A 144,179-nucleotide genomic window follows, 5' to 3' on the forward strand; every position below is an offset into this window, starting at 1 on the left:
CAATAATTGAAAAGAAAAAAGCATGGTTCATTGACATTGCAATACCTGGTGATGCACAAATTGAAGATAAACAGCAAGAAAAAATCACAAAATACCAGGACTTGCAAATTGAGGTTGAGCGACTATGGAAAACCCCTTGGAGCAATACCTAAAGGGCTACCTCGCTATTTGAAAATTCTAAATTTACCTGACTTGAACATTCTGACTCTACAAAAAAACACCCTACTTGGAACAACTTATATCCTCTGACGTTACCTTAACAGTTCCTAGGTCCTTGGTTAGGACTCGAGCTGTTGAGTTACCAACCAACCCCAAAGACTGTGACTCTCACCAAAGATTACATAATAATAATAATAAGTCAAAGAAAAATAACTCAAAAAAATCATGAAATACCGCGACCTGGCCATTGAAACTACACAATTATGGATGAAACCCATTGTCATTGGGGCACTTGGTTCCTGTTGTGGCCCAGCAGCGGCGGGCTAAGCTGTTGGTGGAATCTGACAGCGATGAACATTATGGGACTGTCCTGGAGGCTGAGGAAGACTCTCGGGGGTGTTCGGAGTCAGAGCAGGGACTAGAGAGGCATGTTGGCTACCAGGTGGCATCTGAGTCAGGGAGCAGTGATGAGGAACAGAGGGAGGTTGTCCCTGACATACGGATGTGGAGGGATGATAGGAGGAGGCAGCAGCTGTGGAAACAGGCTCGCAGAAGAAAATAGGACTGATTGGCCCCTCCCAGAGAGCTTATAGGTGGGGCGATGGGAGGGGAAAAGCGGCAATTAAAGTAAGTAAGTAATTAAGCTTGGAAGGCCTCGGACATAAACTGAGGACCATTATCCAAGACTAAAACGTCAGGTAGACCATGGGTAGTGAAAAGGCTGTCTAAAACTGCGATGGTCACCCCAGAGGTGGTGCTATGCATCGGAAAGAGTTCGACCCATTTAGACAGGGCATCTACGACAATGAAAAACTTCTGGCCCGCAATGGGACCCATGAAGTCTACCTGGAACCGACTCCACGGAGCCATGGGACTTCCCAGTCCCTGTAGGGCACAGCGGGAGATGCCGGACGGACCCTCTGACAGGGGGAGCTGTGTTACACCCAACTTGTGATATCGGCATCCATGGAAGGCCCCCAAACATAGCTGCGGCTGAGGGCCTTCATGTGCACTATGCCCGGATGACCCTCATGGAGATGGATCAGGATGGAATGCCTCAATGCAGCAGGGACCACAACACGGGAGCCCCAGAGGAGGCAGCCTTGCATGATGGATAATTCCTCCCGACAGTTAAAGTAAGGGAGGAATTGAGAGTTCCTAGGGTCTGGAGGCCAGCCTCTACGCACCGCATCCAGCACTCTGGAGAGGACAGGGTCCTTCAGCGAGAACTGGGCAATGTCGGTTGCTGACACAGGGAAGTTCAGTTCATCAATCAGAGAGATGGACATAGAGGGCACAGGGTTAGAGACTAACAGCGGCATGTCCCATATGCTTTCTTGGCCGGTAGGCCAAGGTATACGAGTAAGCGGCCAGGAATTCGGCCCAGCGGGACATGCACGGGGAGATAATGTCAGGCGGCCAAGGCCCAAGCCATAGCAAACATGTTCGGTCCGCAGTAGTTGAGGAAAACTCCTCATTTCCTCTCAAGGGTGAGATCAGTTAGATCATGAGCCTGAAGGCCATAGTGGAGAGATGGCGCGGGTTCACCACAGATTCTCTCATCCCCAGTTTTGTAGCCGCTACCAGCGTATTCAAGAATGAGGATGTGGCTGGTTGCAGCAGAACTATTTATTAACGTTAACTCAAGAATAACTGAACAACCCGGCAAACCCCGTCTGACAGCTATTTATATGAGAGCTGTTAGACAGGGAACCAATGGGAGGACTGTATTCTTCCCACCAGCCGGCAGGTGCGTGTCGACCAATCAGGGCTCCTTCTGTCTCCAATGGTAGCCGCTGGTCGTATCTCCGAGGACACAACACCTTTAAGGTGCTTTCGTTTCTCCTGAGGCTTTAGTGTGTCTTGTCTTGAGCGGTGGTGCTGGGTATATTCTAATTACTTGTTTACAAAATATTCTCCTTTATCAGTTCTCACCACTGTCATTTGAAGCCATTTGAGAAATCAAAAAATGGCCTCCATTTTCCCCTGGAGGGAAATGGATCTTCTTTGAGCCTTTAAATTGTTAAAATAAATTAATAATTGGCAGCTTTTGTGAATAAATCATGAGAATATTATTTATTTATTTGCTCCTCGATTAAGCTGGAGCCTTGGAGTTTTACAACAATACAGTTGTATATGAATACAGAACATAGAATGTAAGCAATATACAAATGGAACAAAAAGTAACACACAAAATAAAATCAGTCCCCAAAGGTCCTCAGGAGAAGCCAGTTCACTTCTCTTATCACTTACTAGAGCAGTGATGGCGAACCTTTTTTCTACGGCGTGCCAGAATTGCGTGCACGCTCGCTACTGCACCCCCCCCCCGCGTGCCCACTCAATTCCCCACCCAACTGCGCATGCGCACGTGACATACACACACACACACACACACACACACACACACACACACACACACAGTGCATGCACCCCTCCCCCATGCTCCGGAGGCTTTCCTGAAGTCTGGGGAAGGAAAAAATGGCCTCCCCCGCCCTTCTAGATGTCCTCTGGAAGCAGAAACAGATTCTTTGGGGCCGTTTATTGTCCTTTCCAGGGGGGCTTTCCTGAAGCCCGGCTCCTCTTCCTTCCTCGGCTGTTGGAAGAGCGCTGCGCCCGTTTCATTCTCTTTGAGAGCCGCCTTGCTTGCCCCGGCGCGAGACTAACGCTGCCGGGGAGAAATCAGCAGGAGGGGGAGAACACAAACTTCTGCTAGGGATGCCTTCTCCCCCCCTCGCCTCCCCCTGATCTCTCCCTGGCAGTGCTCGCCTCGCGCGGCAGCAAAGTGTGTGTGTGTGTAATGGGGGTCTGGCTGGGACCGATCAGCTGAGAGGCTGGCGAAGAAGCGGCGCTTGGAGGAAGAAGGCAGAGATGCTGGCTGGCATTCACTTCCCTTACTTTTTGCCGCTGCCGCCCTGGCAGGAAGGAGCATTACCACCCCCTCCCTGCTGGTTGCAGCCCAGGCCCCGCCTGCCCTTAGCTGAAAGTGGCGAGGGAGCAAGCCGCGATGAGGAGGAAGGGAAATGAGCGCTGGCCACTATCCCTGCCTTTTCGCGGCAGTGGGGAAGACTTCTTTGCCAGCCTCTCAGGTGATCGGTCCCAGCCAGACCCTGTTACACACACACAGACACACACACCGCTTGTTGCCGTGCGAGACCAGCGCTGCTGGGTAGAAATCTGGGAGGGGGAGAAGAAAACAATCTTCTGCTAGGGATGGTCTTCTCCCCCCTCTCCCCCTGATTTCTGCCCAGCAGCGCTCACCTTGCACGGCAACAAGTGGTGTGTGTGTGTGTGTGTGTGTGTGTGTGGCCGGCGCTAATTTCCCTTCCTGCTCATCGCGGCTTGCTCCCTCGCCACTTTCAGCTAAGCAGGGCAGGCGTAAGGGAAGCGAATGCCAGCCAGCATCTCTGCCTTCTTCCTCCGAGCGCCGCTTCTTCTCCAGCCTCTCAGCTGATCGGTCCCAGCCAGACCCCCATTACACACACGCACACACACACTTTGCTGCCGTGTGAGGCGAGCGCTGCCAAGGCGTCCCAGTACCAGGGCTGAAGGGGTGGCGGTGGCGAGGACGGGCGGCCAAGGGCTTCCCTCCCTCCCCACCCAAGTGGACTTCTTGCACGGCTCCAGCCTGCGGCTCTGATGAGGATCCGCGGTCCGGAGAGCTGCCGCTTCCAGTGGGATATATTCTTCTAGGCCCTTGGCGGCGTCTTTTTGCGGTTAGCTTGCCTCCCCACCAGCAGCTCCTCTGCCAGCATCCCGGCAGGAAACAAAAGCGCAACAGCCGCTGTTGGGGAAGGGAGGAAGGGGTGGCGGTCACATGTTCTCGCCACTGCCACCCCTTCGCCCCTGGTAATGGCAACTGTTGCACTGCTGCTTCCAGTCATTTTCCTGGCGTGCGCATGCGCACCGGGCGGCTCCTCTTCTGTGCACGCCAATGCACGTAAAAACCAGCTGGCTGCGAACCCGGAAGAGCAACTGGTGATGGCTCTGCGTGCCAGGAGAAATGGCTCTGCGTGCCACTTCCGGCACGCGTGCCATAGGTTCACCATCACGGTACTAGAGGATCATCCCAGTTGGTACCACCTTTCAGGTCATCTACTCCAGGACACTCATTGGGTTGTTGAGGGGCTTCCTGTCATACCTCTTGGTAGGTAGATGGGAGATCCTGAGCAGATATTCTCTGAATATGTGGATAAGGCTGGCAGATTTGATCAGGAAAGGTTACTTAGCCAGTTGCATGTTAATATATAGTTTTAAAGAATTCTCTCTCAGGACTTTGAGCTATTAAGAATTTCAGCCTGTTAGGACACTGCTAGCATCACTATTAAAAACACACAACTGGAGAATGTATTCCTCCCATCTAGAGTAACAGATGTGTCCCTGAGTACTTATTGTGTTGACTGTTCTTTTCTGTTACAGAACTGTAACTGTATGGTTACAGTTAATGTACAGTTCTGGGTTTATTTATTTATTTCCTGCTGAGTTAATTTTTGTTTCCAATCACTTTAGGCAGCACGCCTGGTCCTTTCCACTTATTTTTACTATAACTTTGTGAAGTAGGACAGACTATGGGACAGTGATGAAACTAAAAGTGACTCAGTGAATTTTGTACCCACGTCACATACGAACACGGGTCTGTACATTAACTGTAACCATACACAACCCTGGCAATTTATTCCATATCTGTTACAGACAAGATAAAGGTTTGGAAGGATGAAAGTCATCTCATCCAACTTCTTCATTCAGAGAAGATTCTCTCCGTTATACATGCATAATTTGCTCTTTCAAAGGGTAAAGATTTCCCCACTCCAGTCATGTCTAACTCTAGAGGGCGATGCTCATCTCTGTTTCTTAGCCAAGGGAGCCAGCATGGTCCAAAGAACTTTCTGTGGTCATTTGTCCAGCATGACTAATATGCAGAGGTTCACAGAAGACTTTTACCTTCCCACTGAACTGCAAGGTTGGCATCATCTTTACCTTTGCCTTATCACAACTGTATGATTAATGACATTTGAACCATCATACATTAGCTAAGCTTCATATACAACATCAGATGTATTTCATAAGTAGTGATTTCATTCAGTTAAATTTCTGTTGTGTATTAGCAGTAGCATTGACACATATAGCATTCCATAGTGCTTTACAGCACTCTCTGAGCAGTTTACAAATGTCAGCATATTGTCCCCATCAATCTGTCCTCATCATTTTACTGACCTCAGAAGGATGGAAGGCCGAGACAACCTTGAGCCAGGCAGGTTCAAACTCCTAGCTGTAGGCAGAGTTTAGCCTGCAGTACTGCACTCTAACCAATGCACCACTACAGCTTATGGAAGAATCAAATATGTACTTCAAGCTATCCTTACCTGATTCTAACCCCCATCCCTAATAGCCGGGAGGAAATTTGCGGCAGCAAGATGGCTCCATCAGCTGCTTTGGGGTAATAGCAAAATGCATCTAGATATCCAAATTATCTCTTCGACTGTCATTTTTTTCCCATAGTAAATTTGTTTCTTTTTCATCATTTACTTGATGGTGCCCCAATACTAGAGCTATTAAAGTTGAGGAGCAAAATTGTGCATTAAAATTGAGATATGCTTCTAGATTTTTTAAATATGTTTTTTATTTTATTTTTATATATAGATCAACATCAAAACATGAACGGTGAGGCATCTGGGTACCATTCATTTTGATACAAATAACAATACTAATATCAATAATATTTGTTATATTAATTAAACACATACTCTTAGTAGTAATACTTCTATTTGTATTAAGATATAAACCTTCATTATTTAATTATTCAATAGTTCTATGTATCATACTAATGCCAATTACAACATTGTTTAAGCATGTATAATAATATCTAATCTTTCAATTTAATTATTTAATTTATTATATTTAATCAGGCCATCCTTACTACTCCTAGTATAGTACTGTATACATATTGTATTAAAATCTAATTCCCTTATTTCATCTTGACAACAATCACCATATTATTTAAACATACATATTAAATCCATCTTTCAACCTCTAATCTTCCATCTATTTATTCGTTTATAATATGTATATCTTTTATTTCTACTTCTTTTAATTCTTTTAATCAGGTCCCCATTGTATTAAAGAATGAAGGGGAACCTCCCCCCAAGAAATAACATTTTCTTTCTATCCATCATCTCTTGCCCATTTTAATATTTCAATTCTTATTTGTTGTCTGGCATACCTCCCATACTCCTCTCTTGGATCTTTGTCTCTATCTACCTCTGTATTTTTACTGTTTAATCTAAGTATTCCTCCCGTCTCTATCGTCTTATACTGTCAAGCCTCCAGGCTATCTGTCCAAACCCCTATCTCTTTTTCAATGGGCTGCGGGGGGGGGGGGAGAGCGCCCATCATGGCCTCCTGCTACTTGAACAGGGAATCAGCTCATCAAAGAAGAGAAGTAAGAGTGACATCATTTTAACTGAGCTAGATTATATTCAGGATATTGCCTATAAACTTGAACCTCACAAACTGTGCAAATGTACATTTTGTACACCTATAAAATCATTGTAGGAATCAAACTTTTCACCATGTATTTATGGACAAGGAAGCAACGAATCTTTGCTAGATTCCCAAGTCAGTCATGAAGGCTGAAGAATTCTGAGAGTTGAAGTTCACAGATCATAAAGGGGTCATAATTGCCCCCACCCACCCACCCAAGTATACCCTCCCTAAAAGTAGGAATGGCTTTGATTTGGAAATTGCATGTTTACACAATTGTGAAATCTTCCAGGAGGCAGATAATGTACTTATAACTTCCCCTATTGGAGGTGGGAGCACAGTAAAAAAATGTGGTTTTGATCAATTTAAGTACCCAAACAATATGGAATATTTTAGCTATATACAAACTTCTTCTAATCTGTTTTGCAATCACAGGGATTGTGCAACTGCTACTACAGGTAGTTCTCAACTTACAACTGGTGACCATTCAAATTTACAACAGAACTGAAAAAAGTGACTCACACGTAGCAGCATCCCCATGGTCACATGATCAGAACTCAAGATGCTTGGCAACCAGCATCTACTTAGGGCACTTCTGGCATGCCAGAATCAGGGATTGCCGTTTGTGACCTTCCCAGATGGCTTTTAAAAAGTCAAATGTGGGAAACCAGATTCACTTAAGCACCATGTGAGTCACTTAACAACCAGAATAATCCACTTAACAACAGTGGCAAAAATGGTCATAAATTGGGCACAATTCACTTAAACTGCCTCACTTAGCAATGGACGTTCTGTTCCAAACTGCCGTCGTAAGTCGAAAACTGTCTGCATTGTGCCAATGATGTGTTTTATAAATAATCTGTGCTTTAATTTGGTAGCCTTTTTTCTGCAGCATCAGACCTTGTATTGAATTCCATATTTGTCACACAAAAAACAAACGTCATCTAGAGTATAAACAAAATAAACAGCCTCCATCATTCACTGTAAAGCATGTACAGTACTTCCTCATAAATACGCTGATGATTTGCAGCACAAATTCTTGCTTCTAGGAAAGAGTTATAACTATTAAGTAAAATAGAAGAACTTTTAAAACTTGCCACCATTTAATTTGGTGTTTAAAAGCTGTAATTGAAAAGGAAACAAGCAAGCTGAATGACAAAATAAAGTAATATAAAATGCATTGCTTCTCCTGAAACCTCTTTTGCCAACAATTCTCATATTTCCTTCTTGTTTTACTGAGGATTGGTATCCACGTTATCGTAAGTCGGTGGAGAAGGAAGAGGAGCAGGATTTGGCGCAGCTGCGACTGCTCCACCTCGGATGACTTGGAAAGGCATAAAAACCATAGTTGGCTGTAACAGAAAAGAACAGTCAACACAATAAGTACTCTGTTATGTCCTGGCAGCCAGCAACAATCTTTTACATACTCAGGGACACATCTGTTACTCTAGGTAGGAGGAATACATTCTCCAGTTGTGTGTTTTCAATAGTGATGCTAGAAGTGTCCTAACAGGCTGAAATTCTTAATAGCTCAAAGTCCTGAGAGAGAATTCTTTAAAACTATATATTAACATGCAACTGGCTAAGTAACCTTTCCTGATCAAATCTGCCAGTCTTATCCACATATTCAGAGAATATCTGGCTTCTCCTGAGGACCTTCGGGGACTGATTTTATTTTGTGTGTTACTTTTTGTTCCATTTATATATTGCTTATATTTTATGTTCTGTATTCGTATACACCTGTATTGTTGTAAACCTCCAAGGCTCCAACTTAATTGAGGAGCAAATAAATAAATAATATTCTCATGATTTATTTACAAAAGCTGCCATGTTATTAACTTCTTTTAACAATTTAAAGGCCTGAAGAAGATCCATTTCCCTCCAGGGGAGAATGGAGGTCATTTTTTGATTTCTCAAATGGCTTCAAATGACAGTGGTGAGAACTGACAAAGGAGAATATTTGTAGCTCAGGGTTTAAATGTTGGTCTCTGAGCTTGCCTGTTTCTTTGCAGACGTTTTATGATCCAAATAATAAACTGGCACTGATGATCCAAAAGTGTTTTTTACAAGATGCAACTGCACTTTCTGGTTTTTCTTTGAAGACTTTTCACTTCTCATCCAAGAAGCTTCTTCAGCTTCTTTGGGACAACCATGACCTGGATGACTGAGAATATCCATATGGACTGCACTGATGATGTTATCGAATTTGAGTAATGCAACTTCTGCAAGAAAGCATCCAAACTAGAGAGCAACATTTTTTTAAAAAAATGAAAAAGGCCTATTTTTTTCTTCAAATCAATGGACGTATTCTGGAAAAATGGGATCAAGTGACAGAACCTTTAAATTAATATAGTCACACTACTTAAAGTAAATATATGCATTTAGAATTGAGCCCTCTTGAATGAGGACATGAATTTCTGCATCACGGAATTATAAAGGGACGACAGAAACTGTGTTGTATTCATGACATTCACTCTACAGCAAAACAGAAGCTGGGGAGAAAATTGGATCATCTAATTATTCATATGCAGAAGCAAATAAACTACAGGGTGTTGGATCAAAATTCAAGCCTCTCCCAGTTTAAAATATTACTGGGTAACCTGAGTAACCAACCTCACTTAATAAAAAAGAAACAAGCAAAAGGTGAGGTTAGGTGGAGTTAAATATAAAGAAGAAAAATGGACAATTTTATTTACATTCTTTTAACAATGAGAACTGAGAGAGCTATTATCGGAGTATCAAATAGTTACCTGGCCATCAATACCGCAAGCTGCCTGGCACCCAAAGTGAGCCAGGGAAACAGCGATGCAAAATTCCAGCACGCTGAACAAGAGCAGCACACAGGAGATGCCATAACCGACACCCTGTAGAGTAGGAAGACAAGTGGAAAGATAGTTGTAATCTGATGAGAAATTAATGTAATGGTGTGTATTGGGAGGAACAATTGCAAGAAGGGATGAGGAGATGGAGGTGGCAGGGAAATCTGGTATAGATTTCAACATGTGCAGCTGTATTATATGCTATATAGAATTCTGAAGTATTCCTTATTTACCTTATTTACCAAAACATATTTATCACTTTTTAAATAAAAATAATCCCCTCCCCACCAAAAAGAAAGAAACTGGAGAGGGAAAAGAAATCTATAAAGTCATATGCATGATCATAAGGTTGCTTGCCCTTATTTAACACATATATGTATATTGAAAAAATTCAAATGAAATAGAACACATCTCATTGGGACTGAGACTTATTCAAGGAAAATTTCAAAGAAAAGTCAAAGGGCATGGAATATCCCTTCTGGATTCTGCACGTGAAGCCAAAATGTAAAACAAGATTGGTTTACTTACTTGTAAATGGTAAATGGCATATTGATTGATATAGCTCCAAGAAGCACCGTAGATTATCAGCTCGGATAGGTACAGAAATATACCAACTAATGCCATTATAGCACATGTGATGTTCATTCCTACACTGGATTTCACCTGAAACAGCAATACACCAGAAGGAGAGAAAATGCAATTACAGTGTCAGCGTAAGTCTTACTAAATGGAAAGCATAAAAACAATTATCCCCAACTATGGTAAAAACAGTGACAGAATTCAATCTATGTGTGTGTGTTCAATGACCAGTGGTGAAACCAGACAACCTCCACTAAGATCATAGCAATCAACAACACATTTCCCCACAGTGGAAATGCAAATGCCACAATTCATTTGAAGACCTTTCACTGTCAAATTCCTTCTTTCTGTTTCTGGATGTCAATCTCCATTGAAGGCCAGTGATTAACAGTGACAGGAAAAATGGTACAACTTTTTCACCCCATAACACTTTGCTTAAAGAAATCCCAGACAATTTATAGTAAGACATGACATTCTCTAAGCATTAAATGTTAATGTTAAATGCTCTTTTAACTATAAAACACTACACAGAGGCTACAAGAGAGATGGGAATGGAGAAACCCTTGGAGCCAATAGTGAGGATTGTGAACATTTAAAAATGGCTCTCTTTTTAATTCTCCCCTGTCAGGAATGTAGTATTTTTCTACCTGGGTGGGGTTTTTTCTTCTCTTGAATCCCACACTGTGCCCTTTGCAAAACAAAAACATTTCTGTGTTGCCACGAACACATTTTAAATCAATGGGGGGGGGGGGGAGAGAAAGCAAGCCCTTTGCAGGAGGACTACCATCAACTCTCCCTTTGATTCCCAGGAGGATTCCCACACTTGTTCCATACTTTCACTCCTAACATGCTGAGCTGCTTCCTAATGTTGCTTTCATGTAGGAATACTTTTGAAACAGGAACCTCTATTAAGATGGAGGAAGAGGAGGAGGAATGATGTTAATGAAGATGATGATGATGATGATGATGATGATGATGATGATGATGATGATGGAAGTTTGCTTCAACACTAGGGCATGCAAGAAGACACCTCTACTCAGCACTCTCAATAGTAATAGCACTTAGACTTATATACTGCTACACAATGCTTTTACAACCCTCTCTAAGCAGTTTACAGAGTTGGCCTATTGCTCCCAACAATCTGGATCCTCATTTTACCCACCTCGGAAGGATGGAAGGCTGAGTCAACCTTGAACCTGGTGAGATTCGATCTGCCATATTTCAGGCAGCAGCAGTCAGCAGAACTTGCCTGCAGTACTGCATTCTGACCACTGTGCCACCGCAACTCACAATTACTAGTAGCAACTAAGGAAGCTCTGGTAGAACAAGCACCCATATTATGATCATTGACTCTCTCAGGCTTCTCTCATTTTCTTCACAGGACCTGGAGTGTTGCAGGTTGCACCTCAGGAAGGGAACTTGGCAGAAATCCCATCGCAAAATGGGGACCAGGGGAGGCTCAAATTCTGGATGGCTGAACATTGTCTACTGTTGACATAGAACTTTCAGTGGAAGCAAGGCTTGGAAGCAAAAGTTCATCAAAGAAGGAAGATGGGGTGGGGAGTTTTTGAGTTTGTTTTTCTTTCCCAAATGTTGATTTAAGACTAAGTAGTATCTGAAGAGAATTGGCACAATAAAAAATCCTCAGTGCTTACAAAGAAACAGCATAAAAAGAAATTCAAATGCTACACAGGTTTCTCACCAAACCGTGACTTGAACTGTTCGCAGCTGCTACACAAAGTGATCCAGAAGAAATAAACTATGGAAAAGGAAAAGGAAAAACAAATGATTGTAGTCATTGAAAAATCAAAAACATTGAAAAAACCATTTATAAAAGCAAACAGGACTTTTATAAGTATCTATTAGCCATTACTGCCATGGGCCATGACTCAACAAAAAAATTCACATACTTACGAATAACCCTCCCCAAAAGGGGTAACCTCCAATTGCAGACAAGGGGCGATAATAAGAATAAGAAGGATAAGGAGAACGATGATAAAAAGAAGAATAAGAACGAATTGAAGCAAGGGAGACAGCCCCAAAGCCGATGTGGATCAGCCCAATCAATATTTGGACAGCCTGTGGAAGGAAAACACGCAAAGTAAGACAACTTTGTTCGCTGAATCTGAGAAAAACATTCTTATTTGTTAACACCCCGGGAAAGGCATCACTTTATATCCATCTTTGAAAGATCCCCCAAAGATGTTGGGGCTTCTCAGCTTCCAGGGCAGGTGTTAACCCAAGGCCTGGTTTCCTATGGGGAAAAATCCAAATGGGGAGAAAGGAAAGATTGGGACACTGTTGTCACTATGTACCAGACATTTACTCCAGATTATGATCTAGTTTGACCCTCAGTGGGGCTGCTTTTGCCAGGAAGAAGGTTTGTAAGAATATGTAAGATAGATATTCAAGAGAAAAAAGACACCTTTCGCTACAGACTCCTCTGCAGGAGGAAGTTGATCATGGTAATAAGCCCAAAGTGACTTCAACCGACTTGGGCTGCAGCCAATCCATGACCAGGTTCTTCTGGAGAAATGCCCAACAGTTGCACTTCTCAGAGGGAAGGGAGAAAGAGAGATCTGGCTGAAACCTTGGCTGAGCTCCACTTTCTCAGTTAAAGAGCAAAGCAAAAGAAATTCATATCGGAGTTGGAATGTTTTCCAGAGACATGAATGAAACCACCAGGAAGAACAGAGGTTTCTGGAGTATATTCCAGAACCAGACAACAGCCAAGTCAAGTTCTAGAACTTCAAGATGGGGCACTCAGGTCTCTACGTAGCTCTAAAACCTTAATGGATTCAAACAGGGACATAGCAACTCATGCCTACCCCAAGCACTTTGGGCTCAGCCTTGAGGAATCTCTCCAAAGGACTGTTTTCTGGGACTTGTTGAGGAGCTCTGGTGGGAATTTGCTGAGCTCCATACTGGGGATATGGAGTTGCTCCAGATGCCTGAAGGGCAACACTGGACAATCCAGGAGCCGTTTGGATTATAGTTGCTCCATTAGAGGGGATGAAAACTGTGGTTTCACTGGCCATTCTTGCTGGAAGGGATGCCACAGCTAAGTTACCTGCAAACAAACAAGTGAGGAAAAGTTAATGTCTTAACATCAAGGAGGCAAATTCTGGCCCTTCTCCTTAATGTCACTTTATGAGATAATATTTGCCTGCAGTAAAACTGAAGATGATTTCCAGAAGGCTTCGGGGAGCAGGATAGTAAAAACATACAACTTCCTCAGGGATAGAAATCCTTCCTTTCCTCACCTTTCAGCCAGAACCAAAGAAGCTTCTTGCTTGAGAAGTGAAATATTTTCAAAGAAAAAACCAAGAAAGTCCAATTGCCTTTTGAAAAGCATCTTTGGGACAGGGTTGATTTTGAATCTCCATGGACAGCAGTTGAGAAAAAGTTAATCAGAACACGGGGAACATAACATTTTTCAATGCAAAGGGTCTTTTTCTGATCTTAGCACTACCTCAGATCCCCCAGCTAAATGGCATTTCCATTTGGACAAGGTTTTATTGTACCTGCCCTCCTTTCCTGTTACTGGGAGATGGATCTAAAGGCATCAGGCATGGATGATCATATTGATTGCCATTTTTCAGGAAGGTCATACCGATTTGAACATAAGTTACTGTGAAGGACACAAGAGCAGGATCTGTATCCCACCTTTGCTTCACGGATGAGGTGAGGCTTCTTGTCAGAACACAATTGGACCCTGGGTTTCCTAACAAAACAACCCCAGAAAAAAGTGAAGCAATTCAGTAAAGTCCTACATCTAGTAACTCTCCGGTTTTGAAAACTTTGACCAAAGGGCCAGAATTAATCCCACTAGTTAGGATTTGTACAGACCTTAAGAGAAAGCTTCTTCCTTCTTGAGCTGTATTAATTGGAAGTCAAAGTTAAGCAAAACCCGACCCATCCACCCTCCACTTTGAACGATGAACTTCAAATATTGAATCTCGGTAAATTTATATGGCGCCTTTGCGCCTATTGGGCACTTCCATCAGGGCAAGATTGATTGCAAACTCTTCCGTCCGCTAATTCTGCCCTGAAATTCTCTCGTCTACGGGGGCTGCGGGGCTGCGGGGCTGAGAAGACCGCGGGTGAATGGCTGCGGGGGAGAAGCGGCAGGCACGGGATGGTCCACATATTAATTCTATGCTATTTTGTAAAAAAGTAATCAGAATATACTCACGACCACCGCTCAAGACGAGACACACCTAAGCCTCAGGGGAAACGAAAGTAACACAACATGAAGAAGTGGAGGGCGGGGCTTGTTCACCTACTAAAAGTGGGGTTTACCCATCTTAATCGAAGACTCCGGAAAAAACATCTTTCTTGCCCCTTTAACTGTTGCAACAAATAACAGTTTTGGGCCAGGAACCTTCTGCGCGTTCAGGGATGAGAAGAAAACTCACCAAGATTATAAACTCCTCTTATTTCCAGGCTAAAACAAATCACTGAAATCAAACTTATCCATGACATTTATTTATTTGTTTGTTTGTTTGTTTGTTTGTTTGTTCGTTCGTTCGTTCATTCATTCATTTAACAATAAGTACAAATAAACAAGTATGAAAACACATGGAAAATGGCACAACTAAATGGATATAAGTAAGAAAAACATATAAATGGGACAGTAGGACAGGGACGGTAGGCAGGCTGGTGACCTTATGCACGCCCCACTTCTCCCGCTTCTCTCTTTCTCCCAAAGTAACCAAGTCCCGCGCTTGAAGCGACCCGTTTTCAACCCCTCGGAATCGCCAGACAGAAAAAACAAGGGGACGCGCATTGCGATCACAGCTTCCCTGTCCGTCACACAGACACAGACACAGACAAAGACAAACACACACACACACACACACACACACCGAGCTCGTTAAGTGGCCTTGTCCAGCTGTCGGTTTTCCTCTTTTAGTGGTGCAATGGTTAGAATAGAGTATTGCACATTCATTCTACCCACAGCCTGGAGTTCAATCCTGATGGGTTTGAGGTTGACTAGCCTTCCATCCTTCCAAGGTCAATAAAATGAGGACCCAGATTGTTGGAAGCAATAGGTTGACATTGTAATCTTAGCAGAGATGCTCTAAAGAAGTATCGGGTGGTATATAAGTCTAAGTGCTATTGCTAAATGTCTATGGAGATTCTCAGCCATCCAGGACATCCAGGCTTTTTCATAAGACAACTGGAATCTCTTGCTATTGCTATTAAGGATGCAGGGTTTACATGTAATTGACAACATTGGATCCCCCTTGCATTAGGACTACTGGAGTCTATGCTCTTTGGAAACCTCTTCTGAAGGCAGATTTCAACAGGTGACTTGATTAACTTTATTGGCCCCAAAGGCTTAGGAGATTTAGAACTGAGTAGAATTTGTATGGAAGATTGCTTGGAAGGATATACAGAGTAGTTAAAGAAATGCCACAGGACAGGAAACTACCTGGATTTGCTCATGTAGGCACCAAGTGTCATCTTGGGCTTGAAGGACACATTATATTTTCAATGGGATGTTAGGGCAAAGGAGGCATGGATTCCACATGGATTTCCCTTCCTCTGCTCTACCTGACTAAAATTAAGTGTTGTAAAGCAGCTATGAGGATCTGAGGAAAGCATTTAGCTCCTAGCCAACCCCCTCCCTCCTTGATTGCAAGTTTTAATAATAGAAGAAAGATGGTAAAGTAATGTCAATCAGTTCAGGTCTTAGTAGATCCAAGACATTTAGATGAGCTGATTGGACATTGTACATTCGGTTCATTTTATGGGGATTGGTCCATATATCAGTGAAAGTAGAAAACACCCTGGTTCTTCCTTGTATCTATCTTTTCTGGTGACCAATTAGGTTTCATGTGGATTTTATAAAAAATAAAGTTTTATCAGGTTCCAACTGGACTAAGTCTGAGTTTCTGTATAGAGTTTGCCTTCTGTTGTGGACAAGGTTTTATAGAGAGAGATAGGAAATACAGGCTGAATTAGCACCTGTGGGATTTTTGATGGAGAAATTTATAAAATCACTTTTAAATCCACTTCACAAATGACCATTATTTTTTAAAAAAAATAATTGTTTGTTGTAGGCCCAAGAAGAAAGAAAAAAAGAAAGAACAAGAGATTACAACAACAATTTGATTGACAGCATCCTGAATTAAAACAAAACAAAACTTATCCTAAGAGGGGGGAAACAATATTAAATCCTTTGATCTCAACTACATTTGTATCAGCAAGTCAAGAATGGATTCTCTTCTGGAATAATGGAAAAATTGTAGGAGGAAGCAGGACTAATAAAATGCACTTCCAAGCTTTAGAACTACCGTATTTTTCGGACTATAAGATGCACTAAGATTTTGAAAAGGTAAGTAAGAAAAAAAGTTTTTATCCTCCCCGGCTCCCAGGAGCACTCTGCAGGCTTCAGCAGGGTTTGTGGGAAGGGGAAAATGCCCCCGGGTTTTTTTGCAAAACGGGGGCATTTTTCCCTTTCCCCAGTCGTGCTGAAGCCTGCAGACTGCTTCTGAGGGTTGGAGGAAGGGAAAAATGCCTCTGTTTTTGTGAACAACAGTTCATTTTCACCCATTTTTCTCAAAAATGGAATGTTGGAGTGGGTCTTCGAGAGGTTAAAAATGGCTGTAAAAATGGGTGTATAATACGCACCAACATTTCCATGCTCTTTTAGGGGGGGAAAGGTACGCCTTATACTCAGAAAAATACTGGTAATTCTCTTTTTGGGAATTGCCCTCCGGTTGAAAGTTTTTTTTTGTGTGTATAAAGTTTTTTATTTTTATTTTCAAATTCATTCTTAGATATACATTCTTATAATTATTATTTAACATATGTCAATTCATATCATTTTTCCACCTGTATATTTACATTTTAATATTTTCCCCTTCCCCTATATTAATCATGTATCGTCTGAGATATTCATTTCATGTTTTGTCCCTTTTTCTTTCTATTTATACCTTTGTTCAAACCACTCGTAAAATCGCCCCCCATGTCCTGTAGTACACTGATTCCTCTTTGTCCTTTATTCTCAATGTCAACCTGTTCACTTCTGCGCAATCTAATATCTTCTTTATTACTTCCCATTCTGATGGGATTTTGTCTGCTTTCCAGTTTTATACAAATACAATTCTGGCTGCAGTTATTATCTGTACAATCAAATATGAATCCTCGTTACTGTATTTCTCAATACAATACCCAATAAAAACATCTCTGGCTTAAACTCTACAGGTTTATGTAGCATTTCTCTAACCACGTTTGTATTTTAACCCAATAGCTTTTTGCATCCCACACGTCCACCACGCATGTTCCTGGCAATTGGTGACATTTCCAACATTTAGCTGATTTATCCTTAAACATTTTTGCTAATCTTTCAGGTGTCTTGTGCCATCTATAAAACATTTTATATAAATTCTCTTTATATGCTGTCGCCATTGTCAGATTATAATTCCTTTTCCATAGTTGTTGCCATTTTTCTAGTTCTATTGTATATCCAAAGTTTTTTGCCCCTTATCATTGTTTCTTTGACCTCTTCTTTGTCTAGGTATATTCTAAGTAAGTAACGGTAGAATTTTTCAATCATTTTTTCATCTGTTCCCATGAGTATCCTATCTAATTCTGAGTTTTCCATATTAAAACCATACTCTTTAGCATCTTTCCCATATCTTGTTTGTATTTGAATTTATTTAAACCATCCTATATCAATCCCTTGTTCTTCTAATTCTTTCTTCTGTTTTAGTTATCTCTGCACTGTTAATATATCTTTGTACCTAATAACCTTTTTCATGCTACTAGTATTCAGATGTGCCAGAGCCTCTACCATTGAAAGCCACATTGGTACTTCCATATATTGTTTTTCTGTTACTTTTTCCCATACTGTGTATAAACCATTTCTTACATAGTGCCTCTGAAACCGGGGTGGGTTGCTCCTGGTTCTAACCAGTTTGGTAGAAGAGGTTCCTCAAATCTACTGTACTTTTTAGAACCGGTTGGTATGGTGGGACAGTCTGAAAGTAACCATGTAATCTATTTTTCCCATACCACAAAATGCGTGCCAACCCAGTTGCATAGTGTCCCTCCAAGGATAATAACCTTGCATTTCTTAGTAGTATCCATTCTTTTATCCATATTATAGCTGCCGCTTGATAGTATAATTCCCAGTTCTGTACACCAAATTCACCTCTAATCCTAGAATCTTGTAGCATTCTTATATTAATTCTCACTTTCTTTCCTTGCCAAATATATTTTCCTATTATTTTATTTAGTTTTTCGAAGTATTTTTTCCCAGTTTTATCGATATTGTTTGGAATAAAAATAATATTCTTGGTAATATATTCACCTTAATTACCGCTATTCTTCCCATTAATGATAGATGTAAAGTTTTTCCATTTCTCTATATCCATTTCAATTTGATTTCTTAGTTTATAATAATTATCTTCCTTAATAGTTACACATCTTGAGGCCAAGTGTATTCCCAAATATTTCACTTTTTTTTACTATTTGAATATCTAATTTATCTGTTATTTCCCTTTTCTGTTTTTCTGTTATATTTTTCACTAAATTTTTTGTTTTGTCTTTATTAATTTTTAATCCTGCCATTCCTCCATATTCTTCTATTTCTTCTAGTAGTCATGGACCTGTTCCTATTGGATCTTCAATAATAAATACCAAATCATCTGCAAATGCTTGCAATTTATATTCTTCCCTTTTAACATTCATTTCTTTTATATCTTTATCTTGTCTTATCTTTCTGTTCAAAACTTCTAGTGTCAATATGAATAATAGTGGAGATAGTGGGCACCCTTGCCTGGTCCCTTTTCTAATTGGCATTTTTTCTGTCATACCTCCATTTACCATCACATTATCCTGTTGTTCTTTATAAATAGTTTTAACCATATTTATAAATCCCTCCCCAAAGTCCATCATTTGCAGTTGCATTATCATGAATTTCCAGTTAACATTATCAAAAGATTATTATGCATCCAAAAATAACAATGCCATTTGTTTCCCAGGGTGTACTTCATAATATTCTAATACATTCGATATAATTTGCATATTATTTCTAATTTGTCTCTTGGGTAAAAACCATTTTGATCTGAGTGTATAAATTCACTTAACAGTCTTTTAAGTCTTTCCGCCATTATTGATGCAAACATTTTATAATCCACATTTAATGAAGAGATTGATCTATAGTTCTTTATTTGCTGCAAGTCTGTTTCTTCTTTTGGGATAAGAGTTATATAGGCCTCCGACCAAGAATCCAGTATTTTTGCTTTCAGTAACACCTCTTTGAATACTTCTAGTGCGTCTTATAGTTCTAAAAATATGGTATATGGTCCAAATCTTCCTTCTCTGAAAATCACAACCTTCCATCATTAAATTATAATTGAAATATGTACAAATTAATGAAAAAAATAGAGGCCATAATCATACGGGAAGCTGAAAACTTGTGAGATCACATTTGACCACTGAAATCTCACGAGAGATTGCAAACTCAGGTATCAGCTTTTTTAACATTAAGGTAAAGGTAAAGGTTCCCCTCGCACATATGTGCTAGATGTTCCTGACTCTAGGGGACGGTGCTCATCTCCGTTTCAAAGCCGAAGAGCCAGCACTGTCCAAAGACATCTCCGTGGTCATGTGGCCAGCATGACTAAACACCAAAGGAGCACGGAACGTTGTTATCTTCCCACCAAAGGTGGTCCCTATTTTTCTACTTGCATTTTTACATGCTTTTGAACTGCTAGGTTGGCAGAACAGCCTTTCATTTTTAAACAATTTTAAACAATATTTTTTTAACAATAACATTTTTAAAAAATCAATTTCATTTTCATTTCAGATGTAGCAATTGACATTTTGATATGGGTTGATAAATGCCGAGATGTTGTCTCTCCCTGCATTAGAAGCCATCAATGGAAAATAACATTAACATAGATGGTGAGAGAATGATATTTTTCACTAAGCTCTCATTCAAGTCGATCGATTGAACCAGCTGACATATCCTGAGCATGTTTCATATCCTTTCCTTCATGGAATGCTGTGTCTACAGGCTCTACAATTTTGTTTGACTCTGACAGAAAGACCACTGAGCAGAAACCTGGTCCCAAGGAATGCCTCACAGGGTGACCTGCCCATTGGGCCTTTTCTCTTCTATCCAGGGCTGACAGAAAGGTCATTGTAGAGAGGGATGGTCACAAAGAATTCCCTTCCTAGAGCAACCAGCCTGTCAATCAGACAGAAACAGAGCCGACCCACAGAGCAACTGGCCTGCTGGGAAATTAAAACTGTGCTGAAAGGAGACAGATACACAGCAGTTTTGCTTTGGTTTTTTTGCTTTTATGCACTTTTGGTGGGGCTGATCTTCTGGGATCATGTCTGTCTACCATCACAACCAGGGTGTGTTCTGGCAGGCACTGCCAGTTTGCTCGTGGGCACATTGCACACACATGCACACTTAAATAAAAATTGTTCTGCGCATGTGCAGAAGCAAAAAACAAGATGGCAGCTCCTATGGCATCTCCCGGAGAACCGGTTCGGGGGACGTGGCAGGTCTGGGTCACTGCTGAACCCATCACTGATCACAACCGCAGATGCCTCCGGATGGAAGTCAAGAACCATGCTATCAGTGAAGCAATGCAGATTGTGTGTATAACAAGGGCTGTGATAAGGGAAGTTGTAAAACATGATTTCCACCTTGAATGAGAGAAAGCCAATGGTAGCTGCCCTCAGCTATGGAATGGAAATGAGAGGGAGGCTGTATCATGCAGATGAGTCCTTAAAGAATGGCTTCAAGAAGCTTTTGAGGCAAAATCAGGAGGCTGTGTGGATATGCTCATTCTCACCTTAAGCAATCTCCTTCTGCTCAGGAGGAGGCAGAGTGTCTTCCAGCACTCAAGCTACAAGCACTCCTCATTTAACAAGCGTTTCTGTCACCAAAGGCTTCAGTGAGGCCTGCGCTCATACGTGGGAGTTGTGTGTGCATGCACTGGGGTGGGGAGGGCAGTGCATTATGGGTGGGCACCCTTTTGGCACCTGAGCAGAAAAACATTCACCATCACTGTCTTAGTGCTTAATAAACATCGTTTTGTCTGGGTATTTAATTTGCTTAACAATACATATTACATCTCCACCCTTTTTCCACCCACTGATAAAAAAGATTCCATGTTTGATAATATTCTGTATCTTCTTTCTGTTTAATTTTTAATGTCAGTCTGTCCATTTCTGCACAGTCTAGATCATCTTAATTATTTCTTCATCCGGTGGTATTTCTTCATTTTTCTAGCATTGCACAAATAAAATTCTCGCTGCTGCCAAGATATGCAATATTAAATACATATTTTTCTTATCATGTTTACCAGATATTATACCGAATAAGAATAGTTCAGGTTTAAGATCTACATGCTTTCCTATCATATTTTCTAGCCATTTTTGTATTTTTTCCCAAAACAATTTGCTTTACCATAAGTCCACCACATATTATATTATGTGCCCGTTTATTTTATTACATTTCCAACATTTACTAGACATATTTTTAAACATTTTAGCTAACCTAGCCAGTGGTAAGTGCCATCTATCAAATATTTTATATAAGTTTTCATTATAGGAGGTACTACAAGGGGGAGAAATTATCCAAATATTTTGGACCCAAGCAAAGCACCAAGTTGCATCTGTGATACAAGCCTCATATCCTAGAACCAAAGCTGTAGAAAAGCTTGCTGGAAGCCTTGAGTATCAGTTCTTGTCTTATTCCAATCCCCCGTCTTCTTCCATCCGAAGCCATCTGCTTTACTGTACTATTGTAGGCATGGCACTGATTAAGATATAAGTTATTACCTCTATCCCTATTCAAGCAGAATGAGGAATCAACATAAATCATAAAGAAATTGTTATCTACAGAAGATCTTTGCAAACATAAACACACCTGAGAAGTGGTCTTGAATCCCTCTGCCTTAATTTAAATCTGGGAACACTTTGCTCAAAGAGAATGATTATAAGTCTGCCCCCAGGGGTTGATTTGTCCAAAGGAGGTGGGGGGGGCAACTCCAGTTGGATTAGGCATCTATTCATCTTTATAGGGCTTAGTTAGCAATGAAAGGGATATTCAGAAGCGCCCTATTAATCTTGCAGAAATTACAGAGTGGAACCCTGGATCAAATGGAATCCTGTTCCTTCCATTCATTTGACTCCTATACATCTATAAGAATATTTCTCAACACATTTCTTCTAAACTGCACCCACTGAATCTACCCACAAAACAAAGCATAAGAAAGGAAATAGGGTGACATCAATTCAGCTGTGGCTAGATTCAGGATGTAACCAGTTGAATTTGTTTTCCTTACTAAGTTCATTTCTGAGCTGCAATGAAAATGAAAACAAGCAGTTGCATGAATTAAGTTCTTTATTTTCCACCCAAGAGCAACTACAGCAAGTAGGCAGTTGTTAGATAGGCAGTTGTAAAGCCCCCGCTCCATCCAACACGGTTGTACTTACATTATAATCAGCCTTTCTTATAGAATGCCACCCGCTACCCATCTCAGCATCCTTCCTCCCTCCTCCCTCCCTTCTTTCCTTCTTTCCTTCAGCTTATTATTCCAATGGCTGGTTTCTCAAGGAAAAGGATTTACATGACTCAGGTTAGAATGAAAGGGGTATCTTTTGCTCATTTTCTGAAGCACATTCACACATTTCAAATGAAACCCTTTTCCTTCAATTTATTGGACTCCATTCCTAACACTTACAGCACAGTTTCCAGGGTGTCAGTTCTGAGCTGCATCCAGTGAATCTCACCACAATCTCAGAAGACAGGAAGTAAGAGTGACCTCATTACAAATGTGGCTAGATTGCATTCAGGATGTTGCCTATCAACCTAAACCTCAAAACCTGGGCAAATGTACATTTTGAACGCCTGTAAAAATCATTGCAGGGGTCAAACTTTTCACCATGTAATTATTGATAAGCGAGCAACTAATCTTCTGTACATTCTGAGAGTTCAAGTTCACAGATTGTAAAGGTGTCACAGTTGGCACACACACACACAGAGACACATACCTTCTCTGAAAGTATGAATGGCTTTGATTTTGGAATTGTACATTTGCACAACTGTAAACTCTTCAAAGTTGCAGCTAATGAATGACTTTAGAGCTTCCCCTGTTGGAGAGGGAGTCAAAAAATCAAACAATGGCAATTTGCATGGAATCTGTGTTTTTGATCAGCTTAAGTGTCCTAACAATATGGAATATTTTTGGTATATGCAAACTTCTTGTAATTTGCTTTGGGATCATAGTGATTAGCCACCACTATTACATATAGTTCTCAACTTACAACTGATCATTTTGCGACCATTCAAAGTTATAACAGACTTGAAAGAAAGAGACTCATGACCAGTCCTCACACATAGCAGCATCCCCATGGTCATGTGATCAGAACTCAAGATGCTTGGCAACCAGCTTGTGTGTATGACATTTATGGCATGCCAGAGTCAGTGATTGCTGTTTGTGACCTTCCCAGCTGGATTTTAAAAGTCAGTGTGGGAAAACAGATTCACTTAGCAACCAGAATAATTCACTTAACAACAGTGCCAAAAAAGGTCATAAATCTGGCATAATTCACTTACACTGACTCACTTAGCAATGGACGTTCTGGTCCAAATTGCCTTCATAAGTCAAGAACTACCTGTATTGAGTCTGTTAAGTAGTTAAGCTCCCCGTTAGAAGAGCGAGTATGCAGAGAAGCGTAATGAGAGTGGTATGGAAGAACATGCACAAACCAGCATACAGAGACACTGAATAGTATAAAAATATAGTAGTTTACTATGTGGAAATATAGAGGTATTCAGAGTCCAGTTAATAGTCCAAGTCATACATGGTTCCGTAATTCAGTTATCAAAATAGTCAGTCTAACACACAAAGTATAGCTAAACAGTAGCAAACCACAATACCTCAAAATACACTGATCAATGTCTAACAAAACAGAGAGCTAACATCCATTCTGGTTCCCTCTTATTGCTGCTTGAGGTAACAAACCCATTACATCGCTTAAGCATTTAAAGTAACAGTAAAGTAATCATACCTTATATACATTGCCAAGCCAAGCCTAGGGTTACATCCCTAACATTCTCCCCTCTTGGGTTGTCAATGTATTTACACACAACTTCACATTCTCAATCCATAAACATCACAACATTGTTTATGTTTGATTTTAACACACAATACAGTACATAATGTAGGTTCAAGATACATTGCATAATGCATCCTTTATCACACATAGAACCTTTTATATCAACATCATCTAACTCATCAGGGTTTTTACATAATTTCCATCCATAATGGTTTACATAATTCCCATTCACTCCAGTTTTACGCTTATAAAACCCGTTTGCGTCCCCTTGCATATTTACTTGAAGGTAAATCAGTCTCGTCAAGCACTCCCAGATCCTGCAATGACTTAAACTCGCTGTTCATTTCAGTTTGCCCTACTTTTTTATCCTCAGTTGGATACGTAGTCAGCTCATGGTATGCAGCAGGTATCTTATCCACCTTACCTGCAACAGATGCCTGATACCTATCAGGTGGTGGCATTACACGCATTGACCTTCTGGGCAACTCAGGGCTTATTGGTGGACTATCCTGAACGTCCTCCTGCTTTAACACTTCCTCCTCCTGAGTAGACTACTTCCCTTCATCACACGTTTCTGGTATTCCTGATATATTATTTTGATCCACTCGGGTTTCAATTACTACCTCATCGTTGTTTATTTCCAGTTATCCCAACCAACATGCTCTAAAAACTTCGCATTTGCACTGTGATAGATCTTAATTGTCCCTAGTTCCAAGAACCTATAAGATCTATGGTTTGAGTTATAACTGTCATTGCGTTTATTTGGTTTGCCAGCTGTACCTGCATTCTCAGTTATTCTGTGCAGCAATGAACTGTCTTCTTATCAGCAAATGTTTTACTGCACATGTCATTACATCACATAACTACTTCTTCCTTCCTTTGTCTTTATGCAGGCAGGCAAAGGAGCTCTGCCAAAGATGTGATTAATTTAGTTAGTAAGTTTGTATTTTTATTTTATTTACATTAAAAGTTCTTTTATTAGATTATGCCTCGGGTTTATTTTCGCTTACTTCAAAATTATACTACAAGGAATGCCAAGATTCACACCTCATTAATTCAGGGCGGAATTCACACCCTGACACAATGGTAACACATGATGGTTGATTTATGGTTTTTCTCTTGCTTTGTTATTTTTTAAAGATAAGCGTAATGGGCTAATTTAGACAGATAATTTATAGCGACTGAGGAATGCTTCTAAGATGCCTAAGAAGAAGAAAAATAAAAAGAATTCTCTGCAAGGCATTCAGGTATTTTCAGCCTCTCCGATGAAGAGAATGAAAGTATTTTACAAAGATTTACAACCCTCGAAGCCCCGCTTGCTCCAGCAACCGGACCGGATGAAGAATCTGCTGTGGGACACAGATCTCAACAAGATAGAGCTGCTCCAGAAGATGACGTACCCAGACTGTGGTCAGTGACCCCTTCTGATTATGCATGCTCCTAAAATCTTACTGAGTTTGAAACACTCGGTGCCAGGCCAAGGCTTTCACAGCTGGAGAAATTTCACTCCCACAGAGAAGGAGATATTTCTCTGCACCTCTGAGCAAGCTATGAAAAGCTATCGTGATCACATAGAATTTTTTGAAAATGAGTTATTTCAAGCCAAAAGGGCTTATTCCATGCTCAAATCAGAGAAGAGGGATTCCCATGCTTTTCAAATTTCTGAAAACTTGCCTTCTTCTCCAAAGCCTAAGACACACCCCCTGGAGGATATTGTGTCAGGCAAATCAGAACAGAGAGATGTGCACGTGTCACAATTGCCACATGATCTCCTTTGTTCTCCAATTGCACATGCCACGCAGGCAGAAATATTACAGCCAAAAGATGTAACCATAGCACCATCCCCTGACAGAAATAATTTACTCTGACATAGTGGGTCCTTTTCCACCAACAATTGGTGATAAAAAGTATTTTCTAACAATTGTTGATAATCATTCTAGATATGTATATGTATATCCTATGAAAGAGAAATCTGAGACCTTTCAGATCTTTAAAGACTTTGCAGCTTTTGTTTCTACCCAATACCAAGTTCGCATCACCAGAATCCAGAGTGACCGTGGTGCCGAATTCATGTCTCAGCGTTTCCAGGACTGGATACATAAGAATGGAATTCTTCATCAGACATCCACTCCATACACAGCGGCTCATAACGGAGTCGCAGAACGAAGACAAGGGGTCCTACAAACCATGAAGAGTTGTCTCCTAGAAGACGCCAATCTCAGTAACATATACTGGGGTGAAGCTATCAAATATGCAAATTACATTGTCAACCGTACTTGGAGCAGTGTAATAAATCAAACTCCTTTCTTCATGATGTATGGCTACAAGCCTGATCTCAAGAACCTCCACATTTTTGGTTTATATACTATGGTGAACATTCCCTTATCTCAAAGAAGAAAAGGAGGTCCAGCAGCAAAGAGACTGAGATTTATGGGTATTGAGGATTATTCAAAATGGAGCAAATTTATTGATCCTAAACATGTAATTGTGATTTCACAATCTGCTAATTTTGAGGAAGATATTGACTGGTCCAGGATTCATTCCAATGATCCTAGAGTTTATTTTCCTAGAGACAATGTTGTAGATACCACGCAGCCTGATGACCAAGGTTCACAGGCAGATATTCCTTCTACTTCTTCACAACCTGATGTTCCATCTTCGCGAGCCGCAGATGCTGATGCTAGCGATGAATGTGAGGATGAGGACGAAGCAGAAGAATTGACTGTTGTTCCAAGATGTTCCAAGAGGGTCACAAAAGGAACTCCTCCACAGTGATATTCGTGGCAACTGACAAAAACACCCTTGCCTTTGATTTGCAATGTTACACTTCCTCCTGATACGTTCACATAAATCAAACAGCTTCCTGATTCAGAGCAAGAGAAATGGTATCAGGCAATGCAGGATGAAATGGACAGTTTAAAGAAACTTAATGTATTTACACCTGCAAAACCTCCAACAAACAAAAAAGTCATTGGCACTCGATGGGTTTACAAAATCAAGAAGAAACCAAATGGTGAGTCATTGTACAAGGCTAGACTTGTAGCTCAGGGTTTTCCTCAATGTTATCCTGAGGACTACACAAACACCTACTCACCGACAGTCAGAACTGAGAGTGTAAAAATTGCTTTAACCACTGCAACTATTCTTGGTTTAGAAGTTTTCCAGTTTGATGTGGACACAGCTTATCTACATGCTGACCTAGATGAAGAGATCTATGTGAGAAGCCCCCCAGGATTCCAACAGCAAGAAGGGGATACTTGGTTCCTAAACAAAAGTCTTTATGGTCTGAAACAGTCAGGTTTAATGTGGTACTTATGTCTTACTGACAAACTAAATTCAATGGGCTTTATTAAGTCTGAAACTGATGAATGTGTGTTACAAAAAGATCTAACAATGCATATGAGATAATTCTTGTTTATGTTGATGATATTGTTTATATTGGTCCAAATAAGAAAATGAGTGAGATTTTTGCAAAAATTTTGCAAAGATGACATTGAAATCTTTAGGTCATATTAGCACTTATTTAGGTGTTCAGATTGAAAAAACACAGAAGGGGTTTAGTCTTTCACAAGAGGAGAAAATTGACCATATTTTGCATCATGAAGGATGCGAACACAACAAAAACACCCATGCAAACAGATTTTCACAACTTGACACATGAATTAAGTCCTGAGTTCGAAGTCATTCAGTCATTGGGTCACTGTTATACATTAGTAGTTGGACCAGACCCAACATTGCACTTAGTGTTAATCTCTTATCTCAACATGTAGGTAAGGCAAAACAATTTCATTGGACATGTGTTAAGAAGTTATTGAAATACCTGAAACACACTAAACACATGAAGTTATTGTTAGAACCAACACATACTGATTATGCAGAATTATGTTGTTATGCAGATTCTGATTGGGCAAGTGCTAAGAAATCATGCAAAAGTACTTCAGGTTACATGATGTTCCTGAATGGATGTCCTGTTTACTGGCAAGTGAGAAAACAGAATTTTGTTTCTTGTTCATCTACTGAAGCTAAATATGCTTGTGTTTCAGAGGCATGTAATTTTCTAACATAGTTTGATGCTTTGATCACAGATATCTGGACACGTCCGACTCAACCAATCACCGTGATGGAATTCAATGAATCGGTGGTTTATATTTCTGAGTCACATTTCACCCTGACAATAACCAACAAATATTAACTGCCTTGCATGAATTTGTCCCTTTAATCTAATCTGTGCTGGAATATGCACCCATGCAGGAATTCCAAACGTGTGCAAGTAGCTCAAATCAGGTTTCCTATCATGCCAACGAGTAAATGGTACCTCTCCAGTAGAAGCATTTACAACTTTGTTCAGTAAACGATTATGGCTTCACCTCATAATGTTTCAGGCAATCCTGAATCGGCTAACATGGTTCTAGTCATAGCTTGTAACGTTTGCCCCCTTCGTTCTACAAACGAATTATGTTGAGGTCTGTAAGGGGCAGAACGTTTATGCTCAATACCAGCTGTTTTTAACATAGTTTGGAATTTATAATTTGTAAACTCCGTCCCATTATCAGTAACTACAGTAATAACCTTGGCTTTTATCTTTCTTTCCGCAAATCTCAACCAAAAAATTGTTGAAATGTTTCTGTCTTGTCTTTCATTAAGTAGCAGAAACCATATCTTGAGTAATGATCCATGATACTCAAAACATAACAGGCACCTCCCAAACTGGGTTTTATAGGTCCAATTAGATCAGCAACAACAACTTCCAAAAGTTCCTTTGTTTTAAACCCATTAAGTTGCTAGAGTAACCCTGATCTTTTCCTTACTACATACATTACAATTTAAATACTTACTGCAAGGTTTTAATTTTACTCCCTCTGACAACTTTACAGTTTGTTGCAGTGTTTTGAAATTAATGTGTCCCATACGCCTATGTAGCAGATGTATGCATTCATCATGTAGCTTCACATTATCATACACTGAATTAGCAGTATGGTCGTCAGTTATAATATATAAACCATTTGTTAATTTTGCAGTAATCCTATTACCTTCTTTTTCTATGATACAGTTATCTCCCCTAAACGTTATTACATAGGCAATGTTAACTAGAGTTCTTACTGATAACAAATTAAATTTCAGTTTAGGTATATACAACATGGATAAATTCTCATTTACAAATGAACACTTTGCCATACCTTCACCAGATGCTTTCACCCTCCATCCATTTGCCAAAGATACATATTGCTTGCTGGCAGACATTTTTATAAAACAAGTCTTATTTCTAGTAATGCACTGTGATGCTTCACTATCAACAACCCATGAATCATGGCTTATTGGTGCATTTCTAGAGATAGTCAAAGTAGACATACCTAAATTGACATTACCATGTTTCTTAGCCTTTCTAGTATTCTGGTGTTTTGCATGTTTACAGAATCTAGCTATATGCCCCTTTGCCCCACAAGAAAAACATTTTCTAACAGTATAGGCAGTTGAAGGTGACGCTTCATGTTGTGGTGGTTTCTCTCTCAGTTGTTCTCTTTCCAATCTTCTTCTGGACTCTTCCAACAGGCGTGCAGTTATGTCAGTCAATGTTAGTTCATTTCAGGTTAGGACCTTGAGGGACGATACAAAATCATCATAACTCTCATTCGGTGACGACAGAATGATGTAAACTTGATGTAACTCTGAGAAAATAAGTTCCTTTTCACGTAGCTCTTGGAAAACTCCTTTTATAAAGTTTAAATGAGCTAACATATCTCCACCCTTCAGAAGACATGCCCTAAACAGTTTGCAGGTAAGATGTATATGTGCACCTACAGTGTCATATAGATATATCTTCTTCAAATTCTCCCAACATCTTGCTGCAGAATTCTCCCCACAAATATGAGCTAACTGTTGGTCAGTCAAAGTTAGACCAATTATACACAATACTCGTTTGTTGCATCTTTGAAACTCTGCTATCTTCTTGGCATCATCCTCATCATCTGTATCCCAAGAAGTCACATCCGGTGGATTCTGTACAGCATCCCACAATTCTTCAGTACACAGGATTAGGCTGCACTTCATTGACCAGGAAACATAGTTTGTTCCATCCAACCGGGTTATTGGTGATAAATTTGCTGATGGTGCGTGTGCCATCTTCTCAATAATAGTAAACACTTATAAACTAAACAGCTCTCTGTATACGGTAATGCGTACCAATACCAACTCTCTTTTTAACTATGTCTGGAACACTCTGGGCACACAGGGTACACTGGGCCCATAACCAGTGTTAAGTAATTAAGCTCCCCGTTAGAAGAGCGAGTATGCAGAGAATCGTAATGAGAGTGGTATGGTCAACATCTAACAAAACAGAGAGCTAACAGCCATTCTGGCTCTCTCTTATGGCTGCTTGAGGTAACAAACCAATTACATCTCTTAAGCATTTAAAGTAACAGTAAAGTAATCATAGCTTATATACATTGCCAAGCCAAGCCTAGGGTTACATCCCTAACAGTGTCAATGACATGTTTTATTAATAATTTGTGTTTTAATTTAAGTAGCTGTTTTTATCTGCATCACATCTCCTACTTAGTTCCATATTTGTCAAAAAAAAAAAAACAACAACAACCCGTCATCCAGAGTATAAACAAAAGGGTAATAAAAAGCCTCCATCACCCACTGTAGAGAGAGAACTTCCTCATAAATACACTGATGATTTCCAACCCAAGTTCTTGCTCCTTGAGAAGCTTTATAACTAGGTATCAAGTAAAATAGAAGCACTTTCCAAACTTTTCACCATTTAATTTGGTGTTTAGAGGTTATAATTGAAAAATAAACAAGCAAGCTGGAGAAAATTAAGTAATATGGAATGCATCTCCTCAGAATAAAATGTGAAAGAAACGATGATAAAATGGGCAATAAATTTTGGGTATAGTATAGAATTGGCGGAATGGGAAAAAAATTGGGAAATAAATTACAAATTAACATTGGCAACAGCATATAGAGAGAACATGTACAAAATGTTCTACAGATGGCACCTTCTACCAGCGAGAATTGCAAAAATGTTTCCGGAGTGTTCACCTATCTGCTGGAAATGCAGCCAACAACATGGAACATACTATCATAGGTGGTGGACATGGAAAAAGTATTGGAAAAAAAATAAAAGATTGGCTAGAGGAGATTACTACACACCAAATTGCACTAAAACCTGAATTATTTTTGTTAGGGATTATAAAAGGAAATTATGAAAAAAAATTAGATACTTAATTATACACATAATTACGGCAGCGAGAATTACATTTGCACAAAACTGGAAAAATAATTATACACCAACAGAAGAAAATGGAATAAAAAAAATTGGAATGTGCAGAGATGGATAGGCTCACGAAAGAACTAAAAGAGAAAGAAGAATCTGAATACTACTCCACATGGGATTTATTGTACAATTGGCTAGAAGAAGGGGGGTGGGGAGCAGAAAAGCCAAAAAGAAAGGAAGAAAGATTAACAAATCAATAGACAATTACAAAATTGGGAAATGATTAAAAGATAAAAGCACGTGATAGACTATACCAAATAAATATTATACAAAATGACATAAATGTAGTAAAAACTTTTATACATAGAATATATAGAATATTATATATAGAATGAAAAAAATGTATGAAATAATGTAAATGCACAAATCTGAAAAGTCATAGTTAAAAAATATTCAATATATTATATATTATACAAAATGATGTAAATGTAGTAAAAAACTGTTATGAAATAATGTAAATGCACAAATATATAAAGTCATAGTTATAAAAGATTTATTTGTATAGATAAAACAGGCACAACAGATATGTAAAAAATGCAATGTGTTGCAAAGATGTGAAGTTTGTACGAACAAAATTAAAAAACATTAAAAAAGGAATGCATCTCCTGAAACCTCATTTGCGAACAATTCTCATTTTTCCTTCTTGTTTTACTGAGATTTGGTAACCACATTATCGTAAGTCGGTGGAACAGGAGGAGGATTTGGTTCAGCTGCGACTGCTCTACCTCTGATGAGTTGGTAAGGCATAAACAGCACCGAACGCTGTAACAGAAAGGAATAGTCAACACAATAAGTACTCAGGGGCGCATCTGTTACTTTAAGTAGGAGGAATAGATTCTCCAGTTGTGTCTTTTTAACTGTGATGCTGGCAGTCTTACCAAGAGGCTGAAATCATTGATAGCTCAAAGTCCTGATGGAGAATTCCTTAAAACTATAAGTTAACAGGCAAATGATTTAGTGCCTGGGCATTTAAGTGACTTTTGCTGATTGAATCTGCCAGCCTTTATCCACACATTCAGAGAATGTCTGCTCAGGATCTCCCACCTACCTATCAACAGGTGTGAAAGGAAAACAAACTCCCTCCACCCCATCCCCAGTGAGTGTTCTCTGTGTGGAATAGATGACCTTCTGAAATAAAGATGGTACCAACTGGCATGGTCCTCTGGGAAGTGGTAAGAGAAGTGAACTGGCTTCCCCTGAGGATCTTTGGGGACTGATTTTATTTTGTGCTTTAGTTTTTATTGGAGTTTTATATTGCTTGTATTTTATGTTTCTGTATTGGTTATTCCTAAGATCCAGCTTAATTGAGGAGCAAATAAATAAATAAACATATAAACACATAAACAAATAATATTCTTGTGATTTATTCACAAAAGCTATCAGATTATTAACTGAAAAGATGGATTTCCCCCCAGAGGAGGTTATTTTTTGATTTCTGAAATGGCTCCAACTGATAGTGCTGTGAACTAATACAGGTACCGATAAAGGACAATACTTGTAGCTCAAATGATGGTCTCTGAGCTTGCTTGTTGTTTGCAAATGTTTTACTACCCAAATAATAAACCAGCACTTATGATGTTACTTAGTTTGAGTAATGAAACATCAGCAGGAAAACAACTAGGCTAGAGACCACCAAGGACCCCAAGACAGGTATCTCTGTATGCTGATTTAGCTGCTTGCAATATTTTTAGAGTTCTTCTGTTTTATAAGGTCCAATCATATTACCCCTTTCAGTCTTTCTCCGGTCCCATTTTCAGCCTCTCCAATTAATCTAAAGCATTTCTGAAAGGTTGAGAGTAGCTTTGTTATTGGTACAAAAGGAAGCCAATTGTGGCTACTGTAGAACAGTGGTGTCAAATTCAATTTCATTGAGGGCCGCATCAGAGTTGTGTTTGACCTCAGAGATCCAGGGGCATGGCCAGGGATGTGGTTGTGGCCAGGGTGGGCGTGGCCAGAATCCATGACAGCATTCGGCTTCCTGCAGCACTCTGCCAGCCAAAACTGGGCATGGAGGTTAATTACAAAATGTGAGCTTTGCTTTCTGACATCCAGATCCAGTAATCAAGGGGTGTGAACTGCACAGAAAATACACTTTTGTTTGCTTATGAAGAAATATCCCCAAAGTCAGATGTAGACTAAATGTAGACTGACTTTTAGCTATACACCTTCCCAGCAAACAGCAAATTTTGAAGCTCCAGGTAAAGAGGATTCATTTTAGGATGAGTAACCACAGTTTGCATGTTGGAGGCTCCTAAAGGAATGCTGGGAAACTCTGTACTTCAAAGAGCATTTCAGGGAGGGATGCAGAATAGCCCTTCTCTGCCTGAGGCTGTAGAGACCTGGCACCAATCAAAACACTTTTTGTGAAGCGACTGATCAACACTGACAGGGTAAGCCACTCGTATATGAAAATAAGATCAAACTCCACTCCCTTCTAGTTCTGATGATGTTACCTAGTTTGGTAATGAAACATCTACAAGAAAACCATCAAGCTCAGAGAGCACCAAGGACCCCACAGTTCAACCCTGAGCTACACATAATCTCTTCTATGGATAAACTCTTTTTGGTTGGAGGGACTCAGAGCCTGCCTTATGTGAGATGGCTCCCAGTGGATTTCAAGGAATGTAGAATTATAATGGCTGAGAATTTGATCCTTCATACATCAAAAAAAAGCTAAGAAAAGGCTCAAGAAACAAAAATAGTGAACATGTCAGAAAGAAAATGGAAAAGAAGGAAAGCTGAAAAAGAATGACTTCCAACTTTCTTTGGTACAGATGTAAGTAAAACGTATCAAACTCTTACTCTAAGATTAACAGTTCAGGGTGATAGCAAAGAAACCAGCAAATGGTCAGGTTAAATAGAGTGCAGATATAAAGAAGAAAAATTGACAATCTTCTTTGCATTCTTTAACAGTGAGAACTGCTAAAGCTATTATTAAAGTATCAAATATTTACCTGGTCATCACTTAAGCAAGCAGCTTGGCACCCGACGTGAGGCAGGGAAACAGCGATACAAAATTCCAGCAGGTTGAACAAGAGCAGCACACTGGAGAGGACAGAAGCGACACTCTGTGGAGTAGGAAAACAGGTGGAGGGATAGTTGTAATTTGCTGAGAAATTAATGTAATGGTGTGTATTTTATTTTATTGAATGTGCTACACCATTAAAAGGGACTCCCTTGGGAAACACTGGGAGGAACAATTACATTGGGAAAAACAGAGACACTGTACAGGTAACCCTCGACTTACAGCCACAACTGGGGCCAGAATTTCCACTGCTAAACAAAGTGATTGTGTTACGTCTGGGCAACGAGAGAACAGACTGTGGACACGAAGTGACTTAACAGCTCTTTATTAGTATAAGAAGTGATCCAGCCTGCTCTGTGGCCGGAGGGTTCCCCTTTTATAGGACTCGGGTACGCCTCTCGACCAATCAGAGCGATACCTGTTTCCCGCTGTAGCAGCGGACCAGAGAGGAGACTTCCTCCGATATATGCTAATATCTAACACCCCTCCCCTCTTAGACGGAACATTGCGGTTGGTTATGTAGTCCTTAAGGTATGTTGGAGTTTGCCTTACTCGAGTGGAACGTCGCAATTCGGGTTGGTTTGGAGTGGTTGCAGGATCGGCTGCTTTCTCAGTTTCAAGTTCGGGGGTTTGCATGCTTTCGTTGCTCGGGTGTTCGGGGGTCTGCTTGCTCACGTTGCTTGGGTTTTGTTCCGTTTCGTGCTCGGTCTCTTGTTCTGACCTGGGCTCGCCGGTGTTGTGGTTCTCTGTGTTGGGGCTCTCGATTGGCTGACTTTGCGTTGGTAGGTAGCTCTCGTCCTCGGTTCGTAGGTCTGAGTGTGCCAGGCGACCCCGAAGCTGATCGATGTGCCTTTTCCAGTTCCGCCCATCTTCCAGTTCTAACAGATACGAACGTGGACCCGTGATGCCAATGACCCTTGCCGGCATCCACAATGTTCCCCCTGCATAGTTGTGGGCGTATACGGAATCCCCTATGCAAAAACTCCGAATTTTGCTTGTGGAGTCTGGGGGTGCTGTGGCAGAGTAATTCGGGTGAAGACGGTCCAGGTGAGACCGTAGACGGCGGCCCATGAGTAGCTCAGCGGGGCTCCTACCCGTCGTTGCGCTGGGGGTAATGTGTTGGATTAATAGGTAATGGTCAATGCGTGTTTGCCAATCAACTGGACCCATCCTAGCGAGGGCCTCTTTTGCGGATCGCACCATTCTCTCCGCCTGTCCGTTTGATGCCGGATGGAATGGCGCGACGAGGGCATGCCGAATTCCCTGACCTGCTAAGAATGTTTCAAATTGAATGGCCGTGAAATGGGGCCCGTTATCGGAGACCAGGAGGTCGGCAGGCCATGAGTGGCGAAAAGTCGCCGTAGAACCTTAATGACTGCCTCTGCCGTGGTTGAAGTCATTAGGACTACTTCTAGCCATTTGGAGTATGCATCCAGAACTATAAGGAACGTCTGACCTTGAACTGGCCCAGCGAAGTCGATGTGTATTCTCGACCAGGGTGCTTTAGGCTTTTCCCATTCTGTGGCGGGCGCTTCCGGGGGTGCTGATCTCGATTCTTGGCATGGATCGCAAGTGGCCACCCACTCCTCTATCTCTTTATCCATATTTGGCCACCAAACGTAACTTCTCGCTAACGCCTTCATCCTAACGATCCCTGGGTGCCCAACATGTAATGCATCTAACACATTTCTACGTAACGCATAAGGAATAACAACTCGATCCCCCCACAATAAACAACCTTGTAACACTGAGAGTTCGTCCCGTTTCGACCAAAACACTTTGAATTCCGGGCCCACGTTTCCCTTCGGCCACCCCCTCCAAACCCAAGTTTGAACTTGCTTTATTAAACTGTCTTTACAGGAGAACCTTGCAACGTCGCAGGAAGAAACCGGTCCCGAGTCCAAACAATCAATGAGCAACACCGGTACTTCGGGAGTGGGGTCTGGCAAAAGGTCCGGTAGTGGGCAACGGCTGAGTGCGTCTGCGTGTCCTAGAGTGGAGCCCGGTCGATGAATTAACTTGTAGGAGTACGCAGCCAGGAAAACAGTCCACCTGGTCATGCGTGGAGAAAGGGAGACCGGAGTGGGGCGGTTTCCCGCCAAAAGTCCCAACAGCGGTTTGTGATCTGTAATTAGTTCAAAATCGCGGCCGTAGAGGTATTCATGGAAACGTTTTACTCCAGCTACAGCAGCTAACGCTTCCCTGTCCTTCTGGCTGTAGTTCCTTTCGGCCGATGAAAGAGTTCTAGAGTAGAAGGCGATGGGTGCTTCTTTTCCGTCTGGCATCCTGTGGCTAAGGACTGCGCCAACTCCAAAGGGTGATGCGTCGCAGGTCAATACCAACGGTAGTGTCTGGCTGTATTGGACTAACAGCGAGTCAGTGGTGAGCAGGCGCTTTACCCCGGCAAACGCTGCTGCTTCGGATCGTCCCCATCTCCATGGTGCGTTCCTCTGGAGTAGTCGATGTAGTGGCTCAGCAACGGTCGCCTTCTGTCTCAGAAAAACGCTGTAGAAGTTAAGCAGTCCGAGGAAGGCCTGCAACTCGGTCTGATTTCGTGGTGTGGGGGCGTCCTGGATCGCCTTAATTTTCTTTGACGTGGGGTGTATTCCCTGACCATCGATTCTATAACCCAGGAATTCTATGCTAGGCACGTTGATTTGGCATTTTTCTTTTTTAAGGCGGAGACCCTTCTCTCTGATTCTGGCCAAAACAGTTCTGACTCTTTTATTTAATTGCTCCTCGTTTGCAGCGGACACTAAGATGTCGTCGAAATAGGGGACGACTCCCGGTATCCCTTGCAAAAGTCGTTCCATGACGCTCTGGAACAAATCTGGAGCAATGCTCACACCGAATTGTAGCCGGTTGCATTTGAATGCTCCTCTATGCGTCACTATGGTTTGGGCCTCCGCTGTGGCGCTATCTACGGGCAACTGCTGGTAAGCTTGTGCCATGTCTAATTTAGCAAATACCTTTCCTGGCCCCAACGAGTGCAGTAAGTGCTGTACTACTGGCACAGGATATGCGCTTTGTTGTAATGCGACATTAATTGTGCATTTATAGTCCGCGCAGATGCGGACTGACCCGTCTGACTTAACGGGGGTCACAATGGGAGTTTCCCAACGCGCGTGATCCATCGGCTCAAGGATTCCTTGCTCCACTAACTTATCTATCTCCTTATCTATTTTTGGGCGGAGTGCAAAAGGCACTCGTCTCGGCTTAAGTCGGATTGGCGCCACCTTGGGGTCTAAATTAAATGAGATTGGTTTACCCACATACTTACCAAGACCGGGGCTGAACACATCCTCGAACTCCTTAAATATTTGCTCAGCGCTGCTGTTTTCCACGGCGTTGATTCCGGTGACTTCTAACCCCAATGCTTCAAACCAATCTAGTCCAAGAAGGTTCTGTAATGGTGCGCTGGCGACGGTCACGGGCAGCTGGGCTACGATGTCCTTGAAATGGATCTGGAATGTGCCTTGGCCCACGATGGGGACTTGGTTCCCCTGGTAGTCTCGAAGCAGGATGTCTGGAACACGTAGTTGGCTCTTTTTGAGACTAGGGATAGCCTGTTTCATGGATGCCCATGAAATGATCGTCAGGGACGATCCCGTGTCAACTTCCAGCTTGCAAGGTGAGCCCTCCAAGAGGACTGTGACTTTCAGCTTTTTAGGCCGCTTGGTGCGGACCTGACTTATTGTGGTGAGATACGTTCGCAACTCCTCTCTCTGGGTCAACTCTATTTCCGCATTTGTATCCTGAAGATACTCTCGTTGAGCGTCTTGGTAGAACGCTCTCTCAGCTCTTTGCGAGTAATCTCTCTGGGAATACGCTCGCTCAGCTCTTTGGGGATTTTCTCTCTGGGTAAACACTTGTGGATTTCTCTCTGGGAGCCCTTTTTGATTTCGCCAAGCCCCTGGGTTGGGCTTCTGTTGGCGGTACATGGGTGGCTGCCTTGAGGCAGGGACTTCGCTCCGGCACACTCGTGCGATGTGCCCAAGTTTGTCGCAGTGCGAACAAACAACGTTCCTGAACCGACAGGTAGACCGGGGGTGATTCCCTCCGCAGCTTGCGCAGGGCGGCAAACGGGATCCGGGTCTCCCCCCAGGTCTCACATGACTGCTCCACATCAGGTGACTTTCCTCGAGCTCGGGATCCTCGAAGTCTGGAATTGTGTCCTCGTAGTGGACTCTGGTGTGTCTTGGCGCTGGCTGGTTTGTGTTGAACCCGCGTTGAATTGTCTCCGCTGATCTTTCTACTGCTTCTGAAGCTCTTGCCTCGTCGAGTACAATCTGCAGGCTTAAATTGGTTTTGGGCAACAGCCGTTTTTGTAGGGAAATGTCTCTCAGCTCGCAAATGAGTCGATCCATAATCTGCTCGTCCAGGTCTCTGAATCCACAATGTGTGGCTGCTTTTCATAGAGCTGCAACGTACTGGTTGATAGATTCTCCTGCCTTCTGGTTCCTCGTGTTGAATGCTTGGCGGCAGACGTGGCGGGAAGGTTTTGGCGCGAAATGGGTTTGTAGCGTTTGTTGTAGCGTCGTCCATGATACCGCCTGAATGGGGGTTGGTTCAGAGAGGTCCCTGGCCGTCTCGAAAACTTCTCGGCCGCAGTAGCTCAGGAATATATTTTTCTTTCGAGAGTCCGGTATGCCTGTATATTCGTTTGCTTCGAGAAAACACTCGAACCTGAGCATGTACGATTCCCAATGATCAGCGATTGGGTCGAATGGAGCTGGAGGAGTGTGCATCGCCATTTTCCTTGTTTGAAATTGCCGCGCTGCGGTGTCCTGAGATGGCTGCCGGTATTTCTGCCGATTCCTGGCTGGATCGAATCCGGGGATTCTGAAGTAGCGTTCTTCGTCCTATCTGTCTCTCGATCCCATCCTCGTCACCAATGTTACGTCTGGGCAACGAGAGAACAGACTGCGGACACGAAGTGACTTAACAGCTCTTTATTAGTATAAGAAGTGATCCAGCCTGCTCTGTGGCCGGAGGGTTCCCCTTTTATAGGACTCGGGTACGCCTCTCGACCAATCAGAGCGATACCTGTTTCCCGCTGTAGCAGCGGACCAGAGAGGAGACTTCCTCCGATATATGCTAATATCTAACAGATTGTTAATGAGTTGTGCGTAATTTAACCTTTTCTGCCACTGTTGTTAAGCAAATCGCTGCAGTTAAGAGAATCATATGGCTGTTATGTGAATCTTCCCCCACCCCCGCTGTCTTTGCTGATGAGAATCTGGCTGGGAAAGTCGCAAAAGGGATGCTGCAACTGTCCTAAATAAATTGCTACTATCCAAGCCCCCTAATTTTGATCGTGTGACTGTGGGGACGCTGCATTGACCATGCATATGAGGAGTGGTCATAGATTTGGGTGCCACTGAAACTTTGAATGGTCACTAAATGAATAGTTGTTCATTCAGCTAAAGACTGCCTGTACAACCTGTGTGAGATGAGGAAACTGCATCAGGGAACATTATTAGCATCTCTTATGTTTTGCTGAGTTGCTGAGTCTAGTCAGAGCTGAAGGAGCTTCTTGGATGAGAAACGAAATGTCTCCATGGGAAAACAAGAAAGTCCAATTGCCACCTGAATAAGCACCTTTGGGATGATGGAGGAGAGAGCGGATGGATAGGAAACCTCAAGAAACAAAGTGCTGAAGGGGGAAGGAGAAAGAGAAATGGTTAAGACAGAGGCCGACTAGTCCAAAGAGGAAGAGCGACAAGACTCCCCACTGTCCTAACATATCCACTCTTGGTCACCTGACTTTTTCTCCAAGATTATGGATGAAGGGAAATAGATTTTATACACCTTGAGGCTGTTGTTGGATGGGCTCAGAATAAGAGGAAAGGAAAAGACTAGTTTTATACCAGTACAGCTAATGATGACTTACTCACATCAGGTGTAAATCCTATTCATGGGCTGGGGATATGGTAAAGGAAAACTCATGGGAAAATTGGCACCAACAGAGTATGGTTAAGGGCAGCAACTCTATTTAGATTCAGTCAGCCTAACGTCTATTTTCCCCCTCCTCAATAAGGATGCAGCTAGATCTATTTTCTTTACCCAACTTCTTTCCAATCATCTCTCAGGCTGGAAAGAAGAAAACAGATTTAACAGATTAATTGAGTTGGAAGGGACCTTGTAGGTCATTTAGTCCAGCCCCTCCCCACTCAAGCAGGAGACCCTACACTATTTCTGACAAAAGGCAGTTCAATCTCTTCCTGATACCCTCAAAGGTAAATTGTTCCATTGGTTGATTGTTCTCACTATCAGAAAGTTCCTTCTTATTTCTAGGTTGAATCTCTCCTTGGTCAGTTTCCATCCATTATTCCTTGCCTGGCCTTCAGGTGTTTTGGAAAATAGCTTGACACCATCCTCTCTGTGCCATGGATGTGATATTACTATGATTTAACACTCATAAGAAAGCAAAAGACGTTACAAAATACTAAAAATTCAAGGCATTGATCCCAGTTATTGATGTGGTTCTAATCTGTCCACGTTTCAGAATTAACCTAAATTTTTGTTTTCTAAAGCTAGATATTTATATATATATATACAATATTTGAAATCAAATGCAAAACTTTTTGGCACCGAGACTTATTCAAGGAAAAATTTCAAACAAAAGTCAAAGGGTCTGGGATGTCCTACCTGTATATATAATCTCCTTCTGGATTCTGCATGTGAAGGCAAAATTTATGAAGTGTTTGGTATACTTACACATGAATAGTCACTTTCACAACTATAACTGTAGATTATCAGCTCGGATAGGTTCAGGATGCTACCAATTAATGACATTATAGCATTTCTTATGTTCATTCCTACACTAAATTTCACCTGAAACAGAAATACACCAGAAGGAGAGAAATTACAGTGTCGGCATACCTCTTAATAAATGCAAGGCATAAAAGCATTAAATATTAATGTTAAATGCTCTTTTAGCTATAAACCATTGCAGAGGGACTACTAGAGAGATGGAAATGGAGAAAACCTTGGAGCCAGTAGTAAATAAACTGAAAATTTAAAGATTGCTCTTTTCAGTTCTCTCCTTTCAGGGATGTAGTATTTTTCTATCAAGATGGTTGTGTTTCTTCTTTTGAATCTATATTTTCTTCCTTTAACAGACAAAAACATGTCTATGTTGCTATGAACAGTCTTTAAATCAAAGAGGTCACAGGGGAGAAGAATGCAAGCTCTTTGCAGGAGGGCTACCAATAGCTCTCTCTTCCCTTTGATTCCCATGTGATTCCCACTCTAGTTCCATACTTTTACTCCTAATACACAGGGCTTCTTTTTAATGTTGCTTTCGGGTAGGAACATTTCTGGAAGAGGATCCTCTGTGGAGGGGGAGGGGGAGAGGGAGGAGAAGGAGTGGGAGGAGAAGACACCTCTGCTCAGGACTAGCAATAGCAATAGCACTTACACTTATATACTACTTCACAGTGCTTTACAGTTCTCTCTATGGCTTTACAAAGTCGCCATATTGCCAACAACCATCTGAGTCGCAAAACAGGGAACAGAAGAGGCTCAAATGCTGGATGGTTGAACATTCTCTACTGTTGACATAGAACTTTCGATGGAAGCAAGACTTGGAATCAACAATTGAGCAAAGAAGGAAGGGGGAGGGGGCTTTGGAGTTTGCTTTTCTTTCCTAAATGTTGGCTTAAAACTGAGCAGTATCTGAAGACAATAGACAATATACTGTAAAAGGACCAGTGCTTAAGAAGAAATAGCATAAAAGAAATTAAAATGCTAAACTTTCTCACCAAATCACGATTTGGACAGTTCACAGCTGATACACAAAGTAATCCAGAAGAAATAAACTATGGAAAAGGAAAAAGAAGAGCAAACGATCGTAGTCCACTGGAAATAAAAGGGGGAAATTGTCAGAAAAATCTGGCACCCATGAGAAGCCAGATAGGCTCCAATGCAAACAGGACTTTTGTAAGTATCCATTAGCCATTACTACCATGGTGCATAACTCAAACAAAATTTGCACATACTTACAAATATCCCTCCCCAAAAGGAGTAACCTCCAACTGCACACAAGGAGCGGGGGGAGTCAGGAGAAGAAATTGAAGAAAACCAGACAGCCCCATAGACGAAGTGGACCAGCCCAATCAATATTTAGACAGCCTGTGGAAGGAAAACACACAAAGTAAGACAACTTTGTTTGCTGAATCTGAGAAAAACATTCTTATTTGTTAGCACCCCAGGAAAGGCATCACTTTATATCCATCTTAGAAAAGTCTTTCAAAGGTGTTGGGGCTTCTAAGCTTCCAGTGCAGGTGTTGACCCAAGACCTGGTTTCCTAAGGTGAAAAATCCAAATGGGGAGAAGGGACAATTTGAGACCCATTATCACTATGTACCAGACATTTACTCCGGATTATGATCTAGTTTGACCCTCAGTGGGACTGCTTTTTGCCAGGAAGAAAGTCTCTAAGAATATCAAGATAGATATTCGAGAGAAAAATATCACTTCTCACTCAGACTCTGCTGCAGGAAGAAGTTGGGCTGCAGCCAATCCATGACCAGGTTCTTCTGGAGAAATGCTCAAGAAATGCTCAACTTCTCAGAGGGAAGGAAGAAAAAGAGATCTGGCTGAAACCTTGGCTGAGCTCCACTTTCTCAGTTAAAGAGCGAAGCAAAAGAAATGCATATCGGAGTCAGAACCTTTTGCAGAAACACAAATGAAACCGCCAGGAAGAACAGAGGTTTCTGGAGTATATTCCAGAGCCAGACAACAGCCAAGCCAAGTTCCAGAACTTCAATATGGGGCTCTCGGGTCTCTACATAGCTCTAAAACCTTAATGGATTCAAACAGGAACATAGCAACCCATGCCTACCCCAAGCACTTTGGGCTCAGCCTTGAGGAATCTCTCCAAAGGACTCTTTTGTGGGACTTGTTGAGGAGCACTGGTGGAAATTTGCTGAGCTCCATACTGGGGATATGGAGTTGCTCCAGATGTCTGAAGAGGGACACTGGACAATCCAGGAGCCATTTGGATTATGTTTGCTCCATTAGAGGGGATGAGAACTGCGGTTCCACTGGCCATTCTTGGTGGAAGTGATTCAAAAGCTAAGTTACCTGAAAACAAACAAGTAAGGAAAAGTTAATGTCTTAACATCAAGGAGGTAAATTCTTCTCCTTAATGTCACTTTATGAGATAATATTTGCCTGCAGTAAAACTGAAGAGGATTTCCAGAAGGCTTCAGGGAGCAGGATAGTAAAAAAAATACAACTTTCTCAGGGATATAAATCTTTCCTTTCCCCACCTTTCAGCCAGAACCAAATAGGTTTCTTGCTTGAGAAATGAAATATTTTCAAAGAAAAACCAAGAAAGTCCAGTTGCCTTTTGAAAAGCATCTTTGGGACAACCATGACCTGGTTGATTTTGAATCTCCATGGACATCAGTTGAAGAAAAGTTAATCAGAACACGGAGAAAGTAATGTTTTTCAATGCAAAAGGTTTGTATCTGATCTTAGAACCACCTCAGATCCCCCAGGTAAATGGCATTTCCATTTGGACAAGGTTTTATTGTACCTGCCCTCCTTTCCTGTTACTGGGAGATGGATCTAAAGGCATCAGGCATGGATGATCATATTGATTGCCATTTTCCAGGAAGGTCATACCGATTTGGACATAAGTTACTGTGAAGGACACAAGAGCAGGATCTGTATCCCACCTTTGCTTCACGGATGAGGTGAGGCTTCTTGTCAGAACACAATTGGACCCTTAGCTAACAAACAACCCCAGAAAAAAGTGAAGCGATTCAGTAAAGTCCTACATTTAGTAACACTCCGGATTTTGAAAACTCTGATCAAAGGGCCAGAATTAATCCCACTAGTTAGGATTTGTACAGATCTTAAGAGGAAGCTTCTTCCTTCTTGAGCTGTATTAATTGGAAGTCAAAGTGAAGCAAAACCCGACCCATCCACCCTCCTCTTTGAACGATGAACTTCAAATATTGACTCTCTATACATTTATATGGCGCCTTTGCATGTATTGCGCACTTCCATCAGGGCAAGATTGATTGCAAACTCTTCCCTGTCCGAAAATTCTGCCCTTGAAATCCTCCCGTCTACAGGACCTGCGGTGGCTGCGTGGCTGAGAAGACCGCGGGTGAATGGCTGCGGGGGAGAAGCGGCAGGTACGTGAGGGTCCAGACATTAGTTCCATATTATTTTGTAAAGAAGTAATCAGAATATATTCACGACCACCGATCAAGACGAGAAACACCAAAGCTTCAGGGGAAACGAAAGTAACACACCAAAGCCTCAGGGGAAACGAAAGTAACACAACAAGTGGAGGGCGGGGCTCGTTCACCTACTAAAAGGGGGATTTACCCATCTTAATCGAAGACTCCGGGAAAAACATCTTTCTTGCCCCTTTAACTGTTGCAACAAATAAAAGTTTGGGGCCAGGAACCTTCTGCGTAGAAAACTCACCAAGATTATAAAGTCCTCTTATTTCCAGGCTAAAACGAATCACTGAAATCAAACTCATCTCTGACATACATACATACATACATACATACATACATACATACATACATACATACATACATACATACATACATAATTTGTTTGTTTGTTTATTTATTTATTTGCTTGTTTATTCATTCGTTTATTCATTCATTTATTTATTTATTTTATTTATTTATCAAAAAGTACAAGGAAACAAGTATGAAAACACATGAACAAATGGCACAAATAAATGGATATAAATAAGCCATAAACACATAAAAAGAGTAGATATAAATGGGACAGTAGGACAGGGACGGTAGGCAGGCTGGTGACTTTATGCACGCCCCACCTCCCCCGCTTCTCTCTCTCTCCCAAAGTAACCAAGTCCCACGCTTGAAGCGCCCCTTTTTCAACCCCTCGGAATCGCCCGAAAGAAAAAACAAGGGGACGCGTATTGCGATCACAACCTCTCCCCGCAACGGCGTGAAGGGGAGACCGGGGGGAGTCGATTCCAGCCTCCGATTGAGCTCCTGGCCAGACTCTCCCTGGAAAAACTTCCAAGGACCTCAGAGGCCGCTGAAACATCTGGATCAGATCCTTTTGCCAAGAAGCAGATGCTAAAGAAGTTCCCTCCGTGCATTCGCAAAGTTATATTGGATTAATCTATTACGTTTCCTTTTGCACTTATTCTGCACTGAACATTTGCTCTTTGGTTGACTCCTCCCTAGTATAGAGAGAGATTTCTCTTTATAAGATCATTTATAACAGAATTCGTCTTCATAGGTGAGATAAACTTCTGCTCTGCTAGGGAATCTCCGATTCCTTCACCATGTATGTTACACGGGAGCGCCCTCTAGAGCCCTGATCCTCCTATTGCTCTTTTGTATTGGCTGTTCTACGAACCTCTATGGGGCTGTGGAGAGCAGGTCGCTTCAATGCTTTAATAATAGTGTTTTGGAAGGGGAGACGGCGTCTCACCCCCTCCCCCTCCGGATGAGCCACGCTATTCCCAGATTCCATCTTTTAAAAAAGCTGTTTGCCCTTATCTCTTCTAGATGCCAATTTCCCTATATTATGACATTGGCTTTTCATATCCTTAGTTCAATTCTTTGCAATTCATTTCAAGGGGAAATTAGACAGGTGTTTCAATCAATGGGATGATAACCAGCTGTGAGTGTGGCAAGTCCAGTTACCTAACACAATATAATTCTGAATTTCAGAAGAGGCAAGAGGAAACCCAAAATATTTTGGATGAAATACAAATATGAGTTAAAGAATTCACTAGGGAATATAAATCTGTCAAGAAATTAAGATTTTATAGTAACAGTTCTCCAAGTTAACCAACTTTCTATTGGAGAAAACAACTGAGTATCAGAAGTACTTTTGCAGAGTACAGGAAACAAAGGAAAAGATAAAGGCTAAAGTGCAGAAAAAAAATAAAAAAATAGAAAACAAAACCTTCCTACATCCTTAGCATCGAATACAAATATAAGTCCAAAATTATCTGTGATTTAAAAAATGATCATTTTTCTATTATCTATTTTTTTCTAATCATCAAAAAGTCTAGTTACAAATACATTTTTTTCTGTTTCATGCAAAAAGTCTCTAAGGGGTTTCCATTCAGTCCAACCTTTTCTCTAATCAAGGAAGTCAATTTAGCCTTGTCTGCAAGTCCCCTCATTTTTCACCAACCATTCCTCTATTGTGGGAAGCCTCTGGTTTTAATCATACCCAAATCTTTAAAATCTTCTGAATTTGTCTAGGTATTTGTATCCTAGATTTTTGGAGCTTTTGTTAGTCTAAACAGCTGGATGAACAGAATTGTAGATTCTACCAGTAAAAATGTTAATGTTTCAGTTATGGCTGATATGGAGACATCATGAAGGAGATGATAAAAGTTTTGTTATGGTTTCTGATCCTCCTTCTCCATAACTTGTCTGTTAAATTCATCTTCTAGAGGAGGAAGGGCAAAAGTAAAACAACATGAAATTCATTGCTTCACTTGAGACAACTTCTCACAATTTCTTCCTGGTGTTGGTGCAATTTTTGTTTTGTTTTTTCCACTATGGCTCAGTAACGACATTATCATAGGCTGATGGAGAACAGAGATTATGTTCAAGTGCGATTGTTGCATCTCTGTTGACTTGGCAAGGCACAAAACCCAGGTAGAAGTAATAGCTTCCCCAGTGTATTTTTAACTTTAGCAATGTGCTTGTCTGGAATGATGATGATAATGATGATGATGACGACAACAACAACAACAACAACAACAACAACAACAACAATAATAATAATAATAATAATAATAATAATAATAATAATAAAATTCACTGGAAATTGTGCCAAAGGTTTGGATTTGAGTACAGCAAAAACCACTGGAACCATCAGGTTGGGAAGGTTTTAGAGAATGAGAAAGTCAAGATCTTGTGGGACTTCAGAATCCAGACTGACAGGCACTTGGCCTACAACACACCTGACATAACAATAATTGAAAAGAAAAAAGCATGGTTCATTGACATTGCAATACCTGGTGATGCACAAATTGAAGATAAACAGCAAGAAAAAATCACAAAATACCAGGACTTGCAAATTGAGGTTGAGCGACTATGGAAAAGCCCTTGGAGCAATACCTAAAGGGCTACCTCACTATTTGAAAATTCTAAATTTACCTGACTTGAACATTCTGACTCTACAAAAAAACACCCTACTTGGAACAGCTTATATCCTCCGACGTTACCTTAACAGTTCCTAGGTCCTTGGTTAGGACTCGAGCTGTTGAGCTACCAACCAGCCCCAAAGGCTGTGAATCTCACCAAAGATTAACATAATAATAATAATAATAATAATAATAATAATAATAATAATAATAATAATAATAACAATAACAACAACAACAACAACAACTCTTCAAAAAACTACCCTCCTTGGAACAACTTATATCCTCCAACGTTATCTTAACAGTTCCTAGGTCCTTGGTTAGGACTCAAGCTGTTGGGCTACTAACCAACCCCAAAGACTGTGACTCTCACCAAAGATTACATAATAATAATAATAAGTCAAAGAAAAATAACTCGAAAAAATCATGAAATACCGCGAGCTGGCCATCGAAACTACACAATTATGGATGAAACATGTAACAGTGATACCCATTGTCATTGGGGCACTTGGTTCCTGTTGTGGCCCAGCAGCGGCGGGCTGAGCTGTTGGTGGAATCTGACAGCGATGAACATTATGGGACTGCCCTGGAGGCTGAGGAAGACTCTCGGGGGTGTTCGGAGTCAGAGCAGGGACTAGAGAGGCATGTTGGCTACCAGGTGGCATCTGAGTCAGGGAGCAGTGATGAGGAACAGAGGGAGGTTGTCCCTGACATATGGATGTGGAGGGATGATAGGAGGAGGCAGCAGCTGTGGAAACAGGCTCGCAGAAGGAAATAGGACTGATTGGCCCCTCCCAGAGAGCTTATAGGTGGGGCGATGGGAGGGGAAAGGGGGCAATTAAAGTAAGTAAGTAAGTAAGCTTTGAAGGCCTCGGACGTAAACTGAGGACCATTATCCAAGACTAGAACGTCAGGTAGCCCATGGGTAGTGAAAAGGCTGTCTAAAACTGCGATGGTCACCCCAGAGGTGGTGCTATGCATTGGAAAGAGTTCGACCCATTTAGACAGGGCATCTACGAAAATGAAAAACTTCTGGCCCGCAATGGGACCCATGAAGTCTACATGGAGCCGACTCCACGGAGCCATGGGACTTCCCAGTTCCTGTACGGCACAGCAGGAGATGCCGGACGGACCCTCTGACAGGGGGAGCTATGTAACACCCAACTTGTGATATCGGCATCCATGGAGGGCCCCCAAACATAGCTGCGGCTGAGGGCCTTCATGTGCACTATGCCCGGATGACCCTCATGGAGACGGATCAGGATGGAATGCCTCAATGCAGCAGGGACCACAACACGGGAGCCCCAGAGGAGGCAGCCTTGCATGATGGATAATTCCTCCCGACAGTTAAAGTAAGGGAGGAATTGAGAGTCCCTAGGGGCTGGAGGCCAGCCTCTGCGCACCGCATCCAGCACTCTGGAGAGGACAGGGTCCTTCAGCGAGAACTGGGCGATGTCGGTTGCTGACACAGGGAAGTTCAGTTCATCAATCAGAGAGATGGACGTAGAGGGCACGGGGTCGGAGACTAACAGGGGCATGTCCCATATGCTTTCCTGGCCGGTAGACCAAGGTATATGAGTAAGTGGCCAGGAATTCGGCCCAGCGGGACATCCACGGGGAGATAATGGGAGGGGTCAGGCGGCCAAGGCCCAAGCCATAGCAAACATGTTGGGTCCGCAGTAGTTGAGGAAAACTCCTCATTTCCTCTCAAGGGTGAGATCAGTTAGATCATGAGCCTGAAGGCCATAGTGGAGAGATGGCGCGGGTTCACCACAGATTCTCTCATCCCCAGTTTTGTAGCCGCTACCGGCGTATTCAATAATGAGGAGGTGGCTGGTTGCAGCAGAACTATTTATTAACGTTAACTCAAGAATAACTGAACAACCCGGCAAACACCGTCTGACAGCTATTTATATGAGAGCTGTTAGACGGGGAACCAATGGGAGGACTGTATTCTTCCCACCAGCCGGCAGGCGCATGTCGACCAATCAGGGCTCCTCCTGTCTCCAATGGTAGCCGCTGGTCGTATCTCCGAGGACACAACACCTTTAAGGTGCTTTCGTTTCTCCTGAGGCTTTAGTGTGTCTTGTCTTGAGCGGTGGTGCTGGGTATATTCTAATTACTTGTTTACAAAATATTCTCCTTTATCAGTTCTCACCCCTGTCATTTGAAGCCATTTGAGAAATCAAAAAATGGCCTCCATTTTCCCCTGGAGGGAAATGGATCTTCTTTGAGCCTTTAAATTGTTAAAATAAATTAATAATTGGCAGCTTTTGTGAATAAATCATGAGAATATTATTTATTTATTTGCTCCTCGATTCAGCTGGAGCCTTGGAAGTTTACAACAATACAGTTGTATACGAATACAGAACATAAAATGTAAGAAATATACAAATGGAACAAAAAGTAACACACAAAATAAAATCAGTCCCCAAAGGTCCTCAGGAGAGGCCAGTTCACTTCTCTTATCACTTACTAGAGGATCACCCCAGTTGGTACCACCTTTCAGGTCATCTACTCCAGGACACTCATTGGGTGTCATACCTGTTGGTAGGTAGGTGGGAGATCCTGAGCAGATATTCTCTGAATATGTGGATAACGCTGGCAGATTTGATCAGGAAAGGTTACTTAGCCAGTTGCATGTTAATATATAGTTTTAAAGAATTCTCTCTCAGGACTTTGAGCTATCAAGAATTTCAGCCTGTTAGGACACTGCTAGCATCACTATTAAAAACACACAACTGGAGAATGTATTCCTCCCATCTAGAGTAACAGATGTGTCCCTGAGTACTTATTGTGTTGACTGTTCTTTTCTGTTACAGAACTGTAACTGTATGGTTACAGTTAATGTACAGTTCCGGGTTTATTTATTTATTTCCTGCTGAGTTAATTTTTGTTTCCAATCACTTTAGGCAGCATGCCTGGTCCTTTCCACTTATTTTTACTATAACTTTGTGAAGTAGGACAGACTATGGGACAGTGATGAAACTAAAAGTGACTCAGTGAATTTTGTACCCACATCACATACGAACACGGGTCTGTACATTAACTGTAACCATACACAACCCTGGCAATTTATTCCATGTCTGTTACAGACACGATAAAGGTTTGGAAGGATGAAAGTCATCTCATCCAACTTCTTCATTCAGAGAAGATTCTCTCCATTATACATCCGTAATTAGCTCTTTCAAAGGGTAAAGATTTCCCCACTCCAGTCATGTCTAACTCTAGAGGGCGATGCTCATCTCTGTTTCTTAGCCAAGGGAGTCAGCATGGTCCAAAGAACTTTCCGTGGTCATTTGTCCAGCATGACTAATATGCAGAGATTCACAGAAGACTTTTACCTTCCCACTGAACTGCAAGGTTGGCATCATCTTTACCTTTGCCTTATCACAACTGTATGATTAATGACATTTGAACCATCATACATTAGCTAAGCTTCATATACAACATCAGATGTATTTCATAAGTAGTGATTTCATTCAGTTAAATTTCTGTTGTGTATTAGCAGTAGCACTGAAACTTATATAGCACTCCATAGTGTTTTACAGCACTCTCTGAGAAGTTTACAAATGTCAGCATATTGCCCCTATCAATCTGTCCTCATCATTTTACTGACCTCACAAGGATGGAAGGCCGAGTCAACCTTGAGCCAGGCAGGTTCAAACTCCGAGCTGTAGGCAGAGTTTAGCCTGCAGTACTGCACTCTAACCAATGCACCACTACAGCTTATGGAAGAATCAAATATGTACTTCAAGCTATCCTTACCTGATTCTAACCCCCATCCCTAGTAGCCTGGAGGAAATTTGCGGCAGCAAGATGGTTCCATCAGCTGCTTTGGGGTAATAGCAAAATGCATCTAGATATCCAAATTATCTCTTCGACTGTCATATTTTTTCCCATAGTAAATTTGTTTTTTTTTTCATCATTTACTTGATGGTGCCCCAATACTAGAGCTATTAAAGTTGAGGAGCAAAATTGTGCATTAAAATTGAGATATGCTTCTAGATTTTTTAAATATGTTTTTTATTTTATTTTTATATATAGATCAACATCAAAACATGAACGGTGAGGCATCTGGGTACCATTCATTTTGATACAAATAACAATACTAATATCAATAATATTTGTTATATTAATTAAACACATACTCTTAGTAGTAATACTTCTATTTGTATTAAGATATAAACCTTCATTATTTAATTATTCAATAGTATCAGTATGATACTAATGCCAATTACAACATTGTTTAAGCATGTATAATAATATCTAATCTTTCAATTTAATTATTTAATTTATTATATTTAATCAGGCCATCCTTACTACTCCTAGTATAGTACTGTATACATATTGTATTAAAATCTAATTCCCTTATTCCATCTTGACAACAATCACCATATTATTTAAACATACATATTAAATCCATCTTTCAACCTCTAATCTTCCATCTATTTAATCGTTTATAATATGTATATATTTTATTTCTACTTCTTTTAATTCTTTTAATCAGGTCCCCATTGTATTAAAGAATGAAGGGGAACCTCCCCCCAAGAAATAACATTTTCTTTCTATCCATCATCTCTTGCCCATTTTAATATTTCAATTCTTATTTGTTGTCTGGCATACCTCCCATACTCCTCTCTTGGATCTTTGTCTCTATCTACCTCTGTATTTTTACTGTTTAATCTAAGTATTCCTCCCGTCTCTATCGTCTTATACTGTCAAGCCTCCAGGCTATCTGTCCAAACCCCTATCTCTTTTTCAATGGGCTGCGGGGGGGGGAGGGGGAGAGCGCCCATCATGGCCTCCTGCTACTTGAACAGGGAATCAGCTCATCAAAGAAGAGAAGTAAGAGTGACATCATTTTAACTGAGCTAGATTATATTCAGGATATCGCCTATCAACTTGAACCTCAAAAACTGTGCAAATGTACATTTTGTACACCTATAAAATCATTGTAGGAGTCAAACTTTTCACAATGTATTTATGGACAAGGAAGCAACGAATCTTTGCTAGATTCCCAAGTCAGTCATGAAGGCTCAAGAATTCTGAGAGTTGAAGTTCACAGATCATAAAGGGGCCATAATTGCCCCCACCCACCCACCCAAGTATACCCTCCCTAAAAGTAGGAATGGTTTTGATTTGGAAATTGCATGTTTACACAATTGTGAAATCTTCCAGGAGGCAGATAATGTACTTATAACTTTCCCTATTGGAGGTGGGAGCACAGTAAAAAAATGTGGTTTTGATCAATTTAAGTACCCAAACAATATGGAATATTTTAGCTATATACAAACTTCTTCTAATCTGTTTTGTAATCACAGGGATTGTGCAACTGCTACTACAGGTAGTTCTCAACTTACAACTGGTGACCATTCAAATTTACAACAGAACTGAAAAAAGTGACTCACACGTAGCAGCATCCCCATGGTCACATGATCAGAACTCAAGATGCTTGGCAACCAGCATCTACTTAGGGCACTTCTGGCATGCCAGAATCAGGGATTGCCGTTTGTGACCTTCCCAGATGGCTTTTAAAAAGTCAAATGTGGGAAACCAGATTCACTTAAGCACCATGTGAGTCACTTAACAACCAGAATAATCCACTTAACAACAGTGGCAAAAATGGTCATAAATTGGGCACAATTCACTTAAACTGCCTCACTTAGCAATGGACGTTCTGTTCCAAACTGCCGTCGTAAGTCGAAAACTGTCTGCATTGTGCCAATGATGTGTTTTATAAATAATCTGTGCTTTAATTTGGTAGCCTTTTTTCTGCAGCATCAGACCTTGTATTGAATTCCATATTTGTCACAAAAAAAACAAACGTCATCTAGAGTATAAACAAAATAAACAGCCTCCATCATTCACTGTAAAGCGTGTACAGTACTTCCTCATAAATACGCTGATGATTTGCAGCACAAATTCTTGCTTCTAGGAAAGAGTTATAACTATTAAGTAAAATAGAAGAACTTTTAAAACTTGCCACCATTTAATTTGGTGTTTAAAAGCTGTAATTGAAAAGGAAACAAGCAAGCTGAATGACAAAATAAAGTAATATAAAATGCATTGCTTCTCCTGAAAGCTCTTTTGCCAACAATTCTCATATTTCCTTCTTGTTTTACTGAGGATTGGTATCCACGTTATCGTAAGTCGGTGGAGAAGGAAGAGGAGCAGGATTTGGTGCAGCTGCGACTGCTCCACCTTGGATGACTTGGTAAGGCATAAAAACCATAGTTGGCTGTAACAGAAAAGAATAGTCAACACAATAAGTACTCTGTTATGTCCTGGCAGCCAGCAACAATCTTTTACATACTCAGGGACACATCTGTTACTCTAGGTAGGAGGAATAGATTTTCCTGTTGTGTGTTTTCAATAGTGATGCTAGCAGTGTCCTAACAGGCTGAAATTCTTAATAGCTCAAAGTCCTGAGAGAGAATTCTTTAAAACTATATATTAACATGCAACTGGCTAAGTAACCTTTCCTGATCAAATCTACCAGTCTTATCCACATATTCAGAGAATATCTGGCTTCTCCTGAGGACTTTCGGGGACTGATTTTATTTTGTGTGTTACTTTTTGTTCCATTTGTATATTGCTTATATTTTATGTTCTGTATTCGTATACACCTGTATTGTTGTAAACCTCCAAGGCTCCAACTTAATTGAGGAGCAAATAAATAAATAATATTCTCATGATTTATTTACAAAAGCTGCCATGTTATTAACTTCTTTTAACAATTTAAAGGCTCAAAGAAGATCCATTTCCCTCCAGGGGAGAATGGAGGTCATTTTTTGATTTCTCAAATGGCTTCAAATGACAGTGGTGAGAACTGACAAAGGAGAATATTTGTAGCTCAGGGTTTAAATGTTGGTCTCTGAGCTTGCCTGTTTCTTTGCAGACGTTTTATGATCCAAATAATAAACTGGCACTGATGATGCAAAGGTGTTTTTTACAAGATGCAACTGCACTTTCTGGTTTTTCTTTGAAGACTTTTCACTTCTCATCCAAGAAGCTTCTTCAGCTCCTTTGGGACAACCATGACCTGGATGACTGAGAATATCCATATGGACTGCACTGATGATGTTATCGAATTTGAGTAATGCAACTTCTGCAAGAAAGCATCCAAACTAGAGAGCAACATTTTTTAAAAAAAATGAAAAAGGCCTATTTTTTTCTTCAAATCAATGGACGTATTCTGGAAAAATGGGATCAAGTGACAGAACCTTTAAATTAATATAGTCACACTACTTAAAGTAAATATATGCATTTAGAATTGAGCCCTCTTGAATGAGGACATGAATTTCTGCATCACGGAATTATAAAGGGACGACAGAAACTGTGTTGTATTCATGACATTCACTCTACAGCAAAACAGAAGCTGGGGACAAAATTGGATCATCTAATTATTCATATGCAGAAGCAAATAAACTACAGGGTGTTGGATCAAAATTCAAGCCTCTCCCACTTTAAAATATTACTGGGTAACCTGAGTAACCAACCTCACTTATTGTGCAGGATAATAAAAAAGAAACAAGCAAAAGGTGAGGTTAGGTGGAGTTAAATATAAAGAAGAAAAATGGACAATTTTACTTACATTCTTTTAACAATGAGAACTGCGAAAGCTATTATCGGAGTATCAAATAGTTACCTGGGCATCAATACAGCAAGCTGCCTGGCACCCAAAGTGAGCCAGGGAAACAGTGATGCAAAATTCCAGCACGCTGAACAAGAGCAGCACACAGGAGATGCCATAACCGACACCCTGTAGAGTAGGAAGACAAGTGGAAAGATAGTTGTAATCTGATGAGAAATTAATGTAATGGTGTGTATTGGGAGGAACAATTGCAAGAAGGGATGAGGAGATGGAGGTGGCAGGGAAATCTGGTATAGATTTCAACATGTGCAGCTGTATTATATGCTATATAGAATTCTCAAGTATTCCTTATTTACCTTATTTACCAAAACATATTTATCACTTTTTTAATAAAAATAATCCCCTCCCCACCAAAAAGAAAGAAACTGGAGAGGGAAAAGAAATCTATAAAGTCATATGCATGATCATAAGGTTGCTTGCCCTTATTTAACACATATATGTATATTTAAAAAATTCAAATGAAATAGAACACATCTCTTTGGGACTGAGACTTATTCAAGGAAAATTTCAAAGAAAAGTCAAAGGGCATGGAATATCCCTTCTGGATTCTGCACGTGAAGCCAAAATGTAAAACAAGATTGGTTTACTTACTTGTAAATGGTAAATGGCATATTGATTGATATACCTCCAAGAAGCACCGTAGATTATCAGCTCGGATAGGTATAGAAATATACCAGCTAATGCCATTATAGCACATGTGATGTTCATTCCTACACTGGATTTCACCTGAAACAGCAATACACCAGAAGGAGAGAAAATGCAATTACAGTGTCAGCGTAAGTCTTACTAAATGGAAAGCATAAAAACAATTATCCCCAACTATGGTAAAAACAGTGACAGAATTCAATCTATGTGTGTGTGTTCAATGACCAGTGGTGAAACCAGACAACCTCCACTAAGATCATAGCAATCAACAACACGTTTCCCCACAGTGGAAATGCAAATGCCACAATTCATTTGAAGACCTTTCACTGTCAAATTCCTTCTTTCTGTTTCTGGATGTCAATCTCCATTGAAGGCCAGTGATTAACAGTGACAGGAAAAATGGTACAACTTTTTCACCCCATAACACTTTGCTTAAAGAAATCCCAGACAATTTATAGTAAGACGTGACATTCTCTAAGCATTAAATGTTAATGTTAAATGCTCTTTTAACTATAAAACACTACACAGAGGCTACAAGAGAGATGGGAATGGAGAAACCCTTGGAGCCAATAGTGAGGATTGTGAACATTTAAAAATGGCTCTCTTTTTAATTCTCCCCTGTCAGGAATGTAGTATTTTTCTATCAGGGTGGGGGGGGTTTCTTCTCTTGAATCCACACTGTGCCCTTTGCAAAACAAAAACATTTCTGTGTTGCCATGAACACACTTTAAATCAAGGGGGGGGGGAGAGAAAGCAAGCCCTTTGCAGGAGGACTACCATCAACTCTCCCTTTGATTCCCAGGAGGATTCCCACACTTGTTCCATACTTTCACTCCTAACATGCTGAGCTGCTTCCTAATGTTGCTTTCATGTAGGAATACTTTTGAAACAGGAACCTCTATTAAGATGGAGGAAGAGGAGGAGGAATGATGTTAATGAAGATGATGATGATGATGATGATGATGATGATGGAAGTTTGCTTCAACACTAGGGCATGCAAGAAGACACCTCTACTCAGCACTCTCAATAGTAATAGCACTTAGACTTATATACTGCTACACAATGCTTTTACAACCCTCTCTAAGCAGTTTACAGAGTTGGCCTATTGTTCCCAACAATCTGGATCCTCATTTTACCCACCTCGGAAGGATGGAAGGCTGAGTCAACCTTGAACCTGGTGAGATTCGATCTGCCATATTTCAGGCAGCAGCAGTCAGCAGAACTTGCCTGCAGTACTGCATTCTGACCACTGTGCCACCGCAACTCACAATTACTAGTAGCAACTAAGGAAGCTCTGGTAGAACAAGCACCCATATTATGATCATTGACTCTCTCAGGCTTCTCTCATTTTCTTCACAGGACCTGGAGTGTTGCAGGTTGCACCTCAGGAAGGGAACTTGGCAGAAATCCCATCGCAAAATGGGGACCAGGGGAGGCTCAAATTCTGGATGGCTGAACATTGTCTACTGTTGACATAGAACTTTCAGTGGAAGCAAGGCTTGGAAGCAAAAGTTCATCAAAGAAGGAAGATGGGGTGGGGAGTTTTTGAGTTTGTTTTTCTTTCCCAAATGTTGATTTAAGACTAAGTAGTATCTGAAGAGAATTGGCACAATAAAAAATCCTCAGTGCTTACAAAGAAACAGCATAAAAAGAAATTCAAATGCTACACAGGTTTCTCACCAAACCGTGACTTGAACTGTTCGCAGCTGCTACACAAAGTGATCCAGAAGAAATAAACTATGGAAAAGGAAAAGGAAAAACAAATGATTGTAGTCATTGAAAAATCAAAAACATTGAAAAAACCATTTATAAAAGCAAACAGGACTTTTATAAGGATCTATTAGCCATTACTGCCATGGGCCATGACTCAACAAAAAAATTCACATACTTACGAATATCCCTCCCCAAAAGGGGTAACCTCCAATTGCAGACAAGGGGAGATAATAAGGATAAGGATAAGGATAACGATGATAAAAATAAGAATAAGAACTAATTGAAGCAAGGGAGACAGCCCCAAAGCCGATGTGGATCAGCCCAATCAATATTTGGACAGCCTGTGGAAGGAAAACACGCAAAGTAAGACAACTTTGTTCGCTGAATCTGAGAAAAACATTCTTATTTGTTAACACCCCGGGAAAGGCATCACTTTATATCCATCTTTGAAAGATCCCCCAAAGATGTTGGGGCTTCTCAGCTTCCAGGGCAGGTGTTAACCCAAGGCCTGGTTTCCTATGGGGAAAAATCCAAATGGGGAGAAAGGAAAGATTGGGACACTGTTGTCACTATGTACCAGACATTTACTCCAGATTATGATCTAGTTTGACCCTCAGTGGGGCTGCTTTTGCCAGGAAGAAGGTTTGTAAGAATATGTAAGATAGATATTCAAGAGAAAAAAGACACCTTTCGCTACAGACTCCTCTGCAGGAGGAAGTTGATCATGGTAATAAGTCCAAAGTGACTTCAACCGACTTGGGCTGCAGCCAATCCATGACCAGGTTCTTCTGGAGAAAAGCCCAACAGTTGCACTTCTCAGAAGGAAGGGAGAAAGAGAGATCTGGCTGAAACCTTGGCTGAGCTCCACTTTCTCAGTTAAAGAGCAAAGCAAAAGAAATTCATATCGGAGTTGGAATGTTTTCCAGAGACATGAATGAAACCACCAGGAAGAACAGAGGTTTCTGGAGTATATTCCAGAACCAGACAACAGCCAAGTCAAGTTCTAGAACTTCAACATGGGGCTCTCAGGTCTCTACATACATAGCTCTAAAACCTTAATGCATTGAAACAAAGACATAGCAATGCATGCCTACCCCAAGCACTTTGGGCTCAGCCTTGAGGAATCTCTCCAAAGGACTGTTTTCTGGGACTTGTTGAGGAGCACTGGTGGGAATTCCAAGTTGCTGAGCTCCATACTGGGGATATGGAGTTGCTCCAGATGCCTGAAGGGCAACACTGGACAATCCAGGAGCCGTTTGGATTATATTTGCTCCATTAGAGGGGATGAAAACTGTGGTTTCACTGGCCATTCTTGCTGGAAGGGATGCCACAGCTAAGTTACCTGCAAACAAACAAGTGAGGAAAAGTTAATGTCTTAACATCAAGGAGGCAAATTCTGGCCCTTCTCCTTAATGTCACTTTATGAGATAATATTTGCCTGCAGTAAAACTGAAGATGATTTCCAGAAGGCTTCAGGGAGCAGAATAGTAAAAAAAAATACAACTTTCTCAGGGATAGAAATCCTTCCTTTCCTCACCTTTCAACCAGAACCAAAGAAGCTTCTTGCTTGAGAAGTGAAATGTTTTCAAAGAAAAAACCAAGAAAGTCCAATTGCCTTTTGAAAAGCATCTTTGGGACAGGGTTGATTTTGAATCTCCATGGACATCAGTTGAGAAAAAGTTAATCAGAACACGGGGAACATAACATTTTTCAATGCAAAAGGTCTTTTTCTGATCTTAGCACCACTTCAGATCCCCCAGGTAAATGGCATTTCCATTTGGACAAGGTTTTATTGTACCTGCCCTCCTTTCCTGTTACTGGGAGATGGATCTAAAGGCATCAGGCATGGATGATCATATTGATTGCCATTTTCCAGGAAGGTCATACCGATTTGGACATAAGTTACTGTGAAGGACACAAGAGCAGGATCTGTATCCCACCTTTGCTTCACGGATGAGGTGAGGCTTCTTGTCAAAACACAATTGGACCCTGGGTTTCCTAACAAAACAACCCCAGAAAAAAGTGAAGCAATTCAGTAAAGTCCTACATCTAGTAACTCTCCGGTTTTGAAAACTTTGACCAAAGGGCCAGAATTAATCCCACTAGTTAGGATTTGTACAGACCTTAAGAGAAAGCTTCTTCCTTCTTGAGCTGTATTAATTGGAAGTCAAAGTTAAGCAAAACCCGACCCATCCACCCTCCTCTTTGAACGATGAACTTCAAATATTGAATCTCGGTAAATTTATATGGCGCCTTTGCGCGTATTGGGCACTTCCATCAGGGCAAGATTGATTGCAAACTCTTCCGTCCGCTAATTCTGCCCTGAAATTCTCTCGTCTACGGGGGCTGCGGGGCTGCGGGGCTGAGAAGACCGCGGGTGAATGGCTGCGGGGGAGAAGCGGCAGGCACGGGATGGTCCACATATTAATTCTATGCTATTTTGTAAAAAAGTAATCAGAATATACTCACGACCACCGCTCAAGACGAGACACACCTAAGCCTCAGGGGAAACGAAAGTAACACAACATGAAGAAGTGGAGGGCGGGGCTTGTTCACCTACTAAAAGTGGGGTTTACCCATCTTAATCGAAGACTCCGGAAAAAACATCTTTCTTGCCCCTTTAACTGTTGCAACAAATAACAGTTTTGGGCCAGGAACCTTCTGCGCGTTCAGGGATGAGAAGAAAACTCACCAAGATTATAAACTCCTCTTATTTCCATGCTAAAACAAATCACTGAAATCAAACTTATCCATGACATTTATTTATTTGTTTGTTTGTTTGTTCGTTCGTTCATTCATTCATTCATTCATTTAACAATAAGTACAAATAAACAAGTATGAAAACACATGGAAAATGGCACAACTAAATGGATATAAGTAAGAAAAACATATAAATGGGACAGTAGGACAGGGACGGTAGGCAGGCTGGTGACCTTATGCACGCCCCACTTCTTCCGCTTCTCTCTTTCTCCCAAAGTAACCAAGTCCCGCGCTTGAAGCGACCCGTTTTCAACCCCTCGGAATCGCCAGACAGAAAAAACAAGGGGACGCGCATTGCGATCACAGCTTCCCTGTCCGTCACACAGACACAGACACAGACACAGACAAAGACACACACACACACACACACACACACACACACACACACACACACCGAGCTCTTTAAGTGGCCTTGTCCAGCTGTCGGTTTTCCTCTTTTAGTGGTGCAATGGTTAGAATAGAGTATTGCACATTCATTCTACCCACAGCCTGGAGTTCAATCCTGATGGGTTTGAGGTTGACTAGCCTTCCATCCTTCCAAGGTCAATAAAATGAGGACCCAGATTGTTGGAAGCAATAGGTTGACATTGTAATCTTAGCAGAGATGCTCTAAAGAAGTATCAGGTGGTATATAAGTCTAAGTGCTATTGCTAAATGTCTATGGAGATTCTCAGCCATCCAGGACATCCAGGCTTTTTCATAAGACAACTGGAATCTCTTGCTATTGCTATTAAGGATGCAGGGTTTACATGTAATTGACAACATTGGATCCCCCTTGCATTAGGACTACTGGAGTCTATGCTCTTTGGAAACCTCTTCTGAAGGCAGATTTCAACAGGTGACTTGATTAACTTTATTGGCCCCAAAGGCTTAGGAGATTTAGAACTGAGTAGAATTTGTATGGAAGATTGCTTGGAAGGATATACAGAGTAGTTAAAGAAATGCCACAGGACAGGAAACTACCTGGATTTGCTCATGTAGGCACCAAGTGTCATCTTGGGCTTGAAGGACACATTATATTTTCAATGGGATGTTAGGGCAAAGGAGGCATGGATTCCACATGGATTTCCCTTCCTCTGCTCTACCTGACTAAAATTAAGTGTTGTAAAGCAGCTATGAGGATCTGAGGAAAGCATTTAGCTCCTAGCCAACCCCCTCCCTCCTTGATTGCAAGTTTTAATAATAGAAGAAAGATGGTAAAGTAATGTCAATCAGTTCAGGTCTTAGTAGATCCAAGACATTTAGATGAGCTGATTGGACATTGTACATTCGGTTCATTTTATGGGGATTGGTCCATATATCAGTGAAAGTAGAAAACACCCTGGTTCTTCCTTGTATCTATCTTTTCTGGTGACCAATTAGGTTTCATGTGGATTTTATAAAAAATAAAGTTTTATCAGGTTCCAACTGGACTAAGTCTGAGTTTCTGTATAGAGTTTGCCTTCTGTTGTGGACAAGGTTTTATAGAGAGAGATGGGAAATACAGGCTGAATTAGCACCTGTGGGATTTTTGATGGAGAAATTTATAAAATCACTTTTAAATCCACTTCACAAATGACCATTATTTTTTTAAAAAAATAATTGTTTGTTGTAGGCCCAAGAAGAAAGAAAAAAAGAAAGAACAAGAGATTACAACAACAATTTGATTGACAGCATCCTGAATTAAAACAAAACAAAACTTATCCTAAGAGGGGGGAAACGATATTAAATCCTTTGATCTCAACTACATTTGTATCAGCAAGTCAAGAATGGATTCTCTTCTGGAATAATGGAAAAATTGTAGGAGGAAGCAGGACTAATAAAATGCACTTCCAAGGTTTAGAACTACCGTATTTTTCGGACTATAAGACGCATTAAGATTTTGAAAAGGTAAGTAAGAAAAAAAGTTTTTATCCTCCCCGGCTCCCAGGAGCACTCTGCAGGCTTCAGCAGCGTTTGTGGGAAGGGGAAAATGCCCCCGGGTTTTTTTGCAAAACGGGGGCATTTTTCCCTTTCCCCAGTCGTGCTGAAGCCTGCAGAGTGCTTCTGAGGGCTGGAGGAAGGGAAAAATGCCTCTGTTTTTGTGAACAACAGTTCATTTTCACCCATTTTTCTCAAAAATGGAATGTTGGAGTGGGTCTTCGAGAGGTTAGAAATGGCTGTAAAAATGGGTGTATAATACGCACCAACATTTCCATGCTCTTTTAGGGGGGGAAAGGTACGCCTTATACTCAGAAAAATACTGGTAATTCTCTTTTTGGGAATTGCCCTCCGGTTGAATGTTTTTTTTTTTTTGTGTATAAAGTTTTTTATTTTTATTTTCAAATTAATTCTTAGATATACATTCTTATAATTATTATTTAACTTATGTCAATTCATATCATTTTTCCACCTGTATATTTACATTTTAATATTTTCCCCTTCCCCTATATTAATCATGTATCGTCTGAGATATTCATTTCATGTTTTGTCCCTTTTTCTTTCTATTTATACCTTTGTTCAAACCACTCGTAAAATCGCCCCCCATGTCCTGTAGTACACTGATTCCTCTTTGTCCTTTATTCTCAATGTCAACCTGTTCACTTCTGCGCAATCTAATATCTTCTTTATTACTTCCCATTCTGATGGGATTTTGTCTGCTTTCCAGTTTTATACAAATACAATTCTGGCTGCTGTTATTATTTCTACAATCAAATATGAATCCTCGTTACTGTATTTCTCAATACAATACCCAATAAAAACATCTCTGGCTTAAACTCTACAGGTTTATGTAGCATTTCTCTAACCACGTTTGTATTTTAACCCAATAGCTTTTTGCATCCCACACGTCCACCACGCATGTTCCTGGCAATTGGTGACATTTCCAACATTTAGCTGATTTATCCTTAAACATTTTTGCTAATCTTTCAGGTGTCTTGTGCCATCTATAAAACATTTTATATAAATTCTCTTTATATGCTGTCGCCATTGTCAGATTATAATTCCTTTTCCATAGTTGTTGCCATTTTTCTAGTTCTATTGTATATCCAAAGTTTTTTGCCCCTTATCATTGTTTCTTTGACCTCTTCTTTGTCTAGGTATATTCTAAGTAAGTAACGGTAGAATTTTTCAATCATTTTTTCATCTGTTCCCATGAGTATCCTATCTAATTCTGAGTTTTCCATATTAAAACCATACTCTTTAGCATCTTTCCCATATCTTGTTTGTATTTGAATTTATTTAAACCATCCTATATCAATCCCTTGTTCTTCTAATTCTTTCTTCTGTTTTAGTTCTCTCTGCACTGTTAATATATCTTTGTACCTAATAACCTTTTTCATGCTACTAGTATTCAGATGTGCCAGAGCCTCTACCATTGAAAGCCACATTGGTACTTCCATATATTGTTTTTCTGTTACTTTTTCCCATACTGTGTATAAACCATTTCTTACATAGTGCCTCTGAAACCGGGGTGGGTTGCTCCTGGTTCTAACCAGTTTGGTAGAAGAGGTTCCTCAAATCTACTGTACTTTTTAGAACCGGTTGGTATGGTGGGACAGTCTGAAAGTAACCATGTAATCTATTTTTCCCATACCACAAAATGCGTGCCAACCCAGTTGCATAGTGTCCCTCCAAGGATAATAACCTTGCATTTCTTAGTAGTATCCATTCTTTTATCCATATTATAGCTGCCACTTGATAGTATAATTCCCAGTTCTGTACACCAAATTCACCTCTAATCCTAGAATCTTGTAGCATTCTTATATTAATTCTCACTTTCTTTCCTTGCCAAATATATTTTCCTATTATTTTATTTAGTTTTTTGAAGTATTTTTTCCCAGTTTTATCGATATTGTTTGGAATAAAAATAATATTCTTGGTAATATATTCACCTTAATTACCGCTATTCTTCCCATTAATGATAGATGTAAAGTTTTTCCATTTCTCTATATCCATTTCAATTTGATTTCTTAGTTTATAATAATTATCTTCCTTAATAGTTACACATCTTGAGGCCAAGTGTATTCCCAAATATTTCACTTTTTTTTACTATTTGAATATCTAATTTATCTGTTATTTCCCTTTTCTGTTTTTCTGTTATATTTTTCACTAAATTTTTTGTTTTGTCTTTATTAATTTTTAATCCTGCCACTCCTTCATATTCTTCTATTTCTTCTAGTAGTCATGGACCTGTTCCTATTGGATCTTCAATAATAAATACCAAATCATCTGCAAATGCTTGCAATTTATATTCTTCCCTTTTAACATTCATTTCTTTTATATCTTTATCTTGTCTTATCTTTCTGTTCAAAACTTCTAGTGTCAATATGAATAATAGTGGAGATAGTGGGCACCCTTGCCTGGTCCCTTTTCTAATTGGCATTTTTTCTGTCATACCTCCATTTACCACCACATTATCCTGTTGTTCTTTATAAATAGTTTTAACCATATTTATAAATCCCTCCCCAAAGTCCATCATTTGCAGTTGCATTATCATGAATTTCCAGTTAACATTATCAAAAGATTATTATGCATCCAAAAATAACAATGCCATTTGTTTCCCAGGGTGTACTTCATAATATTCTAATGCATTCGATATAATTTGCATATTATTTCTAATTTGTCTCTTGGGTAAAAACCATTTTGATCTGAGTGTATAAATTCACTTAACAGTCTTTTAAGTCTTTCCGCCATTATTGATGCAAACATTTTATAATCCACATTTAATGAAGAGATTGGTCTATAGTTCTTTATTTGCTGCAAGTCTGTTTCTTCTTTTGGGATAAGAGTTATATAGGCCTCCGACCAAGAATCCAGTATTTTTGCTTTCAGTAACACCTCTTTGAATACTTCTAGTGCGTCTTATAGTTCTAAAAATATGGTATATGGTCCAAATCTTCCTTCTCTGAAAATCACAACCTTCCATCATTAAATTATAATTGAAATATGTACAAATTAATGAAAAAAATAGAGGCCATAATCATACGGGAAGCTGAAAACTTGTGAGATCACATTTGACCACTGAAATCTCACGAGAGATTGCAAACTCAGGTATCAGCTTTTTTAACATTAAGGTAAAGGTAAAGGTTCCCCTCGCACATATGTGCTAGATGTTCCTGACTCTAGGGGACGGTGCTCATCTCCGTTTCAAAGCCGAAGAGCCAGCACTGTCCAAAGACATCTCCGTGGTCATGTGGCCAGCATGACTAAACACCAAAGGAGCATGGAACGTTGTTATCTTCCCACCAAAGGTGGTCCCTATTTTTCTACTTGCATTTTTACATGCTTTTGAACTGCTAGGTTGGCAGAACAGCCTTTCATTTTTAAACAATTTTAAACAATATTTTTTTAACAATAACATTTTTAAAAAATCAATTTCATTTTCATTTCAGATGTAGCAATTGACATTTTGATATGGGTTGATAAATGCCGAGATGTTGTCTCTCCCTGCATTAGAAGCCATCAATGGAAAATAACATTAACATAGATGGTGAGAGAATGATATTTTTCACTAAGCTCTCATTCAAGTCGATCGATTGAACCAGCTGACATATCCTGAGCATGTTTCATATCCTTTCCTTCATGGAATGCTGTGTCTACAGGCTCTACAATTTTGTTTGACTCTGACAGAAAGACCACTGAGCAGAAACCTGGTCCCAAGGAATGCCTCACAGGGTGACCTGCCCATTGGGCCTTTTCTCCTCTATCCAGGGCTGACAGAAAGGTCATTGTAGAGAGGGATGGTCACAAAGAATTCCCTTCCTAGAGCAACCAGCCTGTCAATCAGACAGAAACAGAGCCGACCCACAGAGCAACTGGCCTGCTGGGAAATTAAAACTGTGCTGAAAGGAGACAGATACACAGCAGTTTTGCTTTGGTTTTTTTGCTTTTATGCACTTTTGGTGGGGCTGATCTTCTGGGATCATGTCTGTCTACCATCACAACCAGGGTGTGTTCTGGCAGGCACTGCCAGTTTGCTCGTGGGCGCATTGCACACACATGCACACTTAAATAAAAATTGTTCTGCGCATGTGCAGAAGCAAAAAACAAGATGGCAGCTCCTATGGCATCTCCCGGAGAACCGGTTCGGGGGACGTGGCAGGTCTGGGTCACTGCTGAACCCATCACTGATCACAACCGCAGATGCCTCCGGATGGAAGTCAAGAACCATGCTATCAGTGAAGCAATGCAGATTGTGTGTATAACAAGGGCTGTGATAAGGGAAGTTGTAAAACATGATTTCCACCTTGAATGAGAGAAAGCCAATGGTAGCTGCCCTCAGCTATGGAATGGAAATGAGAGGGAGGCTGTATCATGCAGATGAGTCCTTAAAGAATGGCTTCAAGAAGCTTTTGAGGCAAAATCAGGAGGCTGTGTGGATATGCTCATTCTCACCTTAAGCAATCTCCTTCTGCTCAGGAGGAGGCAGAGTGTCTTCCAGCACTCAAGCTACAAGCACTCCTCATTTAACAAGCGTTTCTGTCACCAAAGGCTTCAGTGAGGCCTGCGCTCATACGTGGGAGTTGTGTGTGCATGCACTGGGGTGGGGAGGGCAGTGCATTATGGGTGGGCATCCTTTTGGCACCTGAGCAGAAAAACATTCACCATCACTGTCTTAGTGCTTAATAAACATCGTTTTGTCTGGGTATTTAATTTGCTTAACAATACATATTACATCTCCACCCTTTTTCCACCCACTGATAAAAAAGATTCCATGTTTGATAATATTCTGTATCTTCTTTCTGTTTAATTTTTAATGTCAGTCTGTCCATTTCTGCACAGTCTAGATCATCTTAATTATTTCTTCATCCGGTGGTATTTCTTCATTTTTCTAGCATTGCACAAATAAAATTCTCGCTGCTGCCAAGATATGCAATATTAAATACATATTTTTCTTATCATGTTTACCAGATATTATACCGAATAAGAATAGTTCAGGTTTAAGATCTACATGCTTTCCTATCATATTTTCTAGCCATTTTTGTATTTTTTCCCAAAACAATTTGCTTTACCATAAGTCCACCACATATTATATTATGTGCCCGTTTATTTTATTACATTTCCAACATTTACTAGACATATTTTTAAACATTTTAGCTAACCTAGCCAGTGGTAAGTGCCATCTATCAAATATTTTATATAAGTTTTCATTATAGGAGGTACTACAAGGGGGAGAAATTATCCAAATATTTTGGACCCAAGCAAAGCACCAAGTTGCATCTGTGATACAAGCCTCATATCCTAGAACCAAAGCTGTAGAAAAGCTTGCTGGAAGCCTTGAGTATCAGTTCTTGTCTTATTCCAATCCCCCGTCTTCTTCCATCCGAAGCCATCTGCTTTACTGTACTATTGTAGGCATGGCACTGATTAAGATATAAGTTATTACCTCTATCCCTATTCAAGCAGAATGAGGAATCAACATAAATCATAAAGAAATTGTTATCTACAGAAGATCTTTGCAAACATAAACACACCTGAGAAGTGGTCTTGAATCCCTCTGCCTTAATTTAAATCTGGGAACACTTTGCTCAAAGAGAATGATTATAAGTCTGCCCCCAGGGGTTGATTTGTCCAAAGGAGGTGGGGGGGGGGCAACTCCAGTTGGATTAGGCATCTATTCATCTTTATAGGGCTTAGTTAGCAATGAAAGGGATATTCAGAAGCGCCCTATTAATCTTGCAGAAATTACAGAGTGGAACCCTGGATCAAATGGAATCCTGTTCCTTCCATTCATTTGACTCCTATACATCTATAAGAATATTTCTCAACACATTTCTTCTAAACTGCACCCACTGAATCTACCCACAAAACAAAGCATAAGAAAGGAAATAGGGTGACATCAATTCAGCTGTGGCTAGATTCAGGATGTAACCAGTTGAATTTGTTTTCCTTACTAAGTTCATTTCTGAGCTGCAATGAAAATGAAAACAAGCAGTTGCATGAATTAAGTTCTTTATTTTCCACCCAAGAGCAACTACAGCAAGTAGGCAGTTGTTAGATAGGCAGTTGTAAAGCCCCCGCTCCATCCAACACGGTTGTACTTACATTATAATCAGCCTTTCTTATAGAATGCCACCCGCTACCCATCTCAGCATCCTTCCTCCCTCCTCCCTCCCTTCTTTCCTTCTTTCCTTCAGCTTATTATTCCAATGGCTGGTTTCTCAAGGAAAAGGATTTACATGACTCAGGTTAGAATGAAAGGGGTATCTTTTGCTCATTTTCTGAAGCACATTCACACATTTCAAATGAAACCCTTTTCCTTCAATTTATTGGACTCCATTCCTAACACTTACAGCACAGTTTCCAGGGTGTCAGTTCTGAGCTGCATCCAGTGAATCTCACCACAATCTCAGAAGACAGGAAGTAAGAGTGACCTCATTACAAATGTGGCTAGATTGCATTCAGGATATTGCCTATCAACCTAAACCTCAAAACCTGGGCAAATGTACATTTTGAACGCCTGTAAAAATCATTGCAGGGGTCAAACTTTTCACCATGTAATTATTGATAAGCGAGCAACTAATCTTCTGTACATTCTGAGAGTTCAAGTTCACAGATTGTAAAGGTGTCACAGTTGGCACACACACACACAGAGACACATACCTTCTCTGAAAGTATGAATGGCTTTGATTTTGGAATTGTACATTTGCACAACTGTAAACTCTTCAAAGTTGCAGCTAATGAATGACTTTAGAGCTTCCCCTGTTGGAGAGGGAGTCAAAAAATCAAACAATGGCAATTTGCATGGAATCTGTGTTTTTGATCAGCTTAAGTGTCCTAACAATATGGAATATTTTTGGTATATGCAAACTTCTTGTAATTTGCTTTGGGATCATAGTGATTAGCCACCACTATTACATATAGTTCTCAACTTACAACTGATCATTTTGCGACCATTCAAAGTTATAACAGACTTGAAAGAAAGAGACTCATGACCAGTCCTCACACATAGCAGCATCCCCATGGTCATGTGATCAGAACTCAAGATGCTTGGCAACCAGCTTGTGTGTATGACATTTATGGCATGCCAGAGTCAGTGATTGCTGTTTGTGACCTTCCCAGCTGGATTTTAAAAGTCAGTGTGGGAAAACAGATTCACTTAGCAACCAGAATAATTCACTTAACAACAGTGCCAAAAAAGGTCATAAATCTGGCATAATTCACTTACACTGACTCACTTAGCAATGGACGTTCTGGTCCAAATTGCCTTCATAAGTCAAGAACTACCTGTATTGAGTCTGTTAAGTAGTTAAGCTCCCCGTTAGAAGAGCGAGTATGCAGAGAAGCGTAATGAGAGTGGTATGGAAGAACATGCACAAACCAGCATACAGAGACACTGAATAGTATAAAAATATAGTAGTTTACTATGTGGAAATATAGAGGTATTCAGAGTCCAGTTAATAGTCCAAGTCATACATGGTTCCGTAATTCAGTTATCAAAATAGTCAGTCTAACACACAAAGTATAGCTAAACAGTAGCAAACCACAATACCTCAAAATACACTGATCAATGTCTAACAAAACAGAGAGCTAACATCCATTCTGGTTCCCTCTTATTGCTGCTTGAGGTAACAAACCCATTACATCGCTTAAGCATTTAAAGTAACAGTAAAGTAATCATACCTTATATACATTGCCAAGCCAAGCCTAGGGTTACATCCCTAACATTCTCCCCTCTTGGGTTGTCAATGTATTTACACACAACTTCACATTCTCAATCCATAAACATCACAACATTGTTTATGTTTGATTTTAACACACAATACAGTACATAATGTAGGTTCAAGATACATTGCATAATGCATCCTTTATCACACATAGAACCTTTTATATCAACATCATCTAACTCATCAGGGTTTTTACATAATTTCCATCCATAATGGTTTACATAATTCCCATTCACTCCAGTTTTACGCTTATAAAACCCGTTTGCGTCCCCTTGCATATTTACTTGAAGGTAAATCAGTCTCGTCAAGCACTCCCAGATCCTGCAATGACTTAAACTCGCTGTTCATTTCAGTTTGCCCTACTTTTTTATCCTCAGTTGGATACATAGTCAGCTCATGGTATGCAGCAGGTATCTTATCCACCTTACCTGCAACAGATGCCTGATACCTATCAGGTGGTGGCATTACACGCATTGACCTTCTGGGCAACTCAGGGCTTATTGGTGGACTATCCTGAACGTCCTCCTGCTTTAACACTTCCTCCTCCTGAGTAGACTACTTCCCTTCATCACACGTTTCTGGTATTCCTGATATATTATTTTGATCCACTCGGGTTTCAATTACTACCTCATCGTTGTTTATTTCCAGTTATCCCAACCAACATGCTCTAAAAACTTCGCATTTGCACTGTGATAGATCTTAATTGTCCCTAGTTCCAAGAACCTATAAGATCTATGGTTTGAGTTATAACTGTCATTGCGTTTATTTGGTTTGCCAGCTGTACCTGCATTCTCAGTTATTCTGTGCAGCAATGAACTGTCTTCTTATCAGCAAATGTTTTACTGCACATGTCATTACATCACATAACTACTTCTTCCTTCCTTTGTCTTTATGCAGGCAGGCAAAGGAGCTCTGCCAAAGATGTGATTAATTTAGTTAGTAAGTTTGTATTTTTATTTTATTTACATTAAAAGTTCTTTTATTAGATTATGCCTCGGGTTTATTTTCGCTTACTTCAAAATTATACTACAAGGAATGCCAAGATTCACACCTCATTAATTCAGGGCGGAATTCACACCCTGACACAATGGTAACACATGATGGTTGATTTATGGTTTTTCTCTTGCTTTGTTATTTTTTAAAGATAAGCGTAATAGGCTAATTTAGACAGATAATTTATAGCGACTGAGGAATGCTTCTAAGATGCCTAAGAAGAAGAAAAATAAAAAGAATTCTCTGCAAGGCATTCAGGTATTTTCAGCCTCTCCGATGAAGAGAATGAAAGTATTTTACAAAGATTTACAACCCTCGAAGCCCCGCTTGCTCCAGCAACCGGACCGGATGAAGAATCTGCTGTGGGACACAGATCTCAACAAGATAGAGCTGCTCCAGAAGATGACGTACCCAGACTGTGGTCAGTGACCCCTTCTGATTATGCATGCTCCTAAAATCTTACTGAGTTTGAAACACTCGGTGCCAGGCCAAGGCTTTCACAGCTGGAGAAATTTCACTCCCACAGAGAAGGAGATATTTCTCTGCACCTCTGAGCAAGCTATGAAAAGCTATCGTGATCACATAGAATTTTTTGAAAATGAGTTATTTCAAGCCAAAAGGGCTTATTCCATGCTCAAATCAGAGAAGAGGGATTCCCATGCTTTTCAAATTTCTGAAAACTTGCCTTCTTCTCCAAAGCCTAAGACACACCCCCTGGAGGATATTGTGTCAGGCAAATCAGAACAGAGAGATGTGCACGTGTCACAATTGCCACATGATCTCCTTTGTTCTCCAATTGCACATGCCACGCAGGCAGAAATATTACAGCCAAAAGATGTAACCATAGCACCATCCCCTGACAGAAATAATTTACTCTGACATAGTGGGTCCTTTTCCACCAACAATTGGTGATAAAAAGTATTTTCTAACAATTGTTGATAATCATTCTAGATATGTATATGTATATCCTATGAAAGAGAAATCTGAGACCTTTCAGATCTTTAAAGACTTTGCAGCTTTTGTTTCTACCCAATACCAAGTTCGCATCACCAGAATCCAGAGTGACCATGGTGCCGAATTCATGTCTCAGCGTTTCCAGGACTGGATACATAAGAATGGAATTCTTCATCAGACATCCACTCCATACACAGCGGCTCATAACGGAGTCGCAGAACGAAGACAAGGGGTCCTACAAACCATGAAGAGTTGTCTCCTAGAAGACGCCAATCTCAGTAACATATACTGGGGTGAAGCTATCAAATATGCAAATTACATTGTCAACCGTACTTGGAGCAGTGTAATAAATCAAACTCCTTTCTTCATGATGTATGGCTACAAGCCTGATCTCAAGAACCTCCACATTTTTGGTTTATATACTATGGTGAACATTCCCTTATCTCAAAGAAGAAAAGGAGGTCCAGCAGCAAAGAGACTGAGATTTATGGGTATTGAGGATTATTCAAAATGGAGCAAATTTATTGATCCTAAACATGTAATTGTGATTTCACAATCTGCTAATTTTGAGGAAGATATTGACTGGTCCAGGATTCATTCCAATGATCCTAGAGTTTATTTTCCTAGAGACAATGTTGTAGATACCACGCAGCCTGATGACCAAGGTTCACAGGCAGATATTCCTTCTACTTCTTCACAACCTGATGTTCCATCTTCGCGAGCCGCAGATGCTGATGCTAGCGATGAATGTGAGGATGAGGACGAAGCAGAAGAATTGACTGTTGTTCCAAGATGTTCCAAGAGGGTCACAAAAGGAACTCCTCCACAGTGATATTCGTGGCAACTGACAAAAACACCCTTGCCTTTGATTTGCAATGTTACACTTCCTCCTGATACGTTCACATAAATCAAACAGCTTCCTGATTCAGAGCAAGAGAAATGGTATCAGGCAATGCAGGATGAAATGGACAGTTTAAAGAAACTTAATGTATTTACACCTGCAAAACCTCCAACAAACAAAAAAGTCATTGGCACTCAATGGGTTTACAAAATCAAGAAGAAACCAAATGGTGAGTCATTGTACAAGGCTAGACTTGTAGCTCAGGGTTTTCCTCAATGTTATCCTGAGGACTACACAAACACCTACTCACCGACAGTCAGAACTGAGAGTGTAAAAATTGCTTTAACCACTGCAACTATTCTTGGTTTAGAAGTTTTCCAGTTTGATGTGGACACAGCTTATCTACATGCTGACCTAGATGAAGAGATCTATGTGAGAAGCCCCCCAGGATTCCAACAGCAAGAAGGGGATACTTGGTTCCTAAACAAAAGTCTTTATGGTCTGAAACAGTCAGGTTTAATGTGGTACTTATGTCTTACTGACAAACTAAATTCAATGGGCTTTATTAAGTCTGAAACTGATGAATGTGTGTTACAAAAAGATCTAACAATGCATATGAGATAATTCTTGTTTATGTTGATGATATTGTTTATATTGGTCCAAATAAGAAAATGAGTGAGATTTTTGCAAAAATTTTGCAAAGATGACATTGAAATCTTTAGGTCATATTAGCACTTATTTAGGTGTTCAGATTGAAAAAACACAGAAGGGGTTTAGTCTTTCACAAGAGGAGAAAATTGACCATATTTTGCATCATGAAGGATGCGAACACAACAAAAACACCCATGCAAACAGATTTTCACAACTTGACACATGAATTAAGTCCTGAGTTCGAAGATCAAACACTTTATCGTTCAGTCATTGGGTCACTGTTATACATTAGTAGTTGGACCAGACCCAACATTGCACTTAGTGTTAATCTCTTATCTCAACATGTAGGTAAGGCAAAACAATTTCATTGGACATGTGTTAAGAAGTTATTGAAATACCTGAAACACACTAAACACATGAAGTTATTGTTAGAACCAACACATACTGATTATGCAGAATTATGTTGTTATGCAGATTCTGATTGGGCAAGTGCTAAGAAATCATGCAAAAGTACTTCAGGTTACATGATGTTCCTGAATGGATGTCCTGTTTACTGGCAAGTGAGAAAACAGAATTTTGTTTCTTGTTCATCTACTGAAGCTAAATATGCTTGTGTTTCAGAGGCATGTAATTTTCTAACATAGTTTGATGCTTTGATCACAGATATCTGGACACGTCCGACTCAACCAATCACCGTGATGGAATTCAATGAATCGGTGGTTTATATTTCTGAGTCACATTTCACCCTGACAATAACCAACAAATATTAACTGCCTTGCATGAATTTGTCCCTTTAATCTAATCTGTGCTGGAATATGCACCCATGCAGGAATTCCAAACGTGTGCAAGTAGCTCAAATCAGGTTTCCTATCATGCCAACGAGTAAATGGTACCTCTCCAGTAGAAGCATTTACAACTTTGTTCAGTAAACGATTATGGCTTCACCTCATAATGTTTCAGGCAATCCTGAATCGGCTAACATGGTTCTAGTCATAGCTTGTAACGTTTGCCCCCTTCGTTCTACAAACGAATTATGTTGAGGTCTGTAAGGGGCAGAACGTTTATGCTCAATACCAGCTGTTTTTAACATAGTTTGGAATTTATAATTTGTAAACTCCGTCCCATTATCAGTAACTACAGTAATAACCTTGGCTTTTATCTTTCTTTCCGCAAATCTCAACCAAAAAATTGTTGAAATGTTTCTGTCTTGTCTTTCATTAAGTAGCAGAAACCATATCTTGAGTAATGATCCATGATACTCAAAACATAACAGGCACCTCCCAAACTGGGTTTTATAGGTCCAATTAGATCAGCAACAACAACTTCCAAAAGTTCCTTTGTTTTAAACCCATTAAGTTGCTAGAGTAACCCTGATCTTTTCCTTACTACATACATTACAATTTAAATACTTACTGCAAGGTTTTAATTTTACTCCCTCTGACAACTTTACAGTTTGTTGCAGTGTTTTGAAATTAATGTGTCCCATACGCCTATGTAGCAGATGTATGCATTCATCATGTAGCTTCACATTATCATACACTGAATTAGCAGTATGGTCGTCAGTTATAATATATAAACCATTTGTTAATTTTGCAGTAATCCTATTACCTTCTTTTTCTATGATACAGTTATCTCCCCTAAACGTTATTACATAGGCAATGTTAACTAGAGTTCTTACTGATAACAAATTAAATTTCAGTTTAGGTATATACAACATGGATAAATTCTCATTTACAAATGAACACTTTGCCATACCTTCACCAGATGCTTTCACCCTCCATCCATTTGCCAAAGATACATATTGCTTGCTGGCAGACATTTTTATAAAACAAGTCTTATTTCTAGTAATGCACTGTGATGCTTCACTATCAACAACCCATGAATCATGGCTTATTGGTGCATTTCTAGAGATAGTCAAAGTAGACATACCTAAATTGACATTACCATGTTTCTTAGCCTTTCTAGTATTCTGGTGTTTTGCATGTTTACAGAATCTAGCTATATGCCCCTTTGCCCCACAAGAAAAACATTTTCTAACAGTATAGGCAGTTGAAGGTGACGCTTCATGTTGTGGTGGTTTCTCTCTCAGTTGTTCTCTTTCCAATCTTCTTCTGGACTCTTCCAACAGGCGTGCAGTTATGTCAGTCAATGTTAGTTCATTTCAGGTTAGGACCTTGAGGGACGATACAAAATCATCATAACTCTCATTCGGTGACGACAGAATGATGTAAACTTGATGTAACTCTGAGAAAATAAGTTCCTTTTCACGTAGCTCTTGGAAAACTCCTTTTATAAAGTTTAAATGAGCTAACATATCTCCACCCTTCAGAAGACATGCCCTAAACAGTTTGCAGGTAAGATGTATATGTGCACCTACAGTGTCATATAGATATATCTTCTTCAAATTCTCCCAACATCTTGCTGCAGAATTCTCCCCACAAATATGAGCTAACTGTTGGTCAGTCAAAGTTAGACCAATTATACACAATACTCGTTTGTTGCATCTTTGAAACTCTGCTATCTTCTTGGCATCATCCTCATCATCTGTATCCCAAGAAGTCACATCCGGTGGATTCTGTACAGCATCCCACAATTCTTCAGTACACAGGATTAGGCTGCACTTCATTGACCAGGAAACATAGTTTGTTCCATCCAACCGGGTTATTGGTGATAAATTTGCTGATGGTGCGTGTGCCATCTTCTCAATAATAGTAAACACTTATAAACTAAACAGCTCTCTGTATACGGTAATGCGTACCAATACCAACTCTCTTTTTAACTATGTCTGGAACACTCTGGGCACACAGGGTACACTGGGCCCATAACCAGTGTTAAGTAATTAAGCTCCCCGTTAGAAGAGCGAGTATGCAGAGAATCGTAATGAGAGTGGTATGGTCAACATCTAACAAAACAGAGAGCTAACAGCCATTCTGGCTCTCTCTTATGGCTGCTTGAGGTAACAAACCAATTACATCTCTTAAGCATTTAAAGTAACAGTAAAGTAATCATAGCTTATATACATTGCCAAGCCAAGCCTAGGGTTACATCCCTAACAGTGTCAATGACATGTTTTATTAATAATTTGTGTTTTAATTTAAGTAGCTGTTTTTATCTGCATCACATCTCCTACTTAGTTCCATATTTGTCAAAAAAAAAAAAACAACAACAACCCGTCATCCAGAGTATAAACAAAAGGGTAATAAAAAGCCTCCATCACCCACTGTAGAGAGAGAACTTCCTCATAAATACACTGATGATTTCCAACCCAAGTTCTTGCTCCTTGAGAAGCTTTATAACTAGGTATCAAGTAAAATAGAAGCACTTTCCAAACTTTTCACCATTTAATTTGGTGTTTAGAGGTTATAATTGAAAAATAAACAAGCAAGCTGGAGAAAATTAAGTAATATGGAATGCATCTCCTCAGAATAAAATGTGAAAGAAACGATGATAAAATGGGCAATAAATTTTGGGTATAGTATAGAATTGGCGGAATGGGAAAAAAATTGGGAAATAAATTACAAATTAACATTGGCAACAGCATATAGAGAGAACATGTACAAAATGTTCTACAGATGGCACCTTCTACCAGCGAGAATTGCAAAAATGTTTCCGGAGTGTTCACCTATCTGCTGGAAATGCAGCCAACAACATGGAACATACTATCATAGGTGGTGGACATGGAAAAAGTATTGGAAAAAAAATAAAAGATTGGCTAGAGGAGATTACTACACACCAAATTGCACTAAAACCTGAATTATTTTTGTTAGGGATTATAAAAGGAAATTATGAAAAAAAATTAGATACTTAATTATACACATAATTACGGCAGCGAGAATTACATTTGCACAAAACTGGAAAAATAATTATACACCAACAGAAGAAAATGGAATAAAAAAAATTGGAATGTGCAGAGATGGATAGGCTCACGAAAGAACTAAAAGAGAAAGAAGAATCTGAATACTACTCCACATGGGATTTATTGTACAATTGGCTAGAAGAAGGGGGGTGGGGAGCAGAAAAGCCAAAAAGAAAGGAAGAAAGATTAACAAATCAATAGACAATTACAAAATTGGGAAATGATTAAAAGATAAAAGCACGTGATAGACTATACCAAATAAATATTATACAAAATGACATAAATGTAGTAAAAACTTTTATACATAGAATATATAGAATATTATATATAGAATGAAAAAAATGTATGAAATAATGTAAATGCACAAATCTGAAAAGTCATAGTTAAAAAATATTCAATATATTATATATTATACAAAATGATGTAAATGTAGTAAAAAACTGTTATGAAATAATGTAAATGCACAAATATATAAAGTCATAGTTATAAAAGATTTATTTGTATAGATAAAACAGGCACAACAGATATGTAAAAAATGCAATGTGTTGCAAAGATGTGAAGTTTGTACGAACAAAATTAAAAAACATTAAAAAAGGAATGCATCTCCTGAAACCTCATTTGCGAACAATTCTCATTTTTCCTTCTTGTTTTACTGAGATTTGGTAACCACATTATCGTAAGTCGGTGGAACAGGAGCAGGATTTGGTTCAGCTGCGACTGCTCTACCTCTGATGAGTTGGTAAGGCATAAACAGCACCGAACGCTGTAACAGAAAGGAATAGTCAACACAATAAGTACTCAGGGGCGCATCTGTTACTTTAAGTAGGAGGAATAGATTCTCCAGTTGTGTCTTTTTAACTGTGATGCTGGCAGTCTTACCAAGAGGCTGAAATCATTGATAGCTCAAAGTCCTGATGGAGAATTCCTTAAAACTATAAGTTAACAGGCAAATGATTTAGTGCCTGGGCATTTAAGTGACTTTTGCTGATTGAATCTGCCAGCCTTTATCCACACATTCAGAGAATGTCTGCTCAGGATCTCCCACCTACCTATCAACAGGTGTGAAAGGAAAACAAACTCCCTCCACCCCATCCCCAGTGAGTGTTCTCTGTGTGGAATAGATGACCTTCTGAAATAAAGATGGTACCAACTGGCATGGTCCTCTGGGAAGTGGTAAGAGAAGTGAACTGGCTTCCCCTGAGGATCTTTGGGGACTGATTTTATTTTGTGCTTTAGTTTTTATTGGAGTTTTATATTGCTTGTATTTTATGTTTCTGTATTGGTTATTCCTAAGATCCAGCTTAATTGAGGAGCAAATAAATAAATAAACATATAAACACATAAACAAATAATATTCTTGTGATTTATTCACAAAAGCTATCAGATTATTAACTGAAAAGATGGATTTCCCCCCAGAGGAGGTTATTTTTTGATTTCTGAAATGGCTCCAACTGATAGTGCTGTGAACTAATACAGGTACCGATAAAGGACAATACTTGTAGCTCAAATGATGGTCTCTGAGCTTGCTTGTTGTTTGCAAATGTTTTACTACCCAAATAATAAACCAGCACTTATGATGTTACTTAGTTTGAGTAATGAAACATCAGCAGGAAAACAACTAGGCTAGAGACCACCAAGGACCCCAAGACAGGTATCTCTGTATGCTGATTTAGCTGCTTGCAATATTTTTAGAGTTCTTCTGTTTTATAAGGTCCAATCATATTACCCCTTTCAGTCTTTCTCCGGTCCCATTTTCAGCCTCTCCAATTAATCTAAAGCATTTCTGAAAGGTTGAGAGTAGCTTTGTTATTGGTACAAAAGGAAGCCAATTGTGGCTACTGTAGAACAGTGGTGTCAAATTCAATTTCATTGAGGGCCGCATCAGAGTTGTGTTTGACCTCAGAGATCCAGGGGCATGGCCAGGGATGTGGTTGTGGCCAGGGTGGGCGTGGCCAGAATCCATGACAGCATTCGGCTTCCTGCAGCACTCTGCCAGCCAAAACTGGGCATGGAGGTTAATTACAAAATGTGAGCTTTGCTTTCTGACATCCAGATCCAGTAATCAAGGGGTGTGAACTGCACAGAAAATACACTTTTGTTTGCTTATGAAGAAATATCCCCAAAGTCAGATGTAGACTAAATGTAGACTGACTTTTAGCTATACACCTTCCCAGCAAACAGCAAATTTTGAAGCTCCAGGTAAAGAGGATTCATTTTAGGATGAGTAACCACAGTTTGCATGTTGGAGGCTCCTAAAGGAATGCTGGGAAACTCTGTACTTCAAAGAGCATTTCAGGGAGGGATGCAGAATAGCCCTTCTCTGCCTGAGGCTGTAGAGACCTGGCACCAATCAAAACACTTTTTGTGAAGCGACTGATCAACACTGACAGGGTAAGCCACTCGTATATGAAAATAAGATCAAACTCCACTCCCTTCTAGTTCTGATGATGTTACCTAGTTTGGTAATGAAACATCTACAAGAAAACCATCAAGCTCAGAGAGCACCAAGGACCCCACAGTTCAACCCTGAGCTACACATAATCTCTTCTATGGATAAACTCTTTTTGGTTGGAGGGACTCAGAGCCTGCCTTATGTGAGATGGCTCCCAGTGGATTTCAAGGAATGTAGAATTATAATGGCTGAGAATTTGATCCTTCATACATCAAAAAAAAGCTAAGAAAAGGCTCAAGAAACAAAAATAGTGAACATGTCAGAAAGAAAATGGAAAAGAAGGAAAGCTGAAAAAGAATGACTTCCAACTTTCTTTGGTACAGATGTAAGTAAAACGTATCAAACTCTTACTCTAAGATTAACAGTTCAGGGTGATAGCAAAGAAACCAGCAAATGGTCAGGTTAAATAGAGTGCAGATATAAAGAAGAAAAATTGACAATCTTCTTTGCATTCTTTAACAGTGAGAACTGCTAAAGCTATTATTAAAGTATCAAATATTTACCTGGTCATCACTTAAGCAAGCAGCTTGGCACCCGACGTGAGGCAGGGAAACAGCGATACAAAATTCCAGCAGGTTGAACAAGAGCAGCACACTGGAGAGGACAGAAGCGACACTCTGTGGAGTAGGAAAACAGGTGGAGGGATAGTTGTAATTTGCTGAGAAATTAATGTAATGGTGTGTATTTTATTTTATTGAATGTGCTACACCATTAAAAGGGACTCCCTTGGGAAACACTGGGAGGAACAATTACATTGGGAAAAACAGAGACACTGTACAGGTAACCCTCGACTTACAGCCACAACTGGGGCCAGAATTTCCACTGCTAAACAAAGTGATTGTGTTACGTCTGGGCAACGAGAGAACAGACTGTGGACACGAAGTGACTTAACAGCTCTTTATTAGTATAAGAAGTGATCCAGCCTGCTCTGTGGCCGGAGGGTTCCCCTTTTATAGGACTCGGGTACGCCTCTCGACCAATCAGAGCGATACCTGTTTCCCGCTGTAGCAGCGGACCAGAGAGGAGACTTCCTCCGATATATGCTAATATCTAACACCCCTCCCCTCTTAGACGGAACATTGCGGTTGGTTATGTAGTCCTTAAGGTATGTTGGAGTTTGCCTTACTCGAGTGGAACGTCGCAATTCGGGTTGGTTTGGAGTGGTTGCAGGATCGGCTGCTTTCTCAGTTTCAAGTTCGGGGGTTTGCATGCTTTCGTTGCTCGGGTGTTCGGGGGTCTGCTTGCTCACGTTGCTTGGGTTTTGTTCCGTTTCGTGCTCGGTCTCTTGTTCTGACCTGGGCTCGCCGGTGTTGTGGTTCTCTGTGTTGGGGCTCTCGATTGGCTGACTTTGCGTTGGTAGGTAGCTCTCGTCCTCGGTTCGTAGGTCTGAGTGTGCCAGGCGACCCCGAAGCTGATCGATGTGCCTTTTCCAGTTCCGCCCATCTTCCAGTTCTAACAGATACGAACGTGGACCCGTGATGCCAATGACCCTTGCCGGCATCCACAATGTTCCCCCTGCATAGTTGTGGGCGTATACGGAATCCCCTATGCAAAAACTCCGAATTTTGCTTGTGGAGTCTGGGGGTGCTGTGGCAGAGTAATTCGGGTGAAGACGGTCCAGGTGAGACCGTAGACGGCGGCCCATGAGTAGCTCAGCGGGGCTCCTACCCGTCGTTGCGCTGGGGGTAATGTGTTGGATTAATAGGTAATGGTCAATGCGTGTTTGCCAATCAACTGGACCCATCCTAGCGAGGGCCTCTTTTGCGGATCGCACCATTCTCTCCGCCTGTCCGTTTGATGCCGGATGGAATGGCGCGACGAGGGCATGCCGAATTCCCTGACCTGCTAAGAATGTTTCAAATTGAATGGCCGTGAAATGGGGCCCGTTATCGGAGACCAGGAGGTCGGCAGGCCATGAGTGGCGAAAAGTCGCCGTAGAACCTTAATGACTGCCTCTGCCGTGGTTGAAGTCATTAGGACTACTTCTAGCCATTTGGAGTATGCATCCAGAACTATAAGGAACGTCTGACCTTGAACTGGCCCAGCGAAGTCGATGTGTATTCTCGACCAGGGTGCTTTAGGCTTTTCCCATTCTGTGGCGGGCGCTTCCGGGGGTGCTGATCTCGATTCTTGGCATGGATCGCAAGTGGCCACCCACTCCTCTATCTCTTTATCCATATTTGGCCACCAAACGTAACTTCTCGCTAACGCCTTCATCCTAACGATCCCTGGGTGCCCAACATGTAATGCATCTAACACATTTCTACGTAACGCATAAGGAATAACAACTCGATCCCCCCACAATAAACAACCTTGTAACACTGAGAGTTCGTCCCGTTTCGACCAAAACACTTTGAATTCCGGGCCCACGTTTCCCTTCGGCCACCCCCTCCAAACCCAAGTTTGAACTTGCTTTATTAAACTGTCTTTACAGGAGAACCTTGCAACGTCGCAGGAAGAAACCGGTCCCGAGTCCAAACAATCAATGAGCAACACCGGTACTTCGGGAGTGGGGTCTGGCAAAAGGTCCGGTAGTGGGCAACGGCTGAGTGCGTCTGCGTGTCCTAGAGTGGAGCCCGGTCGATGAATTAACTTGTAGGAGTACGCAGCCAGGAAAACAGTCCACCTGGTCATGCGTGGAGAAAGGGAGACCGGAGTGGGGCGGTTTCCCGCCAAAAGTCCCAACAGCGGTTTGTGATCTGTAATTAGTTCAAAATCGCGGCCGTAGAGGTATTCATGGAAACGTTTTACTCCAGCTACAGCAGCTAACGCTTCCCTGTCCTTCTGGCTGTAGTTCCTTTCGGCCGATGAAAGAGTTCTAGAGTAGAAGGCGATGGGTGCTTCTTTTCCGTCTGGCATCCTGTGGCTAAGGACTGCGCCAACTCCAAAGGGTGATGCGTCGCAGGTCAGTACCAACGGTAGTGTCTGGCTGTATTGGACTAACAGCGAGTCAGTGGTGAGCAGGCGCTTTACCCCGGCAAACGCTGCTGCTTCGGATCGTCCCCATCTCCATGGTGCGTTCCTCTGGAGTAGTCGATGTAGTGGCTCAGCAACGGTCGCCTTCTGTCTCAGAAAAACGCTGTAGAAGTTAAGCAGTCCGAGGAAGGCCTGCAACTCGGTCTGATTTCGTGGTGTGGGGGCGTCCTGGATCGCCTTAATTTTCTTTGATGTGGGGTGTATTCCCTGACCATCGATTCTATAACCCAGGAATTCTATGCTAGGCACGTTGATTTGGCATTTTTCTTTTTTAAGGCGGAGACCCTTCTCTCTGATTCTGGCCAAAACAGTTCTGACTCTTTTATTTAATTGCTCCTCGTTTGCAGCGGACACTAAGATGTCGTCGAAATAGGGGACGACTCCCGGTATCCCTTGCAAAAGTCGTTCCATGACGCTCTGGAACAAATCTGGAGCAATGCTCACACCGAATTGTAGCCGGTTGCATTTGAATGCTCCTCTATGCGTCACTATGGTTTGGGCCTCCGCTGTGGCGCTATCTACGGGCAACTGCTGGTAAGCTTGTGCCATGTCTAATTTAGCAAATACCTTTCCTGGCCCCAACGAGTGCAGTAAGTGCTGTACTACTGGCACAGGATATGCGCTTTGTTGTAATGCGACATTAATTGTGCATTTATAGTCCGCGCAGATGCGGACTGACCCGTCTGACTTAACGGGGGTCACAATGGGAGTTTCCCAACGCGCGTGATCCATCGGCTCAAGGATTCCTTGCTCCACTAACTTATCTATCTCCTTATCTATTTTTGGGCGGAGTGCAAAAGGCACTCGTCTCGGCTTAAGTCGGATTGGCGCCACCTTGGGGTCTAAATTAAATGAGATTGGTTTACCCACATACTTACCAAGACCGGGGCTGAACACATCCTCGAACTCCTTAAATATTTGCTCAGCGCTGCTGTTTTCCACGGCGTTGATTCCGGTGACTTCTAACCCCAATGCTTCAAACCAATCTAGTCCAAGAAGGTTCTGTAATGGTGCGCTGGCGACGGTCACGGGCAGCTGGGCTACGATGTCCTTGAAACGGATCTGGAATGTGCCTTGGCCCACGATGGGGACTTGGTTCCCCTGGTAGTCTCGAAGCAGGATGTCTGGAACACGTAGTTGGCTCTTTTTGAGACTAGGGATAGCCTGTTTCATGGATGCCCATGAAATGATCGTCAGGGACGATCCCGTGTCAACTTCCAGCTTGCAAGGTGAGCCCTCCAAGAGGACTGTGACTTTCAGCTTTTTAGGCCGCTTGGTGCGGACCTGACTTATTGTGGTGAGATACGTTCGCAACTCTGGGTCAACTCTATTTCCGCATTTGTATCCTGAAGATACTCTCGTTGAGCGTCTTGGTAGAACGCTCTCTCAGCTCTTTGCGAGTAATCTCTCTGGGAATACGCTCGCTCAGCTCTTTGGGGATTTTCTCTCTGGGTAAACACTTGTGGATTTCTCTCTGGGCGCCCTTTTTGATTTCGCCAAGCCCCTGGGTTGGGCTTCTGTTGGCGGTACATGGGTGGCTGCCTTGAGGCAGGGACTTCGCTCCGGCACACTCGTGCGATGTGCCCAAGTTTGTCGCAGTGCGAACAAACAACGTTCCTGAACCGACAGGTAGACCGGGGGTGATTCCCTCCGCAGCTTGCGCAGGGCGGCAAACGGGATCCGGGTCTCCCCCCAGGTCTCACATGACTGCTCCACATCAGGTGACTTTCCTCGAGCTCGGGATCCTCGAAGTCTGGAATTGTGTCCTCGTAGTGGACTCTGGTGTGTCTTGGCGCTGGCTGGTTTGTGTTGAACCCGCGTTGAATTGTCTCCGCTGATCTTTCTACTGCTTCTGAAGCTCTTGCCTCGTCGAGTACAATCTGCAGGCTTAAATTGGTTTTGGGCAACAGCCGTTTTTGTAGGGAAATGTCTCTCAGCTCGCAAATGAGTCGATCCATAATCTGCTCGTCCAGGTCTCTGAATCCACAATGTGTGGCTGCTTTTCATAGAGCTGCAACGTACTGGTTGATAGATTCTCCCGCCTTCTGGTTCCTCGTGTTGAATGCTTGGCGGCAGACGTGGCGGGAAGGTTTTGGCGCGAAATGGGTTTGTAGCGTTTGTTGTAGCGTCGTCCATGATACCGCCTGAATGGGGGTTGGTTCAGAGAGGTCCCTGGCCGTCTCGAAAACTTCTCGGCCGCAGTAGCTCAGGAATATATTTTTCTTTCGAGAGTCCGGTATGCCTGTATATTCGTTTGCTTCGAGAAAACACTCGAACCTGAGCATGTACGATTCCCAATGATCAGCGATTGGGTCGAATGGAGCTGGAGGAGTGTGCATCGCCATTTTCCTTGTTTGAAATTGCCGCGCTGCGGTGTCCTGAGATGGCTGCCGGTATGGCTGCCGATACCTGTTTCCCGCTGTAGCAGCGGACCAGAGAGGAGACTTCCTCCGATATATGCTAATATCTAACAGATTGTTAATGAGTTGTGCGTAATTTAACCTTTTCTGCCACTGTTGTTAAGCAAATCACTGCAGTTAAGAGAATCATATGGCTGTTATGTGAATCTTCCCCCACCCCCGCTGTCTTTGCTGATGAGAATCTGGCTGGGAAAGTCGCAAAAGGGATGCTGCAACTGTCCTAAATAAATTGCTACTATCCAAGCCCCCTAATTTTGATCGTGTGACTGTGGGGACGCTGCATTGGCCATGCATATGAGGAGTGGTCATAGATTTGGGTGCCACTGAAACTTTGAATGGTCACTAAATGAATAGTTGTTCATTCAGCTAAAGACTGCCTGTACAGCCTGTGTGAGATGAGGAAACTGCATCAGGGAACATTATTAGCATCTCTTATGTTTTGCTGAGTTGCTGAGTCTAGTCAGAGCTGAAGGAGCTTCTTGGATGAGAAACGAAATGTCTCCATGGGAAAACAAGAAAGTCCAATTGCCACCTGAATAAGCACCTTTGGGATGATGGAGGAGAGAGCGGATGGATAGGAAACCTCAAGAAACAAAGTGCTGAAGGGGGAAGGAGAAAGAGAAATGGTTAAGACAGAGGCCGACTAGTCCAAAGAGGAAGAGCGACAAGACTCCCCACTGTCCTAACATATCCACTCTTGGTCACCTGACTTTTTCTCCAAGATTATGGATGAAGGGAAATAGATTTTATACACCTTGAGGCTGTTGTTGGATGGGCTCAGAATAAGAGGAAAGGAAAAGACTAGTTTTATACCAGTACAGCTAATGATGACTTACTCACATCAGGTGTAAATCCTATTCATGGGCTGGGGATATGGTAAAGGAAAACTCATGGGAAAATTGGCACCAACAGAGTATGGTTAAGGGCAGCAACTCTATTTAGATTCAGTCAGCCTAACGTCTATTTTCCCCCTCCTCAATAAGGATGCAGCTAGATCTATTTTCTTTACCCAACTTCTTTCCAATCATCTCTCAGGCTGGAAAGAAGAAAACAGATTTAACAGATTAATTGAGTTGGAAGGGACCTTGTAGGTCATTTAGTCCAGCCCCTCCCCACTCAAGCAGGAGACCCTACACTATTTCTGACAAAAGGCAGTTCAATCTCTTCCTGATACCCTCAAAGGTAAATTGTTCCATTGGTTGATTGTTCTCACTATCAGAAAGTTCCTTCTTATTTCTAGGTTGAATCTCTCCTTGGTCAGTTTCCATCCATTATTCCTTGCCTGGCCTTCAGGTGTTTTGGAAAATAGCTTGACACCATCCTCTCTGTGCCATGGATGTGATATTACTATGATTTAACACTCATAAGAAAGCAAAAGACGTTACAAAATACTAAAAATTCAAGGCATTGATCCCAGTTATTGATGTGGTTCTAATCTGTCCACGTTTCAGAATTAACCTAAATTTTTGTTTTCTAAAGCTAGATATTTATATATATATATACAATATTTGAAATCAAATGCAAAACTTTTTGGCACCGAGACTTATTCAAGGAAAAATTTCAAACAAAAGTCAAAGGGTCTGGGATGTCCTACCTGTATATATAATCTCCTTCTGGATTCTGCATGTGAAGGCAAAATTTATGAAGTGTTTGGTATACTTACACATGAATAGTCACTTTCACAACTATAACTGTAGATTATCAGCTCGGATAGGTTCAGGATGCTACCAATTAATGACATTATAGCATTTCTTATGTTCATTCCTACACTAAATTTCACCTGAAACAGAAATACACCAGAAGGAGAGAAATTACAGTGTCGGCATACCTCTTAATAAATGCAAGGCATAAAAGCATTAAATATTAATGTTAAATGCTCTTTTAGCTATAAACCATTGCAGAGGGACTACTAGAGAGATGGAAATGGAGAAAACCTTGGAGCCAGTAGTAAATAAACTGAAAATTTAAAGATTGCTCTTTTCAGTTCTCTCCTTTCAGGGATGTAGTATTTTTCTATCAAGATGGTTGTGTTTCTTCTTTTGAATCTATATTTTCTTCCTTTAACAGACAAAAACATGTCTATGTTGCTATGAACAGTCTTTAAATCAAAGAGGTCACAGGGGAGAAGAATGCAAGCTCTTTGCAGGAGGGCTACCAATAGCTCTCTCTTCCCTTTGATTCCCATGTGATTCCCACTCTAGTTCCATACTTTTACTCCTAATACACAGGGCTTCTTTTTAATGTTGCTTTCGGGTAGGAACATTTCTGGAAGAGGATCCTCTGTGGAGGGGGAGGGGGAGAGGGAGGAGAAGGAGTGGGAGGAGAAGACACCTCTGCTCAGGACTAGCAATAGCAATAGCACTTACACTTATATACTACTTCACAGTGCTTTACAGTTCTCTCTATGGCTTTACAAAGTCGCCATATTGCCAACAACCATCTGAGTCGCAAAACAGGGAACAGAAGAGGCTCAAATGCTGGATGGTTGAACATTCTCTACTGTTGACATAGAACTTTCGATGGAAGCAAGACTTGGAATCAACAATTGAGCAAAGAAGGAAGGGGGAGGGGGCTTTGGAGTTTGCTTTTCTTTCCTAAATGTTGGCTTAAAACTGAGCAGTATCTGAAGACAATAGACAATATACTGTAAAAGGACCAGTGCTTAAGAAGAAATAGCATAAAAGAAATTAAAATGCTAAACTTTCTCACCAAATCACGATTTGGACAGTTCACAGCTGATACACAAAGTAATCCAGAAGAAATAAACTATGGAAAAGGAAAAAGAAGAGCAAACGATCGTAGTCCACTGGAAATAAAAGGGGGAAATTGTCAGAAAAATCTGGCACCCATGAGAAGCCAGATAGGCTCCAATGCAAACAGGACTTTTGTAAGTATCCATTAGCCATTACTACCATGGTGCATAACTCAAACAAAATTTGCACATACTTACAAATATCCCTCCCCAAAAGGAGTAACCTCCAACTGCACACAAGGAGCGGGGGGAGTCAGGAGAAGAAATTGAAGAAAACCAGACAGCCCCATAGACGAAGTGGACCAGCCCAATCAATATTTAGACAGCCTGTGGAAGGAAAACACACAAAGTAAGACAACTTTGTTTGCTGAATCTGAGAAAAACATTCTTATTTGTTAGCACCCCAGGAAAGGCATCACTTTATATCCATCTTAGAAAAGTCTTTCAAAGGTGTTGGGGCTTCTAAGCTTCCAGTGCAGGTGTTGACCCAAGACCTGGTTTCCTAAGGTGAAAAATCCAAATGGGGAGAAGGGACAATTTGAGACCCATTATCACTATGTACCAGACATTTACTCCGGATTATGATCTAGTTTGACCCTCAGTGGGACTGCTTTTTGCCAGGAAGAAAGTCTCTAAGAATATCAAGATAGATATTCGAGAGAAAAATATCACTTCTCACTCAGACTCTGCTGCAGGAAGAAGTTGGGCTGCAGCCAATCCATGACCAGGTTCTTCTGGAGAAATGCTCAAGAAATGCTCAACTTCTCAGAGGGAAGGAAGAAAAAGAGATCTGGCTGAAACCTTGGCTGAGCTCCACTTTTTCAGTTAAAGAGCGAAGCAAAAGAAATGCATATCGGAGTCAGAACCTTTTGCAGAAACACAAATGAAACCGCCAGGAAGAACAGAGGTTTCTGGAGTATATTCCAGAACCAGACAACAGCCAAGCCAAGTTCCAGAACTTCAATATGGGGCTCTCGGGTCTCTACATAGCTCTAAAACCTTAATGGATTCAAACAGGAACATAGCAACCCATGCCTACCCCAAGCACTTTGGGCTCAGCCTTGAGGAATCTCTCCAAAGGACTCTTTTGTGGGACTTGTTGAGGAGCACTGGTGGAAATTTGCTGAGCTCCATACTGGGGATATGGAGTTGCTCCAGATGTCTGAAGAGGGACACTGGACAATCCAGGAGCCATTTGGATTATGTTTGCTCCATTAGAGGGGATGAGAACTGCGGTTCCACTGGCCATTCTTGGTGGAAGTGATTCAAAAGCTAAGTTACCTGAAAACAAACAAGTAAGGAAAAGTTAATGTCTTAACATCAAGGAGGTAAATTCTTCTCCTTAATGTCACTTTATGAGATAATATTTGCCTGCAGTAAAACTGAAGAGGATTTCCAGAAGGCTTCAGGGAGCAGGATAGTAAAAAAAATACAACTTTCTCAGGGATATAAATCTTTCCTTTCCCCACCTTTCAGCCAGAACCAAATAGGTTTCTTGCTTGAGAAATGAAATATTTTCAAAGAAAAACCAAGAAAGTCCAGTTGCCTTTTGAAAAGCATCTTTGGGACAACCATGACCTAGTTGATTTTGAATCTCCATGGACATCAGTTGAAGAAAAGTTAATCAGAACACGGAGAAAGTAATGTTTTTCAATGCAAAAGGTTTGTATCTGATCTTAGAACCACCTCAGATCCCCCAGGTAAATGGCATTTCCATTTGGACAAGGTTTTATTGTACCTGCCCTCCTTTCCTGTTACTGGGAGATGGATCTAAAGGCATCAGGCATGGATGATCATATTGATTGCCATTTTCCAGGAAGGTCATACCGATTTGGACATAAGTTACTGTGAAGGACACAAGAGCAGGATCTGTATCCCACCTTTGCTTCACGGATGAGGTGAGGCTTCTTGTCAGAACACAATTGGACCCTTAGCTAACAAACAACCCCAGAAAAAAGTGAAGCGATTCAGTAAAGTCCTACATTTAGTAACACTCCGGATTTTGAAAACTCTGATCAAAGGGCCAGAATTAATCCCACTAGTTAGGATTTGTACAGATCTTAAGAGGAAGCTTCTTCCTTCTTGAGCTGTATTAATTGGAAGTCAAAGTGAAGCAAAACCCGACCCATCCACCCTCCTCTTTGAACGATGAACTTCAAATATTGACTCTCTATACATTTATATGGCGCCTTTGCATGTATTGCGCACTTCCATCAGGGCAAGATTGATTGCAAACTCTTCCCTGTCCGAAAATTCTGCCCTTGAAATCCTCCCGTCTACAGGACCTGCGGTGGCTGCGTGGCTGAGAAGACCGCGGGTGAATGGCTGCGGGGGAGAAGCGGCAGGTACGTGAGGGTCCAGACATTAGTTCCATATTATTTTGTAAAGAAGTAATCAGAATATATTCACGACCACCGCTCAAGACGAGAAACACCAAAGCTTCAGGGGAAACGAAAGTAACACACCAAAGCCTCAGGGGAAACGAAAGTAACACAACAAGTGGAGGGCGGGGCTCGTTCACCTACTAAAAGGGGGATTTACCCATCTTAATCGAAGACTCCGGGAAAAACGTCTTTCTTGCCCCTTTAACTGTTGCAACAAATAAAAGTTTGGGGCCAGGAACCTTCTGCGTAGAAAACTCACCAAGATTATAAAGTCCTCTTATTTCCAGGCTAAAACGAATCACTGAAATCAAACTCATCTCTGACATACATACATACATACATACATACATACATACATACATACATACATACATACATACATACATACATACATAATTTGTTTGTTTGTTTATTTATTTATTTGCTTGTTTATTCATTCGTTTATTCATTCATTTATTTATTTATTTTATTTATTTATCAAAAAGTACAAGGAAACAAGTATGAAAACACATGAAAAAATGGCACAAATAAATGGATATAAATAAGCCATAAACACATAAAAAGAGTACATATAAATGGGACAGTAGGACAGGGACGGTAGGCAGGCTGGTGACTTTATGCACGCCCCACCTCCCCCGCTTCTCTCTCTCTCCCAAAGTAACCAAGTCCCACGCTTGAAGCGCCCCTTTTTCAACCCCTCGGAATCGCCCGAAAGAAAAAACAAGGGGACGCGTATTGCGATCACAACCTCTCCCCGCAACGGCGTGAAGGGGAGACCGGGGGGAGTCGATTCCAGCCTCCGATTGAGCTCCTGGCCAGACTCTCCCTGGAAAAACTTCCAAGGACCTCAGAGGCCGCTGAAACATCTGGATCAGATCCTTTTGCCAAGAAGCAGATGCTAAAGAAGTTCCCTCCGTGCATTCGCAAAGTTATATTGGGTTAATCTATTACGTTTCCTTTTGCACTTATTCTGCACTGAACATTTGCTCTTTGGTTGACTCCTCCCTAGTATAGAGAGAGATTTCTCTTTATAAGATCATTTATAACAGAATTCGTCTTCATAGGTGAGATAAACTTCTGCTCTGCTAGGGAATCTCCGATTCCTTCACCATGTATGTTACACGGGAGCGCCCTCTAGAGTCCTGATCCTCCTATTGCTATTTTGTATTGGCTGTTCTACGAACCTCTATGGGGCTGTGGAGAGCAGGTCGCTTCAATGCTTTAATAATAGTGTTTTGGAAGGGGAGACGGCGTCTCACCTCCTTCCCCCTCCGGATGAGCCACGCTATTCCCAGATTCCATCTTTTAAAAAAGCTGTTTGCCCTTATCTCTTCTAGATGCCAATTTCCCTATATTATGACATTGGCTTTTCATATCCTTAGTTCAATTCTTAGCAATTCATTTCAAGGGGAAATTAGACAGGTGTTTCAATGAATGGGATGATAACCAGCTGTGAATGTGGCAGGTCCAGTTACCTAACACAATATAATTCTGTATTTCAGAAGAGGCAAGAGGAAACCCAAAATATTTTGGATGAAATACAAATATGAGTTAAAGAATTCACTAGGGAATATAAATCTGTCAAGAAATTAAGATTTTATAGTAACAGTTCTCCAAGTTAACCAACTGGAAACAAAATTGAATATGCAAAAGACAGACATTTTCAATTTATGAATAAACCAGGGAAATGGTTCTCTTATAAGCTTTCTTTTATAAGAAAAAGAAAATTTGTGGGGGAGGGGAACAAGAGGGTGATAATGTATTGATGGACAATGTTGCTTACATTATTTAATATATTAATATTTAATGTACATATATAAAGGACATGTTATTCTATTGGAGAAAACAACTGAGTATCAGAAGTACTTTTGCAGAGTACAGGAAACAAAGAAAAAGATAAAGGCTAAAGTGCAGAAAAAATATATAAAAAAATAGAAAACAAAACCTTCCTACATCCTTAGCATCGAATACCAATATAAGTCCAAAATTATCTGTGATTTAAAAAATGATCATTTTTCTATTATCTATTTTTTTGTAATCATCAAAAAGTCTAGTTACAAATACATTTTTTTCTGTTTCATGCAAAAAGTCTCTAAGGGGTTTCCATTCAGTCCAATCTTTTCTCTAATCAAGGAAGTCAATTTAGCCTTGTCTGCAAGTCCCCTCATTTTTCACCAACCATTCCTCTATTGTGGGTTACATTAAACCTTCCCACTTTTGAGCCTTTTGTAATCTCCCTGCAACTATCATATATAAAAAACAAAGTTCCATGACTTTTTTTCTCACTCTCTGTCCATTCATCCTGAAGAAAAGCCTCTGGTTTTAATCATACCCAAATCTTTAAAATCTTCTGAATTTGTCTAGGTATTTGTATCCTAGATTTTTGGAGCTTTTGTTAGTCTAAACAGCTGGATGAACAGAATTGCAGATTCTACCAGTAAAAATGTTAATGTTTCAGTTATGGCTGGTGTGGAGACATCATGAAGGAGATGATAAAAGTTTTGTTATGGTTTCTGATCCTCCTTCTCCATAACTTGTCTGTTAAATTCATCTTCTAGAGGAGGAAGGGCAAAAGTAAAACAACATGAAATTCATTGCTTCTCTTGAGACAACTTCTCACAATTTCTTCCTGGTGTTGGTGCAATTTTTGTTTTGTTTTTTCCACTATGGCTCAGTAACGACATTATCATAGGCTGATGGAGAACAGAGATTATGTTCAAGTGCGATTGTTGCATCTCTGTTGACTTGGCAAGGCACAAAACCCAGGTAGAAGTAATAGCTTCCCCAGTGTATTTTTAACTTTAGCACTGTGCTTGTCTGGAATGATGATGATAATGATGATGATGATGATGATGACGACAACAACAACAACAACAACAACAATAATAATAATAATAATAATAATAATAATAATAATAATAATAATAATAATAATAATAATAATAATAAAAAAAATTCACTGGAAATTGTGCCAAAGGTTTGGATTTGAGTACAGCAAAAACCACTGGAACCATCAGGTTGGGAAGGTTTTAGAGAATGAGAAAGTCAAGATCTTGTGGGACTTCAGAATCCAGACTGACAGGCACTTGGCCTACAACACACCTGACATAACAATAATTGAAAAGAAAAAAGCATGGTTCATTGACATTGCAATACCTGGTGTAGCACAAATTGAAGATAAACAGCAAGAAAAAATCACAAAATACCAGGACTTGCAAATTGAGGTTGAGCGACTATGGAAAAGCCCTTGGAGCAATACCTAAAGGGCTACCTCGCTATTTGAAAATTCTAAATTTACCTGACTTGAACATTCTGACTCTACAAAAAAACACCCTACTTGGAACAGCTTATATCCTCCAACGTTACCTTAACAGTTCCTAGGTCCTTGGTTAGGACTCGAGCTGTTGAGTTACCAACCAGCCCCAAAGGCTGTGAATCTCACCAAAGATTAACATAATAATAATAATAATAATAATAATAATAATAATAATAATAATAATAATAATAATAACAACAACAACAACAACAACAACAACAACAACTCTTCAAAAAAGTACCCTCCTTGGAACAACTTATATCCTCCAACGTTATCTTAACAGTTCCTAGGTCCTTGGTTAGGACTCAAGCTGTTGGGCTACTAACCAACCCCAAAGACTGTGACTCTCACCAAAGATTACATAATAATAATAATAATAAGTCAAAGAAAAATAACTCGAAAAAATCATGAAATACCGCGACCTGGCCATCGAAACTACACAATTATGGATGAAACATGTAACAGTGATACCCATTGTCATTGGGGCACTTGGTTCCTGTTGTGGCCCAGCAGCGGCGGGCTGAGCTGTTGGTGGAATCTGACAGCGATGAACATTATGGGACTGCCCTGGAGGCTGAGGAAGACTCTCGGGGGTGTTCGGAGTCAGAGCAGGGACTAGAGAGCAATGTTCCCTCTAATTTTTTTTCGATGTGAGCAGAAAAGTATAGTGTTTGAGCGGCACATTTTCATGCCTGAGCACCCAAATTTTTTTCACAGATGTCACCTAAGACAACAACGAAATCAGTATTATTTGAAACTCAAAGTTATGTTTCTTCAAGGTACATGCTTAATTCAAAGTGTTATATAATATCAGTATCACTTAACAACGCTCCTGCTTAGCAACCAAAATGTTGGCTCAGAAACTCTGGCATTTGAAGCACGCAACTTTTAAAGCTGTCAATTTACAAGACCCTTGCACCCCTAACCCTTTAGGGAATAAAACCCCCAGGGGTCTTCAAACCTGACAGCTTTAAGATTTGTGGACTTCAACTCCCAGAATTTCTCCTCCAGTCATGTTGGCTCAGGAACTCTGGCATTTGAAGCATGGAAGTCTTAAAGCTGTCAAGTTACAAGACCCTTCCACCCCTAGAAAAAAAATCTGACACCTTTAAGACTTGTGGACTTCAACTCCCAGAATTCCTCCTCCAGTCATGTTGCAGCGACGTCATCTGCGTGGATCTGCTCCATCTTTGCTTTCTTCATTGTGGGCAGGGCTACTGCTGAAGATGCCGAGGAGTACGAGTTGCCACCAGAATAACTGCTGCTACCTCCTCCTCCTCCTCCTCCTCCTCCTCCTCCTCCTTCTCCTCCAACAGAATCACCAGATTTGCTCCTGAGCTCAGCGCTGGGTTACCTCTGCCCCCTCCCCCTCTTCCGTGCTTTTGAGGAGCCATGAAGCTTTTTTCCCCCTGCTCCCCCCCGCCTTCCTACTGTCTCCCGCAGCCTCATGGCTCTTCAAAAGCACGGCAGAGGAGGACGGGGGGCAGGGGTAACCCAGCGCTGACTGAGCTCAGCTGCTCCGAGCGGAGGGGAGGCGCCGCTGCCACGCGCGGAGATGCCGGCTGGAGCTTTGGCGGCTTCATCTCAGCCGCAGCGCATGCCTGTTAGAGGAGGAGGAGGAGGAGGAGGTGGCAGGCAGCAGTTCTTCCGGTGGCGGCGGGGGCTTTGGGGCTTCACAACTAGCCTCAGTCGCCCCGTGCTCCTCAAAGCAAGTCTGGGGAAGTCCTTTGCAGGCGGCCCGTTCTAGCTGCCTGCAAAGGACCTCCCCAGCTTCCAAAGCCTGTGGCAATAGAAATTGCGCGGCAGTTGAAAACTGCTGCGCGGTGTTTTCTTGCCACCTGCGCGCTAGCGCAGCCACGCACCTTAGAGGGAACGTAGCTAGAGAGGCATGTTGGCTACCAGGTGGCATCTGAGTCAGGGAGCAGTGATGAGGAACAGAGGGAGGTTGTCCCTGACATACGGATGTGGAGGGATGATAGGAGGAGGCAGAAGCTGTGGAAACAGGCTCGCAGAAGGAAATAGGACTGATTGGCCCCTCCCAGAGAGCTTATAGGTGGGGCGATGGGAGGGGAAAAGGGGCAATTAAAGTAAGTAAGTAATTAAGCTTGGAAGGCCTCGGACGTAAACTGAGGACCATTATCCAAGACTAAAACATCAGGTAACCCATGGGTAGTGAAAAGGCTGTCTAAAACTGCGATGGTCACCCCAGAGGTGGTGCTATGCATCGGAAAAAGTTCGACCCATTTAGACAGGGCATCTACGAAAATGAAAAACTTCTGGCCCGCAATGGGACCCATGAAGTCTACATGGAGCTGACTCCACGGAGCCATGGGACTTCCCAGTCCCTGTACGGCACAGCGGGAGATGCCGGATGGACCCTCTGACAGGGGGAGCTATGTTACACCCAACTTGTGATATCGGCATCCATGGAGGGCCCCCAAACATAGCTGCGGCTGAGGGCCTTCATGCGCACTATGCCCGGATGGCCCTCATGGAGACGGATCAGGATGGAATGCCTCAATGCAGCAGGGACCACAACACGGGAGCCCCAGAGGAGGCAGCCTTGCATGATGGATAATTCCTCCCGACGGTTAAAGTAAGGGAGGAATTGAGAGTCCCTAAGGGCTGGAGGCCAGCCTCTGCGCACCGCATCCAGCACTCTGGAGAGGACAGGGTCCTTCAGCGAGAACTGGGCGATGTCGGTTGCTGACACAGGGAAGTTCAGTTCATCGATCAGAGAGATGGACGTAGAGGGCACGGGGTCGGAGACTAACAGGGGCATGTCCCATATGCTTTCCTGGCCGGTAGACCAAGGTATACGAGTAAGCGGCCAGGAATTCGGCCCAGCGGGACATGCGCGGGGAGATAATGGGAGGGGTCAGGCGGCCAAGGCCCAAGCCATAGCAAACATGTTGGGTCCGCAGTAGTTGAGGAAAACTCCTCATTTCCTCTCAAGGGTGAGATCAGTTAGATCATGAGCCTGAAGGCCATAGTGGAGAGATGGCACGGGTTCACCACAGATTCTCTCATCCCCAGTTTTGTAGCCGCTACCGGCGTATTCAAGAATGAGGAGGTGGCTGGTTGCAGCAGAACTATTTATTAATGTTAACTCAAGAATAACTGAACAACCCGGCAAACCCCGTCTGACAGCTATTTATATGAGAGCTGTTAGACGGGGAACCAATGGGAGGACTGTATTTTTCCCACCAGCCGGCAGGCGCGTGTCAACCAATCAGGGCTCCTCCTGTCTCCAATGGTAGCCGCTGGTCATATCTCCGAGGACACAACACCTTTAAGGTGCTTTCGTTTCTCCTGAGGCTTTAGTGTGTCTTGTCTTGAGCGGTGGTGCTGGGTATATTCTAATTACTTGTTTACAAAATATTCTCCTTTATCAGTTCTCACCCCTGTCATTTGAAGCCATTTGAGAAATCAAAAAATGGCCTCCATTTTCCCCTGGAGGGAAATGGATCTTCTTTGAGCCTTTAAATTGTTAAAATAAATTAATAATTGGCAGCTTTTGTGAATAAATCATGAGAATATTATTTATTTATTTGCTCCTTGATTAAGCTGGAGCCTTGGAGGTTTACAACAATACAGTTGTATACGAATACAGAACATAGAATGTAAGCAATATACAAATGGAACAAAAAGTAACACACAAAATAAAATCAGTCCCCAAAGGTCCTCAGGAGAAGCCAGTTCACTTCTCTTATCACTTACTAGAGGATCATCCCAGTTTATTTATTTTTATTTATTGGATTTGTCAACCGCTCCCTCTCCCCAAGGGGACTCGGGGCGGTGTACAGACAGAATAAAAAACATTATATACAACAATTACAAAACCCCATAAAAACAAATTAAACACAAGTCTGTACAATAGTGCAAAAATTAATTAGCGATTAAAACCAAATTAAAATACCCCAAAATTTAAAATAACCGGCCAGGAGAGTCGAGGGATTAGGTCATGATTGTGATTGGGCCAGGCCAGCTAATTGGAACAGGTGGGTCTTGAGTTTCTTACGGAAGGAGCGGAGATCAGTAATGATTCTAATGTCAGGGGGGAGGTCGTTCCAGAGGGTCGGGCCCATCACAGAGAAGGCCCTACTCTTGGGCGTCGCCCGCCGGCATTGTTTGGCGGATGGCACCCGGAGGAGTCCCTCTCTGTGAGAGCGAATTGGTCGTAGGGATGTATGGGGTAGGATGCGATCCCGCAAATAACTAGGTCCTGAGCCATGGAGCGCTTTAAAGGTGAGAATCAACACCTTGAAACGCACCCGAAAAGCCACAGGTAGCCAGTGCAGCTCGCGCAGGAGAGGTGTTACATGGGAGTACCTAGTACTCCCCATAATTGCCCACGCGGCCGCATTCTGGACCAGCTGCAGCCTTCGGGTGCATCTCAAGGGGAGCCCCATGTAGAGAGCATTGCAGTAATCCAGACGGGACGTCACCAGGGCATGAGTGACTGTACGAAGGGCGTCCCGGTCCAGTAGGGGGCGCAATTGGCGCACCAGGTGAACCTGGTGGAACGCCCCCCTAGCCACGGCCGTCACGTGGTCGTCCAGCGACAGCCGCGTATCTAGGAGGACCCCCAAATTGTGTGCCCGCTCCACAGGGGGGAGTTGCTCACCCCCAATGGCCAGAGATGGAGCCCACTGGCTGAACCGGGGCACCGGTAACCACAGCCACTCCGTCTTGGAAGGGTTGAGCTTGAGTCTGTTGTCGCCCATCCAGACCCGTACGGCCTCCAGGCACCAGGACATCACCTCGACGGCTTCGTTGGGGTGGTTCAGGGTGGAGATGTATAACTGAGTATCATCAGCATACAGATGATACTCAACCCCGAAACCTCGAATGATCTCGCCCAGCGGCTTCATGTATGTGTTGAACAGGAGAGGTGAGAGGACCGAGCCCTGTGGCACCCCACAAGTGAGTGGCCTCAGGGTCGACCTCTGCTCCCCTGCCAACACACATTGCGTCCATCCAGAGAGGTAGGAGGAGAACCACTGCAGCACGGTGCCCCTCACCCCCAATCCCTCCAGCAGACGCAACAGGATACCATGGTCGATGGTATCGAAAGCCGCTGAGAGATCTAATAGGACTAGGATGGAGGAACAACCCCCATCCTTAGCCCTCCAGAGATCATCCACCAATGCGACCAAAGCCGTCTCCATGCTGTGACCGAGCCGGAAACCGGACTGGCGCGGGTCTAGATAGTCAATTTTCTCCAGGTGACGAGGGAACTGTTGCACCACCACACTCTCTACAACCTTCGCTAGGAAAGGAAGGTTGGAGATGGGATGATAATTGGCAAGCTCTGATGGGTCCAGGGAAGGCTTCTTAAGTAGGGGCCTCACCACCGCCTCTTTCAAGCCAGCTGGCAAGGACACCTCACTCAATGAAGTGTTCACTAGTCCCAGGAGCCAGCCTCGTGTAACCTCCCAGGCTGCCAGTATAAGCCAGGAGGGACACGGGTCCAGTAAACATGTGGTGGCCCTTAGTCGCCCGCGTAACCTGTCCATATCCTCGGCGGCAACAGAGTCAAACTCCTCCCAGAATGGTCCCTCAAGACTCGCCTCCGACGTCACCCCTGGATCACTGAAAGAGACCCATTCGCTCCGGATTTGAGCGATTTTATCCTGCAGATATTCCCCAAATTCCTCTGCTCTACCCTGTAGAGGGGCTTCCCGCGGCCTCTGTGAAAGGAGGGAGTGGGTCACCCGAAACAGGGCGGCAGGGCGGTTTTCTGCGGACGCAATAAGAGTGGCACAGTATTGATGTTTGGCCACCCTTAATGCCACAAGGTAAGTCCGTAAGTAGGCTCTTACCTGTGTTCGGTCAGATTCAGAGCGTGAGGATCTCCATCTGCTCTCTAGGCGTCTCTTGTGGCACTTCATCACCCTTAGCTCCTCGGTAAACCAAGGCGCCAGGGTGGTTCGCTGCCACCAGAGAGGCCGCAAAGGTGCAACCCGGTCCAAGGCCCCGGCCGCCGCATTATCCCATGCGGCCACCAGGTCCTCCATCCGGGAGCGGGTCAGGGCTACAGGAAATGGCCCAAGCTCCATCTGGAACCTATCTGGTTTCATCAGTCACCTGGGGCGGAACCATCTAGGACCTTCTGGTTCTGCCTCCCCGCGATGGGGGGTAGCGCCTGGGAAGTCGAGCTGGAGAAGCGAGTGATCTGACCATGACAGGGGTGTAATAACTAAATCCCCTATTCCCAGATCACTCTTCCACTGGCCAGAGACAAAGATAAGGTCCATCGTGTGTCCTCCCTCATGTGTGGGGCCCTGAATTATTTGGGTCAGGTCCATGGCTGTCATGGAAGCCATGAACTCCTGAGCTGCCTCGGATGACTCGCCCGTCGACGGCAGGTTGAAATCCCCCATAACTAACAGCTTGGGGGTTTCAACCGCCATCTCTGAGATCATCTCGAGGAGCTCTGGCAGGGCCGCTGATGCATAGCGAGGAGCCAAGTATACAATCAGCAAGCCCAACTGACTCCCTGGGCCCCATCTCACACCAAGAGACTCACACCCGGATATCTGTGGTACAGTGAACTCTCTCGGTTCTAGACTCTCCTGTAAAATTACCGCTACCCCACCACCCCTACCCCGGGCCCGAGGCTGATGGAATGCACGGTATCCTGGTGGGCACATTTCCACGAGGGGTAAACCCCCCTCGTGGCCCAACCAGGTCTCCGTAATCCCTGCAAGGTCCAGCTCCCCCTCCAAAATCAGATCGTAGATGAGGGGGCCTTATTGACAACGGACCTTGCGTTGCACAACATCAGCCCCAGGCCCTGGCTCTGTGACTCCTGGCCACCTAGAATGTGGGGGTTGGTACAAATGACCGGGCGTGTCCAACAGCCACGGTCTCCCAACCGACTACAGAATCTTCGTCTGTCCTCGCACCCACCCCTCCCCACGACCGTTGGAATTTTAAAAGGGCCCTCTAAAGGAACATCGTTCTCCTTCCCCTCCCCCATTCCGCTCACTTCCCTCTCGATCCCACCTGTTTGCCTGGCCCTACCCCTATTCCTGGCCTGGTTAACCCTCCCCCTCACCATTAACGCTAAAAGCGTTAAAAAACATTTAAATAAAAAACCCCTGAGCCTCCGTTTCCTCCACCTCTCTGGATTAATAAATCCGTCATCAAGGTGGGCCCTCGAAAGGGCGAAGGGCCATGCCTGCGAGAGGGGGGACTCCCGCAGCAGGATCAGGTCTGACCTCGGATACGTGGTAGCTTATAGTCTCAACAGGGCCTGAGGTCGTTCTGGGGGCTGCTGATGTTAGGCTTATATGTCTTTGGAACCAAATAGGTTAACAGCCAGGGCTACAAAACGAGTAGAGATGGATAAGTGCCCATAGTCCACAGTCCTAGATGGGGGATATTAAACTGATGAAATAGTCGCTAAATGGGGCTGGCAGGTGGTCTGTGGAGGAGGGCGGGAGGGATCGGTGGCTCCCAGCCGTCGTTCCAACCCCAGCACCGCTCCAGCCGGTTTAAGATCTTTCCTTCGGCGGTTCGAGCCTAGCCCGGCTTTCGCATGGCCTTCGCTAGGCCTCCAGTAAGTTCGGGGCTCGCGGTAAGGCGGGGATCCGATGTTTGGCATCCCCAGCCACCATTGCCACCCGGGACGCCGATGCCGCCTCCCTCCGGCGTCCCTCGCTCGGGTCACCATCGCTTCCCTCGTTCGGGCTGTCGCTGCCCACAAACCTCGGGTCGTCGCTGCTCAGAGATCACCAACTCCACTCCACTGACACCTGCGACTTCCCGGAACACGCCAATGTGCCAGCACGCCCGCCGCCATTTCCCGGCTCTCCGCAGATTTTCGTACGGAGGCCTCCTCCATCGGCTGAATGACCGGCACCTTCTGCTCGCTTTTCCCTGGCTGTCCGACCACCCTGGGAGACCTCTTGGGTCCTAGAATGTGCTAGGGTGGTCATCTGGTAGGTTCCTGGTCCTCAAGATCGAGAAGAGGACCGGCAGCATCCCAGCCCCGTCAAAAGGAGCCCCGTAAAAATACGGAGCTCAGAGGCCGACCGCCATTCCTCCAGGAGGCTCCTCCCCTGCAGTTGGTACCACCTTTCAGGTCATCTACTCCAGGACACTCATTGGGTTGTTGAGGGGCTTCCTGTCATACCTCTTGGTAGGTAGGTGGGAGATCCTGAGCAGATATTCTCTGAATATGTGGATAAGGCTGGCAGATTTGATCAGGAAAGGTTACTTAGCCAGTTGCATGTTAATATATAGTTTTAAAGAATTCTCTCTCAGGACTTTGAGCTATCAAGAATTTCAGTCTGTTAGGACACTGCTAGATTCACTATTAAAAACACACAACTGGAGAATGTATTCCTCCCATCTAGAGTAACAGATGTGTCCCTGAGTACCTTTTGTGTTGACTGTTCTTTTCGGTTACAGAACTGTAAATGTATGGTTACAGTTAATGTACAGTTCCGGGTTTATTTATTTATTTCCTGCTGAGTTAATTTTTGTTTCCAATCACTTTAGGCAGCATGCCTGGTCCTTTCCACTTATTTTTACTATAACTTTGTGAAGTAGGACAGACTATGGGACAGTGATGAAACTAAAAGTGACTCAGTGAATTTTGAACCCACATCACATACGAACACGGGTCTGTACATTAACTGTAACCATACACAACCCTGGCAATTTATTCCATGTCTGTTACAGACACGATAAAGGTTTGGAAGGATGAAAGTCATCTCATCCAACTTCTTCATTCAGAGAAGATTCTCTCCGTTATACATGCATAATTAGCTCTTTCAAAGGGTAAAGATTTCCCCACTCCAGTCATGTCTAACTCTAGAGGGCGATGCTCATCTCCGTTTCTTAGCCAAGGGAGTCAGCATGGTCCAAAGAACTTTCCGTGGTCATTTGTCCAGCATGACTAATATGCAGAGGTTCACAGAAGACTTTTACCTTCCCACTGAACTGCAAGGTTGGCATCACCTTTACCTTTGCCTTATCACAACTGAATGATTAATGACATTTGAACCATCATACATTAGCTAAGCTTCATATACAACATCAGATGTATTTCATAAGTAGTGATTTCATTCAGTTAAATTTCTGTTGTGTATTAGCAGTAGCACTGAAACTTATATAGCACTCCATAGTGTTTTACAGCACTCTCTGAGAAGTTTACAAATGTCAGCATATTGCCCCCATCAATCTGTCCTCATCATTTTACTGACCTCAGAAGGATGGAAGGCCGAGTCAACCTTGAGCCAGGCAGGTTCAAACTCCGAGCTGTAGGCAGAGTTTAGCCTGCAGTACTGCACTCTAACCAATGCACCACTACAGCTTATGGAAGAATCAAATATGTACTTCAAGCTATCCTTACCTGATTCTAACCCCCATCCCTAGTAGCCTGGAGGAAATTTGCGGCAGCAAGATGGTTCCATCAGCTGCTTTGGGGTAATAGCAAAATGCATCTAGATATCCAAATTATCTCTTCGACTGTCATTTTTTTTTCCATAGTAAATTTGTTTCTTTTTCATCATTTACTTGATGGTGCCCCAATACTAGAGCTATTAAAGTTGAGGAGCAAAATTGTGCATTAAAATTGAGATATGCTTCTAGATTTTTTAGATATGTTTTTTATTTTATTTTTATATATAGATCAACATCAAAACATGAACGGTGAGGCATCTGGGTACCATTCATTTTGATACAAATAACAATACTAATATCAATAATATTTGTTATATTAATTAAACACATACTCTTAGTAGTAATACTTCTATTTGTATTAAGATATAAACCTTCATTATTTAATTATTCAATAGTTCTATGTATCATACTAATGCCAATTACAACATTGTTTAAGCATGTATAATAATATCTAATCTTTCAATTTAATTATTTAATTTATTATATTTAATCAGGCCATCCTTACTACTCCTAGTATAGTACTGTATACATATTGTATTAAAATCTAATTCCCTTATTCCATCTTGACAACAATCACCATGTTATTTAAACATACATATTAAATCCATCTTTCAACCTCTAATCTTCCATCTATTTATTCGTTTATAATATGTATATCTTTTATTTCTACTTCTTTTAATTCTTTTAATCAGGTCCCCATTGTATTAAAGAATGAAGGGGAACCTCCCCCGAAGAAATAACATTTTCTTTCTATCCATCATCTCTTGCCCATTTTAATATTTCAATTCTTATTTGTTTTCTGGCATACCTCCCATACTCCTCTCTTGGATCTTTGTCTCTATCTACCTCTGTATTTTTACTGTTTAATCAAAGTATTCCTCCCATTTCTATCGTCTTATACTGTCAAGCCTCCAGGCTATCTGTCCAAACCCTTATCTCTTTTTCAATGGGCTGCGGGGGAGGGGGAGAGCACCCATCATGGCCTCCTGCTACTTGAACAGGGAATCAGCTCATCAAAGAAGAGAAGTAAGAGTGACATCATTTTAACTGAGCTAGATTATATTCAGGATATTGCCTATCAACTTGAACCTCAAAAACTGTGCAAATATACATTTTGTACACCTATAAAATCATTGTAGGAGTCAAACTTTTCACCATGTAATTATAGACAAGGAAGCAACGAATCTTCGCTAGATTCCCAAGTCAGTCATGAAGGCTCAAGAATTCTGAAAGTTGAAGTTCACAGATCATAAAGGGGCCATAATTGCCCCCCACCCACCCACCCAAGTATACCCTCCCTAAAAGTAGGAATGGCTTTGATTTGGAAATTGCATGTTTACACAATTGTGAAATCTTCCAGGAGGCAGATAATGTACTTATAACTTCCCCTATTGGAGGTGGCTGTTATTCACAGGCAGATATTCCTTCTACCAGTTCTTCAAAACTGGATGTTCCGTCTTCTCAAGGCACAGATGTTGATGCTAGCGACGAAAGTGAGGACGAGAACGAAGAAGAAGAAGAATGGGCTGTTGTTCCGAGACGTTCCAAGAGGGTCACAAACGGAATCCCTCCACAACGATATTTGTGGCAACTGACAAAGACACCCTTGCCTTTGATTTGCAATGTTACACTTCCTCCTGATACGTTCACACAAATCAAGCAGCTTCCTGATTCAGAGCAAGACAAATGGCATGAAGCAATGCAGGATGAAATGGACAGTTTAAAGAAACTTAATGTATTTATACCTGCAAAACCTCCAGCAAACAAAAAAGCCATTGGCACAAGGTGGGTCTACAGAATCAAGAAGAAACCAAATGGTGAGTCATTGTACAAGGCTAGACTTGTAGCTCAGGGTTTCACTCAACGTTAACCTGAGAACTACACAAACACCTACTCACCAGCAGTCAGAACTGAGAGTGTAAAAATTGCTTTAACCACTGCAACTATTCTTGGTTTAGAAGTTTTCCAGTTTGATGTGGACACAGCTTATCTACATGCTGACCTAGATTAAGAGATCTACGTGAGAGGTTCTCCAGGATTCCGACAGCAAGAAGGGGATACCTGGTTCCTAAACAAAAGTCTTTATGGTCTGAAACAGTCAGGTTTAATGTGGTACTTATGTCTTACTGACAAACTAAATTCAATGGGCTTTATTAAGTCCGAAACTGATGAATGTGTGTTACAAAAAGATCTAGCAATACATATGAGATAATTCTTGTTTATGTTGATGATATTGTTTATATTGGTCCAAGTAAGAAAATGAGTGAGATTTTTGCAAAACGTTTGCAGAGATACTTCACATTGAAATCTTTAGGTCTTATTTAGGTGTTCAGATTGACAAAACACAGAAGGGGTTTAGTCTTTCACAAGAGAAGAAAATTGACCACATTTTGCATCATTGCAACATGAAAGATGCTAACACAACAAAGACACCCATGCAAACACATTTTCACAACTTAACACATAAACCAAGTCCTGAGTTCGAGGACCAAACACTTTATCGTTCAGTCATTGGGTCACTGTTGTACATTAGTAGTTGGATCAGACCTGACATTGCACTTAGTGTTAATCTCTTATCATGACACGTAGGTAAGGCAAAACAATTTCATTGGACATGCGTTAAGAAGTTACTGAAACACACATGAAATTATTGCTGGAACCAACACATACTGATTATGCAGAATTATGTTGTTAGGCAGATTCTGATTGGGCAAATGATAAGAAATCACGCAAAAGTACTTCAGGTTGCATGATGTTCCTTGCTCTCCCTGTCCAAATTTCCTGATTTTCTACAACATTGTCTAGTATTGTAAGTGGAGGTAGAATAGGAGGGATTCTCCTAAATCTACTATCATTTCTACAATTTTGAGTGTGTTCAGTTCAAGATTCTTCCAGAGGCACTACAAGGCTAGTTGTTCAATTTCCCATCTGTATGCAGATTCATCAAAGAAAAGAAGTAAGAGTGTCATCATTTCAACTAAGCTAGATTATATTCAGGATGCTGCCTATCAACAATTTGTACACCTATAAAATCATATTCAGGAGTCAAATTTTTCACCATTATGCACAAGGAAACAACGAATCTTCTCTACATTCCTGAGTCAGTAATGCTGGCTCAAGAATTACTGACTGAGTTGAAGTTCACAGATCATAAAGCGGCCATAATATCCCCCCCCCCCACAGCCATGTATACCCTCCCAAAAATTAGGAATGGCTTTGATTTTGGAATTGCATGTTTACACAATTATGACATCTTCCAGGAGGCAGATAATGTACTTATAACTTTCCCTATTGGAGGTGGGAGCACAGTAAAAAAATGTGGTTTCGATCAATTTAAGTACCCAAACAATATGGAATATTTTAGCTATATACAAACTTCTTCTAATCTGTTTTGTGATCACAGGGATTTTGCAACTGCTACTACAGGTAGTTCTCAACTTACAACTGGTGACCATTCAAATTTATAACAGAACTGAAAAAAGTGACTCATGATTGGTCCTCACACGTAGCAGCATCCCCATGGTCACAAGATCAGAACTCAAGATGCTTGGCAACCAGCATCTACTTAGGCACTTCTGGCATGCCAGAATCAGGGATTGCCGTTTGTGACCTTCCCAGATGGCTTTTAAAAAGTCAAATGTGGGAAACCAGATTCACTTAAGCACCATGTGAGTCGCTTAATAGCCAGAATAATCCACTTAACAACAGTGGCAAAAATGGTCATAAATCCGGCACCATTCACATAGCAATGGATGTTCTGGTCCAAACTGCCATCATAAGTCAAGAACTATCTGTATTGTGCCAATGATGTGTTTTATAAATAATCTGTGTTTTAATGTGGTAGCCCTTTTTCTGCAGCATCAGACCTTGTACTTAATTCCATATTTGTCACAATACACAAACAAACGTCATCTAGAGTATAAACAAAATAAGCAGCCTCCATCATTCACTGTAAGGCGTGTACAGTACTTCCTCATAAATACGCTGATGATTTGCAGCACAAATTCTTGCTTCTAGGAAAGAGTTATAACTATTAAGTAAAATAGAAGAACTTTTAAAACTTGCTACCATTTAATTTGGTGTTTAAAAGCTGTAATTGAAAAGGAAACAAGCAAGCTGGACGACAAAAGAAAGTAATATAAAATGTATTGCTTCTCCTGAAAGCTCTTTTGCCAACAATTCTCATATTTTCTTCTTGCTTTACTGAGGTTTGGTATCCATGTTATCGTAAGTCGGTGGAGGAGGAAGAGGAGCAGGATTTGGCGCAGCTGCGACTGCTCCACCTCCGATGACTTGGTAAGGCATAAGAACCATAGTTGGCTGTAACAGAAAAGAACAGTCAACACAATAAGTACTCAGGGACACATCTGTTACTCTAGGTAGGAGGAATACATTCTCCAGTTGTGTGTTTTTAATAGTGATGCTAGCAGTGTCCTAACAGGCTGAAATTCTTAATAGCTCAAAGTCCTGAGAGAGAATTCTTTAAAACTATATATCAAATGCAACTGGCTAAGTAACCTTTCCTGATAAAATCTGCCAGCCTTATCCACATATTCAGAGAATATCTGCTCAGGATCTCCCACCTACCTACCAAGAGGTATGACAGGAAGTCCCTCAAGAACCCAATGAGTGTCCTGGAGTAGATGACCTGAAAGGTGGTACCAACTGGGATGGTCCTCTAGTAAGTGATAAGAGAAGCCAACTGGCTTCTCCTGAGGACCTTCAGGGACTGATTTTATTTTGTGTGTTACTTTTTGTTCCATTTATATTATATAATATATAATATTTTATATTTATATTTTATGTTATGTATACGTATACACCTGTATTGTTGTAAACCTCCAAGACTCCAGCTTAATTGAGCAGCAAATAAATAAATAATATTCTCATGATTTATTCACAAAAGTTGCCAGGTTATTAACTTCTTTTAACAATTTAAAGGCCCGAAGAAGATCCATTTCCCTCCAGGGGAGAATTTTGATTTCTCAAATGGCTTCAAATGACAGTGGTGAGAACTGACAAAGGAGAATATTTGTAGCTCAGGGTTTAAATGATGGCCTCTGAGCTTGCCTGTTTCTTTGCAGACGTTTTATGATCCAAATAATAAACTGGCACTGATGATCCAAAGGTGTTTTTTACAAGATGCAACTACACTTTCTGGATTTTCTTTGAAGACTTTTCACTTCTCATCCAAGAAGCTTCTTCAGCTCCTTTGGGACAACCATGACCTGGATGACTAAGAATATCCATATGCACTGCACTGATGATGTTATCAAATTTGAGTAATGCAACTTCTGCAAGAAAGCATCCAAACTAGAGAGCACCATTTTTTAAAAAAATGAAAAAGGCCTATTTTTTTCTTCAAATCAATGGAAGTATTCTGGAAAAATGGGATCAAGTGACAGAACCTTTAAATTAACATAGTCACACTACTGAAAGTAAATATATGCATTTAGAATTGAGCCCTCTTGAATGAGGACATGAATTTCTGCATCATGGAATTATAAAGGGATGACAGAAACCTTGTTGTATTCATGACATTCACTCTACAGCAAAACAGAAGCTGGGCGGAAAATTGGATCATCTAATTATTCATATGCAGAAGCAAATAAACTACAGGGTGTTGGATCAAAATTCAAGCCTCTCCTAGTTTATAAATATTACTGGGTAACCTCAGTAACCAACCTCACTTATTGTGCAGGATAATAGCAAAGAAACGAGCAAAAGGTGAGGTTAGGTGGAGTGTAAATATAAAGAAGAAAAATGGACAATTTTATTTACATTCTTTTAACAATGAGAACTGCAAAAGCTATTATCGGAGTATCAAATAGTTACCTGGGCATCAATACAGCAAGCTGCCTGGCACCCAAAGTGAGCCAGGGAAACAGCGATGCAAAATTCCAGCACGCTGAACAAGAGCAGCACACAGGAGATGCCAAAACCGACACTCTGTAGAGTAGGAAGACAAGTGGAAAGAGAGTTGTAATCTGATGAGAAATGAATGTAATGGTATGTATTGGGAGGAACAATTGCATCGGGAAAAACAGAGACACTGTACAGGTAACCCTCGACTTACAACCACAATTGGGATCCAAATTTCCATTATTAAACAAGGAGGTTGTTAAGTTCTGCCCCTGTTGATAAGCAAATCGCTGCAGTTAAGAGAATCATACGGTTGTTAATTGAATCCAGCTTCCCCCCCCCCCCCCCCACGCCTGCTTCCATTGTTGATCAGAAGCTGGCTGGGAAAGTCACAAAGGGGATGCTGCAACTGTCCTAAATAAATTGCTACTATCCAAGCCCCCAAACTTTTATCAGGTGATTATGGAGACAGTGCAGCAGTCATAAATGCAAGGAGTGGTCATAGCTTTGGGTGCCACTGAAACTTTGAATGGTCACTAAATGAATAATTGTTCATTCAATTAAAGACTGCCAGTACAGCCTGTGTGATATGAGAAAACTGCATCAGGGAACATTATTAGCATCTCTTATCTTCTGCAGCATTCTGGAGGGAAATTCCAGATATCACTGAGAATCCAATGGGGATCAGCCTTATTTCAGATCAACACATAAAAGCTAAATCATTGCACAGTAGCAGGTAGTGAAGGCCATAGAACGATGTAGATTACTTTATCATTCTTATTCTTATTCAGGCTATGATGATCCAAACAGAGTAGAATATTTTGGGTGTATGTTCTTCTGAACCCAAAGCAGTGAAAGCAAACTAACTCATTCTGCAGCCTGCCCATTTTCCTTATATGGAAAATATGCCATCTCCATTCCTGTCCCCCAGAACCACTGACAATCATTCAGACAGATTCTGATTTTCACCTGTTGCTTTGGAAGAGCCCTCTTTCAATGTGTGGTATCTCCTGAATCTAACAAACTGGTGTGCGTAATATATCCTTGAGTCAACACCATAAATAATAAAGGCATCTAATATTGCCAGACCTTATCCTGCTCATTGTTGCGCTGGTGACGTCCCGTCTGGACTACTGCAACACTCTCTACATGGGGCTCCCCTTGAGATGCACCCAAAGACTACAGCTAGTTCAGAATGCGGCCGTGCGGGCTATCATGGGGAGTACCAGGTAATCCCACATAACACCTCTCCCGCGCGAGCTGCACTGGCTGCCTGTGGTTTTTCGGGTGCGTTTCAAGGTGTTGATTACCATCTTTAAAGCGCTCCATGGCACAGGACCTAGTTACCTGCGGGATCGCATCTTACCTCATACATCCCTGCGACCAATTCGCTACCACAGGGAGGGACTCCTCCGGGTGCCGTCCACTAAGCAATGCCAACGGGCGGCGCCCAGGAGTAGAGCCTTCTCTGTGATGGGCCCAACCCTCTGGAATGACCTCCCCCCCCCCTGATATCAGAACCACTACCGACCTCCGCTCCTTCTGACAGAAACTCAAGACCCACCTGTTCCAATTAGCTGGCCTAGCCCATTTATAGTCCCATTCTTAACCTCCTGGCAAACATTTTATTCTGGGGTAGTTTTTTAGGGGTAGTTTTTTATGTATCTCTAATTTTAATTTTAATTATTATTGTACAGTTTATATGTTACCTCCTCCATCTATATTTATCCATATTTATCTATATCTGTATGTATTTATATTCTGTTTTAATATGACTGTACACTGCCCCGAGTCCCTTCTGGGAGAGGGCGCGGTTTATAAATTAAATAAAAGTAAAAAGTAAAGTTGCACCTGTTCTAATTTATTCTTGAATGCTATTGCCCTGGCTTCTAAAATACAGACTGGTTTTCTCCTCTGACTTTGCTGCCATCCATTTTCAGCATATCATCAGCCAATAAGGAAAACATCCATCACTCAGGATACGTAATGGAGGACAGTGTTTAGGGAGAGTCTCAGTCATTCAGGTCATGGTTGTCCCAAAGGTGCTTTTTCAAGAGGCAACTGTCAACAGAGGCTGGCCCAGCCCAAAGAGGAAAAGTGACCAGACTCCCCAGTGCCCTAACATAGCCACTCTTGGTCGCCTGACGTTTTCTCCAAGATAATGGGTGAAGGGAAATTGATTTTATACACCTTGAGGCTATTGTTGGATGGGATCAAAATAAGAGAGAAAAAGACTTGTTTTATACCAGTACAGCTAATGATGACTTACTCACATCAGGTGAAAATCTTACTCATGGGTTGGGGGATAGATCTATTTTCTTCACCCAACTCCATTCCAATCATCTCTCAGGCTGGAAAGGAGAAAAGCCCTGGATGTGATACTACTGTGATTTCATTCATAGAAGAAAGCAAATGACTTTACAAAATACTAAAAATTCAAGCCATTGATCCCAGGTATTGGTGTGGTTCTAAACTGTCCACACTTCAGAACTTACCTAAATTTCAGTTTTCTAAAACTGGGTGGCAAATGCAAAGAAGGGATGAGGAGATGGAGGTGGCAGGAAAATCTGGTATAGATTTCAACATGTACAGCTGTATTATATGCTATATAGAATTCTGAAGTATTCCTTATTTACCTTATTTACCAAAACATATTTATCACTTTTTAAATAAAAATAATCTCCTCCCCACCAAAAAGAAAGAAACTGGAGAGGAAAAAGAAATCTATAAAGTCCTATGCATGATCATAAGGTTGCTTGCCCATATTTAACACATATATGTATATTTAAAAAATTCAAATGAAATAGAACACATTTCTTTGGGACTGAGACTTATTCAAGGAAAATTTCAAAGAAAAGTCAAAGGGCATGGAATATCCCAGCCACATATCTCCTGCACATGAAGCTAAAATGTAAAACAAGATTGGTTTACTTACTTGCAAACGGTAAATGGCATATTGATTGATATAGCTCCAAGAAGCACCGTAGATTATCAGCTCGGTTAGGTACAGAAATATACCAGCTAATGCCATTATAGCACATGTGATGTTCATTCCTACACTGGATTTCACCTGAAACAGAAATACACCAGAAGGATAGAAATTATAATTACAGTGTCAGCATGAGTCTTATTAAATGCAAAGCATATAAACAATCAGCCCAACTATGGTAAAAACAGTGACAAAAAAAATCTATGTGGGTCCTTAATGATACATAGCCAGTCAGTGATGGAACCAGACAGCATCCAGTAAGATCATAGGAATCAAAAAGCAGCAACAATACATTTTCCCACAGTGGAAATGCAAACGCCACAATTCATTTGAAGACCTTTCACTGTCAAATTCCTTCTTTCTGTTTCTTGATGTCAATCTCCATTGAAGGCCAGTGATTAACAGTGACAGGAAAAATGGTACAACTTTTTCACCCCTTAACACTTTGCTTAAAGAAATCCCAGACAATTTATAGTAAGACGTGACATTCTCTAAGCATTAAATGTTAATGTTAAATGCTCTTTTAACTATAAAACATTACACAGAGGCTACTAGAGAGATGGGAATGGAGAAACCCTTGGAGCCAATAGTGAGGATTGTGAACATTTAAAAATTGCTCTGTTTTTAATTCTCCCCGTCAGGAATGCAGTATTTTTCTACCTGGGTGGGGTTTTTTCTTCTCTTGAATCCACACTGTGCCCTTTCCAAAACAAAAACATTTCTGTGTTGCCATGAACACACTTTAAATCAATGGGGGGGGGGAGAGAGAAAGCAAGCCCTTTTCAGGAAGACTACCGTCAACTCTCCCTTTGATTCCCAGGAGGATTCCCACACTTCTTCCATACTTTCACTCCTAACATGCTGGGCTTCTTCCTAATGTTGCTTTCATGTAGGAACACTTCTGAAACTGGCCCCCCGGTCAAGGAGGAGGAGGAGGAGGAGGAGGAGGAGGAGGAGGAGGAGGAGGAGGAGGAGGAGGAGGAGGAGGAGGAGGAGGAGGAGGAGGAGGAGGAGGAGGAAGAGGAGGACGAGGACGAGGACGAGGAGGACGAGGAATGATGATAATGATGATGATGATGGAAGTTTGCTTCAACGCTAGGGCATGCAAGAAGACACCTCTACTCAGCACTCGCAATAGGAATAGTACCTAGACCTATATACCCCTTCACAGTGTTTTACAGCCCTCTCTAAGCAGTTTACAGAGTCGGCATATTGCTCCCAACAATCTGGATCCTCATTTTACCCACCTTCGAAGAATGGAAGTCTGAGTCAACCTTGAGCCTGGTGAGATTCGATCTGCCAAATTGCAGGCAGCCAGCAGTCAGCAGAACTTGCCTGCATTACTGCATTCTGACCACTGTGCCACCGCAACTCACAATTACTAGTAGCAACTAAGGAAGCTCTGGTAGAACAAGCACCCATATTATGATCATTGACTCTCTCAGGCTTCTTTCAGTGTTGCAAGTTGCACCTCAGGAAGGGAACTTGGCAAAAAGCCCATCGCAAAATGGGGACCAGGGGAGGCTTAAATTCTGGATGGCTGAACATTGTCTACTGTTGACATAGAACTTTCAGTGGAAGCAAGGCTTGGAAGCAAAAGTTCATCAAAGAAGGAAGATGGGGGGGGGGGCTTTTGAGTTTGTTTTTCTTTCCCAAATGTTGATTTAAGATTAAGTAGTATCTGAAGAGAATTGGCACAATAAAAAGTCCTCAGTGCTTACAAAGAAACAGCATAAAAAGAAATTCAAATGCTACACAGGTTTCTCACCAAACCATGATTTGAACTGTTCGCAGCTGCTACACAAAGTGATCCAGAAGAAATAAACTACGGAAAAGGAAAAACAAATGATTGTAGTCATTGAAAAATCAAAAACATTGAAAAAACCATTTATAAAAACAAACAGGACTTTTATAAGTTTCTATTAGCCATTACTGCCATGGGCCATGACTCAACAAAAAAATTCACATACTTACGAATATCCCTCCCCAAAAGGGGTAACCTCCAATTGCAGACACCGGGAAATAATAATAATAATAAGAAGTAGAAGAAGAAGAAGAATATGCATAAGAACGAATTGAAGAAAGGGAGACAGCCCCAAAGCCGATGTGGATCAGCCCAATCAATATTTGGACAGCCTGTGGAAGGAAAACACACAAACTAAGACAACTTTGTTCTCTGAATCTGAGAAAAACATTCTTATTTGTTAGCATCCTAGGAAAGGCATCACTTTATATCTATCTTTGAAAGGTTCCTCAAAGATGTTGGGGCTTCTCAGTTTCCAGGGCAGGTGTTAACCCAAGTCCTGGTTTCCTATGGTGAAAAATCCAAATGGGGAGAAAGGAAAGATTGGGACACTGTTGTCACTATGTACCAGACATTTACTCCAGATTATGCTCTAGTTTGACCCTCAGTGGGGCTACTTTTGCCAGGAAGAAGGTTTGTAAGAATATCAAGATAGATATTCAAGAGAAAAAAGACACCTCTCACTACAGACTCCTCTGCAGGAGGAAGTTGATCACGGTCATAAGCCCAAAGTTACTTCAACCGACTTGGGCTGCAGCCAATCCATGACCAGAAAAATCCAATCCATTTCTGGAAAAATGCCCAACAGTTGCACTTCTCAGAGGGAAGGGGGGAAAAGAGATCTGGCTGAAACCGTGGCTGAGCTCCACTTTCTCAGTTAAAGAGCAAAGCAAAATTCATATCGGAGTCAGAATGTTTTGCAGAAACATGAATGAAACCACCAGGAAGAACAGAGGTTTCTGGAGTATATTCCAGAACCAGAAAACAGCCAAGCCAAGTTCCAGAACTTCAACATGGGGCTCTCAGGTCTCTACATACATAGCTCTAAAACCTTAATGTATTCAAACAAGGGCATAGCAACTCATGCCTACCCCAAGCACTTTGGGCTCAGCCTTGAGGAATCTCTCCAAAGGACCATTTTGTGGGACTTGTTGAGGAGCACTGGTGGAAATTTGCTGACCTCCATACTGGGGATATGGAGTTGCTCCATATGACTGAAGAGGAACACTGGACAATCCAGGAGCCGTTTGGATTATGTTTGCTCCATTAGGGGGGGTGAAAACTGTAGTTCCACTGGCCATTCTTGCTGGAAGTGATGCCACAGCTAAGTCACCTGAAAACAAAGAAGTGAGGAAAAGTTAATGTCTTAACACCAAGGAGGCAAATTCTGGCCCTTCTCCTTTATGAGTTAATATTTGCCTGCAGTAAAACTGAAGAAGATTTCCAGAAGACTTCAAAGAGCAGAATAGTAAAAAAAAAACAAAAAAAAAAAACAACTTTCTCAGGGATAGAAATCCTTCCTTTCCCCACCTTTCTGCCAGAACCAAAGAAGCTTCTTGCTTGAGAAGTGAAAAGTTTTCAAGGAAAAAACCAAGAAAGTCCAGTTGCCTTTTGAAAAGCATCTTTGGGACAACCATGTCCTGGTTGATTTTGAATCTCCATGGACATCAGTTGAAGAAAAGTTAATCAGAACACGGAGAAAGTAATGTTTTTCAATGCAAAAGATTTGTATCTGATCTTAGCACCACCTCAGATCCCCCAGCTAAATGGCATTTCCATTTGGACAAGGTTTTATTGTACCTGCCCTCCTTTCCTGTAACTGGGAGATGGATCTAAAGGCATCAGGAATGGATGATCATATTGATTGCCATTTTCCAGGAAGGTCATATCAATTTGGACATAAGTTACTGTGAAGGACACAAGAGCAGGATCTGTATCCCAACCCAACTTTGCTTCACGGATGAGATGAGGTTTCTTATCAGAGCTCAACTGGACCCTCAGTCTGGATTTCCTAACAAAACTCCAGACAAGCTCAGAAAAAAGTGAAGTGATAAAGTCCCAACTGCCATCGACATCTAATAGCCCTCCGGATGTTTAAAACTCTGACCCAAGAGCCCGAATGAATGAATTTGTACAGAGCTTAAGAGGAAGCTTCTTCCCTCTTGAGCTGTATTAATTGGAAGTCAACGTGAAGCAAAACCCGACCCATCCACCCTCCTCTTTGAACGAGGAACTTCAAATATTGAATCTCTGTACATTTGTATGGCGCCTTTGCGCGTATTGGGCATTTCCATCAGGGCAAGATTGATTGCAAACTCTTCCCTGTCCGCAAATTCTGCCCTGAAATCCTCCCGTCTAGAAGCCCTGCGGGGGCTGCGGGGGAGAAGCGGCAGGCACGGGAGGGTCCACATATTAATTCCATATTAATTTTTAAACAAGTAATCAGAATATACTCACGTCGACCACTGAAGACGAAACACACCTAAACCTCAGAGGAAATGAAAGTATCTTAAAAGGAACAGGTGGAGGGCGGGGCTCGTTCATTTACTAAAAGGAGGGGTTTGCTCACCTTAATCCAGGACTCCAGAAAAAACATCTTTCTTGCCCCTTTAACTGTTGCAACAAATAACAGTTTGGGGCCAGGAACCTTCTGCGTTTTCATCACTTTTGCTTCTCTCTTTGTCCCAAAGTAAGTTAAGTCCCGCGCTTGGTGGGACTCGTTTTCAACCCCTGGGAATCTTCCACAATCTTTGCAGGAATCGCCAGAAATAACACACACACACACAAATAACACACACACACACACACACAGGCTCTTTAAGTGGCCTCGTCCAGCGGAGAGGATTTTTTTCCTCTCCTTTCCCTCTACCGGCGCTTCTTACAGCTTTTGGTTTCCTCTTTTAGGCGTTTGAACAGGCAAAACCGCAACGGTGTGAAAGGGAGGCTGGAGGGACTCTATCCCAGCCTCCGATCGAGCTCCTTGCGAAACTCTCCCTGCAAAAACTTGCAAGGACCTCAGAGGCCTCCTTAGTATAGGTATACATTTCTCTTTATAAGATGATTTATAACAGAATTCGCCTTCATTGGTGAGATAAACTTCTGCTCTGTTGAAGAGTTTCGCCCCCCCCCCCCAATTACTATGTATGTTACACGGGAGCGCCCTCTAGAGTCCTGATCCTCCTATTGCTGTTTTGTGTTAACTGTTCTAAGAAGGTCTATGGGGATCAAAGGATTTGCTCCCTGTGCATCGTGTATTGCAGGGAAAACCACCCAGTTGTTCCCTCAACCTGGGTGCTAGAATGAGGAGAAGGAAGGAATGCCTCACAGGGTGACATGCCTATTGGGCCTCCCCCCCCCCCCCCCCAATTCCAGGGCTGACAGAAAGGTCATTGTAGAGATGGCTTTACCTATCACTAGCACAGCCTCAAGAGTAGTAAAGAAAGCAGTAAAGAATTCCCTTTCCAGAGTGACCTAGGTCAGACAGAAGGGAGCCAACCCACAGAGCAACTGGCCTGCTGAGAAACTAAAACTGATCTGAGGTGACTCCCCACTAGTTTTTTGGTTTTTGCTTTTCTGCAGTTTTAGTAGGGCTGCTCTTCTTCTGGCACCATGTCTGTCCAGCATCACATCTCCAGATGCCCCCAGAGGGAAGTCAGCAGCCATGCTATCAGTGAAGCAATGCAGATTGTGCATATAAAAGGGCTGTGATAGGGGAGAAGGAGGAGCCAATGTCGCGATGATACAACATCCGGTCTTGACACTCCTAGACTGCCGTTGATACTTTTGCCGCTGGACGGTCCATTAGGACCTAAACTGTCCTGCGGAGATAGTGATCAGGAAGAGGAAGCCTTGCTGGTCTCAGGGACATCACAAAGCCCCTGATTGACCCAAGGGAAGCTCTTCAAGCCAGCGGTAAACAGGCAGCCCGAGGCTGATGAAGTTGGGACGGCTCCAGAAGGAAGGAAGTGAAAAGAGAAAGGGAGTCCATCTGGTGAGGTATTTTTTCTATTTTGAGAAAGACTGCTCAAAGAAACTTTTTTTTAAAATCCAAATTAAATCCTTAAGCAAAAGAATTAAGTGGCAAAATTAACCTATATTGGATTGCTCTGGAAAGCTTTTTTTTCCTTTTAACTTTACTTTGTGGATTGAAGTGCTCGCAACGTTTTTTGTTTCTCCTCTTAAAGTGAACGGATTAATTTTTCTTCTGTTTTTTGTTATTTTATTTTTTGACTTCTGGATTAAAACCTTCCCTTTTATTTTAACAATTCTTCCTATTACTTGTTATTAAATTTCATTAAAGAACTTTGTTTCCTATAAGCCAGAGATAAATATTAGAAAGTGAAAGGTAACAACACTGCCACTCGGAGGTCACAGGCTGGAGTTTTTGAAACAACTTATTTCTTCTCTTTTCCTCTTTGATCTTACTGACTTTGTAGCTGAAGGGTTTGCAATTTGTTTACAAAAACTGATAAAGAGCCAAGGCACGAATTGTTTTCAAGGGTGCTCTTTGAGAACTATTTTGGCAGGGGAGAGAAAGGGAAAAAAACAGAATCTTTCTCCTTTGAAGAGCATAAAACAACTTGTGTTTAAGTCAATCTAAAACAAAAAAATAAAAGAGGCCTGGAAGGCTAGAGCGGTAGTGGTTATTAGTTTTTCTTTTTTCTCCTTCTTTTTTGGAAACATGGATCAACACTCAGATGAGAAAACCTTAAAATTCCAAAATATCTTGGCTGGAATTCAAAATCTACTGGAAGGATATGGGAGAATTGAGAAGAAGTTGGAAAAAACTAGTGTTCCTCACAGCAAAGGATGAAGGGGTTGGAGCCCCAAAAATTAAAGGGGAGAATGAAGACATAGAAGATAAAGACAAGACAATAGATGATTTTATTAATGGAGCAAATATGGATGAAAGTGGAAAGAAGGGAATATGGAAAAGGGAATTCGACGAACTTGAGACCTACCTCAGATTCCAAGATACAGAAGAAGAAAAAAGAGTAATGATGATGGATTTAAGAAGAGAATTTTTTTCAGAAGCATGATTGACAACCAAAGACAAGCTAATTTTAATAGCAAATGGAGGGCAACGAGATTACCTGAGAGATCCTTCAAGCAACGAAGTGCAGAGAGAAGTCTATAAAAACCTTATAAAGGAGATAAAAAGAAGACTGACACCACAATTGGCAAGAGAGATAACACTGCTTTGTTACTGGAAAAATACAGATTGACAATGAAAGTTGATAATAATAAAAAGTAGTTAATTTTGGTGATCAATAAGTAGGAATTTAGTAATTTTTAGATTGTTTTAGATTGCTATTAAATGTTTATTTATTAACAAATAATGATAATAACAATAATGAAATGATAATGGATACAGCTTAATGATATATACATGTACTGGCAAACTAGTAAAAGAAATTTTGAAATAAATTGCAAATTGTGATCTGGGAAAAAGACTTATAAATTTTATTAACCAATTTTTATTCAGATCTTGTCATAAAGGTGTAATGTTTTTTGGGTTTGACGAGAGGAGGTTAGATATAAATAGTAAATGATTTTTAGCCAACTATAATAACAACAAGGAAATGTCAATGGATATTGTTTAATAATATATACATGCTCTGGTTTTGGCAAAAGAAACTTGGATACAAACTCTAAACAGCGAGTTGAAAAAAAAGGGGGGAAAGGTTTAGAAACTTTATTAATTAACTTTTACTTAGAACATGTCATAAAGGTGTAATGTTATTGGAGGATTTTTGAAATAGCTAATGAATGCCATTATGTGGTTGTGTCTTTAAGTATGAATGATTTGAGGCAAAAGCACATTCAAATAATTGTAGTCAAATGAGAATTGTGGTACATTGATAGTAAGATATACGAAGATTTTTTATTTAAAGTGTATAATCTAATATGAACTATAAGTGATGACTGTGGAAGAAATGCACGGAAGTTATCTGTAACCAATCGACACACATTCTACAAGATGTAATGAAGGATGATTCTTTTTTTGTGTTTTTTTTAAACAAAATTTTATTGATTTTTAGGGAATAAAAAGGAAAGGGGTAGTGGAAAAGGTTACAAATTTTGGCAGTTGCAGTGTGCGGCAGGTGTTCCCTCCCCCCAGACTCATAGTATACATTTAGACAAAATTCAATACAAAATAGCAATATTTAGTCAGCATATAAATTCAGGTAATAATTTCAATCACTTTATATCAAGCAGATTTTCTTGCTCATTTCTGTGATCTGAGTTTTCTTGGTATTGCCCCTTCTCCCCCCGCTGGCAGAGCTCCGGCCCCTCCCGTGTCCTGTATGTCTGGTGCAAGATCATCTGGTTTATCTAGGAGTGCTTTATTTTTTTCCATAAAGGCTTGTGCCTCTATGATTGTGTTAATTCTAATTCTTGTATCCTCCCAGAATATTAGCATACCTTCAGGCATCAGCCATCTGAAACACACCCCCTTCTGGTAAAGTTTCTTTGCTAGTTGCAAATAGTTTTTCCTTTTCTCCCTCACTTTCTTGGGGATCTGTTTCAGAATGGTTATTTCCCTATCTTGGTATTTCAGAACTTGCCCCCTTTGTGCACTCAGGATTTCATCTCTTGTGGTCTTTCTAAGAAATTTAATGTGTACCTCCCTGGGTACATTGTGTGTTCTAGCATATGCAGAATTTACTCTTTAAACCAGATCTAGTTCCCACCCCATCTATTGCTTCTCTTTGTGAATGTATTCAGCTAAAATGCTTGTCATAATGTCCCTTATATCTTCATCATCTGTCTCAACCACATTTTGAAATCTAAGGTAAAAGGACATTCTTTCAAATTCTATTTTCATCTGTTGGATCTCAAGCTCTTTGTTCCCCTTCTGCACCCCTTCCATCCCCCCCTCATCTCAGCCGTCCCCCCCTCCAAAAGATCCAGTCTCTGTGAGTTTTTACTGGTCTGGTCCTGGTTCTCTTTAAGTTCTTCTTTCATCTCTTTTAATTGCCTTTTTATCTCCTCTTGTCCCTCTAGGATTTGTTGAAACATTTGTTGAAAATCAGTCTCAGTAGTTTTAGGCTGCATCAAAGATGTTAGCATTGGTTGTGTACTGGGACTAGATGTTGTAGATGTCGGGGCAGAGGCAGCAAAGCCGGGCTTCCCAGGTGGTGATTTTTTATGTGACATTTTATGAACAATAAAGAGTTCAGAGTCAATACGGAGAAAGATCAGTCAGAGGGGTAGAACCGCCAAGAGAGTTCAGGAGACTAAAGGTCCAGGCAGAAGGAGATTTTTCTGGTCACACTTTCTGGCAATGGAGTAATAAGTCTTTCACTCCAGGGAATCCAAAAAATCCAAATAAACAAGAGATTTGTCTGAGTAGCACAGAGACAAAGACCGGAAGCCTGAAGTTCTATAGGTGGAGTCAATTTTCACTGTTTATAAAGACAACAGAAGTGTGCCATCTTGCCCTGCCAGCTTTGGGGTTAGGAGGCATAATAAAAAGTTTTCAAAGTTTCCAAAGTTTTCAGATCATCATTTCATTTATAGGGTTATAGTCCGAAATTCGCCTTTGCTATGAGCGTGGCGTCATTAGTTGGCTCTCTCCCTGCCTCCTCCCCTAGGGCTGAGAGCGAAAACAGTTTACAGCCGCCTGTCCGAGGGGGGGGAAATCCCCCTCCCACCAGCCGCGCTTCTCCAAACCGAGCTGAAAGAGAGTTTTAATTAGCTGGCAATTTCTTTACAAGCAGGCAAAGGGAATGGAGAGAAGTTTCTACCGCACCGCACCACAGCCGCGTCCTTCTGATCGCTCATTCTTCCAGCTGCCTCCTCACGAAGACGCCGGAGCACCTCCCCGTCATGCTTCCCGATGCCTAGGGCGATGTGGGGGGTCCCCCAGCCGCCGCCGACTCAGGGGATCCCCCGCGGTGCCACCCCTTCGGCAGGAGTCTCTACGGGGCATCCTGTGCCCCCCAAGGGGTGAGGGCCCACCAGGAGAGCGCGGGGCGAGCAGAGCCTGCCCGTCGTGATCAGCAGCGAAAGCGGAAGTCCGTGTTTTTGTTTAATTAAAATAAAAAAAACTATAAGTAATGACTGTGGAAGAAATGCATGAAAGTTATCTGTAACCAATCGACACGCTTTCTACAAGATGTAATGAAGGATGAATCTTTTTTTGTGTTTTTGTTTAATTAAAATAAAAAAAACTTTAAAAAAAACCAAGGCTGTGATAGGGGAAGATGGAAATCATGATTTCCATATTGAATCAGAGAAAGCCAATGGTAGCTGCCCTCAGCTATGGACTGGAAATGAGAGGGAGGCTGTATCATAATAATAAAATACATTTATCATAAATCATAAGATGCAACACTCAATTATAGTCATAGGATACTAAATAAGCAATCAACCTACTGTAAATCCTACTAGAACACTAAATAAAACAATGTCATTAATATAATTAATATAAGATACAAGCAACTAAATCATAGTCATAAAAATATAAAATATTACGTTTCCCTAGCCTGATTTTTAAGCATGTGTCAAAGCCCTATCCCCCAAAATAAGCCCTAGTGAAGTGGGGTGGGTGTGGCCATCACAGGAGGCAGCAAGCTCATGCAGGCCAATGGTGTCCAGCAGCAGCCGTGGCCCACTTAGCGCAGGTGAGTTGATTACCTGTCCAAGCAGCAAGCAGAGGCAGAGGTGGGGAGAACCACAAGATCTGGATGCGCTACATGGTCTGTGAGAAAGATGAGTCAGTGGGCTGGATCTGTGGGTGGCTATGGGAGGTTCATCTTCATGTCTCTTGGCTTGCCTGGGGCCCACATGGTGCATCGGGATCACCTGCCTTCTACCCCGCACCTCTGCCTGTCTAATGCCAGTGCGGCTGCATGAAGACAAGGCTCTCACAGCTACCCGCCCACTCTGGCCCACAAACAATTGGCTTTCCCAATTGTTTTTTTCTGCAATTCTAATTATCCCGACCAGTGCCCGATTGGGGCCATCTAGCCCTATCTTCAGGTGCCTCTGTTAGGAACGGGTGCGATTAAGCACTAGCAATGAACCCCAGGTCGAGGTTATAACAGAGCAACCCTGTAAAGTATACGCAGCGTGCGATAGATAAAGCAACCACACTGAATAATGGATAGTAAAGTAACAAAATAAATCTTTACTTTTTGAAGAATATAGCAAAATCCATAAACACAGCCAAAAAGTCATACACAGAAAAAGCAGTCCAATACTACCAAGATAACTTGGATACAAGTAGCAAATAACTTACACACAGTAAGTAGTAGCAACAGTAGTAACAGTTAGGCAGCAGTTATCATACAGCAATCAAGAGAGAGAGAGAGAGAGCAACAACATCAGCTGCAATTTAAAGGCTGTAATCTACTAATTAACAGAGCTCCTCTCTTAAAGATACATAACATGCCTTGTGCAATATATTGTCTACCCAACTTGTTGGTTACACCCTAACATTCTCCCCTTTGGGTAGATCAATATATCCACTCACAATATAAGATGATAACCTTCACATGATGAGGTATGTTTCACTGAACTTTGTGCCTTAGTGAAGTTGTCCGCTAAATTGTCTTCAGTTGAACAATATTCCAACTTTATCAGGCCATCCTTAATGTTTTGTCGAACATTAAGATACCTCAAAGCAGTATACTTCGATCTCGTCTTAATAGCTAAACTAGTCGCCATTTTTATTGCTGCCTGATTATCTTCATAAACAGTAAAAGGTTCATTGATACTTAATCCCATATCTATAAGCAACTGCTTACAATATATCAGCTCAGTACATGTCAACGACAAACATGAAAACTCAGCTTCCATTGTGGATAAGCTTATGTGTTTCTGTCGTATCGACTTCCATCCAATCAGTACACCACCTAGCATAAAGGCTATGCCGGAAGTTGACTTCCTATTATCTATAGCAGCTGCAAAATTCGCATCAGCATAAACAATCAAAACTAAATCCCTATTCGGCTCTAAATACAACGCATAGTGGATAGTTTTCTTTAAATAACGCAGCACACGCTTTGCTGCTTGCCAATGCCTCTCTGAAGGATTATCATTGAATCTAGCCAGTTGGTTCACACTAAATGATATATCTGGTCTAGACCAATTACTTAGGTACATTAGGCTACCTATCAAAGATTGATAGATTCCCTTATCAAAACCAGTACCCTCAGTAACCTCAGGTTTAAACTCCAATGCCATTGGTGTCTTTGCAGTCTTACATAGCTCCATGCTATATTTCTTAAGCAAATGATTAATTTTACCAGCCTGCGACAGCTTAAAACCTTTACTGGTTCTAACCACATCTAAGCCCAGATAATGCTTAATTTCACCCAAATTCCGGATTCTAAATTTACTCTCTAATTGTGAAACAATGTCAATAGCTTCCTGCTCAGACCTAGTAATAATAGCTATATCGTCCGTGAACAAAAGCAACAACGAGATCAAACCATTTTTCACCCGTGTAAATAAACAAGGATCAGCCAAACCTGGAATAAATCCCATAGCTTTTAGTTCATTTACTATGCATCTGTTCCACTCAAAACCGGACTGTTTTAAACCATAAAGGCTCTTTTTAAGTCTCCAACAACCAATCTGGCCATTAGAATCCACACCTGGTGGCCTCTTCATATAAATGGTATGCTGCAATGGAGCATGCAGATACGCTGTTTCAACATCAATATGGGTAACATTACACCGATACTTAGCAGCCCACACCAATGCTGCCCTCAACGTAGAGGCTTTCAAGCTCGGAGCAAAAACCTCATCGTAATCCCTCTCAGTTTGGGAAAACCCTTGAGCAACTAAACGAGCCTTATAAATAGCATTGCCAGCAGCATCGTTTTTAATTTTAAACACCCATCTACATCCAATTGCGCTCTCCCCTGAAGGGAGCCTAGCTTCTTCATAAACCTTCAATTCCTGTAAGGATTTCAACTCCTTCTCCATAGCTGCCTTCCACAATTTCTTTTCCTTTTCAGGATACAGCCTTAACTCTGCAAAACTAGAAGGTTCTATGCTAACTTGCAATACTGCACTGGCTTGGTATCTATCGGGTGGATGCCTGTCCCTAGTAGACCTCCTAGGCAATACAGGACTTGCAGGATCATCCTGTTCCACCTCACGAGTAGATTCTACATCTACATCTTCCTCCCCTTTCAGAGTAATAGATGGACCATCCTGATTCTCTAACTGCTCATTTGGTGTATCATGATTAACCAAACGATCAACATCTACATCATCACAAACCTTGTTAAACTCTTGTTCTAGCTTCTCCCAACCAACATGTTCTGAAAATTTAGCACTAGCACTGTGCATAATTCTCCGAGTTCCAGGTTCCCAGAACCTAAACGATCTATGATTGGAATTGTACCCAACAAAAACCATCTTCCTAGCTCTGCTTTGATCCTTCCGTCTAGTCTGTGAGGGAATATGCACCCAAGCAGGGACACCAAATGTGTGTAAATAACTCAAATCAGGCTTCCTACCATGCCAAAGAGTATAAGGAATCTTACCAGTAGTTGAGTTAACTACTATGTTCAGAATATGGTTTGCACACATTATAGCCTCACCCCAAAGTTTTTCTGACAAACCAGAATCAACCAGCATAGTTCTGGTCATTGCCTGCAATGATTGACCACGTCTTTCAATAAATGAATTATGTTCTGGCCTGTAGGGGGCAGAACGCCTATGTTCTATACCAGCATTCTCCAACATTGATGTAAACCTATGATTAGTGAATTCAGACCCATTATCAGTGACTAGGCAAAGTACTTTTTTATCCATCTTACGTTCAACAAACTTTAACCATTTAGTAAAATGTTGGAAAGTTTCTGCCTTTGATTTCATTACATAACAGAAACCATACCTAGAATAATGGTCCATAATGCTGAGTATATAGCAGGCACCTCCTAAGCTAGGTTTCTTAGGGCCAATTAGGTCTGCAAACACTACTTCCAGTGGTTTAGATGTCTTGAATCCTTTAAACCGGTTTGCAGGGGTAACCTTACTTTTAGCCTGGTTACAGGCATTACAGTTAAGATATTTTGAACAAGGTTTCAAATTGATTCCCTTAGATAGAATAACAGTTTGACGTACCATTTTAAAATTTACATGGCCTAAACGTCTATGAAGTAGGTGTATACAGTTATCATGGGGCTGTTTATTCTTATAACCAGGTTCAGAACTCGCAATATTTAAAGAGTTCTCATGTAGAATAAATAAATTATTCTCCAAATTGGCAATAACACTATTACCTTCCTTTTCGATAATGCATCTATCATTCTTAAATGTTACTGTAAACCCACATTTCACAAGGTCTTTTACAGATAATAGGTTAAATTTCATTTTAGGTACATATAACATTTCCAATTTTTCATTAATACATGGACAATAAGCTGTACCTTCACCTGAAGCCTTAATTTTCCAACCATTTGCTAAGGAAATGTGCTGTTTGCTAGCCTTCATAGTAACAAACCTTTCTTTAACCTTGATTATAGAATGGGATGCGCCACTGTCAACCACCCAGAAACTATGGTTTACAGGCTTATCTACCTTAGCTACAGTTACAGTAACATTGTTGCTTTTTCTTTTACTATTAGCAACACTCCTTTTCTTGCTATTTTTACAGTTCTTAGCAATATGCCCCTTACCACCACAAGAATAACATTTCTTAACAAAATTTACAGTTGAAAACTGTGTTTCTTCTTGTGATTGATTGTCTCTGAACTGAACTCTATCCTCTCTTCGTCTGGACTCTTCAAGCAATCTCCCGGTAACCTCAGATAATGTCAGTTCATCTCGTGAACGAACTTCCAATGAGGAAACAAAAGAGTCGTAGCTTTCATCAAGCGACGATAGAATAATATACACCTGGTGAAGCTCAGAAAAAATTAACTCTTTTTCTTGCAAATCCTGCAAAGTTTTCTTCATGAAGTCTAAATGAGCCAACATATCACCACCTTTTTGCAAACGGGCTCTAAACAGTTTCCGTGTGAGATGAATATGAGCACCCACACTGTCCCGAACATAAATTCTCCGCAATGTGTTCCAACACCTAGCAGCAGACTCTTCGCCACGAATATGGACCAGTTGCTGGTCATTCAGTGTTAGTCCAATAATGCAGAGAGCTCTCTCATTGTCCCTGTTAAACTGCACAATCTTCTTCGCATCCTCATCATCAGCAGGATCCCAACCTGTAACATCTGGTGGGTTCTGAACCACAGACCACAGTCCTTCTCTACGCAGAAGTAGGGAACACTTCAAGGACCAGGAAACATAGTTGGTTCCATCAAACCGGGTAATCATGGAGAGTGCAGCAGACTGTTCATGTGCCATATTCACAAAAATAAACTATCCAAAAAGTGGTTCATAAAAATAAAATATTAAGGCAGGGTGTCTGGGCCCATAACCAATGTTAGTGGTACTAGTGCGATTAAGCACTAGCAATGAACCCCAGGTCGAGGTTATAACAGAGCAACCCTGTTAAAATATACGCAGCGTGCGATATATAAAGCAACCACACTAAATAATGGATAGTAAAGTAACAATAATAAACTTTACTTTCTGAAGAATATAGCAAAATCCATAAACACAGCCAAAAGTCATACACAGAGAAAAACAGTCCAATAACTTACACACAGTAAGTAGTAGCAACAGTAATAACAGTTAGACAGCAGTTATCATACATCAGGCAAGAGAGAGAGAGAGAGAGATCTAACAACCATTCTGGCTCCCTCTTATAGCTGCTTGAGGTAACAAGCCAATTACATATTTTAAGCATTTAAAGTAGCAGTAACATAATCATAGCTTATATACATTGCCAAGCCAAGCCTAGGGTTACATCCCTAACATTCTCCCCTCTTGGGTTGTCAATGTAGTTACACACAACTTCACATTCTCAATCCATAAACATCACAGTAATGATTTATGTTTTTTCTTTAACACACAATACAGTACATAATGTTGGTTCAAGATACAATTCATAATGCATCTCTTATCACACATAGAACCTATTATATCAACATCATCTAACTCATCGGGATTTAAATTTCATAAAGGACTACATACTTCCTATTCACTCCAGTTTTACTCTTATATTTCTGTTTGCTTCCCCTTGCATATTTACTTGAAGGTAAATCAATCTTGTCAAGGACTCCCAAATCCTGCAATGACTTAAACTCACTGTTCATTTCAGCTTGCCCTACATTTTTATCCTCAGTTGGATACGTGGTCAGTTCATTGTATGCAGCAGGTACCTTATCCACCTTACATGCAACAGATGCCTGATACCTATCTGGCTTGATATCTGTCGGGTGGATGCCTGTCCCTAGTAGACCTCCTAGGCAATACAGGACTTGCAGGATCATCCTGTTCCACCTCACGAGTAGATTCTACATCTACATCTTCCTCCCCTTTCAGAGTAATAGATGGACCATCCTGATTCTCTAACTGCTCATTTGGTGTATCATGATTAACCAAACGATCAACATCTACATCATCACAAACCTTGTTAAACTCTTGTTCTAGCTTCTCCCAACCAACATGTTCTGAAAATTTAGCACTAGCACTGTGCATAATTCTCCGAGTTCCAGGTTCCCAGAACCTAAACGATCTATGATTGGAATTGTACCCAACAAAAACCATCTTCCTAGCTCTGCTTTGATCCTTCCGTCTAGTCTGTGAGGGAATATGCACCCAAGCAGGGACACCAAATGTGTGTAAATAACTCAAATCAGGCTTCCTACCATGCCAAAGAGTATAAGGAATCTTACCAGTAGTTGAGTTAACTACTATGTTCAGAATATGGTTTGCACACATTATAGCCTCACCCCAAAGTTTTTCTGACAAACCAGAATCAACCAGCATAGTTCTGGTCATTGCCTGCAATGATTGACCACGTCTTTCAATAAATGAATTATGTTCTGGCCTGTAGGGGGCAGAACGCCTATGTTCTATACCAGCATTCTCCAACATTGATGTAAACCTATGATTAGTGAATTCAGACCCATTATCAGTGACTAGGCAAAGTACTTTTTTATCCATCTTACGTTCAACAAACTTTAACCATTTAGTAAAATGTTGGAAAGTTTCTGCCTTTGATTTCATTACATAACAGAAACCATACCTAGAATAATGGTCCATAATGCTGAGTATATAGCAGGCACCTCCTAAGCTAGGTTTCTTAGGGCCAATTAGGTCTGCAAACACTACTTCCAGTGGTTTAGATGTCTTGAATCCTTTAAACCGGTTTGCAGGGGTAACCTTACTTTTAGCCTGGTTACAGGCATTACAGTTAAGATATTTTGAACAAGGTTTCAAATTGATTCCCTTAGATAGAATAACAGTTTGACGTACCATTTTAAAATTTACATGGCCTAAACGTCTATGAAGTAGGTGTATACAGTTATCATGGGGCTGTTTATTCTTATAACCAGGTTCAGAACTCGCAATATTTAAAGAGTTCTCATGTAGAATAAATAAATTATTCTCCAAATTGGCAATAACACTATTACCTTCCTTTTCGATAATGCATCTATCATTCTTAAATGTTACTGTAAACCCACATTTCACAAGGTCTTTTACAGATAATAGGTTAAATTTCATTTTAGGTACATATAACATTTCCAATTTTTCATTAATACATGGACAATAAGCTGTACCTTCACCTGAAGCCTTAATTTTCCAACCATTTGCTAAGGAAATGTGCTGTTTGCTAGCCTTCATAGTAACAAACCTTTCTTTAACCTTGATTATAGAATGGGATGCGCCACTGTCAACCACCCAGAAACTATGGTTTACAGGCTTATCTACCTTAGCTACAGTTACAGTAACATTGTTGCTTTTTCTTTTACTATTAGCAACACTCCTTTTCTTGCTATTTTTACAGTTCTTAGCAATATGCCCCTTACCACCACAAGAATAACATTTCTTAACAAAATTTACAGTTGAAAACTGTGTTTCTTCTTGTGATTGATTGTCTCTGAACTGAACTCTATCCTCTCTTCGTCTGGACTCTTCAAGCAATCTCCCGGTAACCTCAGATAATGTCAGTTCATCTCGTGAACGAACTTCCAATGAGGAAACAAAAGAGTCGTAGCTTTCATCAAGCGACGATAGAATAATATACACCTGGTGAAGCTCAGAAAAAATTAACTCTTTTTCTTGCAAATCCTGCAAAGTTTTCTTCATGAAGTCTAAATGAGCCAACATATCACCACCTTTTTGCAAACGGGCTCTAAACAGTTTCCGTGTGAGATGAATATGAGCACCCACACTGTCCCGAACATAAATTCTCCGCAATGTGTTCCAACACCTAGCAGCAGACTCTTCGCCACGAATATGGACCAGTTGCTGGTCATTCAGTGTTAGTCCAATAATGCAGAGAGCTCTCTCATTGTCCCTGTTAAACTGCACAATCTTCTTCGCATCCTCATCATCAGCAGGATCCCAACCTGTAACATCTGGTGGGTTCTGAACCACAGACCACAGTCCTTCTCTACGCAGAAGTAGGGAACACTTCAAGGACCAGGAAACATAGTTGGTTCCATCAAACCGGGTAATCATGGAGAGTGCAGCAGACTGTTCATGTGCCATATTCACAAAAATAAACTATCCAAAAAGTGGTTCATAAAAATAAAATATTAAGGCAGGGTGTCTGGGCCCATAACCAATGTTAGTGGTACTAGTGCGATTAAGCACTAGCAATGAACCCCAGGTCGAGGTTATAACAGAGCAACCCTGTTAAAATATACGCAGCGTGCGATATATAAAGCAACCACACTAAATAATGGATAGTAAAGTAACAATAATAAACTTTACTTTCTGAAGAATATAGCAAAATCCATAAACACAGCCAAAAGTCATACACAGAGAAAAACAGTCCAATAACTTACACACAGTAAGTAGTAGCAACAGTAATAACAGTTAGACAGCAGTTATCATACATCAGGCAAGAGAGAGAGAGAGAGAGATCTAACAACCATTCTGGCTCCCTCTTATAGCTGCTTGAGGTAACAAGCCAATTACATATTTTAAGCATTTAAAGTAGCAGTAACATAATCATAGCTTATATACATTGCCAAGCCAAGCCTAGGGTTACATCCCTAACATTCTCCCCTCTTGGGTTGTCAATGTAGTTACACACAACTTCACATTCTCAATCCATAAACATCACAGTAATGATTTATGTTTTTTCTTTAACACACAATACAGTACATAATGTTGGTTCAAGATACAATTCATAATGCATCTCTTATCACACATAGAACCTATTATATCAACATCATCTAACTCATCGGGATTTAAATTTCATAAAGGACTACATACTTCCTATTCACTCCAGTTTTACTCTTATATTTCTGTTTGCTTCCCCTTGCATATTTACTTGAAGGTAAATCAATCTTGTCAAGGACTCCCAAATCCTGCAATGACTTAAACTCACTGTTCATTTCAGCTTGCCCTACATTTTTATCCTCAGTTGGATACGTGGTCAGTTCATTGTATGCAGCAGGTACCTTATCCACCTTACATGCAACAGATGCCTGATACCTATCTGGCTTGATATCTGTCGGGTGGATGCCTGTCCCTAGTAGACCTCCTAGGCAATACAGGACTTGCAGGATCATCCTGTTCCACCTCACGAGTAGATTCTACATCTACATCTTCCTCCCCTTTCAGAGTAATAGATGGACCATCCTGATTCTCTAACTGCTCATTTGGTGTATCATGATTAACCAAACGATCAACATCTATATCATCACAAACCTTGTGAAACTCTTGTTCTAGCTTCTCCCAACCAACATGTTCTGAAAATTTAGCACTAGCACTGTGCATAATTCTCCGAGTTCCAGGTTCCCAGAACCTAAACGATCTATGATTGGAATTGTACCCAACAAAAACCATCTTCCTAGCTCTGCTTTGATCCTTCAGTCTAGTCTGTGAGGGAATATGCACCCAAGCAGGGACACCAAATGTGTGTAAATAACTCAAATCAGGCTTCCTACCATGCCAAAGAGTATAAGGAATCTTACCAGTAGTTGAGTTAACTACTATGTTCAGAATATGGTTTGCACACATTATAGCCTCACCCCAAAGTTTTTCTGACAAACCAGAATCAACCAGCATAGTTCTGGTCATTGCCTGCAATGATTGACCACGTCTTTCAATAAATGAATTATGTTCTGGCCTGTAGGGGGCAGAACGCCTATGTTCTATACCAGCATTCTCCAACATTGATGTAAACCTATGATTAGTGAATTCAGACCCATTATCAGTGACTAGGCAAAGTACTTTTTTATCCATCTTACGTTCCACAAACTTTAACCATTTAGTAAAATGTTGGAAAGTTTCTGCCTTTGATTTCATTACATAACAGAAACCATACCTAGAATAATGGTCCATAATGCTGAGTATATAGCAGGCACCTCCTAAGCTAGGTTTCTTAGGGCCAATTAGGTCTGCAAACACTACTTCCAGTGGTTTAGATGTCTTGAATCCTTTAAACCGGTTTGCAGGGGTAACCTTACTTTTAGCCTGGTTACAGGCATTACAGTTAAGATATTTTGAACAAGGTTTCAAATTGATTCCCTTAGATAGAATAACAGTTTGACGTACCATTTTAAAATTTACATGGCCTAAACGTCTATGAAGTAGGTGTATACAGTTATCATGGGGCTGTTTATTCTTATAACCAGGTTCAGAACTCGCAATATTTAAAGAGTTCTCATGTAGAATAAATAAATTATTCTCCAAATTGGCAATAACACTATTACCTTCCTTTTCGATAATGCATCTATCATTCTTAAATGTTACTGTAAACCCACATTTCACAAGGTCTTTTACAGATAATAGGTTAAATTTCATTTTAGGTACATATAACATTTCCAATTTTTCATTAATACATGGACAATAAGCTGTACCTTCACCTGAAGCCTTAATTTTCCAACCATTTGCTAAGGAAATGTGCTGTTTGCTAGCCTTCATAGTAACAAACCTTTCTTTAACCTTGGTTATAGAATGGGATGCGCCACTGTCAACCACCCAGAAACTATGGTTTACAGGCTTATCTACCTTAGCTACAGTTACAGTAACATTGTTGCTTTTTCTTTTACTATTAGCAACACTCCTTTTCTTGCTATTTTTACAGTTCTTAGCAATATGCCCCTTACCACCACAAGAATAACATTTCTTAACAAAATTTACAGTTGAAAACTGTGTTTCTTCTTGTGATTGATTGTCTCTGAACTGAACTCTATCCTCTCTTCGTCTGGACTCTTCAAGCAATCTCCCGGTAACCTCAGATAATGTCAGTTCATCTCGTGAATGAACTTCCAATGAGGAAACAAAAGAGTCGTAGCTTTCATCAAGCGACGATAGAATAATATACACCTGGTGAAGCTCAGAAAAAATTAACTCTTTTTCTTGCAAATCCTGCAAAGTTTTCTTCATGAAGTCTAAATGAGCCAACATATCACCACCTTTTTGCAAACGGGCTCTAAACAGTTTCCGTGTGAGATGAATATGAGCACCCACACTGTCCCGAACATAAATTCTCCGCAATGTGTTCCAACACCTAGCAGCAGACTCTTCGCCACGAATATGGAAAAGTTGCTGGTCATTCAGTGTTAGTCCAATAATGCAGAGAGCTCTCTCATTGTCCCTGTTAAACTGCGCAATCTTCTTCGCATCCTCATTATCAGCAGGATCCCAATCTGTAACAACTGGTGGGTTCTGAACCACAGACCACAGTCCTTCTCTACGCAGAAGTAGGGAACACTTCAAGGACCAGGAAACATAGTTGGTTCCATCAAACCGGGTAATCATGGAGATTGCAGCAGACTGTTCTTGTGCCATATTCACAAAAATAAATTATCCAAAAAGTGGTGCTTAAAAAAAAAATTATGGTTAAGGCAGGGCGTCTGGGCCCATAACCAATGTTAGGAACTGGTGCGATTAAGCACTAGCAATGAACCCCAGGTCGAGGTTATAACAGAGCAACCCTGTAAAGTATACGCAGCGTGCGATAGATAAAGCAACCACACTGAATAATGGATAGTAAAGTAACAAAATAAATCTTTACTTTTTGAAGAATATAGCAAAATCCATAAACACAGCCAAAAAGTCATACACAGAAAAAGCAGTCCAATACTACCAAGATAACTTGGATACAAGTAGCAAATAACTTACACACAGTAAGTAGTAGCAACAGTAGTAACAGTTAGGCAGCAGTTATCATACAGCAATCAAGAGAGAGAGAGAGAGAGCAACAACATCAGCTGCAATTTAAAGGCTGTAATCTACTAATTAACAGAGCTCCTCTCTTAAAGATACATAACATGCCTTGTGCAATATATTGTCTACCCAACTTGTTGGTTACACCCTAACAGCCTCAGAGGGTGTTTCTCTGGAAGGAGACTCATGGCCCCCCTCTGGCACTTGGTGGTCACCAACGAATCCAAGAACTACCACAAGATCAAGACAAGCTCATAAATAGCGCCGGCTGAGAAAAGAAGACGCCTGCAGGGAAGTATTGTGGGAATTGTAGACCCACTCGGTTGAGAGTGGAAGAGGGGGCCCGATCACCCCCCCTGTCCCTTCCTAACAGAACCGGCGTATCCTAATGAGGCTCTAGATTTGTGTGAGTGCTTCAATCTTAAGCCTCGAGGAAATTAAAAAAAAGAAAAAGAGAGTCTCAACGAAACATTTAGTTCCTGTGTTGTTTTAACTTGCGTGTTTGTCTTTGTTGATGTGTGTAAGTGTTTTTTTGTTTTTGTTTTACCAAAAAGAAGAGAGAGAGAGTCTCTGACATCAGTGCCCTCCACCTATATATATCTTTGATATGAAATGGTTGACACTGAAGAAGTAGAAGACGCAGGGAGACAAAAGGTTGAATCAGATATTAGTTAGAAAGAACAAATGGTCCCATTAGGTGGGGCCAGGAGGAAGAAAACCAAAAAGGTTACCAAAGGGACAGATCAAGTGGACTACAAACCCAGTCCAAGGGAGCAGTTGAGACAAAAACTCAACTTGCCCCTGCCAGGAGCTGAGGAGGAGCTACGTAAGGTGTGGATACATGCTACATTCTCAATGACTAATTTATATAATTAGAAAAATTAAATTCCTAATTATAGAGAAAATCCAGATGAGATGCAGGTCCTTTCGGCATCCATTTTTCTGAACTCACCAGTCTACTTGGGCAGACAAACCCAAGTCTGATGGAAATTTTATTAACCCCAGAGAAAAGTAGGGACATGGTTACTAAAGGAACCAGATTCGGAACCTAGTACATTCAGCTGCAAAACTATTGGACCTTAGTTTTGTTAGGACTCAAACAAAAGTTAAGAACTTAGAGAAGGTCTATTAAATTCAACAGAAAAAGGATGAAAATTAAGGGGAAATCTTAGAATGCATTTATCAAACTTTTAGGCAATATACCAAATTAGATCTTAAGGCCGAAGAAAATGAGAGAATGGTCAATATGATCTTCATTGGTCAGTTTTAGAGCCAAATTACAGAAGACCAAGGGGCCCCCAGGAAAGGCATCTCTGAACTCGTGGAATTAGCATGCAAAGCATATATTAATTAGGCTCAAATTTCAGAGAAGAAGGAACTTTAAAAGACAAGAGGAAATACATTTTTTTCCTCACTGAGGCCCTTAGACAGAAAGTATGTATTTAGAGTTTTACATGCTCATGGGGCTATTTGGAAAGAAAGTGCCTGTCTCTGTTGTGCACAAAACAACCTAAAGACAGGATGGAATGGATGCCAAATTTTGCCAAACTAGCCAAACTACCCTATGAATTTACAAAGGGGGGTGAAAAAGAACCCTTTGCTTGGGAACAGAAACAAGCATTTGAAACACAGACGAATGCCCTAAATCTGACCACCCTCTTGCCTACCTAAGGCCTCATGGGTGAGTCAAATGGTGGGAGAATTAAAGAAACAGACACAAGAAATCCAACAATATTGTGTGTCCCTTAGCCCACTGTTTCTGAGCACATCTGGTCATAATATTCAGGTGGGAGACAAGTATAGGTAAAACACTGGAAAAGAGAAGAATGGGAAACCCAAGTGGAAGGGTCTATATACTGTGATTAGGTGTTCTCCACTTGCAGTTAGAGTGTTGGAATCCAAGTTTTGGATTCATTGCACTCGAGTTGAGCCAGATGATGAAGAGTCTTGGGAGGCAGACCAGGACGAAGCCTGTCCTTTAGTGGTACGCTTGAAGAAGCGCCCCCTATTCCTGTCCTCCTGGCAATGGGCAATCTACTACAGGGCACAAGAGGCCTTACTGGCATCACCCCTGGAAGCTGATGTCTTTACGTATGGCCAAAGATTTTGAGGACAAAGACAACGTTCCATTTATTAGATATAAGAAGTATTAGGAAGTTTGGGCACCTGTCAGAGGATGGATAGTCGAGCATACATAGCCATAACTGCATTATCTGTTGCTTTAGTGAGTGTGCTTACCCTTATTGTGAATTGCTGTGTTGGATATTCATTGTACTGGAATCGCTCCCTCCCCAGAAAGGCAGGTGCTGAACCTTCTTCCTGATGTGGTGATTTTGTAGATTAAGAGAACTATGATTGGGTAGGTTTTGTGTAAAGGACAATTATGAGGTTTTTTGTGGCTTTGGCTGTTATTCACAGGCAGATATTCCTTCTACCAGTTTTTCACAACCTGATGTTCCGTCTTCGCGAGCCGCAGATGCTGATGCTAGCGATGAAAGTGAGGACAAGGACGAAGAAGAAGAAGAATGGACTTTAACCACTGCAAGTATTCTTGGTTTAGAAGTTTTCCAGTTTGAGGTGGACACGGCTTATCTACATGCTGACCTAGATGAAGAGATCTGCGTGAGAGGTTCTCCAGGATTCCGACAGCAAGAAGGGGATACCTGGTTCCTAAACAAAAGTCTTTATGGTCTGAAACAGTCAGGTTTAATGTGGTACTTATGTCTTACTGACAAACTAAATTCAATGGGCTTTATTAAGTCCAAAACTGATGAATGTGTGTTCACAAAAAGATCTAACAATGCATATGAGATAATTCTTGTTTATGTTGATGATATTGTTAATATTGGTCCAAATAAGAAAATGAGTGAGATTTTTGCAAAAAGTTTGCAGAGATACTTCACATTGAAATCTTTAGGTCTTATTTGGGTGTTCAGATTGACAAAACACAGAAGGGGTTTAGTCTTTCACAAGAGAAGAAAATTGACCACATTTTGCATCATTGCAACATGAAAGATGCTAACACAACAAAGACACCCATGCAAACACATTTTCACAACTTAACACATAAACCAAGTCCTGAGTTCGAGGACCAAACACTTTATCGTTCAGTCATTGGGTCACTGTTGTACATTAGTAGTTGGATCAGACTCGACATTGCACTTAGTGTTAATCTCTTATCACGACACGTAGGTAAGGCAAAACAATTTCATTGGACATGCGTTAAGAAGTTACCTGAAACACACATGAAGTTATTGCTAGAACCAACACATACTGATTATGCAGAATTATGTTGTTATGCAGATTCTGATTGGGCAAGTGATAAGAAATCACGCAAAAGTACTTCAGGTTACATGATGTTCCTTGCTCTCCCAGTCCAAATCTCCTGATTTTCTGCAACATTGTCTAGCATTGTAAGTGGAGGTAGAATAGGAGGGCTTCTCCTAAATCTACTATCATTTCTACAATTTTGAGTGTGTTCAGTTCAAGATCCTTCCAGAGACACTACAAGGCTAGTTGTACAACTTCCCATCTGTATGCAGATTCATCAAAGAAAAGAAGTAAGAGTGTCATCATTTCAACTAAGCTAGATTATATTCAGGATGCTGCCTATCAACTTAAACCTCAAAAACTGTGCAAATGTACATTTTGTACACCTATAAAATCATTGCAGGAGTCAAACTTTTCACCATGTAATTATGGACAAGGAAACAATGAATCTTCTCTACATTCCTGAGTCAGTAATGCTGGCTCAAGAATTACTGACTGAGTTGAAGTTCACAGATCATAAAGCGGCCATAATATTGCCTCCACCCCCAGCCATGTATACCCTCCCAAAAATTAGGAATGGCTTTGATTTTGGAATTGCATGTTTACACAATTATGAAATCTTCCAGGAGGCAGATAATGTACTTATAACTTTCCCTATTGGAGGTGGGAGCACAGTAAAAAAATGTGGTTTTGATCAATTTAAGTACCCAAACAATATGGAATATTTTAGCTATATACAAACTTCTTCTAATCTGTTTTGTGATCACAGGGATTGTGCAACTGCTACTACGGGTAGTTCTCAACTTACAACTGGTGACCATTCAAATTTATAACAGAACTGAAAAAAGTGACTCATGATCGGTCCTCACACGTAGCAGCATCCCCATGGTCACAAGATCAGAACTCAAGATGCTTGGCAACCAGCATCTACTTAGGACACTTCTGGCATGCCAGAATCAGGGATTGCCGTTTGTGACCTTCCCAGATGGCTTTTAAAAAGTCAAATGTGGGAAACCAGATTCACTTAAACACCATGTGAGTCGCTTAATAGCCAGAATAATCCACTTAACAACAGTGGCAAAAATGGTCATAAATCCGGCACCATTCACTTAAACTGCCTCACTTAGCAATGGACGTTCTGGTCCAAACTGCTGTCATAAGTTGAGAACTATCTGCATTGTGCCAATGATGTGTTTTATAAATAATCTGTGTTTTAATTTGGTAGCCCTTTTTCTGCAGCATCAGACCTTGTATTTAATTCCATATTTGTCACAAAAAAACCAAACGTCATCTAGAGTATAAACAAAATAAGCAGCCTCCATCATTCACTGTAAGGCGTGTACAGTACTTCCTCATAAATACGCTGATGATTTGCAACACAAATTCTTGCTTCTAGGAAAGAGTTATAACTATTAAGTAAAATAGAAGAACTTTTAAAACTTGCCACCATTTAATTTGGTGTTTAAAAGCTGCAATTAAAAAGGAAACAAGCAAGCTGGGCAACAAAAGAAAGTAATATAAAATGTATTGCTTCTCCTGAAAGCTCTTTTGCCAACAATTCTCATATTTCCTTCTTGTTTTACTGAGGTTTGGGATCCACGTTATCGTAAGTCGGTGGAGACGGAAGAGGAGCAGGATTTGGCGCAGCTGCGACTGCTCCACCTCGGATGACTTGGTAAGGCATAAAAACCATAGTTGGCTGTAACAGAAAAGAACAGTCAACACAATAAGTACTCAGGGACACATCTGTTACTCTAGGTAGTAGGAATAGATTCTCCAGTTGTGTGTTCTTAATAGTGATGCTAGCAGTGTCCTAACAGACTGAAATTCTTGATAGCTCAAAGTCCTGAGAGAGAATTCTTTAAAACTATATATTAAATGCAACTGGCTAAGTAACCTTTCCTGATAAAATCTGCCAGCCTTATCCACATATTCAGAGAATATCTGCTCAGGATCTCCCACCTACCAACCAAGAGGTATGACAGGAAGTCCCTCAACAACCCATTGAGTGTCCTGGAGTAGATGACCTGAAAGGTGGTACCAACTGGGATGGTCCTCTAGTAAGCGATAAGAGAAGCGAACTGGCTTCTCCTGAGGACCTTCGGGGACTGATTTTATTTGGTGCGTTACTTTTTGTTCCAGTTATATATTGCTTATATTTTATGTTCTGTATTCGTATACACCTGTATTGTTGTAAACCTCCAGGGCTCCAGCTTAATTGAGGAGCAAATAAATAAATAATATTCTCATGATTTATTCACAAAAGCTGCCATGTTATTAACTTCTTTTAACAATTTAAAGGCTCGAAGAAGATGCATTTCCCTCCAGGGGAGAATTTTGATTTCTCAAATGGCTTCAAATGACAGTGGTGAGAACTGACAAAGGAGAATATTTGTAGCTCAGGGTTTAAATGTTGGCCTCTGATCTTCCTTGTTTCTTTGCAGACGTTTTATGATCCAAATAATAAATTGGCACTGATGATCCAAAGGTGTTTTTTACAAGATGCAACTACACTTTCTGGATTTTTTTTTAAAGACTTTTCACTTCTCATCCAAGAAGCTTCCTCAGCTCCTTTGGGACAACCATGACCTGGATGACTGAGAATATCCATATGCACTGCACCGATAATGTTGCCAAATTTGAGTAATGCAACTTCTACAAGAAAGCATCCAAATTAGAGAGCACCATTTTTTTAAAATGAAAAGGGCCTATTTTTTTCTTCAAAAAATGGAAGTATTCTGGAAAAATGGGATCAAGTGACAGAACCTTTAAATTAATATAGTCACACTACTTAAAGTAAATATATGCATTTAGAATTGAGCCCTCTTGAACGAGGACATGAATTTCTGCATCACGGAATTATAAAGGGACAACAGAAACTGTGTTGTATTCATGACATTCACTCTACAGCAAAACAGAAGCTGGGGAGAAAATTGGATCATCTAATTATTCATATGCAGAAGCAAATAAACTACAGGGTGTTGGATCAATATTCAAGCCTCTCCTAGTTTATAAATATTACTGGGTAACCTGAGTAACCAACCTCACTTATTGTGCAGGATAATAGCAAAGAAACAAGTAAAAGGTGAGGTTAGGTGGAGTGCAAATATAAAGAAGAAAAATGGACAATTTTATTTACATTCTTTTAAGAATGAGAACTGCAAAAGCTATTATCGGCGTATCAAATAGTTACCTGGGCATCAATACAGCAAGCTGCCTGGCACCCAAAGTGAGCCAGGGAAACAGCGATGCAAAATTCCAGCACGCTGAACAAGAGCAGCACACAGGAGATGCCAAAACTGACACCCTGTAGAGTAGGAAGACAAGTGGAAAGAGAGTTATAATCTGATGAGAAATGAATGTAATGGTATGTATTGGGAGGAACAATTGCATCGGGAAAAACAGAGACACTGTACAGGTAACCCTCGACTTACAACCACAATTGGGATCCAAATTTCCTTTATTAAACAAGGAGGTTGTTAAGCTCTGCCCCTGTTGATAAGCAAATCGCTGCAGTTAAGAGAACCATACGGTTGTTAATTGAATCCAGCTTCCCCACCCCAGCCCCGCTGCCTTTGTTGATCAGAAGCTGGCTGGGAAAGTCGCAAAGGGGATGCTGCAACTGTCCTAAATAAATTGCTACTATCGAAGCCCCCAAACTTTTATCAGGTGACTATGGAGACAGTGCAGCAGTCATAAATGCAAGGAGTGGTCATAGCTTTGGGTGCCACTGAAACTTTGAATGGTCGGTAAACGAATAGTTGTTCATCCAATTAAAGACTGCCAGTACAGCCTGTGTGATATGAGAAAACTGCATCAGGGAACATTATTAGCATCTCTTATCTTCTGCAGCATTCTGGAGGGAAATTCCAGATATCACTGAGAATCCAATGGGGATCAGCCTTATTTCAGATCAACACATAAAAGCTAATTCATTGCACAGTAGCAGGTAGTGAAGGCCATAGAACGATGTACATTACTTTATCATTCTTATTCTTATTCAGGCTATGATGACCCAAACAGAGTAGAATATTTTGGGTGTATGTTCTTCTGAACCCAAAGCAGTGAAAGCAAACTAACTCATTCTGCAGCCTGCCCATTTTCCTTATATGGAAAATATGCCATCTCCATTCCTGTCCCCCAGAACCACTGACAATCATTCAGATAGATTCTGATTTTCACCTGTTGCTTTGGAAGAGCCCTCTTTCAATGTGTGGTATCTCCTGAATCTAACAAACTGATGTGCGCAATATATCCTTGAGTCAACACCATAAATAATAAAGGCATCTAATATTGCCAGACCTTATCCTGCTCATTGTTGCACCTGTTCTAATTTATTGCCCTGAATGCTATTGCCCTGGCTTCTAAAATACAGACTGGTTTTCTCCTCTGACTTTGCTGCCATCCATTTTCAGCATATCATCAGCCAATAAGGAAAACATCCATCACTCAGGATATGTAATGGAGGACAGTGTTTAGGGAGAGTCTCGGTCATTCAGGTCATGGTTGTCCCAAAGGTGCTTTTTCAAGAGGCAACTGTCAATAGAGGCCGGCCCAGCCCAAAGAGGAAAAGTGACCGGACTCCCCAGTGCCCTAACATAGCCACTCTTGGTCGCCTGACGTTTTCTCCAAGATAATGGGTTAAGGGAAATTGATTTTATACACCTTGAGGCTATTGTTGGATGGGATCAAAATAAGAGAGAAAAAGACTTGTTTTATACCAGTACAGCTAATGATGACTTACTCACATCAGGTGAAAATCTTACTCATGGGTTGGGGGATAGATCTATTTTCTTCACCCAACTCCATTCCAATCATCTCTCAGGCTGGAAAGGAGAGCCCTGGATGTGATACTACTGTGATTTCATTCTTAGAAGAAAGCAAATGACTTTACAAAATACTAAAAATTCAAGCCATTGATGCCAGGTATTGGTGTGGTTCTAAACTGTCCACACTTCAGAACTTACCTAAATTTCAGTTTTCTAAAACTGGGTGGCAAATGCAAAGAAGGGATGAGGAGATGGAGGTGGCAGGAAAATCTGGTATAGATTTCAACATGTACAGCTGTATTATATGCTATATAGAATTCTGAAGTATTCCTTATTTACCTTATTTACCAAAACATATTTATCACTTTTTAAATAAAAATAATCTCCTCCCCACCAAAAAGAAAGAAACTGGAGAGGAAAAAGAAATCTATAAAGTCCTACGCATGATCATAAGGTTGCTTGCCCTTATTTAACACATATATGTATATTTAAAAAATTCAAATGAAATAGAACACATCTCTTTGGGACTGAAACTTATTCAAGGAAAAGTTTCAAAGAAAAGTCAAAGGGCATGGAATATCCCAGCCGCATATCTCCTTCTGAATTCTGCATGTGAAGCCAAAATGTAAAACAAGATTGGTTTACTTACTTGCAAACGGTAAATGGCATATTGATTGATATAGCTCCAAGAAGCACCATAGATTATCAGCTCAGATAGGTAGAGAAATATACCAGCTAATGCCATTATAGCACATGTGATGTTCATTCCTACACTGGATTTCACCTGAAACAGAAATACACCAGGAGGAGCGAAATTATAATTACAGTGTCAGCATGAGTCTTACTAAATGGAAAGCATAAAAACAATTATCCCCAACTATGGTAAAAACAGTGACAGAATTCAATCTATGTGTGTGTGTTTAATGACCAGTGGTGAAACCAGACAACCTCCACTAAGATCATAGCAATCAACAATACATTTTCCCACAGTGGAAATGCAAACGCTACAATTCATTTGAAGACCTTTCGCTGTCAAATTCCTTCTTTCTTTTTCTGGATGTCAATCTCCATTGAAGGCCAGTGATTAACAGTGACAGGAAAAATGGTACAACTTTTTCACCCCTTAACACTTTGCTTAAAGAAATCCCAGACAATTTATAGTAAGACTTGACATTCTCTAAGCATTAAATGTTGATGTTAAATGCTCTTTTAGCTATAAAACATTACACAGAGGCTACTAGAGAGATGAGAATGGAGAAACCCTTGGAGCCAATAGTGAGGATTGTGAACATTTAAAAATTGCTCTGTTTTTAATTCTCCCCTGTCAGGAATGTAGTATTTTTCTACCTGGGTGGGGTTTTTTCTTCTCTTGAAAACACACTGTGCCCTTTGCAAAACAAAAACATTTCTGTGTTGCAATGAACACACTTTAAATCAATGGCTGGGGGGAGAGAAAGCAAGCCCTTTGCAGGAAGACTACCATCAACTCTCCCTTTGACTCTCAGGAGGATTCCCACACTTGTTCCAAACTTTCACTCCTAACATTCTGGGCTTCTTCCTAATGTTGCTTTCATGTAAGAACACTTCTGAAACTGGACCCCATGTCAAGGAGGAGGAGGAGGAGGAAGAGGAGGAGGAGGAAGAGGAAGAGGAGGAGGAGGAAGAGGAGGAGGAATGATGATAATGATGATGATGATGGAACTTTGCTTCAACGCTAGGGCATGCAAGAAGACACCTCTACTCAGCACTCGCAATAGGAATAGTACTTAGACTTATATACCCCTTCACAGTGTTTTACAGCCCTCTCTAAGCAGTTTACAGAGTCGGCATATTGCTCCCAACAATCTGGATCCTCATTTTACCCACCTCGGAAGGATGGAAGTCTGAGTCAACCTTGAGCCTGGTGAGATTCGATCTGCCAAATTGCAGGCAGCCAGCAGTCAGCAGAACTTGCCTGCATTACTGCATTCTGACCACTGTGCCACCGCAACTCACAATTACTAGTAGCAACTAAGGAAGCTCTGGTGGAACAAGCACCCATATTATGATCATTGACTCTCTCAGGCTTCTCTCATTTTCTTCACAGGACCTGGAGTGTTGCAGGTTGCAACTCAGGAAGGGAACTTGGCAAAAATCCCATCGCAAAATGCAGACCAGGGGAGGCTCAAATTCTGGATGGCTGAACATTGTCTACTGTTGACATAGAACTTTCAGTAGAAGCAAGGCTTGGAAGCAAAAGTTCATCAAAGAAGGAAAACGGGGTGGGGAGTTTTTGAGTTTGTTTT

General features: G+C 41.2%; 3 protein-coding genes across 6 annotated transcripts in view; all 3 read right to left on the bottom strand.

Annotated features, from left to right (window-relative positions):
* Positions 1–5,751: 5,751 nt before the first annotated feature.
* Positions 5,752–43,496, bottom strand: LOC309397006 (membrane-spanning 4-domains subfamily A member 15-like; the record flags this gene model as incomplete). Of its 2 annotated transcripts, XM_081962671.1 has the most annotated exons (7): positions 5,752–7,988; positions 9,387–9,500; positions 9,984–10,118; positions 11,737–11,793; positions 11,949–12,113; positions 12,863–13,104; positions 13,884–13,917. In XM_081962671.1, 6 exons carry the CDS (start codon positions 13,070–13,072, stop codon positions 7,869–7,871), a joined length of 801 nt encoding a protein of 266 aa, XP_081818797.1. In that variant the 3' UTR covers positions 5,752–7,868. The 2 variants fall into 2 exon arrangements, with proteins under 2 accessions (XP_081818797.1, XP_081818798.1); XM_081962672.1 differs by lacking the exons at positions 12,863–13,104; positions 13,884–13,917 and adding an exon at positions 43,287–43,496.
* A 9,480-nt stretch (positions 43,497–52,976) lies between these two features.
* On the bottom strand, positions 52,977–116,398 carry LOC309396992 (membrane-spanning 4-domains subfamily A member 4A-like). Of its 2 annotated transcripts, none has more exons than XM_081962647.1 (7): positions 116,202–116,398; positions 58,674–58,921; positions 57,759–57,920; positions 57,547–57,603; positions 55,813–55,947; positions 55,216–55,329; positions 52,977–53,805 (listed from the first exon to the last, which is right to left on the bottom strand). In XM_081962647.1, the coding sequence occupies exons 2-7, from the start codon at positions 58,887–58,889 to the stop codon at positions 53,686–53,688; spliced, it is 804 nt and encodes a 267-aa protein (XP_081818773.1). In that variant the 5' UTR covers positions 58,890–58,921; positions 116,202–116,398; the 3' UTR covers positions 52,977–53,685. The 2 variants fall into 2 exon arrangements, with proteins under 2 accessions (XP_081818773.1, XP_081818774.1); XM_081962648.1 differs by lacking the exons at positions 52,977–53,805; positions 55,216–55,329; positions 55,813–55,947; ... (1 more) ...; positions 57,759–57,920; positions 58,674–58,921 and adding exons at positions 106,161–107,297; positions 108,813–108,926; positions 111,775–111,909; ... (1 more) ...; positions 113,803–113,964; positions 114,724–114,965.
* A 22,245-nt stretch (positions 116,399–138,643) lies between these two features.
* The window catches only part of LOC309397017 (membrane-spanning 4-domains subfamily A member 4A-like), an 8,442-nt gene continuing 2,906 nt past the window's right edge, over positions 138,644–144,179 (bottom strand). For both annotated transcript variants that reach the window (XM_081962687.1, XM_081962688.1), the window contains exons 5-7: positions 142,544–142,678; positions 140,319–140,432; positions 138,644–138,824 (exon numbers count right to left, since the gene is read on the bottom strand). In XM_081962687.1, coding sequence (XP_081818813.1) covers positions 138,705–138,824; positions 140,319–140,432; positions 142,544–142,678 — 369 coding nt within the window. In that variant the 3' untranslated portion in view covers positions 138,644–138,704. The remainder of the gene's footprint in view (positions 138,825–140,318; positions 140,433–142,543; positions 142,679–144,179) is intronic.

Source organism: Natrix helvetica (assembly GCF_964273705.1).
Source record: "Natrix helvetica genome assembly, chromosome: 1".
NCBI classification, from domain to species: domain Eukaryota; kingdom Metazoa; phylum Chordata; class Lepidosauria; order Squamata; family Natricidae; genus Natrix; species Natrix helvetica.

Bases quoted from the DNA above. Each gene is read 5' to 3' on its own strand.
- LOC309396992 (XM_081962647.1), bottom strand. From the start codon at position 58,889: ATGGCCAGTGAAACCACAGTTTTCATCCCCTCTAATGGAGCAAATATA. The intron at 55,948-57,546 runs GTGAGAAACCTG...TTGCTGTTTCAG, and splicing joins ACAGTTCAAGTCACGGTTTG to GTGAAATCCAGTGTAGGAAT. The intron at 53,806-55,215 runs GTAACTATTTGA...TTTCTGTTACAG, and splicing joins CTTGCTGTATTGATGCCCAG to CCAACTATGGTTTTTATGCC.